Consider the following 144,179-nt stretch of genomic DNA (forward strand, 5'->3'; position numbering starts at 1 on the left):
TAGTAGTTATATTCTTGTACATAGGGGCAGTATTATAGTAGTTATATTCTAGTACATAGGAGGCAGTATTATAGTAGTTATATTCTTGTACATAGGGGGCAGTATTATAGTAGTTATATTCTTGTACATAGGGGCAGTATTATAGTAGTTATATTCTTGTACATAGGAGCAGTATTGTAGTAGTTATATTCTTGTACATAGGGGCAGTATTATAGTAGTTATATTCTTGTACATAGGGGCAGTATTATAGTAGTTATATTCTAGTACATAGGAGGCAGTATTATAGTAGTTATATTCTTGTACATAGGGGGCAGTATTATAGTAGTTATATTCTTGTACATAGGAGGCAGTATTAAAGTAGTTATATTCTAGTACATAGGAGGCAGTATTATAGTAGTTATATTCTAGTACATAGGGAGCAGTATTTTATTAGTTATATTCTTGTACACAGGGGGCAGTATTATAGTAGTTATATTCTTGTACATAGGGAGCAGTATTATAGTAGTTATATCCTTGTATATAGTGGGCAGTATTATAGTAGCTATATTCTTGTACATATGGGGCATTATTATAGTAGTCATATTCTTGTACATAGGGAACAGTATTATAGTAGCTATATTCTTGTACATAGGGGCGGTATTATAGTAGTAATATTCATGTATGGAGGCAGGTGTTAGCAAGGTGCTTACCCGGTCCCCCGCTACTGGCGCTGCCCAGTCCTCCGCTGCCGACACTGTGTCTGCTCGCCTTCCCGCTCCAGCATTCCGACACACAGCTGCTCGGGCAGTGTGGCGCATTCCCCCCGCACCATCGGTCTCGTGCACGGCAACCTCGCACATGCACTTTAGGCTCCGGTCACGCGCACTCCCGGGATCTTCTGCAGCTGCGGTGACCTGACCTGGAAACACTGCTTGTACAATGGAGGGCGAGCACCAGGTATATCAGGCCACCCTCCCTTAGGGGAGGCGCCTGATTATTGTATATTCTCTCTGTACCTTTACTTAGGCCAGAGGTCTCATACTGCATTCCTCAAGGGCCGCAAAAAGGTCATGTTTTCAGGATTTTCTTGTATTGCACAGGTGATAATTTAATCACCTGCACAGATAATGATTCCAGCACCTTGTGGCCCTCGAGGAATGCAGTTTGAGAGCTCTGACTTAGGTCCTCTCTGGCGTGTTTGCGCCTTTGTCCTTTAACTATCCCTGTAGTCACCAGACTTTGTCCCCCTGTGTCTCTTACACCTCCGGTCCCCTCCGTTCCCAACTGTTGGTTCTTGTTCCTGTTCCGTCGCTGAGTGTCCTTATTCGCCGGATCCTGATCCCCTCTAACTTCCCCTGTACTCCGTTTGTGTCCTATCTCCCTATCCTGCTAGCTCCGTCTGTCTGGTTTATGTTTGTTCACTGTTCCTATGAGTCGTCCTCTGGCTCTGGCTGTTGTGGTATTTGAGGTCCCTGAGCCTGCCCCAAACGATCCCTGTATAGTGGTTGGTTCCACCTGGTTCACCCACTCAGGGGAGGTTCGGTACGACGACCCAGAGAGTCCACTCCTGGAAACTTTCCTCTTTTGGCGTTACAGCAGCAGTATAAAAGTAGTTATATTCTTGTATATAGGAGCAGTATTATAGAAGTTATATTCTTGTACTTTGGGGGCAATATTATAGTAGTTATATTCTTGTACTTTGGGGGCAATATTATAGTAGTTATATTCTTAAACATAGCAGCACTGGTATGTCAGCGCCTGCATGCCTGTACAATTACGCTTCTTCCTCCAGGTTATTGAGAAGTGCAAGTCAGGTACTTGGTAATCCCCTAGAACACCATCAAATCCATTATCATCAAATGGAAAGAACATAGTACCACCACAAACCTGTCAAGAGAGGGATGCCCACCAAAACTCTCAGCCTTGGCATTAATAAGAGACGCAACACAGAGACCAAAGGTAACCCTGAAGCAGCTGCAGTTCCCAAGCAGAGACTGGAGTATCTGTCCATACGACCACAATAAGCCATAAAATCAACAGAGGTGGCTTTTATGGAAGAGTGGACAGAAGAAAGTCTTTATCTACATGCGAAAATTGTAAGGCTTGTTTTGAGTTTACAAAAAGACATGCGGAAGACTCCCTAAATGTATGGAGGAAGGTGCAGTGGTCAGATGACACCAAAATTGAACTTACTGGCCACCAAGGTAAGTGCTATGTCTGGCGCCAAACCAACACAGTTCCTCATGCCAAAAACACCATACCCACAGTGAAGCATGGTGGTGGCAGCATCATGCTGTGTGGATTTGTTTTGCAGCAGAGAAAATAGTCTGAGTTGAGGGGAAGATGGATGATGCAAAATACAGGAATATGCTTGAGCGAAACCTGTTTATGTATGTCAGTGATTTGAGACTGGGACGGGTTCACCTTCCAGCAAGAAAATGACTCAAAGCATACTTCTAAAGCAACACTCGAGTGGTTTAAGAGGAAACGTGTAAATGTTTTGGGGTTCCCTAGTGAAAGCCCAGGCCTTAATCCAGTTGAGAATTTGTGGCCATATGTGAAGATTGCTGTTCGCCAGAGGAAACCATCTAACTTGATGAAGCTGGAGCAGTTTTGCCTTGAGGATTGGGTAAAAATCTCAGTGGCAAGATGTGGAAAGCTCATAGAGACTTATCCAAAGGGACTTGCAGTTGTAGTTGCTGCAAAAGGAGGCTCCACAAAGTACTGACTTTAGGGTGGTGAATAGTTGTGCACACTAAAGTTTTCCGCTATTTTGTCCTATTTGTTGTTTGCTTCACCAAAAAAAAGAAAACCAAATGATCACAGTTGTAGGCATGTTCTTTACATGAACTGATGCAAACCCTCAAAAAAAACAGTGAAATTCAAGGTTGTGAGGTATCAAAACATGGAAAATGCCAAGGGGTGAATACTTTCGCAAGCCACTCTATTTGTTGGTTCCCCATGTATGTATGTGATTTTTAGACTTCTGCCCTCAATTAAGGTTTTCCTCAGTGCTGTATAGCATTCATAGACCTGGTAATTCAGGACAAGTCGTGTGTGATCTGCAGCGTAATGTGCACTGTTGTCACTGAAATTGTCAAACACAATTCCCTCCTATAAATGTGTTTGTTTTAGCGGTCCTGAGCTAAACTGTAGATTTTTTCTTGTTTTGTGGAGGGTCACACCATATTGATTGCACACTCTTCACGCCCTATCTCTTGGGTGCCAGTGACAAATGGCTTCATTATAGACATTGCTTTATTCTACTTACAAGCATGAAATGAAACACAGAAAGGCCAGGCGTGCACAGTGCCCGCTAACATTGCACCTGTTTTGTAGCCACTCACCCAGGACCTTCATCCAATAATGAACGAGTGAGAAACCTCCAGATCTTTGTTATGCTAGGAACGAGAAAAACATTGGTTGAAAATGCTGATGTGTTGTAAGTAGAGGGTGCCTTTGATGGATAATATCTGTCATATTCAGGTGGGATTAATGGTTGACTTTGGAGGGAACTATCATCTATATTTAAGAATCCAGGACCCCTGCTCTTTACCATATGCAATGTTCCTGTACATGGTGGCCTCACACATTGTAAGATCTCCTTTCCATGGTAAGATCCATACAGATCTACTACATCATAGTCCAGTTTTTCTTATACAGTCATATGTAAAAGTTTGGGCACCCCTATTAATGTTAACCTTTTTTCTTTATAACAATTTTGGTTTTTGCAACAGGTATTTCAGTTTCATATATCTAATAACTGATGGACTCAGTTATATTTCTGGATTCAAATGAGGTTTATTGTACTAACAGAAAATGTGCAATCTGCATTTTAACAAAATTTGACCGGTGCAAAAGTATGGGCACCCTTATCATTTTCTTGATTTGAACACTCCTAACTACTTTTTACTGACTTCCTGAAGCACTAAATTGGTTTTGTAACCTCATTGAGCTTTGAACTTCATAGCCAGGTGTATCAAATCATGAGAAAAGGTATTTAAGGTGGCCACTTGCAAGTAGTTCTCCTATTTGATTCTCCTATGAAGAGTGGCATCATGGGCTCCTCAAAACAACTCTCAAATGATCTGAAAACAAAGATTATTCAACATAGCTTTTCAGGGGAAGGATACAAAAAGTTGTCTCAGAGATTTAACCTGTCAGTTTCCACTGTGAGGAACATAGTAAGGAAATGGAAGAACACAGGTACAGTTATTGTTAAGCCCAGAAGTGGCAGGCCAAGAAAAATATCAGAAAGGCAGAGAAGAAGAATGGTGAGAACAGTCAAGGACAATCCACAGACCACCTCCAAAGACCTGCAGCATCATCTTGCTGCAGATGGTGTCACTGTGCATCGGTCAACAATACAGCGCACTTTGCACAAGGAGAAGCTGTATGGGAGAGTGATGCGAAAGAAGCCGTTTCTGCAAGCACGCCACAAACAGAGTCGCCTGAGGTATGCAAAAGCACATTTGGACAAGCCAGTTACATTTTGGAAGAAGGTCCTGTGGACTGATGAAACAAAGATTGAGTTGTTTGGTCATACAAAAAGGCGTTATGCATGCGCTGTATTGTTGACCGATGCACAGTGACACCATCTGCAGCAAGATGATGCTGCAGGTCTTTGGAGGTGGTCTGTGGATTGTCCTTGACTGTTCTCACCATTCTTCTTCTCTGCCTTTCTGATATTTTTCTTGGCCTGCCACTTCTGGGCTTAACAAGAACTGTACCTGTGTTCTTCCATTTCCTTACTATGTTCCTCACAGTGGAAACTGACAGGTTAAATCTCTGAGACAACTTTTTGTATCCTTCCCCTGAAAAGCTATGTTGAATAATCTTTGTTTTCAGATCATTTGAGAGTTGTTTTGAGGAGCCCATGATGCCACTCTTCATAGGGGAATCAAATAGGAGAACTACTTGCAAGTGGCCACCTTAAATACCTTTTCTCATGATTTGATACACCTGGCTATGAAGTTCAAAGCTCAATGAGGTTACAAAACCAATTTAGTGCTTCAGGAAGTCAGTAAAAAGTGGTTAGGAGTGTTCAAATCAAGAAAATGATAAGGGTGCCCATACTTTTGCACCGGTCAAATTTTGTTAAAATGCAGATTGCACATTTTCTGTTAGTACAATAAACCTCATTTGAATCCAGAAATATAACTGAGTCCATCAGTTATTAGATATATGAAACTGAAATAGCTGTTGCAAAAACCAAAACTGTTATAAAGAAAAAAGGTTAACATTAATAGGGGTGCCCAAACTTTTACATATGACTGTATATAAGATTAGAAGTGAGCAAATTGTGTATTGCAAATGTGTGGATGCCAAAATAAGCTACTGCATCCCGCACCTCTCCGAGCTATGCCACTTGCAGTTTTTTTTTCTAAGCTGGCACTACTTCCCAATTAGGGAAAACATTAGGGAAAGATATCTGACTTATTCAGTCCTTTGTTTCCCCCAAGATAAGTTGCTGCCAGATTCATCTGGCAGTTACCTTTCTATTTTCATCCAAAGGAATAGCAGGCAATTTTGTCAAATCAATTGGGCTTGTTAAAACGGAAGTTGGGAATGGACTGTTTCACTGCAAAGCCCCCCAAACCCTTCGATAGCTGAAATCTGACTCTGCCATACACAGAAACGCTGGCTTGGCTTATCTCTAGAGAACAAAAGGATCAGCAGCATGAAATTGGACATGCTGGAGCCATAACTTTCTCGAAAATCATCTGATGGGACACCCAAAGATATTAGACTGTTGTCAGAAGAACCCACCAATGTTGACTAGTTTGGCCGTTAGACATTAGTCTAATGTGTATGGGGCCCTTTACAGTAGACAAGGTTCAGATGACCGTATTTAAAAACCTGTGCAAACGTTGCAGATTTGTCTTGTTTTTTTTCCAAGCGAATTTGTCACATAATCTGAAGAGTTTTCTGATGCAAGCAAAGTGAAAGCGAAGCCTAAGGCCTGTTTCACACTTGCTTTTTTTTGCAGCGCGTTTTTCCCGCAAAAAAACGCATTGAAAAACGCATACAAAAGCATACAACTGCTGCGTTTTTTTCAAGCATTTTTATGAGCATGCATGAAAAAAACGCAGCTTTTTTAAGCGTTTGTATGCGTTTTTAGTGCGTTTTTACCGCGTTTGCGTTTTTTTCCAACATTAGGTGGCCACTCACACTAACCCAAACCATGACTTTACTAACCCTAACCCTGACCCTAACCCTAACCCTAACCCTGACCCTAACCCTAACCCTAACCCTTAACCAAACCATACTTAACCCTAACCCTGACCCTAACCCTAACCCTGACCCTAACCCTGACCCTAACCCTAACCCTAACCCTTAACCAAACCATACTTAACCCTAACCCTGACCATAACCCTAACCCTGACCCTAACCCTAACCCTAACCCTTAACCAAACCATACTTAACCCTAACCCTAACCCTGACCCTAACCCTGACCCTAACCCTAACCCGTAACCAAACCATACTTAACCCTAACCCTGACCCTAACCCTAACCCTAACCCTGACCCTAACCCTAACCCTAACCCTAACCCTTAACCAAACCATACTTAACCTTAACCCTAACCCTAACTCTAACCCTAACCCTAACCCTAACCCTAAAACTGACCCTAACCCTTAACCAAACCATACTTAACCTTAACCCAAACCCTAACCCTGACTCTAACCCTAACCCTAACCCTAACCCTAAACCCCCTTAACTAACCCTAACTTTACCCAAACCCCTAAATTCCATTGTCTAAACTAATGTAAAAAAAAAACGCATGTGCAAAAAAACGCATACATAAGCATGCCAATGCGCACATATGCTCACCATAGACTTATAATGGGTGTCTTGCTGTAAAAAAACGCATTGCGCGCATGCGTTTTTTTGAGGCAAATCGGACGCACAAAAAATGCAACAAGTTGCATTTTGTGCGCCCGAGCGCATACCGCAAAAAAACGCATGCGCGGTAAACCGCGTACAAACGCATGTGTATGCGCACACAAGCGCATCCCATGCAAAGTATAGGAAAAAAAACGCATGCGCTATTTAGCGCTAAATTACCGCGAAAAAAAACGCAAATGTGAAACCAGCCTAAAGTCTCATGCACACATTGCTTAGTTGTGACTCGCAGATTGGTGCAGACTTAGAGCTACAGCATGCCAATTATTTCAGCAGATTTCAATCATACTAAAGAGTGGGGGGAAATCTGCACCTAAAAATCATGTAAAATCACACCTATTTTACACAGCATTTTTCCTGCCAAAAGTTGCAGAAATGGTGCTAAAATTTCTCCACCAAATACTTCACGTGTGCACGTACCCAACGGTCTGTAAACCCGACTCAAACTTACTACCTCATAGACAAATATGAGGGAGTAAGTTCAGACCAAGAGACCCGCGGTCATTCTGGGCACTGCGGCCCATGTACGGACCGTGAACTACTCCTGTCTGAACCCGGCCTTAAGCTGCTTTCATACATTTCATTTTTTCCTCCATGATTGTGATAGAACTACCAATGTCTAGTTCAGAAGCCACATTTGGAGCATTTTTTCAAGCACAAAAGCCTCAAGAATTGACATGTTGCTTGTTTTCCAAAGAAGCATGAGAAAAAAAACCCCCACCATGTGCGCTATACGCATGTTTTCCCATCGTAACGAACAAGAAGCTTACGCAAAGAGTATTTGAAGTGTTTTTTCATGTGCCTTAAAAAACCACGTTATCATATTGTGTGTGAACCTAGCCGTAGATCTGAGACCAACGTAAAGGGGCTTCTGGTCTCTGGCAACTCTAAACAACACACTTGGGATATTAATGAGCAAAACTTATTTTACTGGAAAATTTTGCGCCACCAGAGATGTAGTAATGATATCACTACGGAAATCGCAGAACAGGTTATTACCTGGGTATCTGATATATCGGATGAATCAGCTCTGGATCAGTCCAACAATTTTTTTTCGTTATTATTTGTGGTGGAAATTGTCTGACTTTAATATGATCATTGATTGTCCATTAACGATTCAGTTATTTCATGTGATCCCTTTATGTGAGGGCAGGTGGAGCACAAAACTCAGTGACGCGTTTCACAGTAGGCACCAGCAAAAATTCTCATCCTTGAGGTCCTTTCTTGTTTCTTCTGCTATTGTCACCGTTTTGTATCTGAGGGACATGAAAAGTCTCTCCCCCCCCCAGTTGGTATCTCGTTGTCTCGCTTTATTCTGCTTATTTGATCTTTAAAGTTACCAGATGAAGCAACGTGTCGGCTGTGCAGACCCTATCTCTAACCGGGATCAAAAGGAATGGTTAGGCTGGTGTCGAGGGAGCCTGGAATATTTATCTCTCGAGCACAACCAGCTGTATACCACGTAATGATCTCACCGCTCCAGTGCTTCACCGGGAATTGCTCCTTCATTTTTTTTTTTTCGTGCCGAGTTAATTTTATGTACATTTTTATTTTAGGCCGTATAGAGCTTTGTGTCGGCGGCATTGTCTGCACTGGCCCTTTAAAATTGGCAATCAAACAAAAAGAAACATTTCCCATAATTATGGGGTACGAAAATGAACTTTGATTTCTTTAATTACTTTAGATTTTTATTATTTCTTTTATTAGTAGGTGTCATGAATGGTCATGGTAAGATAAAATCCCTTGCACCAGTGGTGAATGTAGAGGGGATTGCTGAGACAGCAGTCATATAAAACAGACCCCCATGCTGGCACGTAAGAGTTATAGGACCATAAGTAGAATATGGCTACTAAATGCTAGGTAATGTGTTCCTAATTGAATGAATATAGATCTTGCCCCTTAGACCGAGCTGGGGTAGCCATTAGTGATTAGGTAGAAGGGTAGGGATAGCGTTAGTCCATGGCCAGGGAGCTTCAACTTTGCAGTACAGTTGTGCAGCATGGTGCCGAAGTCACATTATGCAACTTAGTCCTGATAAGACCCAATGTAAATGCCAGATTGCAATATTAGGTGAATTTATTAATGCCCTTATGCCAGTCTCTTGGTCAGAGATGAAAAAGCCATAATATTAGGGTACGACGAAGGCGATTATTGTAGTCCCTCCTAATTGCAAGATGCCATGTGTGTACGGTCACTTTCCAATAAAATAAATGAGACTTAATGAAACCTCCACATGCTCTTCCCTTCATTGTTGCGCTCTCTGGCAGCTGGGATCCTTTTACTAATGTCCTTAATATGTTTGAGTGATCCCGACTACTGGACCCCCAACAATTAATTGTCATGCCGTAAGAGTCTGTTGTCAGTAAAACCCTTAGGCCTTGATTCATTAAGACTTGCGCTCCGTACCCCAGTCTTAATGAGGCGTATGCATTAATAAGACGCACCTAATATATTAATATAATAAGAGGCGTCACTTAATGAATTTGGCGCATTTCATTAGTGCCGTTCCAAAAATGTTACTCCATCCAGAGAATGGAGTAACTCTTCTGGTGTAAGGAACGCCACCACTTTTAATTTGTGCAGCACTGTCCTGGCTTCTCCCCAGTTCTTCTGCCCATTTTATCAGAGCAGCCTGAACCTAGCGGAAAATGCAAAAAAGTCGCAAAAAGTGTTTACAGCAGAATCCTGGTATATACACCATGATGAATCAAGTCTGTAAAGGGTATTTGGATGCGTACTGAAATGGGGCTAAATGCGCAAATAAGGTTGCACCGTAAAAATATAGAAGATGAAAAAGGGAGTGTGCCCACCAATAGGCACAACTCCTTTAAAAGTGTGTAAATCCCAGTGAGAATGATCCTCAGCAGATGTGGGTGAAGAAGTGTTCATAGTGCCATACCTGCGCTGCTGGATGTAGATAAAATTTTATACGTGGTGATCATTTAATATGTTTCTGCACTCTATTGGTCAACACATTTCGGAGCCTCGTTGGATCTTTTTCAAAACAAAAATCAAAAACTTTTTAAGAGAATTGTGATTTTTGTCTTTGAAAGCGATCAGAAATAAGCCAACCAACAAAGTGAACGAAGTTTTATCTATATCCAGGGGTGCAGCTATCCTCCTGTGAACACTTTTTCATCCATATGAAGGGTAATTGGCAGATTTTATCAGTGAGATTGGTTGGTAGCAAATGTATGGGGGTATACTGCCTATCCACTGACAGGTGAAGTCAAAGGAGAGAAGGGTTTAAGGGTTTTGCACGTTGGATTTCCAATGGACGATCTTTTTATTCTCTGGGATATAAGCCACTGCCAGAGGAATCTGGCAGTGGCTCTTTCATGTAGAACACAGCATCACTCAACTGAATATGGAGGACTCTATGGGGATGTATCAGAAAACATGTACAGTGTGGAAGAAAAGTATTTAGTCAGCCTCCAATTGTGCAAGTTCTCCCACTTAAAAAATGAGAGAGGCCTGTAATTGACATCATAGGTAGACCACAACTATGAGAGTCAAAATTATGGTGGAAAATAAGTATTTGGTCATCTAAAAACATGCAAGATTTCTGGCTCCCACAGACCTGTAACTTCTTCTTAAAGAGGCTCCTCTGTCCTCCACTCATTACCTGTAGTAATGACACCTGTTTGAACTTGTTATCAGTATTAAAGACATCTGTCCACAACCTCAAACAGTCTGACTCTAAACTCCACTATGGTGAAGAAGACCAAAGAGCTGTCGAAGGAAACCAGAAACAAAATTGTAGCCCTGCACCAGGCTGAGAAGACTGAATCTACAATAGGCAAGCAGCTTGGTGTGATGAAATCAACTGTGGAAGCAATAATAAGAAAATGGAAGACATAAAAGACCACTGATAATCTCCCTTGATCTGGCACTCCACACAAGATCTCAGCCTGTGGGGCCAAATGATCACAAGAATGGTGAGCAAAAACCAGAATCACACGGGGGGACCTATTGAATGACCTGCATAGAACTGGGACCACTGTAACAAAAGCTACCATCAGTAACACACTACGCCGCCAGGGACTCCGATCCTGCAGTGCCAGACGTGTCCCCTGCTTAAGCCAGTACATGCCTGCACCTGTCTGAAGTTTGCTAGAGAGCATTTGGATTATCCAGAAGAATATTAGGAGAATGTCATATGGTCTGATGAAACCAAAGTGGAACTGTTTGGCAGAAACAAAACTCATCATGTTTGGAGGAGACAGAATGCTGAGTTGCATCTAAAGAACACCATACCTACTGTGAAGCATGGGAGTGGCAACATCATGCTTTGGGGCTGTTTCTCTGCAAAGGAAATAGGACAACTGATCCGTGTACATGAAAGAATGAATGGGGCCATGTATCATGAGATTTTGAGGGGAAACCCCCTTCCATCAGTAAGGGCATTGAAGATGAAACGTGGATGGGTCTTTCAGCATGACAGTGATCCCAAGCACACCACCAGGACAACGAAAGAGTGGTGTCATGATCCATGCTGGATCATGACAGATATAAAGCACAGGTAACCTTTTTTTTTCTAAGCTGTGCTTAAGGTGGGTTTTTGCCCCCGGTGGCCATTAGGATTATTGCACTGTGGTGTCGTTTTTTCTAAGTTTCCCCCCGGTCGTGGTGAGCGTCATTGCACTCTGGTTTCTTAGTTAAGTGCACATGATTAGAATGCAGGTGTGATTGCTGGCTCTGTTATAAAAGAGTCACAGGTGTTGCAATCAGTGTTGGTGATAGTGTTCATTTCAACCATCCTTGGTGGAGGAAGGAGCTGGAGAGCAGCTCTGACAGAGCCTGGTGTGAAAGGAGTCAAAGGGGATTTCCTTAGCTCTGACAGAGCTTGGTGGCAGCGACTCAGGAGGAAAGCTGCATGCTGGCGGAGGACTCTGTTGCCAGGAGCAAGTGCAACAGAGTAAAGCTAAGTGGTGTTTCCCTGTTTGTGTTTTTCCTTAGTGCGTATTAGTGAAGCGGTGGAGCCAGTGCCTGCGCCACCCAGCTCCCTAGCAAGGGATAGGTGTAGGGTGTGCTAGTGCGACAGGTTCGTCCCCTTTCCCTATCGCAGGGCCCACTGTTGTAACTGTTTCCCTACCCCTTGTCTTGTCGTTTTAGTACCGGCCTGTGAGCCGTGTCACACAGGACAATATCACGTGCTGCGTCCTGTTGTTCTAGTTACCGGCCTGCTGGGCGCATCACACAGGACGGGTCCACGTGACAAGTGGCTTCATAAGAAGCATGTGAAGGTCCTGGAGTGTCCTAGCCAGAAAACCCCATAGAAAACCTTTGGAGGGATTTGAAAGTCTGTGTTGCCCAGCGACAGGCCCAAAACATCACTGCCCTAGAGGAGATCTGAATGGAGGAATGGGCCAACAGAGTACCAACCTTGTGAAGACTTACAGAAAATGTTTGACCTCTGTCATTGCCAACAAAGGATATACAGTTGTGGCCAAAAGTATTGACACCCCTGCAATTTTGTCAGATAATACTCAGTTTCTTCCTGAAAATGATTGCAATCACAAATTCTTTGGTATTATTATCTTCATTTAATTTGTCTTAAATGAAAAAACACAAAAGAGAATGAAGCAAAAAGCAAAACATTGATCATTTCACACAAAACTCCAAAAATGGGCCAGACAAAAGTATTAGCACCCTCAGCCTAATACTTGATTGCACAACCTTTAGCCAAAATAACTGCAACCAACCGCTTCCGGTAACCATCAATGAATTTCTTACAATGCTCTGCTGGAATTTTAGACCATTCTTCTTTGGCAAACTGCTCCAGGTCCCTGATATTTGAAGGGTGCCTTCTCCAAACTGCCATTTTTAGATCTCTCCACAGGTGTTCTATGAGATTCAGGTCTGGACTCATTGCTGGCCACCTTAGAAGTCTCCAGTGCTTTCTCTCAAACCATTTTCTAGTGCTTTTTGAAGTGTGTTTTGGGTCATTGTCCTGCTGGAAGACCCATGACCTCTGAGGGAGACCCAGCTTTCTCACACTGGGCCCTACATTATGCTGCAAAATTTGTTGGTAGTCTTCAGACTTCATAAGCCATGCACACGGTCAAGCAGTCCAGTGCCAGAGGCAGCAAAGCAACCCCAAAACATCAGGGAACCTCTGCCATGTTTGACTGTAGGGACCGTGTATTTTTTTTTTGAATGCCTCTTTTTTCTCCTGTAAACTCTATGTTGATGCCTTTGCCCAAAAAGCTCTACTTTTGTCTCATCTGACCAGAGAACATTCTTCCAAAACGTTTTAGGCTTTTTCAGGTAAGCTTTGGCAAACTCCAGCCTGGCTTTTTTATGTCTCGAGGTAAGAAGTGGGGTCTTCCTGGGTCTCCTACCATACAGTCCCTTTTCATTCAGATGCCGACGGATAGTACGGGTTGACACTGTTGTACCCTCGGACTGCACGGCAGCTTGAACTTGCTTGGATGTTAGTCGAGGTTCTTTATCCAACATCCGCACAATCTTGCGTTGAAATCTCTTGTCAATTTTTCTTTTCCGTCCACATCTAGGGAGGTTAGCCACAGTGCCATGGGCTTTAAACTTCTTGATGACACTGCGCACGGTAGACACAGGAACATTCAGGTCTTTGGAGATGGACTTGTAGCCTTGAGATTGCTCATGCTTCCTCACAATTTGGTTTCTCAAGTCCTCAGACAGTTCTTTGGTCTTCTTTCTTTTCTCCATGCTCAATGTGGTACACACAAGGACACAGGACAGAGGTTGAGTCAACTTTAATCCATGTCAACTGGCTGCAAGTGTGATTTAGTTATTGCCAACACCTGTTAGGTGCCACAGATAAGGTACAGGTGCTGTTAATTACACAAATTAGAGAAGCATCAAATGATTTTTCGAACAGTGCCAATACTTTTGTCCACCCTCTTTTTTATGTTTGGTGTGAAATTATACTCAATTTGGCTTTAGGACAATTCTTTTTGTGTTTTTTCATTTAAGACAAATTAAATGACGATAATAATAACAAAGAATTTGCGTTTGCAATAATTTTCAGGAATAAACTGAGTATTACCTGACAAAATTGCAGGGGTGTTAATACTTTTGGCCACAACTGTATAACAAAATATTGAGATGAACTTTTGTTAATGACCAAATACTTATTTTCCTCCATAATTTGCAAAATAAATCTTGCCAAATCAGACAAGGTGATTTTCTGGATCTGTTTGACTCTCATAGTTGAGGTCTACCTATAATGTAGGCTGGGGCAGCACAGGTGCATTCCACTGCTGAAAACAACCAGCCACCCACCCAAATAATGGAGGGGCTGGCTGCCTAGTGGAAAAATGCACAAAAAAAAGACTTGCATAAGATATAAGTCACACAGATAAGTGTGATGCAAAGTGTCTGAACAACCTATTGATCACACCCATAGTATTAGCAGGCGGGCTGTTCAGCACTATATATACTGTATGCATCACACATCTACATATGATGTCAATTACAGGCCTCTCTCACAATTGGTGGCTGACTAAATACATTTTTTCCCACTGTATAAATAGTGGCAGGGGATTGTTCCAAACCCAATAAGTCTGGAGTCAACTTTATGAGATTATTAACTGGTACAGTTTTGCTTGATATGACAATTTTACCCAAAAAAAGTCCATAGTTAGCTACGAGTTACCCTTAAAAAATAGATCCTACAACCTGAGTGAATCCATTATATTATTTTATGGCAGTGACCTAAGAATAGAAGCATTTAAAATGACGTGAGGCGGGGATGATGACTACCACCGAGGAAGTTTCATCTCAGGATGAGTTGTTTGCTTGCCAAGTATTACAGGACGCAATAAATAGGATAACAGAGCCGTAGTTTAATGGAATTTGTCTACAGCTCATCAATACTACATGCCGCGTGTCTGGGCAAGGTATACAGCCAGGAACATGCCTGTTAGCCATATTAATGTCATCACAAGCTGTGGTATATTCTGTATATTAGGCTCGTTGCATCCCACAGCCTGTGTGCCGCACACATTGCACCGTTTACTTTCCATTTTCCATTGCAATGTTGCCATAAGATGTAATCATGTTACAGAGGCCGAGCACAGAGCGTAACCCTCTCAATTATACTGATGAGGAGAAGGCTCATTGTTTGCCCCTTCAACAAACAACGAGTCAAGGATCAAATTAACTTTTGCACACTTCATTATAGGATCCCCCTCGACTCCCTCCTCACCCTTAGGGCAAAGCTGTCTGTGCAGGCTGGATCAAGATTTCTGGTTATTGGGCAATTAATCTCAACACTTTACAAGCCAACTGGCCTTTGTGTGCCTGTGAATGGGGAAATCATTTGGTGGACGAGCAGGCAGCTCCGACTCTGGGTCTGTAAAACCTGATAAGGAAGGACGATGTGAAAACCCATTCAGTGCCCAAGCACAGACCTGCTTTTGTGATGATATCACAGTGACTGGGCCATTCGTTCTTACTCTTTTTTTTTTTTTGTCTCACACTAGAACGCCTCACCCCATGTGTCGCCTGTATCCATCTGTTTGCACCAGACAACCCCCCCCCAGAGATGTAGAAAAGAAGGGGGTCGCAGGTCTACTCCTTGCCTATTGTTTAACATGTGATGTCTCTTCCGTCCCTACGTTGTGGTCCCGGTATTAATCTGTGGCAAATTTTTCATGGCATGCCATCTAAGGAAGGTGCCATCTGGGCACCATCAGTCCTTTACCTTGTCCATACATAAAAATGTACCCACGTCCAATACAAAAATGACTAATTGAAAGATGTGTTGACCTTAAATTGCTGTCGGATTTCCACATCTTAAGTCACATGGAGAACCACTTAATAAAAGTTGTAAAAATGTGAAATAGCTTTGACTAAAAGAGTGAGATCCGAATTATTGGACCATATCTCTGTTACCTCCGTTCTCTAAAATTGTACCTGGAATATAACCCTTTCAAGATGATTATTTGGTCCAAATGAGCTATTCATTCTGTTGAAGAGCTAAAAATGAATGGTTTCCAGGTGGTGCCACTTATTTTGGGTAACCACAGACAGGACCAGCAATAGTTCAACCTACATCATATCTCTATTATTGACAGCTTCTGATATAGGGTTAGGGTCATGAAGATGTCACTGATATTTGATGGTTGGCCCATTTAATGCTAGACATTGCCAACAAATTATATGACCAACTTACCTACAAGAGCGAAAGCCACCAAAAGGCCGGGATCACACATGCGAGAAACTTGGACGAGTCTCACATGTTAATACCTGACACTGCCGCCGGGGACTTGGATTGGAGCGTGCAGCCGCATAGCAATACATGCAGTTGCACGCTCCGCTCCTTAGTGCCGGCAGCAGTGCCGGGTATTAACAAGTGAGACTCGTCCGAGTTTCTCGCATTTGTGATCCCGGCCTAACTTACAATTTAGAAGAACATAGCAGAATATACAGTAGTATCCATATATATTGAAATGATTGCATTAATAGGGAAAATGTCTAACAGGCTTCAACACTTGGTTTCTTCATTGAGGTCTACACCCCCTTCAGAAAAGCTATCAACGGTCAACTTGACATGTGAGAGGATGATTGTAGTAGTTCCCCGTTAATATGAAGTGTACATGTATTAATGAACATTTCAGTAGGCGCAGGTCAAGGGATAAGAGAGATATTAAAAATTACTTAGAAGATGTAGGACATATTCATTTTTTTTCTAACTTAAGGTTTTTTTAAATATATAATTTTTTTTTTTTTTTTTTTAGAAAATACCCAATTGATTAATGTGCCGAATTCTTCATTTCTGTTCACTTTGTGTAAATGAAATACAAAATAACCATTTTCATTTTGTTCCTGACCAAAGAGCCTCTCGGGATGATGCGAGGCCCCTGTGTGGGGGACACAGAGTAGAATAGTTTAAGATGCTATTGATTTTCTTGCAAACTGGGAACATTCGGCTTAGAAGTGCTCGTCAAAAACTCAATAATCAATGGATTAACAAGTATCGCAATCTGACTCTGGGGAAGAGAAATCAGACACTTTCCCATGGAGGATAAAATTAGAAAAATACATACTGGCTATAGCAGAAAATAATAATAAAACATAAGCTGGGTTGTTCACACCTGGAACTAGTAGCTTTTTGTTTGCTTTTAATTCATTCTTCCTTTTTTCTTTTTTTAATCCTATGCAACAATTTGCTCCCATTTTGAGGTTTGTTGGACGTTTTTCACTCCTTTTTTGTTCATTATAGTTTTTCGCAGCCACAGCAATTTTCTATTGTATTATTCAAAATTATTAGAAAATGAGAGTAAATTAATTGCATATGCATATGGCTATGTGTGCCCATAGCCAAAGGGTGAGCCAAGTTGGTGAAGCAAAAAACATGTGGCAGAGAATAGCCACATGATTTACCAGTAGAATTGTGTGCCCATTCTACTCTGCCTGTTTGAAGACAGGTCTATTCTTGATCTGTAATAAGAATAGGCTATCAATATTAGACCGGTGGGGGTCCAACCCTCGGGAGCTCTCGACGATATGCTGTTTGAAAGGGCTCATATATGAACCGTATGCTTACATTGCATTGTATAACTTCAAGTCATACTAGGTGTAATGGCGGATAGTGGTGGTCAGTAGTGATGAGCGAGTATACTCGCTGCTCGAGTGGTCTCCGAGTATTTTGGCGTGCTCTGAGATTTAGTTTTCATCGCCTCAGCTACATGATTTGCGGCTGCTAGACAGCCTGAATACATGTGTGGATTCCCTAACAAACAGGCAATCCCCCCCACATGTATTCAGCCTGTCTAGCAGCCGCAAATCATGCAGCTGCGTTGACAAAAACTAAATCTCCGAACACGCCAAAATACTCGGAGGACACCCGAGTATGCTCAGGAAAACCCGAGTAACGAGTATACTCGCTCATCACTAGTGGTCAGTGTTGTCCCATTCAATTCAATGTGACAATGATGCACCGCCACTACATTGGAAATGGTGTGAAGGCAGATGGCATAACATAAGCATCGACATGGCTGCAGTACCATGTCCCCTTCAAACAAGGGGTCTCAAGTGTAGGACCCCAACCAATCTGATTTTTATGGCCTATTCTAACAATAGTCCACCAATAATCTGATTCCACATAGCCCTTTTAAGGATCTAAATGCATACTATTCATTCATTGAAGTTAAGGGGGTTGTCCATTTTTTAATTTTCTTATGTGGCCAGAGAGTGATGATTGTGATAAAATTACAAAATAATATATATTCACCTTATAAATCCGTGCTGATCTGGTACTGAGACAGTGATTGCCAGCAGCCCTTACAAAGAAGTATTCAGATTGCAATGAGCTAACTTATACCAATGTGATCACAGTAACCACAGATCTGGAGCGCTGAGTATGTTATCTTAACAAAACTCACTTTCAAGGCATTTTTAAAAATCTTGGACAACCCCTTTAATAACAAACGAGGATGCAATAAACGTTTGAGCTCCCTCTAGTGGTCGCAGTTGACAGCCCAAACTGTTTTTGTTTTTTTACACGCAGGAAAATTAGTGTTCTGTATCAGAATAAATTGAACTCCGGCTTCTATAGAGATAAAAAAAATGAACTGGCTCATAATATTAGGCATAAAAAAACTGATTATTAAAGGTGAACATTTCACTTCATCTGTATAGAATCGATTTACCTGGTGTGCAAGTGCCTGCCTGGAAAATGCAATGGGCTTATTAATGACTTGCTTTGTTTCATGCAATGTATCCTATAGTGGGAAATCTGCAAAACCTAAATGGTGAATGTGTTTGATCGTCCTTGGTCACCGGCTGATTGACCTTGAGACCCAACGTTCCGTTCCTTACACCCTATATACAACGTACGGTTGGACCTCCAGTTTTCATATGTGTTTGTAGCCCCTACCAGCATTGTTTCACACTTGCTTTGCTATTATCCCGCGGCCCTCTCCATAATTCCTGTCACTCTCGGATAAGAGATAAGGATCTTCCTATTTCAAGAGCGACAGAAATTTAAGAGGATCCATATCTCCTTCTACAGATCAGGATCCGGCCAATGGGGACCTGCAAGAAATGAATTCAGCCTCTGTATTCGACAATTGTGCTGCTCTGTGACAACCCACAGCGAGGATTTCACGTTTACCCCTAGACTCCTGTTAGTATTTTCAGTCACTGGATAATTCCAGCCTCATAAAAGAAGCGAGGAGTCATTAACACCATGTGCTGCGTCAGCAGGCTCCATCCTCTCCCAGAAGCTGACTCAATACTCAGGATTCAGGTAGCTCATATGAAGGAGAGCTGTGGGGATTATCTGCCCACCATCTCATTTTTTTCGCCCCATTCTGCAAATTCCTTAATAAACCTTTGTTGTTTTATTATTTATAAGCTCGTTCTTGTAAACTGGTGATTTGGCCGCATTACTGAATGTATATACCAGGACCGGCAGCCGATGATGAGTAGGGGGCTTCTGTCACCTCCGTACAGAATCTTCTTTTGAGGTAATGATGATCCGGTAAGAGGTCCAAGTATGTGACTCTGGAGAGGAACTCGTGGTCGGCCCTTCACAAGGACACATTATTGGACCCTTATTCTTCGACTCTCTAGATTGACATTAAGCTATTTAGACTGAGGTATCTTGGCTCTATCTGAGGGAATTATTCTGGTGGCCTATTGTAACATGACACAAGTACCTGCACCCTGTTGCTAGTGCACCCACAGTCCAATTAGGATTAAAAGTTTATTTGCTAAAAAAAAACTCATTACGGCATCATTCAGACATTGCACTGTTTCTTGTACCTTAAAACAGTGTTTATCTGTGTTTTGATCACATTTTCATCAGTGTTTGGGCCGTGTCTCAGTTCTCATCATCAGTGTTTTATCAGTAATTTTTCACTAATGATGCAAAGCTTCTCCTACATATTACAAAGTTAAAGAAGTCTTCCTCCCATCTAAGTTTTTATCCTCTTAATATATTGCAATCATCAGATTATTTAGCACTGTGCAGTTACAATTGCTCATTTTGTCCTTCTACCTAGTTAATTCTTCTCTTTTCCATTAGTTTTATGACAGCTCGTGTTTAAAAACAGACTATTACATCACATTTATTTTTATGAAACCTTCTTTCTTCAAAATCAGGGTACATCTATGAGGGCAGGCTTCTCCCACTCCATAGCTAATATCTACATGTCTAGATAGGAAGAACTGTTCATTTTTCTGGATTCCAATCCCCATTCCTCCCACATCAGGTGGTATTGTCGTTACAAAATGCTCATGTAATTTCTCTCCACATGGGCTGACACTATTAATCCTGTGCTAGACTACCAAGTTGCTTACAGGCTTATGACTGTTAATCCATTAGTGATGAGCGAGTATACTCATTACCCGAGATTTCCCGAGCATGCTCGGTTGATCTCCGAGTATTTGGATGTGCTCGGAGATTTAAGGCCCCGTCACAAACAGCGATCTCGCCAGCGAGATCGCTGATTTTGTGACGCCACAGCGATCTCGCCAGCGATATCGCTGTGTGTGACGGGGATCAGCGACCGGCCCCCCTGCCGGGTATTGCTGATCGCGCTCCATCGTCCTGGGCTTTTTTTTGATCGTTGGTCTCCTGCTGGCCAGAGCGCATCGCTGCGTATGGCAGCGACAGACCAGCGATCAGCGACGCTGGTTTCCAATGTAAACAGCGGGTATCTAAGAGCCGCGCAGCTCTGAGATACCCGCTGTTTACATTGGAAACCAGCTTGCTCGCTGGTCCTGATCGCTGGAGGGGCTGTCTATGTGACAGCTCACCAGCGATCAGCCTAACAATGTCCCAGCGATCCCATCCATGTCGGATCATTGGTGGGATCGCTGGGACATCGTTATGTGTAATGGGGCCTTTAGTTTCTGTAGCTGTAGCTGCATGATTTGCGGCTGCTAGCCAGCTTGAATACATGTGGGGATTGCCTGTTTGTTAGGAAATACCCACATGTATTCAGGCTGTCTAGCAGCCGCAAATCATGCAGCTACAGCGAAAGAAACTAAATCTCCAAGCACATCCAAATACTTGGAGATCATCCAAGCATGCTTGGGAAATCTCAAGTAATGAGTATACTCGCTCATCACTTTAACCCACATAACTATGTCACATAGAACAGCAAATCCATACAATAACATTAGCGAAGTCTTCAGAGAGGGGGTTTGGATGATTTCTCCACCTTTACATACCTCTCCCCTATAATGATTGCCGTCCTTGGCAATCCTGGATTTGCAAGACGTAAATGCAGCATGACACTATATACAAATTCTTGTACTGGTGACGCCTCTTCAAATTGTCACAGCATCCGGTCCTTCTTGGTTAAGAACCTCTGAACAGGAATAATTAAAGTTACTGGATGCAGATGGATCCGATCTTTCTCGGTTAAGGAACCCAAAATAAAGTAGCACACTATCTGCACATCACCAACAGTCCATCGCTGAGGGTACACAACCCTCTAGTCGCGCTGGCACCTATGATCCAGCAGAAAAGGGCACAACAAAAAAATCAAACAAAAATAAAAGTTGAGCCTACTCCGCTATTACAAGCCCACCTGGCCTCAAGGGTATTCAGGAACAGTCCTTCATTTAACTTCATAACACACTTGAACAGCACACAGGCCTTCACACAGTCTCAAGGGTAACTAGCACAAACCCTCAACAAAGGCGCTTAGCCTTCAAGTGGAGCTCTTGTGAGACCCAACTGGTCTATAGCCTTTTCAAGCAAAGGGGCACTCCAAAACTTGCCCCTCACAACAACATGACCACCAGCCAAACAGAACTTCAGGTTGTAGAAAACCGGAATCCCATTTCACTTCATTCCTCCAGACCATTCCAGCTTTCGGGACGCAGATCTGAATGGGGAATCTTCTAACCCTCTAGGGTTGTTCAGCCGGAGGTAGCGTGGCCTGGTTGATGCACACATAGGCTGCTTCGCGTTTGGTCACCCTGAGGTTTGTGCAAGGTTGGGTTCCAGGGCCTCTGCCTGACAGGGAGCACCCGCTGCATTCCTGGTTTGTGTGGACGAGGAGGTCGGTTGTGACTCTACTCCTGGCTGCAGGTGACCTTTGCAAATGTGATTCTCCTGCTCTACCCGCTCTTATACTTCCAAGAGCTGCCTTTCACTCATCCTAGCTTTTTCCTGTTCTCTGTATGCCTTCTACCTTTCCATGTTGGCGACAAAACAAGACCATTCCACACCAATGGCACACCACTCCCATGACAGGCAATACCTTACTTTTTCCCGCAACACCATCTGCCATCGTGGCACTCTACTCAGGCACCATCACTGAGCCATATTTCTTCCTCAATAAATTTACTGCATGGCTTCCAGATCCTGCCAACTACGCTAATTTAGATGAAAGGCTGGGAATTTCACGATATCACTTCCCGCCTCCCAAAACACCCTGCCACGGAACCCCTGAATGCGCTTGTGATTTATGGGGACTTGTTGCTTACCCATTTTCGGACCGCAAGGGTTATGAAGGATTGGGGATCTCACCTTCATGTGATGCGATGAATTAGGGAGACTAACAATCGCTTTATTATTATTATTTATTTATATAGCACCATTAATTCCATAGTGCTGTACATGAGAAGGGGTTTTATACAAATTACAGATATCACTTACAGTAAACAAACTAACAATCACAGACTGATACAGAGGAGAGAGGACCCTGCCCTTTCGGGCTTACATGCTACAGGATGGTGGGGAAGGAGACAGTAGGTTGGTGGGTTGCAGCAGTTCCGGTGTTGGTTGAGGTGATATCACCGGTAGTGGTGAGAGAGAAGGAGGTATCGGGGTCATTGCAGGCTGTAGGTTTTCTTGAAGAGGTGGGTTTTCAGGTTCCGTCTGAAGGATCCAAATGTGGTTGATAGTCGGACTTGTTGGGGCAAAGAATTTCAGAGAATAGGGGCAGTTCGGGAGAAGTCTTGGAGGCAGTTGGGTGAGGAGCGAATAAGTGCGGAGGAGATAAGGAGGTCTTGGGAGGACCAGAGATTACGTGAGGGAAGGTATCGGGAGATTAGTTCAAAGACATATGGGGGAGACAGGTTATAGATGGCTTTGTAGGTCAGTATTAGTAATTTGAACTGGATACGCTGAGGGAATGGGAGCCAGTGAAGAGATTTGCAGAGGGGAGAAGGGGAGGAGTAGCGAGGAGAGAGATGAATTAGTCGGGCAGCAGAGTTAAGGATGGACTGGAGAGATGCGAGGGTGTTAGCAGGGAGACCACAGAAAAGGATGTTGCAGTAGTCGAGGCGGGAGATGATGAGGGCATGCACAAGCATTTTAGTAGATTGAGGGGTGAGGAAAGGACGGATTCTGGAAATATTTTTGAGCTGGAGGCGACAGGAGGTAGAAAGAGCTTGGATGTGCGTTTTGAAGGACAGAGCAGAGTCAAAGGTTACTCCGAGGCAGCGGACTTCCGGTACTGGGGAAAGTGTGATGTCATTAATTGTTATAGCCAGGTCGGGTAAGGAAGATCTGTGAGATGGAGGAAAGATGATGAGTTCAGATTTGTCCACATTGAGCTTGAGAGGAAGCGAGAGGAGAAGGAGGATATGGCTGATAGACACTCTGGGATTCTGGACAGCAGAGAGGTGACGTCTGGGCCAGAGAGGTAGATCTGAGTGTCATCAGCATAAAGGTGGTACTGGAATCCGTGAGACTTTATGAGTTGCCCCAGACCAAGTGTATAGATTGAGAAGAGTAGGGGTCTTAAAACAGAGCCTTGGGGAACTCCAACAGAGAGAGGGTGGGATGAGGAGGTGGTGTGGGAGTGGGAGACGCTGAATGCGCAGTTGGAAAGGTATGAGGAGATCCAGGATAGGGCGAGGTCTTTGATGTCAAAGGAGGAGAGGATCTGTAGTAGGAGGCAGTGGTCCACTGTGTCGAATTCAGAGGACAGGTCTAGAAGCAGGAGTATAGAGTATTGTCCATTTGATTTGGCTGTAAGTAGGTCGTTAGTAATTTTGGTCAGGGCTGTCTCAGTGAAGTGATGGGGCAGAAACCAGATTGTAGATTGTCAAAGAGCAAGTTAGATGATAGGTGGGAGGAAAGTTCGGCGTGGACATGCTGTTCCAGGAGTTTGGAAGCGAATGGGAGCAACGATATTGGGCGATAGCTAGATATAGCGGTTGGGTCGAGGGTTGGCTTTTTAAGGATAGGTGTGATTGTGGCATGTTTGAATTAAAAAGTTAAATTGTTAAAAAGAGCTTTACTTGAGTTCTTGAAAATATTCCTCAACATCTGGTAAATGGTATGCATTTATTTTACCATTTCTTCCGCATAAGGCAGAGGCAGAAAGATGGTGTTCAGTACAGATTGAAGTGTAACAGAGTATTTCTTCTCCCACTAATATCATCCCACACTACAGCGCATGTTCCTTCCTGGTCAGATAAAGATTCACTTAGACCTCCATGAACAGTTTGACACATAATAGGTAGTCCACTTCTCTTCTCACTAAGTGCCTACGGGAATCACACCTCCGTCAGCTCTATTTAATTCCACAGCTGGCGCTCACAGTCAATGAAGAATCCCCATTTACACTAGTCACATGGAGCAATGTGTGTCACTGGGCCTTCCTTTCCTGTCACTCTAGCCCTTAGGCTATGTATACACGTTCAGTATTTGGTTGGTATTTTACATCAGTATCTATAAGCCAAGCCCAGGAGTGGAATAATCAGAGGAAAAGTATAATAGAAAAACGTCACCATGTCTGTATTTTTCACCCACTCCGGGTTTTGGCTTACAAATACGGAGGGTAAAATACTGACCAAGTACTGAAAGTATGAACGTTGCCTTAGATCAGACCTGGGCATCCAGCCCTCTGGCTGTCTCTGTCCGGCCCATGGACCGAGACAGACGTGGGGCTGAAAACCTGAGGTTCGCCGGCCGCACCGTGCCCGCCTGCTCGCTGTCTCCCACAGTCAGCATCGGTGGAGGAGGGGCCTCCGGCCACTTCCTCCACCAATCAGCATGTCATCTCATCGCGTCAGCTGTGTACCGCCGGAGAGTCAGCGAATAGGAGACAGCAGCAAAAGCAGAAACAGGGTGCCTGGGAACAAGACCGAGGTGAGTATGTGGTGTTTTTTTTTTCTTCATGTGTATGAATATGGGGGTGAACATGGGGATTCTATGGGGGTGAACATGGGGATTCTATGGGGGTGAACATGGGGATTCTATGTATCATGGACCACGTAACGGGTACCCACCAGTCCGTATGCGTCCAGTGCAGAGCAGACAAACGGGGTTCACAGCGTCCGGGGAATAGACGGGACAGTATGTGACCGCTGGCGAACAGGACCAGGCACGTGACTGCGGGGGGGCGGGACTGGGGCGGACCCAAGAGGAGTATGCCAGGAGGAGCTAGTGGGACGCATCAGGGTCCGTCCGGACCGCAGAAGGGTAACATGAGCCAGGGTCACCGGGTAAGAGCACAAGGAGCAGGAGAGTAGTCAGGGTCAAGCCAGAGGAGTCAGAAAACTGAGAGAGACAATAACTGTACCAAGGGGGCAGACAGAACATATAGTCAATAACCACGCAAACGTCCAAGTACCAGACCGAGCAAACATACAGTACCAAATCAGCAGGCAAATACACAACGAGGAAACAGACCAGGTCAGCACCAAATAATCACACACGAGAACAGGCACAAGGCACTGGCACACAGGGGTCAATTTAACTCAGCCAAGGGCAGGAGTGTAACTGACAAGGACTAGAGCAATGAGGTTATAAAAAGCCCTCCCAGATCCAGAGAGAGGCCACAATGATTAACCCCTGGCGCACCAGTCCCAAACCAACCATAGGATCATGACACTATGGGGGTGGCATGCAGCACATGGGGAGGCTGTAGGGGTGACATGCTGCACACGGGGAGGCTATGGGGGTATCATGCTGCACATGGGAGGCTATGGGGGGCTGTGTGGGGCCTCATTCAATATGTGGAGAGACTGTGGGGTTCATGCTGTACATGGAGAGGCTTTGTGGGGCTCATGCAGTATATGGGGAAACTGGGGCTCATGCAGTACATGGGGAGGCTGTGTGGGGCTCATGCAGTACATGGGGAGGCTTTGTGGGGCTCATGCTGTACATGGGGAGGCTGTGTGAGGCTCATGCTGTACATGGGGAGGCTGTGTGGGGCTCATGCTGTACATGGCAAGGCTGTGTGGGGCTCATGCCATATATAGGGAGGCTGTGTGGGGCTCATGCTGTATATAGGGAGGCTGTGTGGGGCTCATACCATATATAGGAAGGATGTGTGGGGCTCATGCCGTATATAGGGAGGCTGTGTGGGGCCCATGCCATATATAAGGAGGCATGTTTGGGGCTCATGCCGTATATAGGGAGGCTGTGTGGGGCTCCTGCAGTATATATAGGGAGGCTGTGTGGGGCTCATGCTGTATATAGGGAGGCTGTGTGGGGCTCATACCATATATAGGAAGGATGTGTGGGGCTCATGCCGTATATAGGGAGGCTGTGTGGGGCCCATGCCATATATAAGGAGGCATGTTTGGGGCTCATGCCGTATATAGGGAGGCTGTGTGGGGCTCATGCCGCATACATAGTAGGCTGTCTGAGGCTCATGCTGTATATAAGGGGCTGTGGGGGTTCAAAGATATATAGGGGGGGTGTCAGCATACTTAATTATGCTCAATATTAAGTGATATAATTAATATTAATAAATTAATATTGAGTAGAATTAATTTCAAGCTATTCGTTCAGCCCTCCACAGCAGTCATGGTCTCCCATGTGGCCCCTCGGGAAAATTATTTGCCCAACCCTGCCTTAGATGGTAACTAGCTTCTGTAACACCATTCTGCACTTTAACCCTACAATTCTTTATCGCACACTTTCCACAGGTGGCCTGTAACTAACTGTAACTGTCCTCTCTGGACATGATAAGCTTTTAGGAACTTCATTCTTAAAAAGCTATTAGAAGTTACACCTCTGTACAGAGAAACCACTTGAGATCACCACTATCAACGTCTTCCAGACCTTTAACAATCAACCAGAGCATTGACTATCTTTGATGGCCATTAGGCATAAAAACCCTTTGTAATATTGATCAGTCAGGTAAGAAATTTTCAGCCACCACCAAAATTGAGATGTATAATTGGACAGAAGGAAAATGAATGACCCTAGGTATATACAGCAGATGGGTCTTCTCGGTCTATGGGGTCAGCCAAGTTGTGTTGTACTGGGAATACACATAGTTAATTCCTGATATGGACCGGACTTTCTCCACGGATTGTGTTGTGGCCATCTCTGTGATCCTATGCACAGAACAGGCTGTGAACTTCCATCTTGAGGTCAGGGGGACTATTGAGGTTACAGCTTTTTGAATCACTGAGACTCTTTTGTCCTTTTGCTTCCAGGTTAGGATTTGGGGAGCAAAGGGCAACAGTCTGTGAGCAGATGGGAGAGGATTGCAGTGTCCACCCCTCCAGGCCCATGAAGGAGCTTGCGAGAGCATTCGTTGACCAGGTGGTGGCAGTCCCCTGACCAGCTGCAACTCAGGATCCATCTGACAGGCAGAGGGAAGGATGCATTGTCACACAGCACTTTGCATCTCAATGCAGCCTGCTGCACTGCTACAAAGGAGCAAAATGAGCATTTTATTGTCTTTGAGTTCATTATCCGAGGCCATCATAATAGAGATGAGAAAGGGAAACTCCCATGTGACTGGTGGAGAGGACACCCGGTGGTAAATGGCTATTTATATTCACATTACCCCCCCCCCCCCGTGTCTCCGCTCACACTGCTCCTTACAACTTCTCCAAGTCTTTCCAATCCAAGGACTAGCCAGAATAACCTTAAACCCTTTATGGAGGGTTATATGAAGGCAGCGTGTATGACACCATACGGAAAGTGGACCTGTGAAGAATACCCCGACAGATAAAGGAAGGGGTTACTTAGTTGGCTAGAGAAATATAAGGGATGAGCGACATTACTAAGGCACGTGGCAGTAAATGCATTATGCTTTAGTGATGTTACTACTTGGCTTTTATGCTATTTATTGGCAATATTCAGCTAGACCTATCAAATTACCCAGGAACTGTGTGCCTATGGGCTTTATACAATGTCGGAGCCAAGCCAAGAAGGATATCGCTCTGATTCTTGGTGACACATTGGTTCCCCTATAAAAAAAAAAAGAAGTGATTACTCCTGATGCAATGTGCAAGACCTTGTTCACACATGTTTATTTTTTATCCGTGTGCTGTCCAAGTTTTCCACAGAAAGCACAATGGCACCACGTATAGGTCTATTTACAGATATGTCTTTTTTTGCCAGACTAATGGGCCTCATGAAAAATGAACATGTCATACTCTGGCCCGTTTTTTGGACCAGTTTCACTCATGCAAAGCTTTTTTTGTAAAAAATGAAACCAGTCAGACCCCCCATACATTTCACTTTGAGTTTTCCTATAAAGGGGTTGTCCGCTACTCATTGTCTTCACCTCTCACGTGGCATTGTTTGTTAAGTGACCGCCAGGCTTTTAATTTTAGGCTGCAAAGACAAACCATTCAGAAGGAGTTCTCCAATAATGGATATCCCTCTAATACCACAGTTATGTTATTATACATAATTATTGCCAACAATGGAGTGGGGACACAGTGCCGACATTGGAGGGGGACACAGTGCCGACATTGGAGGGGGAACACAGTGCCGACACTGGAGTGGGGACACAGTGCCGACATTGGAGGGGGGACACAGTGCCGACTTTGGAGTGGGGACACAGTGCCGACATTGGAGGGGGGACACAGTGCCGACATTGGAGTGGGGACACAGTGCCGACATTGGAGGGGGGACACAGTGCCGACATTAGAGGGGGGACACAGTGCCGACACTGGAGTGGGGACACAGTGCCGACATTGGAGGGGGGACACAGTGCCGACATTGGAGTGGGGACACAGTGCCGACATTGGAGGGGGGACACAGTGCCGACATTAGAGGGGGGACACAGTGCCGACATTGGAGGGGGGACACAGTGCCGACATTGGAGTGGGGACACAGTGCCGACATTGGAGGGGGGACACAGTGCCGACATTAGAGGGGGGACACAGTGCCGACACTGGAGTGGGGACACAGTGCAGACATTGGAGGGGGGACACAGTGCCGACATTGGAGTGGGGACACAGTGCCGACATTGGAGGGGGGACACAGTGCCGACATTGGAGGGGGGACACAGTGCCGACATTGGAATGGGGACACAGTGCCGACATTGGAATGGGGACACAGTGCCGACATTGGAATGGGGACACAGTGCCGACATTGGAGGGGGGACACGGTGCCGACATTGGAGGGGGGACACAGTGCCGACATTGGAGGGGGGACACAGTGCCGACACTGGAGTGGGGACACAGTGCCGACATTGGAGGGGGGGACACAGTGCCGACATTAGAGTGGGGGACACAGTGCCGACATTAGAGTGGGGACACAGTGCCGACATTGGAGGGGGGACACAGTGCCGACATTAGAGGGGGGACACAGTGCCGACACTGGAGTGGGGACACAGTGCAGACATTGGAGGGGGGACACAGTGCCGACATTGGAGTGGGGACACAGTGCCGACATTGGAGGGGGGACACAGTGCCGACATTGGAGGGGGGACACAGTGCCGACATTGGAGGGGGGACACAGTGCCGACATTGGAATGGGGACACAGTGCCGACATTGGAATGGGGACACAGTGCCGACATTGGAATGGGGACACAGTGCCGACATTGGAGGGGGGACACGGTGCCGACATTGGAGGGGGGACACAGTGCCGACATTGGAGGGGGGACACAGTGCCAACATTGGAGGGGGACACAGTGCCGACATTGGAGGGGGACACAGTGCCGACATTGGAGGGGGACACAGTGCCGACATTGGAGTGGGGACACAGTGCCGACATTGGAGGGGTGACATAGTGCCGACATTGGAGTGGGGACACAGACATTGGAGTGGGGACACAGTGCCGACATTGGAGGGGGGACACAGTGCCGACAATGGAGTGGGGACACAGTGCCAACATTGGAGGGGAGACACAGTGCCGACATTGGAGGGGGGAAGTACTGACCTTGGAGAGGGAAAACAGCGCCGACATTGGAGGGTAGACACACTGTTGACATTATAGGGGGGATACAATGCCGTAATTGGAGGGGGGAAACAGTGCCGACATTGGAGGGGGGACACAGTGCTGACACTGAAAGGGGGAACAGTACCGACATTGAAGGGGGGACACAGTGGCGACAATAAAGGGGGGGACAGTGCCGACATTGGAGGGGGGGAGCACTGACATTGGAGAGGGAAAACAGTGCCAACAATGAAGGGGGAAAGTACCGACATTGGAGAGGGAAAACAGCGCCGACATTGGAGGGTAGACACAGTGTTGACATTATTGGGGGATACAATGCTGTAATTTGAGGGGAGACACAGTTCTGTCGTTGGAGGGGGGGACACAGTGCCGACATTGGACGGGGGACACAGTGCCGACATTGGAGGGGAGGCACAGTGCTGTCATTGGAGGGGGGACACAGTACTGACAATGGAAAGGGGACACAGTGCTGACATTGGAGGGGCGGACAGTACTAACATTGGAGGGAGGACACAATGCCGTCATTGGAGGGGAGACACAGTGTTGACATCGGTCCAACACCAGTTTTTTGATTTTAGGCTGCAAAGGCAAACAATTCACAAGGGGTTGTCGAATAAAGGACATCCCTCTAATACCTCAGAGATATTTTTAAAACATACATATTTTCTTTTGTTTCTGTAATTTTATAAAGAGGCTTTATGGAAAAATTCCATATCTAGAGCATACTGCAGTTAAAGAAAATATTAATCAACTGACTATAGAGAAGTTACAAAAAGGTAAAAATACCTCAACTTGTTGAAGTCAAGTCATCAAGTAGCTAAAACTATTTGAAATGCTAATAATTTTGTAGGACTTTTTACATTTTTAGTCTCCGACCAACTCTGCAAACCTTTTGAAAAGTGGTTGAAGCTCGGCCAGGAAGGGGCATGACTGAGTGCGGCTGACAAATTCATCATAATTTATGCCATACAGGCGGCATAAATTGCAACAGAAATATACTCCAGCTCCTGCTTGACGTACAATTCAGGCGATAGCACACGGCAGCTAAAGGATGAACGCCTGTAAATGAATTTGGCGCATCTTACTCCAGTGCTCCCTTCATCAATCCTGGCATACAAAACTCCATTGTTGATGTATTGTGCCCATTGTATTTTGCAACAGGCTTCCAACAAAATTACAACAAATAAAGAACATTAACAAAAATGCGACAAAATAAGTGATACAAGACAATGGTAGATTTATCACAGTTTTGTATCAGCGCCACCTAGTGGCCACAGAGGGTCCTGCATGTGCACTTTTTGTTCCTTGGTACAATAAAACTAACTAAAATGATATATTGGAAAGAAATCTGTCCTCTACCGATTTTTCACGGAGAATGTTCTTTATTCTGCCGTCAACTGCAGGACGGACTCAGGAACCCAGAAAGACATTTAATTACAAAGCTAATAATTGTCATGGAAGGCTGCATATCACTTCTCTGCAGCTTGTAATTGATAAACAGGGGCCTGCAGCTGACGCTCTCATATATTCTGATTAGGGACAAGGTGCAGACACAGATCCCCTATTGTCTCCCCTTTGATCCCATTTCAGAGGAAGGCCACCTCGTATAAGGGGGACTCAGCTGCACCTTACATTTTAACAGCCAGACCCTTGTCACTCTCCAGAGAATTGCAAATGTTTCCTGCAAGGTCCGTGAGGGTTAACGTCTGTTCTCCAGCTACTTAATGAGAAAACTACCCACACAGCAGATGAGACACAAAGACAAGTTTATTTATCACTATTTGGAGAAATTCACAAAGGTGAGCGCTTGATGTACTGCAGTGCCCCGAGGGAGCGTAGTGTTCTCCAGGAATATTGCCTGCCATGGGAAACCCCTTCAGAGAGTTGCAATGCATTTTTTTAAATGTTGCATCCCAAATTTGATGATCACTTAAAAGGGTTGTCTAGACGTAGGCTACAAGTGTGGAGTCACTTTGTGACTGCTGACTTGGGAATCCTCAAATCGCACACACTGTGCATGGTGAGGAACTTCCGGTGCCAGAAAGTATGTGACTTGCATGCATGTAGTCACTTATCGACTACACGTGTGCGGCCTTGCTCGATGCAAGTGTAATGAGCGAGGCTGGACACGTCTAGTCGGAATGGGGCCGGAAGTATTCAAATCGCATATTTGTGGTCACATGACCGCCCACTTCCAGCATTGGCACCGTGAAATCTTCACAGCATGCACACTGACTGCAGACTTGTACCCTAAGGACGGACAACCCCTTTAAAAAGTGATGATGGAATTCATTGTATGAGGTAGGCGCTGAGTGGCATCTTGTCAATGTATCAAAGAATTCAAGCAAGTTCAGATATAGGGAGCTGATTGCACTAGGTAGATAGTTAAGATAAAGTATATGTCTACCATATCACAATTTTCCTATAGAATTAACATGTTACTACTTATACTGATCCTGACATAAGTTGTTCATACGCATTAGATTAAAAGGTTATTCCCAAAATCACAACGAGGTATTGTAGTACTGTATCTGTTGTGAGGTAGCGCTGTCATTCGGGTAGGGGATACTCGCTTGGCAGCCAATAAATCTCATCCGCCACAGGTTTTCCATAAAACAATCATGGTCCAAGCGGTTTATTTACGCATCATAAACCATGACCAGCAACATAAAGTTCATATCAAATGGCATAGCGTCAATGACAGAGCTCCACCCTGATTATCCTGTACTCACACAGGCTTTCTAGCCTCACAGTTCTCACCCCATCAGGGTTTTACCTCATGGCTGCTTTTCCATGCTGCAGACGTCCTTTCCCTCCTCTGGGAATTCTCAGACACGTGCAGCCATTACACACAGGCACTTCAGGGAGGCAGACACATCTCCCAGCGGGACCTTCCAAATGGACCAACCAGGTCCCTGCATTCACCCATGTGACCTCCCCTGGCCACCTTATATGGTCTGTAGCCTCGCCCACCGGGTCACATGGCTATGACCTCATCACAGGTCCTTGAACCATTCCCACATTCTTTACACTATCGCTCTTAACCACACCCCTGGGTGGATTTGTAGGTAACTAGTCCCACCCATCTCCCCAGCTACCTGGAGACTTCTCCCAGACACATTGAAACAGCACCTCAGCAGTATCACTGCTGATCAACACACACATAAGTCTCCATCTCAAGGCCACCCACCTTGATATACACAACGGTCATTCAGTACTCTGCCATTCATCCTCTCTCCTAGGACATCCACACAGTGCCCCATAGCGGACACAGTGGTCACTATGTAGGTAACATCAGGTTCGCAGGATGCAGTGACGAGACGCGAGACTGGTTGAATTTTGAAAAGCAAACTTTTTGTCATGATCCAGGTTGGATATGACAGGCTTTGAATAAGTAACCTTTTTTTCCTTTGAGCTGGTTGCTTAGAGTTTGTTTTGCCCCCGGTGGCCATTAGGGTTACTGCACAGTGGTGTCTTTTGTTCTAGTTTGCCCCCGGTGGTGGTGAGCGCTATTGCACGGGAATCTCTAACAGGTGTGAGACTCTGGCTCCTAATTATAAAGGTGTGTCAGGTGTTCTCACTCACGGTTGGTGATATTGGTGTTTTCCAGCCATCCTTGGTGAAGGAAGGAGCTAGAGTAGAGAGAGTTCCTGGCAGCTCAGTCAGAATCCTGGAGAGACAGCTATGGTGTCAGCGAGGAGTTCTGGCAAAGCTTGGAGGAGTGGCAGCTATGGTGTCAGCGAGGAGTTCTTGCAAAGCATGGTGGAGTGGCAGCTATGGTGTCAGCGAGAGTTGTTGCAAAGCTTGGTAGAGTGGCAGCTATGGTGTCAGCGAGGAGTTCTTGCAAAGCTTGGTGGTGTGGCAGCTATGGTGAAAGCTGCACTCAGATGCTGGACTCTGTTGCTGGAAGAAAGCTGCACTCAGATGCTGGACTCTGTTGCTGTAAAGCTGCACTCAGATGCGGGACTCTGTTGCTGGAAAGCTGCACTCAGGTGTTGGATCCGGTTGGAGGAAAAGATGCACTCAGGTGTCGGACTCTGTTGCTTGGAGCATTAGCAACAGAGCAAAGCTAAGTGGTGTTTCCCTGTTTGTCACTTTCCTCAATGTGTGTTTTAGTGCAGTGGTGGGATTAGTTTCTGCACCGTCCACTTCAATAGTAAGGGATTGGTTCAGGGCGAGCTAGGGATTTCAGGTATCCTGATCGGCACCTGGTGCGGAACCGGCCTAGGGATCGTTAGGAGTGTAGAGACACTGACTCAGGGGAGTGCAGGAGGTCTCCGCGTCCCCGTTCCCTATCGCAGGGCCACCATTGTAATTGTTTTCCTGGTTTTCCCCTTTATTCTGAAATTCGCCCTGCTGGAGGCGGTGCATCCAGACATACGTGTACTACTGAAATTCGCCTGCTGGAGGCGGTGTATCCGGCTGCACGTTCTATTATTTAAATTATCCCTGCTGAAGGCGGTGTATCCAGGGTCACGCGTGTCATATAAATTCGCCCTGCTGGAGGCGATGTGTCCAGTCACACGTGACCATGACACTTTTTACAATTTAAAGCCGCTAGGGGTATACTAAGCAACCAAAAAGGGGTAACAACAGTTGTCCTCGCAGGGCCTCAGTACAACCAAACACTATTTGAAAAGAACCCGACTAACCCGGCCGAGGCCGGTTACTATGGGGCCACGGTATGGCCGTCTACGGGTCCTTATACTCTATAATGTCACTTATCCGTCCTGACATCCCTCGGCGCCTCTGTGGAAGCTGCGTTGTTGATGAAGCTGCTTTGGCATCTTTGATGAGGCTGCTGTGGCGTCTTTGATGAGGCTGCCTTGGCATAGCAGCCGCTGGGCCCAGCTGCTGAAGATTTGGAATAGTCTTCGGGCGCCCCAGCGCCCAGGAGGAATTGGGGCACAACAGGCCCTGATGGAGTACTGAGATGGAGTAACCCCTTATTGTAACAGCGGGATTGCACTTTTTAGCGAGTTCAGTGGGACTCCTGTCCCCAAGCAGGGTTGTGTTGCAGTGCTCAAGAGTGGCGGTTTACTGGCCGCGCGCACAGCCTGTTGACGAGGAGCAGACCCCAACTGCCGACTGCAGCGGGGTGAGGGCAGCTGTGTGTGGTGATAGACAGGCCACAACCACTGGCTGACGTGAACTGGCAGCATCCGCGGGTGGCAGCGGTCAGGCTGCAACCGCGGGCTGAAGGGGAATGACAACAGCGGGGAGAGGGAGCGGACAGGCCGCGGAGGGCTCGAGCTCAACAGTAACGGCCGAGGATGACCGGGGGCAGATAATAACTCGGGATTGGGGTGAAGAGACAGTCCCCTGTCGGTAAGCTCAGCGCCTCTTTCCTGAGGGCCACTGCGTATCTACCCTCTGCTGCTGGTCTCTTCTCTGAACTGTCAGTGTCCTTCCCGCTCTCTCACGCCTCCTCCATCTCCTGCTCTGTGTCTGGCGTATCACCAACTGCCTCCTCTGCGTGCTCCCTGCCCCTTTTATACTCGCCCCTCCCCTTGCTGTCCTGTCATCCTGTCACTCTCAACAGTCCACTCTCCTCCTCTGTACTGTTTCCTTAGGAACTCAGATGGCGGTCTCCTTGGTTCCGGCCCGGACACTCTGTGGGGTTCCTCCTCCCTACAACTACACCACACTGTATAGTTATTTATTTGATCCAATATAACCAATTATGAATTCTGCCCTGTTTTGCCCATATCACCCCCCCTGAGGATGACACTATAGTCCCTATTATCCCTGCAGCTACCATTAGATTCCTCCTGCTGTAGTTGCACTGCTGCTGGCCGAGCATGCGTGCACAGTGTAATCTCTCTCGGCTGGCATATAGTATAGCTCTGTATAGCTCATATAGTGAGTGTATTCTACTTTAAGAATATACTCTATTCTTCTGTGCACTCTCAGCTCCTGTACAGAACTCCATCGGGAGGATTTTACCTTCTGCCATCTACAGCAACTATCCTACACTCTGTTCTTCTCTGCCTGCACAACAAAGCACTGCAGAGCTGACAGTTCAGTGATGTGAAACTGCAAATGCCGTTCTGTTGATGCATATGGCAAAAGATAATCCTCTGCAATATACATCAAGAGTGTATTTCAGTTTTGCATAATCGATCTGTCCTCAGCAGGCATCAGATGAGGAAAGAGGAGAGACAAGCGCACATAGAATGATATAGTATAGTATAGGTTAGAGGAAGGTAGGGGGAGGTGATGGGGTCCTCACCTGACCAGGATGTGTAGATCACAACCCCATGTATACCCTTAGGGTAAACAGCTTCTGCAGTCACACTTCTGGATAGAAGGAAATCTTTATCTGCATATATTGAGGAGTAAAAGGAGATGGACGTTTGTAGTTGACCACGTTGCTGCTGATAAAGCAGTTGTTCCACGCTGTGGTAGTATTCAATAGTAGCTTTACTACGTGTTTGTCACGACACAGCTGTCCGGTGACCCAGGACCAGGGTCTCCTTCCCTGTCCCTAACACTAGGGGGTGCCCTAGCTCACCCTGCTCCCCGGGATACTTCAGATGGCCAAGATGCCGGGGCCTCCACCCTTGCCTTATCATCTGAGATAGCCCTCCATCTGTTCTCTTCCCCACCCAGGGAAGAGGGGGCACTACCGTACACCGTAGTACACCAACCCAACAAACAAGGCAACACAGACAAGGGTTAAAAGAAAACTCTAGGCATACAAATATATTCACTCACATATAACAGAGGAATGCACCGGGGTGTGAAGGTAGGGGAATAAACCAAAATAGAGAAGGCTAAGGAATTACCACACATACAAACCAAACAACAGTCACAGATAACTCCTCCAACTCTCCTTCTCATATATACACCTCTCCCACCGTTAGTCATGCAGCAAATGCTTGCTCTGACAAGGATTAGTAGCCCAGATTATAAAGGGGAATGGAGTGGCTAACTGAGCTCATCTGTGAACACAGGGATTCCCAACATTGCCGATTAACCCCTGTTCTGCCAGAAGAAATGAACACATTTAAAATGAAGGCGAAGTGCTCCTTCTCAGCGCCGGAGTAGGAGCAATCAGACGCTGCAGTCTTCTGGCTCCACATTGTCGCGGTAACCCCGTGACAATGTTTTAAGATGGTACCAATCTCGTTTTCAAAAGATATGTAGTCTATTTTGTAAAAAGAGTTTGGTACAAACTTTTAGTGTGCAATAAATCTACTATTGCATACTTCCATATCATGTAACGATTATTCAGGGTTGCCACCAGGAATTTCAGGGTCCCATACTGGCAAAATTTTCGGGTCCCTTTGAGACTCCACACAGGTTTCAACCGAGTTCCGCATCCGCCCTTCGAACCTTCCATAGTCTGACCGCCCACTCTTGGAAAAACTCCACTTCTGCACCACATCACCAGTCACACATTAATAGTTCCCATCGAACATCAAATCACATACATAGCCATCAGCTTTTGTTTTGGCCAAAAGATTTTTTAAGCAGCCACCATGACAAAAAGACTCTTTTGTCAGGGTCCTACTCTACTCTAACCTATTAAACATTTCTTAAAATATCCGATATTCTTTTGTTAGGTATATTTTTTCCTTATTTTTCTTTAAGGGAAGGAGTCAGATACATTTTTTAAAACAATAAAGGGACAAATACGGAAAAACCATGCCTGGAACACATATTACCACAACATAGTGATCATATAATACCACATACAAGGAGCAAATACCACCACACCATGACTAGACCACATATTCCCTACACACGATGACTGAATAACACCATGTACAAGGGAGAAATTCAGTCACATCTTGACCAGATCGCATATTACCACCCCATAGTGACCGGATAATACCACATACTCGACAAATACCACCAAATCATGACCAGACCACATATTACCACCACATAGTGACCAAATAATACCATCTACAAGGGAGAAATACTGTCACAACATGACCAGATCACATATTACCACCACTTAGTGACCGAATAATACCACATACAAGGAACAATTACCACCACATCATGACCAGATCACGTATTATCACCACATAGTGACCAAACACCACAATACTGATCACTAATAAAAAAAAACAAAATACTAATTGCCATAAGTACCATTATACAGAGGAGCTCTTTATATAGTGTATAGTGTACAGGTAATATAGTGATCACCAGTGACATTATACACAGGAGCTCTGTAAATAGTGTATACTGTACAGGTATACAGTGCTCACCGGTGACATTATACACAGGAGATCTGTACATAGTATGCAGTATATAGTGCACGTGTACAGGTAATAATGATTACCAGTGACATTATATACAGGAGCTTTGTATATAGTGCATTGTGTACAGGTAATACAGTGATCACCAGTAACATTATGGACATTGGTCTGCATATAGTGTCAGTGAACAGAAAATACAGTGATCAAGTGACATTATACACAGGAGCTCTGTATATAATGTCAGCGTACAGGTAATACATTGATCACCAGTGAAATTATACACAGGAGCTGTGTATATAGTGTAAGTGTACAGGTAATACAGGGAGCACCAGTGACATTATACACAGCTCTGTATTTGCTATATAGTATATAGTGTAAGTGTACCGGTAACACATTCACTTACCAGTGACATCTCTAGTTGAAGTCCTTCATCTTATCTTTTCTTCTTCATCCAGCACAGACCACCATCACTTCTTACAGCCGGGATTCATCTCTGCAAAAAAAAACACACAGTTATCTAGAGCACTACTTTCAGAATACATTCCCCACTTTTTCTCAAAATGTTACACTGCGCAGCTGAATACAGATGTGCACCCACCATTAATATATAATTAGTTAATATGCAACCCACCATTCCAAATACAAATTGTAATCCATCACTGCGCCCCCACTAATTATAAATAGCCAATTTCCCCACCCAATAAGAATATAAATTAATTGGCACCTGTACTCTTTCCCCCAACTCATTTCCAATCACACTACTGCATCCTCAATGCCCCCACTCTGTACCTCCCCCTCTTCCAATTCATTATATTTACATGCCCCCCTCTGCCCCAATTCATTATGTCATGTCCTCTCTCTCACCCTCATGTCATCATCATTTGGTCATCCTCAATACAGCATAATTTACTCTCCCCCACACTCAATTAATCATTTATACTCCCCCACCTCCAACTCATCATTTGTTGTCCATTTGTTGTCATCATTTGTTGTCCCTCACAACCAATTCATCATCATTTGTTGTCCCCCACCCTCAATTCATTATCATTTACTGTCTCCCATCCCCCAGTCTCAGTACATCATTAAATCTCCCCACTCTCACTTCATCATTATTTGCTATCCCCTCCCACCCTTAATTCATTATCATTTGCTCTCCCCCACCCTCAATTCATTATCATATGCTGTACCCCACCCTCATTTCATGGATATTTGCTCTCCTCACCCTCATGTTGCCCCATCCTCCACCCTCAATTCATCATTTGCTGTTCCCCACCCCAATTTATCATTATTTGCGCTCCCCCATTCCCCAACCTAAATCCTTCATTATTTACTGTCCCACATCCCCCACCCTCAGTCCCTCATTCTTTACTGTCCCCCATCCCCAACCGTCAATCCATCATTAATTCCTGTCCCCTGTCCCTAACCACAAATCCATCATTATTTTATGTCCCCCATCCCCCAGTCTCAGTCCATCATTTTTTGTTGTTCCCTGTCCCCCATTGCATCACCAGTGCGTCACATAATAGGTGGGGGGACTCCCTTGGAGCTTTACGGCTATTCCGGGGAGTTCTGAGAAGCCTCTTTACGCCGAGATGTACATCGCTGCAGACTACCTGGGACAGCAGCATGATCAACTAGAAATGTCCATCTCCTTTTACTCCTCAGCAGGCATAAAAGACAGCTAAGCCCTGCTCGTGTCAGCTCTGCTGTGCCTAGTTATTACAAGCTAGATAGTGCAGGCTGAACCGAAAGAAACGAATTGGAGTATAAATTGGCATACATGCAACGTGTAGGAGTATGTTCACGCTGGCTGTAAAACAGAAACAAAACCAAAGATAGAAACAAAATAAACATACATCCTGATATAATGAAGTAAAAATCAATAGTGCATATAAATAACATAAGGTACTTAGTAAACACTGTTTTTGATCAAAAAAGTGAAATAGCCATCCCACTAGCACCAAGATGTACCTAATCGGGATGGTCCTAACCCAGAGGTGTTGTCACAACTCAGCTGTCGGGTGACCCAGGATCCCTGTTCCTACCACTAGGGGGTGCTCTAGCTCGCCCTATTGCCTGGGAAACTTCTGATGGTGAAGATGCCGAGGCCACCACCCTTGTCTTATCTCCTGAATCAGCCCTCCGTCTGTTCTCTTCTCCCACCCAAGGAACAGGGGCGCTACCGTGCACTGCAGTACACCAACCCGACGAACAAGACAACACAAACAAGGATAAACTGAAAATACCAAGCATACAAATACTCACTCACATATAACAAACAAATGCACTGGGGAGTGGAGGATGGGGGGAAACCAAAGTAAGAGGAGGGAAGGGAATTATCACACTCACAAACCACACAACAGTCACAGATAACTCCTCCAAACTCCTTCTCATATGAACACCTCTCCTCCAAGCCATGCAGCAAAATTTAGCTCTGACATGGGTTTGAATCAGAACCTAGATTATAAAGGGGATGGGAGTGGTTAACCGAGCTCAGCTGAGAGCTTTTACTCCCAGAGTTTCCAACATAGCCAATTAACCCTTGTTTTGCCAAAATAAATAAACACCATTTAAAAAGAAGGAGAAGTGCTTCTTTTCAGCGCAGGAGTATCAGCAATCAGACGCTGCGGTCTTCTGGCTCCTCTCTGTTGTGGTAACCCCATGACAGATGTATCTAGAGGGTGGCAGCCGGGGCATGTTTCCCCCGGGCGTAGCTAACAGGGGGGCACAGCCGGCCACCTATTGCAGCGGGCCAGTCTCACCCGTGACTGCATTCTGCCGCCCCTAGGACTGGGAGTTGGCCATTCTCTGAGCTGGCTGTCAAGCTGACATCCGGCTCAGAGAAGCTGCGGTGCGCCGTCTCCCAGTGATGTAAATTGTACTCGCATCTTACAGACGCGAGTACAATTGAAACTCTGACTGCCGGGTTAGAGTGACGCCAGCAACATCATCAGGTCATGTGATGACGCTGCTGACGTCACTCGCTGGTGCCCATAAGCACGAAGAACATCGGTGGTAAGTGCTCCAAACTGGAGCTTAAGACACCAAAGATCAAACGTATCTGTGGGGGGGATTGATTCAGTGGAGTATGGGGGTATGATTTACTCTGTGGGGGAGATATTTATTCTGTGGGGAGATTTATTCAGTGTGGGGTGGATTTATTCTGTGAAGATTTATTCTGTGGAGGAAGATTTATTCTGTGGGGGATGATTTACTCTGTAGGGGGAATTCTGTGGGGGATGATTTACTTTGTGGGGGGAATTTATTTTGTGGGGGATGATTTACTCTGGGGAGATTTATTTTGTGAGGGGGATTTATTCTGTGGAGGGAGATATATTCTGTGGGGGAAATTTGTTCTGTTGGGGCAGATTTATTCTGTGGGGGCAGATTTATTCAGTGGAGAATGATTTATTCTGTGGGGGGAAGATTTAGTGTAACAGGGAAGATCTGAGAACATAAGTTTGGGGAGCAAGTGAGGGACAGGTGCAGACACAATATGAAGAACAGAAAATATTTGAAACCACAGTATAAGAGGCAAGTGGGGAGATGGGGGGGCATGTACGAGGAAACAGTATGGGGGGATGGGTGCATTCACAGTGTGGTGATTGGGAGAGATGGGTGCAGACACAGTACGTGGAGTGGAGATTGGTGCAGACACAGAATGGGGAGTATGGGTGTGAACGCAGTATGGGGCATGAAGAAGGTGATGGGTGTAGACACAGTATGTGGAATCTGAGGGATTTCTGAAAAGACTGTATGATTAGGCCTGTTTCACACATCTGTTTGTCACCATCAGTCAAAATCCGCCGATTTGCAAAAAAACGGATCCGCCATTTATCTTGGCGGATCCGTTTTTTCCCCATTGACCCTCATTATTGGCGGATTTTGACTGAGGATCGTCCGTTGCATCCGTATTTCTGCGGATCCAAAATTTTGGCGTCCGCTGAGATCACCGAACGGACAATGCAACGTTTTTTTGTTGTCCGTATCCGTATTTTCCTCTTTTGCTACATCTTTAACCCTAAATTCAATCTGGCTGCTGGATAAAATCTCTCTCTCTCTCTTTCTCCTCCACTCACCACGACATCGCCCGAGATCTCGCCTCATCGCCCGAGATCTCGCCTCATCGCCCGAGATCTCGCCTCCACTCACCACGACATTGCCCGTGATCTCGCCTCCACTCACCGTGTCATCGCCCGAGATCTCGCCTCCTCTGCCCGCTACCGCTACATCGCCGGTAGTCATTTTTTCTTTTCAACCACGGTTCCTTTAAAATTCCGAAATCAGCAGCTGCCAACGCACAGGAAAAACATAAGTATGAAACAGGCCTTAGCAGGGGGGATATGAGAGAAGACAGCATGAGGCCGGAGGGGGAAATGCAGGAGGAGACTACTGAGGGGAATAATGTAAGGAGAAAGAATGGGGGGATAAAAGTGTGAGTGCGCACAGAATAAAGACTGAGTAGTGTGGGGTGGTAGCATGGGTGAACAGTTTAAGGTAACAGCCAGGGAGGGGGGAGGGAGGTAAGGGGGCATAACAGAGACTGGAACCTATAGAGGGGATAAAGAGTGAAGAGGAGCCCAAATACGGAACAGAGAGTACAGTGTGAAGGGCATTGTTAGCACCACACCGGGTCCCTGCTCTGACAGAAAGGGTCTCCGGCGTGTCAGTTCACTCACCCGTGCTGCAGTTGGTTCCTCTCGTCCTCATGCTCCGCATGCTCCCAGTAGCACTTCCAGCCAGGTCTCTAGCCATGTCCTAAGGGCACACCCGCCTCTTGAAGGGCCAGCGCATGCACTTGCTATTTCCTCCCCAGTCAATGGCTGAGGTATTATGTATATACTAGATGTGGGCCCGATGCTATCGCATCGGAAGGGCATTGACATCACAATGGGGGCAGCTCTGTGGCATTCGTGTGGTGGCCCACCCACCTCCGTGCAGTCACAGCCGGAAGGAAAAACGGTGGTTTGCGGCCAGTGCTGAAGATGGGGTGCGGTGCCACCAGAGGCTGTGACTGCCGGCTGTGATTGCACAGAGGTGGGTGGGCAGGCAGTGGCGGGATCCGGCACGTGTAGTCAGGCGGGTCCTAGCGGTGTTCAGGCGGCGGGTCCTGGCGGGGGGGTCCAGCGTGGGTGTAACGGTGGTGTCCCGCTGGTGGTTCTGCGCAAGGGCCTGGTACCACCAGTGGGTGCCATATTGGAATACCCATTACTTGGGCATTCCAATATGGCAGTTGGCGTACTTCCGGTGCGGCGCGGTGGATTGTGGGATTCGAGGACGTCTGGACGGAAGTGGATGACGGACAATTTTAGGTAAGTATATAATATATGATGTTGAAATATATGTTCATACGATTAAATAAAAACCCCTCTCATTACACCCCCTCATTATACCCCTCTCATTACACCCCCTCATTATACCCTCTCATTAAACCCCCTCAATACACCCCCTCAATATACCCCCTCATTATACCCCTCTCATTACACCCCCTCATTATACCCCTCTCATTATACCTCCTCATTATACCCCTCTCATTACACCCTCTCATTACACCCCCTCATTATATCCCTCTCATTATACCCCCTCATTACACCCTCTCATTACACCCCCTCATTATATCCCTCTCATTATACCCCCTCATTACACCCCCTCATTACACCCCTCTCATTATACCCCTCTCACTACACCCCCTCATTACACCCCACTCATTACACTCCTATCATTACACCCTCTCATTATACCCCCTCATTACACCCCTCTCATTACACCCCTCATTATACCCCTCTCATTACACCCCTCATTATACCCCTGTCATTACCCCCCCTCATTATACCCTCTCATTAAACCCCCTCATTACACCCCCTCAATATACCCCCTCATTATACCCCTCTCATTACACCCCCTCATTATACCCCCTCAATATACCCCCTCATTATACCTCTCTCATTATACCTCCTCATTATACCCCTCTCATTACACCCTCTCATTATACCCCCTCATTACACCCCTCTCATTATACCCCTCTCACTACACCCCCTCATTACACCCCACTCATTATACCCCCTCATTACACTCCTTTCATTACACCCTCTCATTATACCCCCTCATTACACCCCTCATTACACCCCACTCATTATACCCCCTCATTACACTCCTATCATTACACCCTCTCATTATACCCCCTCATTACACCCCTCTCATTACACCCCTCATTATACCCCTCTCATTACACCCCTCATTATACCCCTGTCATTACCCCCCCTCATTATACCCTCTCATTAAACCCCCTCATTACACCCCCTCAATATACCCCCTCATTATACCCCTCTCATTACACCCCCTCATTATACCCCCTCAATATACCCCCTCATTATACCTCTCTCATTATACCTCCTCATTATACCCCTCTCATTACACCCTCTCATTATACCCCCTCATTACACCCCTCTCATTATACCCCTCTCACTACACCCCCTCATTACACCCCACTCATTATACCCCCTCATTACACTCCTTTCATTACACCCTCTCATTATACCCCCTCATTACACCCCTCATTACACCCCTCTCATTACACCTCTCATTATACCCCTCATTATACCCACTCAATACACCCTCTCATTATACCCCTCTCATTACAACCTCTCACAGCCGACAGGAAAGACGTGGTTTGCGGCCTGTGCTGGAGATGCGGCCAGCACAGGCTGCAAGCCGTGGTCTTTCCTGCCCGCTGTGACTGCACGGAGGTGGGCAGGCAGCGGCGGGATCCAGCACATGTAGTCATGTGGCCGGTCCTAGTGGGGATCCGGCGGCAGGTCCTGGCGGCGATCCGGTGGCTGGTCCTGGCGGGGGTCCAGTGGCGGGTCCTAGCAGGGGTCCGGTGGCAGATCCTGGTGGCGATCCGGCGGCGGGTCCTGGCGGGGGTCCGGCGGCGGGTCCTGGAGGGGGTCCAGCGGTGGCGGCGGGGGAGGTCCGGCGTGGGTGTAATGGCGGTGTCCCACTGGTGATACTGCGCAAGGGCCTGGTACCACCAGCGGGTGCCATATTGGAACACCCATCACTTGGGTATTCCAATATGGCGGTCGGCGTACCTCCGGTGCGGCGCGGTGGATTGTGGGATTCGAGGACATCCAGACGGAAGTGGATGACGGACAATTTTAGGTAAGTATATAATAGATGGCTTCCTCTCCACTGGGGAGGAGCCTGAGCAACCTTCCTGTTTACAGTCTATGTTGTGAAAGGTCGCATACCAGTGCAAGTCCTGTTTGCTGTGCTCTAAGTACAAATCCTGCTTGCTGCACTCAGATGCAATCCTGTCTGCTGCATTCAGATGCAAATCCTACTTGATGCACTCGGATGCAAGTCTTACTTGTTGCACTCTAGTGTAATTCCTGCCTGTTGCACTCGAATACAAACTTGGTCAGCTGCACTCTGATGCAAGCTCTACCTGCTGCTCCTTCCAGTCAGTCCTTCTGGGTCCAGCCGCGATCATTGGTCTGTCCTGGAGTGGCATCTGGCATGCATCGGGAGCCAAGTCTAACCTCACCATCAGAGGCTCTAGTGAACAGTCCGGTGCTCGCCTAGTCACGCTCCTCCAGGCTCTCCTCGGTCCGTGGCACAGTGGTTCCACAAACAATGTCCGTGACAGGCATGTACCATAAGAGGGACTGTGTGGGTCATATTTTGTGCAGCGAATATAGTGACAGGCAATTATTTATTCCGGGCTCAGCATATGGGCTCATACTCATTTGTGAGACCTTGCAGCGCTGGGGTCCTGGGTTCAAATCCCACCAAGGACAACATCTGCAAGGAGTTTGTATGTTCTCCCCGTGTTTGCGTGGGTTTCCTCCAGGCACTCCGGTTTCCTCCCACACTCCAAAGACATACTGATAGGGAATTTAGATTGTGAGCCCTATCTGGGACAGTGATGATAATGTGTGCAAACTGTAAAGCGCTGCGGAATATGTTAGTGCTATATAAAGATTATTATTATTACTGAAGTCCTCAATCGGGGGGGTGATACACTAGCTTCTGTAACCACTGGAACGTCTCGGGAGCATTGATCAGGCCAAAGGACATCCTATTTAACAAAAACAATTCAATGGGCAGTATGAATGCCGTCTTCAGTCGTTCGTGTTCAGTCATGGGCATCTGCCAGTACCCGCTGGTCAGATCCATGGATGAAAAGTACTTCGCCTTTCCCAAGACACACAGAGATTCCTTAATTCTGAGCAATGGATAGACGCAGGGCTGCCACTGGAAATTTCGGGGCCCCATACTAGCAAAATTTTCAGGGGCCCCTTGAGACTCCGCCCAGGCTGCACCCCAGCCACGCCTTCACCCCTCAAACTGTCTACAGTCACACCACTCTCTAGGAAAACTCCACTTCTCACCAGTCACACATTAACAGTTCCCATCACCAAATCACACATATAACCAGCAGCTCTTGTTTTGGACAAAAGATTTTTTTTAAAATGCCAGTGCCACCATAACAAGGTAGACTCCTCTGTTTTGGCCCTACTCTACTGTAACCTATTAATCATTTGTTAGCCAATACAATTTAGGTATATTTTATTTATTTTTCAATTTTTAAAATGACCAATAATATCACATTGAACGGGACAAATACCACAGCACCATGTCCAGATCACATATTACCACCACATGGTGACCGATAATACCACATACAGTACAAGGAACAAATACCACCACACCATGACCACACCGCATACTACCACCGCATAGTGACTGAATACTACAATACTGATCATTAATAAAAAAACACAATACTATCACCATAAGTGCCATTATACATAGGAGATCTGTACTTAGTATGCAGTGTCTGTGTACAGGTAATACAGTGATCACCAGTGACATTATACACAGGAGCTCTGTATATAGTGTCAGTGTAAAGGTAATACAGTGATCACTGGTGACATTGTACACAGGAACTCTGTATATAGTGTATAGTGTCAGTGTACAGGTAACACACTGACTCAACAGTGACATCTCTAGGTAAAGTCCTTTCTGTTTCATCTCATTGGGGGACACAGAAACCGTGGGTGTGTGCTGCTGCCTCTAGGAGGTTGATACTATGCCATGAAAAAAATGTTAACTCCGCCTCCGCAGTATACACCCCTCCGACAGGCTGTAGGATAATCAGTTTTGCTTAGTGTCAGATAGGAGGTGGATAGGGGTCTCTTACAGACCCATGCCTACCTTAATGTGCGTCATTCCTTTTCAGGTAACCATGGAGGGATACAGAGTAGATCGGCTACATCTGTATTCCCCCACCGGGATTATGAGTACGGCGTGTACTGCCACCCCGTATCCTCATAAATCCCATGGGCAGGATCCTAGCCACTAACACGGACTCCTGTTCAGGTGATCGTGTCTGGTCCTGACTTTCGTCTCTCATCACTCACCCTCCAGAGCCTGATGATCTAGTGAGAAGCCCTGCAGAAAAGATTTGGGACAGCAATCTTTTCGCCAGGTAACTGCTCCCTGTCACGGGGGGAGCTGAAGGTAAGAGGCTGCAGCATTTTTTATTGGGAAAAAAAAGAGAAGCTCTTTTTCTTGTATTTATGGAGGGGATCACTGTTACCCTGTGCTTACAGCCCGTGGCTCTAACTTATCTTAAGAGCCAGTACCTGCTTCCAAGCACTGCAGGAATGCAGATTGAGGTGCAGCCTCCAATCCTTACTCCCGCGGCGGCATTATGCTCCTGGGCTCCAGCGGTCATCCAGCACGCGCATGTCCGATGTCAGATCCCGGCTTCCGGGGTAGGCTCTGCCCTCTGGGGTCCTCTTCCGGGACCGGCGCCATCTTCGTGCTCCAGGAATTCCAGGGCTGGGCCCCGCCCACCGGTTCCAGACGGGGCTAGAGGGCGGTTCACCTCTCTCTCTCCGCTCTGCCTTCGGGCAGCAGGTGCGGTGGGGACACAGGACGTGGGATGTGAGGACTTCACTACAGTTGTTGCTCCCTCACTCCGCTCTTTACCTAGGGTTGGCAACCATCGTTAAATATTTTGTATGTACCTCATGAAATAACAAGCTTCCTACGGGTCAGTCCTCCCCACTCTGCTCAGAACGCAGCAGACCCACTGTATTACCTATGCTAAAGAGCAGGTGCAGCCCCCCCCTGCCTTTCCTGCCAGGAAGCTGGATGAGGCTGTCCTGCCTACCGCCCAGGGGTCAGCCGTTGCCGCGGGAGACAGTGAGTGTCCGGGATGGGCCTTCCTTATCTAAATCCGTGGCTAACCTTACCAAGGTATTACAGAACCTGGTAACGGTGCTTGACAGATTGCCACCTCAGACTCCAGTGGACACAGGTGCATCAAAGGAGTTCTTTTTTTTGGACCTTCTAGAGGCCATAAAGGTTGAGACAGGACCACCAACCCAGGTCCCCTTCTTACCCCATCTCACCGCCAGAGTTTCTCTGGCTATCTGCCTCCTCCCGTTCCTCCTCCCCAGAATCAGGTGAGGCATTTTTATCGACACGCTCAGAGGAGGGTTCTGTGTACGGGCCAGAACAGCCTAGGGCGTCAAGGATATGGTCCGGGACCTCATTGCTGCTGTCAATGAGACCTTAACATTAAGGACGCCACATTGAAGCCTGATGATCAGGCTCTCTCATTTAAGCAGCATAGGTCCCCCTCCAGGGTCTTCGCCCCATATTCTGCCCCATCTGCCCCTTCCCCCCCACTTCATCATGTGCAGTCCCATACAATGCTGCACGTCCAAAACACTGGGGAGCTGCAGTCACATGGAGCAGGAGCCTCCACAAGAACGGCTCTGATCTCACTCCACACTCTCCTCTCACATATTTTCCACAAGCACCAAGAAACTCCACCAAACCCTCCTGTAATCTCACCAGAATGGCAGGAACTGGAAATCTGCTGCTGGCTGATACCAGAGAACATGAGCTGCACACAACCAGGACGGAGCTCCTGCTCTGAGAGCTGAAGGACCTGTGGTGACGTCATCGTCATTTGATCAGGAGGCAGAGCTGATAAATGTTGAAGGACCTATGATAATGATGACTTCACCGCAGGTAGTTCAGCTCTTCCTTTCTAACAGTTCATGTGTCGGCTGTTGCCTGTGCTGATGTGTGCACTGCAGACCCGCAGTGCACAGTACTTGGGGCCCCATGATGATGAGTAGAAGCATAGGAGCGGGGCCCCGGACTCACGGGCCCCCTTCTGTACTGCTGCTGACCGGGCCCCGTACAGCAGGAAGGGCAGTAATTCCCTGATGGTGGCCCTGGATAGGCGTCCCACACCGTACAAGCATTCAGTCGTCTGTAATCAACACAGAAGCGCAGGACTGGACTAAAACAATGGGAGCCGCCCTCAGGCTCTGACTCTCCCATATGACTCCACTCAGCTCAGGGCTGGCTTCTTCCCTGACAAGGCTCAACAAATAAGCGGGACTCTGACTCGCTCCTTTCCTTTTATGTATTTTGGGCTGAAACAGGCACTCTTCTAAGGTTGGACTACTCTTCTCACATTTCCCGGATTTCCTTCCTGATTTCTCGGGCCCATTCTAGTTCAGCCACGGGCAGGGTGGGTTCCTGATTGCTCCAGACCATCCCTGCCAAGGCTGCCATCCCCTGTTCCTGCTCTCTCACGCTCGCTTCTGCCCCAATTTCTAAAATCATACGCTGTTTAGTACGCAGGCGCTCTTGCAAAGCTTGTATTGCGTCCCTTGGCTCACCACAAACTGATCCCTCAGTATCATGGAGCACCCGCAGAGCGCAGTCGGCCCCTGCCTCCTCCGTCCTCCTTCCTCCAAGGGGAACTCTCTCTCATCCCCCTGCTTACCACGCCCCTTTACTCCAGGTAATGGGTCCTGTCCGGCTCACATTTCCTTCCCCCTGCAACAATGGATGCAGCCTCGGCAGTTCCGGACCTGGCATTGCGCAGGTACCCGCAGCCCAGTCTTCCTCTTTACACCTGTAAGAATTCAGAAGCCTGCAGTCACATAGAGTGACTTCAGACTTTCATCTCAAACCTGGACAAGCTCTTTAATTATAAAGGGGGGGTTGCCAAACTGAATTCTTGACCCGTGTGCCAGTAAACCTAGATACACCTCTGTCCTAACCTCTAATATTAAAACTTTACCATGTGTCAAAACTGACCTCAATGTGAATAACAGCCGAGCAGGACAGGGGCCCAACTATGGACACCCAGCAATGGGAAGCTATATAAACGGAATGTACTGCTCAAACAAAGGGAGGCCACGAGTTCATTGTCGGGATGCGTTCCCGCTTGGCCTTTATTCACATTGATGTAATTCTGAAATATGCTAAAGTTTTAATACTAGAAGTTAGGACCATCCCAATTGAGTACACCTTGTTGCTGGTGGGATGGCTGCTATGCTTTTTTAATCACAGTGTTCTACCCTCTGAATATAGGGCAGATGTAGTTGTATTATGTGCTGGTTTAGTTATAGCACCATCTAGTGGTGGCTGAATTTATAGCTGTCTTTAATAGCATTTACAGCTTGTGTTTTTAACAGAGTGTTGCATTGTGGGATTGAAGCAATGTATTCTGGGATGAGGAAGGTGCCAATTTCTTCTGTGTATTTCATAAGGACACATGGTTTATTTGTCCTCCTGTAACTCCCCAACTTGAGTTCGTTATCCGGGTAAAGCATATCTGGTAAGATTAATGTCTTTTCTTGCAATGCAGTGTTACAGAGATGTTATTAGCTGTATAGCAGCAGTGCACAGTAGATGTAATTATACACCTGTGTGTTTCTTTGTAAAGTTTGTGGGTCGCCCTCCCAGGGCTGTGGGGTACTCGGTACCGGGCCGGTATCAGTGGGATGTGTCACAGCAGCGTGACCCGGACCGTGGCCCTGGGCGCCCAAGTAATAGGAAGATGTGAATGGTGGAATGTAGTTAGATGAATAGTTCGTGACACCACCTGTGGTGCTCTGCAAGGGAGGTGTTAAGCCGACGCTGCATGCAGATCCGCTGGGACTGATGGTATGGTGCAGCAAAGATGTAAAAGCTCCCCACAGGTGAAGCTATAGTCCCAGAGCAGTGTAGATGTGGTCGGCACGGGGGATGTAGCCGTGCCGGAAAGGTAGGAAGCAGACAAGACACAGCGGGGTGCAATTTCTGTACCTTTACTTGGTAACTGCAGTCCAGGGTCCTGATTACAGATGGTATTGGAGCAGGCTTGCCTGGAAGCAGCTCAGGGATTCTCTCTCAGCAGATGGGTTGTGCAGTCTCCTTACTAGCGCTTATTCGAATGAAGTACTCCCAGTATTGAGTTACACTGGAGTTCCTCCGGACAGATGCTCTCAAGAACCTCACTTGCATGGCAGACAGCTGTAGCCTATCTCGGGGACTCCTCTCTCCTGAGTCCCGGCTCACTATCCAAGCTGCTGTTGTGCCCTCAAGTCTTAGATGGGAGTAGGGCATTTACAGCCCCCTACTCCTCTGGTGTCTGTTGCAGGACCATTAGTATCCGTACAACAGTGGAGACCAGGCTCCAGTTCATGCGCTCTCTCCAGAGATGAGCTCGTCCACTCCGCTCTATCTCAGCGCTCCTTCCACACGTCTGCACACTTCACCCTCCGCAGACTAACTAACTAACCACCCCCTCCTCTTGGCCCTCAGAGAGCACTCCTCCCCTTAATCCCGGTTCAGAGTCCCCCCTGCTGGCCTGGAGTGGAACTGTGTTGCATGCATAGATTGACTGTGAGAGACCCATCATTGCCTCCAAGCCTAGCATTACCCTCCCCTGGAGGAAGGCAAAGCCACTGTGGCGCCCATACCCCTGGGGGCGCCACATTTGCATCACACTGTATACTTCCTGTAATTGTGTTAGCTGTGTGATCATCTGCCCAATACTTACCCATGTCATTTGTATTCTTTATAGTTTTAACACATGTTCTATACTCTTCCCCAATAAACAAGTTAGACTACAGAGAACAGTCTGCTTACTTGGAAGACAGAGCAGTGGTTTATGCTGTATGCTAGATTACACACCGTGTCAATGTGTATGAAGGCAGAACAAACAGTATTTACCAAGTACCCCATATTATTTATATGAATTATTGCTTTATTAGTGACAGAACAGCACTGCTCATTCAGATAAGTGAAGCTGAATTCACAAAAGGACCAAAGGTACAAAGAATGTTTATGCTGCACTTGATCTGTATATTGACAATAAGCTTGCATTTACTTTGATTTAAAAAAACAAAAAAACAATGTGATTGTGGAATAACCAGCTCATTTTAGTCTAATCTGTAAGATGGTAGTTGTGTGGATTAGGGTTTGGGGGGAAAAGCTATCAACCTCTACTTCAGAGCCAGATTCACCATTCTGTTGGTGAAATCACTGTGTATTTACATCACATTTATGATCTTGTCCTCACTTATTTCCTGTATTATACTCCAGAGCCACACTCACTATTCTGCTTGTGTTCAGGAATTTGGCAGACATCTATCTAATACGTAGGGCCAGCCTTACTCCAGAGCTGAATTTATAATTCTACATTGTCAGATGCTGACATCGACCAGTGTATAACTGTAGTAAGAACTAATTGCCCCATGCATTTTTGAAAGCTTAGCTAAGCTGTTAGAGTGGCTAACAACAAACTTTCTGGCTGTTTAAGAAAGCAAAAAAAAACAAGTACAATTGTGATTTCAATTTTGAAATATATTACAGGAAGTAACTTAGTTACTTAAGTTAAAGGGGTTAGAGCAAGAAATGTGCCAAATACCTTAAGGCTGTGTGCACACACAGCGTTTTTTGTAGCGGATTTGCCAATAAAAATGCTAAAAATAAGCTTCCCATTCATTTCTATGCATTTTTCAAATTTTGTTCACATTGAAGCGTTTTTTACCACGAAAAAAACGCTTTGCGGTAAAAACGCAGCATGCTCATTCATTTCATGGATTATTCTGCATTTCTGGCTATTTCAATGGGTCTGGAACCGCGCGGAAAAAACGCATAAAAACCGTGCTTTTTTTGCGCAAAAAATGCACAGAAAATGCGTGGAAAACGCGCAGAAAAAAGTGCGGTTTCTGGGAAGGGAGTCCGGTTTTTAAGCAGAAATTTTCTGCTACGTGTGCACATAGCTTAATAGGAAAAAATGGCGGACTTATGCACAAATATACAACCATATTAGTAAATATTCCACTCCTTAAACATGATATCAGATTGGAGAACAAAAGGGAGTATCAGATTCAAAATAGTAAAAAATTAATCATCAGTTTATTAGATAACAATCACATACAAATAAGGTACAAAAAAGCATTATAGCAAGAAACACAGGACATAAAAATAGATGGAGGTCAGTAACCCATGCAAAAAGCGCTCATGCCCATAACATATATGAAAAATGCATGCCACACAATGTGGCAGTCTTTTCAGAAGCAACGTGATACATCAGGCGCGCAACCATCTATCCTCCCTGCGGGTGCCCGTGCATTAACCATTGGTATGCGCTTCATGCTGGCAGTGCAACTTTCCCTATTAAGGGCACACTTGTATGATGGTTGCTCAAAAGGTTTCCTCAAGCTACTTAAATCACATAACCAACAATCACTTGACAAACTTGCAAGTGAAATTGAGTTGGTGCAAGCAGTACTCCAAAAGGACTTAACAGGTGATTCTTTAAAGAAATTTAGCGATGAAGTGGATATAGAACTTCAAAGGTGGGCTCAAGATATTCAAACGATGAAAACAAAAAAATTTAAAAGGGATATACAGGACAAAATAATGTCCAGGGTGTACACTGTAGGTGGTGTAATCCCGCTAATCGATCACACCCACATTACAGGAACACATTCCGTTCCAGATCAAGGTCCGCCTCTACAAAATCTAATTTCTCTTGGGATGAAGATGCTACATCTCAAACTTCAAGTTTTGGAGGAAACCTACCCTCTGATATACCATCAAGACGTGTCAATACACGTCAAACTACCAAATCCAAAAATAAAGCTGGAAGTAGTACCTCAGGTGGCCCACAGAGTGGTGTGCAGGTAGTTAATCTTTCCTCACATAAATTAACTGATATCCAGCTTGATGTCCTGAGTAGGGGCCTCACCTTCTCCCCCAGTAACTCCTTTAATTATTTTTCAGCTGTGAAGGACCTTCATTTGTTCTCATGGAAGCTGTTACTTCATAAGCTACATAACAAGAATCAGTCAAATGAGATGTTGAGTGACAGCGAGCGGGAGGCTCTCAGTAACTTGGAGGATCTTCTAGCGGAACAATCCCCGCCACATCATGGTAAGTTCCCTCCAAACGTGTTGCCCAATCAATGAAGTTTCCCCCTTGTCTCTAAGTCCAGCTATTGATATTTTTACGAAACTTGTCACGAGATCTCAAAACACTGACCACACTGCGAAAACATGACAATTTAACTCGGAGGCAGCGTCAAGCTATTTCTGAGTTACAATCTCTCCCAGGGGTGGGCTTTAAGCCAGCAGACAAGGGGGGAAATATCGTTATTTGGCCCACAAATTTATACAAATGTGAAGCTTTTCGACAACTAGGGATACCCGCACGTATCAGAAGTTGTCCTTCAACCCTACATCCTCCTACTCGCTGGAACTTCAAAAGATTCTGATTCGGGCAGTAGATGATAACATCATTTCAAAGGAGATTTTTGAGGGGTTGATGGTGAGGTCCCCTAGGACACCTACGTTCTACCTCCTGCCCAAGATCCACAAGGACGCCGCCAACCCGCCTGGGCGTCCCATTGTGTCCGGAATTGAGGGACTTTGTGAGCCCGTGTGTAAATTTTTGGATTATTACCTGAAACCTTTAGTGGAATTGCTACCATCATATATCCGTGACACAACGGACGTCCTGTCACGGGTCGATGGCGTCCTTGTGGATGATCATGCCCATTTTGTGACGGCCGATGTCGAATCTCTATACACCTGTATTGATCACACACAGGGGGTGGAGCAGTCCGCTTCTTCCTGTGGATGTCCGACCTCGACGGCCCCTTGTGCGGGCTTCTCCTCGAGCTGCTCCAATTTGTCCTCTCACACAATTTTTTTGTTTTTAAAGATTGTTTTTATTTACAGCGGTACGGCACAGCCAAGAGCGCGGCCTGTGCGCCCTCGTATGCAAATCTCTTCCTGGGGTTTTGGGAGAGATTTGTCATAGGTGATGGGGGCGTGACGGCCGCCTCCCATGTGCTGTGTTGGCACCGCTATATTGATGATGTTCTATTCTTGTGGAGTGGGACAGTGTAGCAGCTCGGGGAGTTTATGGCATGCTTGAATGTGAATGACTACAACATTAAATTGACCTATAAGTTTGATCAGAATTGTATTGACTTTCTAGACGTCTCCTTGTCAGACGAGAATCGATACATCCATACGATACAGGAAAGATGTATATCTTTGTACCGTGTTAGCCAGTAGATAGAAAAATATTCAGGATTGAGAGTCCTCAGTAGTTGATACCTTTTAATGGCTAACTGAAAAGATGGTAATACATTGCAAGCTTTCGAGACTACTCAGGTCTCTTCATCAGGCTGGACTAATACAAAATCTGAAGTCACATATTTATGCACAATACAGCCTAGAAAAAATGCAATAGATAAGACAAGTGACGTGAAGCAGAACTATCAATATGGGAGAGGGAGAAACATAAATATAAACATTGGACCAGTTCATAGATAAGGAGTCTGGATGTTTTATGGTCCTCTGATTGGGATCTAGTTCTGTGTTGTGATGCCCCGCAAGGTTTTAAAAGGAAATTCCTTAATTGATGTAAAAAGACATAAATCCATGCGACACATTCATTCCAGCACTGAGAGTGTCAAAGTTCGTCATAAATTTGTACTCCCAAACTCGTGAGAGATACGAGTTTGGGAGTACAAATTTATGACGAACTTTGACACTCTCAGTGCTGGAATGAATGTGTCGCATGGATTTATGTCTTTTTACATCAATTAAGGAATTTCCTTTTAAAACCTTGCGGGGCATCACAACACAGAACTAGACCCCAATCAGAGGACCATAAAACATCCAGACTCCTTATCTATGAACTGGTCCAATGTTTATATTTATGTTTCTCCCTCTCCCATATTGATAGTTCTGCTTCACGTCACTTGTCTTGTCTATTGCATTTTTTCTAGGCTGTATTGTGCATAAATATGTGACTTCAGATTTTGTATTAGTCTAGCCTGATGAAGAGACCCGAGTAGTCTCGAAAGCTTGCAATGTGTTACCATCTTTTCAGTTAGCCATTAAAAGGTATCAACTACTGAGGACTCTCAATCCTGAATATTTTTACATCCAGACGGACGTTTATAGGAAGCCAACATCGGTCAACGCACTCTTGCATGCACATTCCTCGCACAATATTTCTACCATCAGGGCCGTCCTGGTCGGCCAATTCCTCAGGGTGAGGTGGATCTGCTCCACTAATGATAAATTCGAAAAACAAGCCAGTGAGCTCAGAGATCATTTTCGTGATCGTGGATACAGCAACAGGTGTATAGGGAGGGGTTACGTGAGGGCTCGGAATACATCAAGGAATGACTTACTCTATCCTTGGACTGATTTGGGCACGATGGGTAGATCTAAGAATGAAACTATTCGTTTCATTTCCACTTTCAACCACGAATGGGACCACATGAGGGAAATTCTGGTGAGGCATTAGTCTGTTCTCGGTGCTGAACCGTCTTTGGCTTCATCAATTGGTGATTATCCACAGATGACCCCTAGGAGTTCAAGAAATTTGAAAGACATGCTGGTGGGAAGCCATTACATCCGTGAACAACCCAATCCGTTTGGCTCTAAGGGCCCTATTCCAGGATCCATTCCTTGCGGCCACTGTCTTGCCTGCTCGAATGTCCTGCGGTGCACAACATTCCACTCTTCTGTTGGCTCTAGGAGCTACCAAATTAGGCAGCGTATATTATGTGGTAGCACCATCGTCTATTTTGCGACATGTGGGTTCCCCATGATATACGTTGGTCTTACATTGAGAGAATTACGAGTGAGGGTGCGCTAGTATGTGCGGTACAATCGTGCGGTCAAGATAGTGGCCGACCCCTCTACTTTGAAAACCATTCCCCGACACTTTCGGGTCTGCCACGATTGTGACCCAAAATTATTTCAAGTTCGGTGTATTGATATTATCCATCTTGGAATTAGGGGTGGCAATTATAAAAAACGTTTGGCCCAATGTGAGGCCAAATGGATCTTTACTTTAGGCACGATGGTCCCTAACGGCCTAAACGAATCCTTGAACTTTGCCTCATATCTGTAGATCCTACGTATTGTATCTGTCTTGTACATACCCACTTTAGAGGATTTTCTTTTGTTTTTATTCTGTTTTATTCTTTTTCCCTCTATTTAGGTTTTTATTCATCATTATTATCAATTACCCCTTTGGGGGTTTTTGAGCCGATTGGTACCGTTAAGATAAAAGATACATTTTACCATCCGCCCTGTCATCTTTACCTGCCTTGTGAAGAAATATCTGTCATCTATATGGCATTCTATTATACCTCATCTATTTGCGCTGTTTGAATGTCACCTGATTAATTATTATTGATTACTTGTTGTTGGATGTATATATATTTATTTCGTAATCTATTCATTATATGTGTATTTTTGCGAATATTTATCAGATATGACGTTGTATGTGTGCATATAGCTGTTATTTAACTTCTTTTCATTTGTATATTATGCCGATATATTTCTGTATATTCCATTCACTTACTGAATTATATTCTAGACTTTATATGCTTGGCAGAGCGCATGCACACTGTCCTCTCGTGTCTCTCACTGGGCCTTGGCGTTTTCGCTGCCTCCACGCGTGCGCACTTCATTGTGTGTCCGTCTGGACGCCTAACGCCAAGACTCATGAAGGATCTTGGGGTAACACGGCGCATGCGCCGCTTATGCCGTTTAGATAGGTCTGCCGCTAACATGTGACCGACTATGTGACTTGTTACCAGCGTTACAAAAGATCCTATTCGGCCATATATTCCCCACTCCCCTTGAGAAAGCAACCAGATGTGGACGCGAAATGCGCGTCGGGGACCTCTATCCTCCCTGCGGGTGCCCGTGCATTAACCATTGGTAAGCGCTTCATGCTGGCAATGCAACATTCCCTATTAAGGGCACACTTGTATGATGGTTGCGCGCCTGATGTATCAGGATGTAACTCAGGATCAGTACAGGATAAGTAATGTAATGTATGTACACAGTGACTGCACCAGCAGAATAGTGAGTGCAGCTCTGGAGTATAATACAGGAGGTAACTCAGGATCAGTACAGGGTAAGTAATGTAATGTATGTACACAGTGATTCCACCAACAGAATAGTGAGTGCAGCACTGCGTTATAATGCAGGATGTAACTCAGGATCAGCACAGGATAAGTAATGTAATGTATGTACACAGTGACTCCACTAGCAGAATAGTGAGTGCAGCTCTGGAGTATAATACAGGATGTAACTCAGGATCAGTACAGGATAAGTAATGTAATGTACACAGTGATTCCACCAACAGAATAGTGAGTGCAGCACTGGGTTATAATACAGGATGTAACTCAGGATGAGCACAGGATAAGTAATGTAATGTATGTACACAGTGACTCCACCAGCAGAATAGTGAGTGCAGCTCTGGAGTATAATACAGGATGTAACTCAGGATAAGTACAGGATAAGTAATGTAATGTACAGTATGTACACAGTGACTCCACCAACAGAATAGTGAGTGCAGCTCTGGAGTATAATACAGGATGTAACTCAGGATCAGTACAGGATAAGTAATGTAATGTATGTACACAGTGACTCCACCAGCAGAATGTGAGTGCAGCTCTGGGGTATAATACAGGATGTAACTCAGGATCAGTACAGGATAAGTAATGTAATGTATGTACACAGTGACTCCACTAGCAGAATAGTGAGTGCAGCTCTGGAGTATAATACAGGATGTAACTCAGGATAAGTACAGGATAAGTAATGTAATGTACAGTATGTACACAGTGACTCCACCAACAGAATAGTGAGTGCAGCTCTGGAGTATAATACAGGATGTAACTCAGGATCAGTACAGGATAAGTAATGTAATGTATGTACACAGTGACTCCACCAGCAGAATGTGAGTGCAGCTCTGGGGTATAATACAGGATGTAACTCAGGATCAGTACAGGATAAGTAATGTAATGTATGTACACAGTGACTCCACCAGCAGAATGTGAGTGCAGCTCTGGGGTATAATACAGAATGTAACTCAGGATCAGTACAGGATAAGTATGTGTATGTACACAGTGACTCCACCAGCAGTATAGTGAGAACAGCTCTGGAGTATAATACAGGATGTAACTCAGGATCAGTACAGGATAAGTAATGTAATGTATATACACAGTGACTCCACCAGCAGAATAGTGAGTGCAGCTCTGGAGTATAATACAGGATGTGACTCAGGATCAGTACAGGATAAGTAATGTAATGTATATACACAGTGACTCCACCAGCAGAATAGTGAGTGCAGCTCTGGAGTATAATACAGGATGTAACTCAGGATCAGTACAGGATAAGTCATGTAATGTATGTACACAGTGACTCCACCAGCAGAATAGTGAGTGCAGCTCTGGAGTATAATACAGGATGTAACTCAGGATCAGTACAGGATAAGTAATGTAATGTATGTACAAAGTGACTCAACCAGCAGAATAGTGAGTGCAGCTTTGGAGTATAATACAGGATGTAACTCAGGATCAGTACAGGATAAGTAATGTAATGTATGTACACAGTGATTCCACCAGCAGAATAGTGAGTGCAGCTTTGGAGTATAATACTGGATGTAACTCAGGATCAGTACAGGATAAGTAATGTAATGTATGTACACAGTGACTCAACCAGGAGAATAGTGAGTGCAGCTCTGGAGTATAATACAGGATGTAACTCAGGATCAGTACAGGATAAGTAATGTATGTACACAGTGACTCCACCAGCAGAATAATGAGTGCAGCTCTGGAGTATAATACAGGATGTAACTCAGGATCAGTACAGGATAAGTAATGTAATGTATGTACAAAGTGACTCAACCAGCAGAATAGTGAGTGCAGCTTTGGAGTATAATACAGGATGTAACTCAGGATCAGTACAGGATAAGTAATGTAATGTATGTACACAGTGATTCCACCAGCAGAATAGTGAGTGCAGCTTTGGAGTATAATACTGGATGTAACTCAGGATCAGTACAGGATAAGTCATGTAATGTATGTACACAGTGACTCCACCAGCAGAATAGTGAGTGCAGCTCTGGAGTATAATACAGGATGTAACTCAGGATCAGTACAGGATAAGTAATGTAATGTATGTACAAAGTGACTCAACCAGCAGAATAGTGAGTGCAGCTTTGGAGTATAATACAGGATGTAACTCAGGATCAGTACAGGATAAGTAATGTAATGTATGTACACAGTGATTCCACCAGCAGAATAGTGAGTGCAGCTTTGGAGTATAATACTGGATGTAACTCAGGATCAGTACAGGATAAGTAATGTAATGTATGTACACAGTGACTCAACCAGGAGAATAGTGAGTGCAGCTCTGGAGTATAATACAGGATGTAACTCAGGATCAGTACAGGATAAGTAATGTATGTACACAGTGACTCCACCAGCAGAATAATGAGTGCAGCTCTGGAGTATAATACAGGATGTAACTCAGGATCAGTACAGGATAAGTAATGTAATGTATGTACAAAGTGACTCAACCAGCAGAATAGTGAGTGCAGCTTTGGAGTATAATACAGGATGTAACTCAGGATCAGTACAGGATAAGTAATGTAATGTATGTACACAGTGATTCCACCAGCAGAATAGTGAGTGCAGCTTTGGAGTATAATACTGGATGTAACTCAGGATCAGTACAGGATAAGTAATGTAATGTATGTACACAGTGACTCAACCAGGAGAATAGTGAGTGCAGCTCTGGAGTATAATACAGGATGTAACTCAGGATCAGTACAGGATAAGTAATGTATGTACACAGTGACTCCACCAGCAGAATAGTGAGTTCAGCTCTGGAGTATAATACAGGATGTAATTCAGGATCAGTACAGGATAAGTAATGTAATGTATGTACACAGTGACTCCACCAGCAGAATAATGAGTGCAGCTCTGGAGTATAATACAGGATGTAACTCAGGATCAGTACAGGATAAGTAATGTAATGTATGTGCACAGTGACTGTACCAGCAGAATAGTGAGTTCAGCTCTGGAGTATAATACAGGATGTAATTCAGGATCAGTACAGGATAAGTAATGTAATGTATGTACACAGTGACTGCACCAGCAGAATAGGGAGTACAGCTCTGGAGTATAATACAGGATGTAACTCAGGATCAGTACAGGATAAGTAATGCAATGTATGTACACAGTGACTGCACCAGCAGAATAGTGAGTGCAGCTCTGGAGTATAATACCGGATGTAACTCAGGATCAGTACAGGATAAGTAATGTAATGTATATACACAGTGGGTCAGGTTCAGTAAGTAATCGAAGAATATTGAATGCTGCTTTTGGATGTGATTCTATATGTACAGTGCTGCATATTTTTTGAATGTGAAAGAAACCTGAGTTCTATATAATTATTATAGAAGAGTTAATAGGAAATCTCTATGTCCAGGCTGTTCTGATTGGCTATATAACCACTTCTGTGGTTCCATATCTCTAATCCTACAGACCTGAGGAATTTCATAACAACAAAGATTAGGACGGTCTGCAGAAACAATCCTGAAATCACCCTGTGGCCCATACATTTATGCTTCGCCTTTCCATGTAGGCCTAGGCATATATTTCGTTTTCTTCTCTCCTCATCCATTCTTTGGAGACTTATCTAGGACAGTTCATATTGCAGAAATCAGCTGATCTGAAGAAACTGTACACATTGACCAAAGGGAACATGACAAGAGCCCCAATCATAGATCCCAGCTGCACCACCGCACCACACCACACGAGGGCACTGTGACTTCGGCTGCGGAGAATGACACCAATCATCACTTTTACGTAACTCAGTGTCCCAATAAAGAGGATCCAGGAGATCACCTGAAAAAAACATTAAAAAAGTCATTATAGAGGGGCTGGGGAATGGGGCTATTAAAGGGGCAATCCTTCTTATTAGGGGTTATGTTGTGTGTTCTGCAAAAAAAAAAGTAACAGATGTAATTATGAGCTGACAGAACAAATATAACTTTTTATGTACAAGTCATAAATGCTAGTAGAATGCATTGTGGTGTTACATGTTCAATGTCAGCAGAAAAAGACTGAACTATCTTTCAAACATCTTCCATAACATCATTCGCGGATTCCATGTGAAGGTGTTGAGCCTCTGATTGACTTCAGCGCTGTCAAATCTACAACACATGACCGCTGCAGCCAATCACTCAGTTCAGCAGTGATGACAAAATAGATTGCACCAGAGAGCGGAGACTTGTAACGTAGATGGGACATCACTGGTGCGACCCTTTAAATTAAGACGGCACTGCAGATAAGTATTGGCTATTGGGTTACTTTGCATCATTTTCTATTTGGCCTGGAATAGGACAGCCTCTAACGCTTTGCCTTAAGGGGGTCGAATATGGTTTGAAAATCATGGCTGCTTTATTTGGATTGTGTCTGGTATCGAATCTCAACTCCATGGAGCTGAGCTGCTAAACACACAACCCATGGATAGAGATGGCACAGACTATAAAAAAAGCAGACTTTTTTTCGTCCTGAACAACCCCCTTAGGGCTCATGCTTACTTGCGATGAAATCGGACAAATTCAATCCGATAAAAAATCGGATTGAATTCTTACCAATGTTCATCCGTACCAATGTTAATCTATGATGGTGTCTTTGTCTACGTTTTTTTCCCAGCTCGGATCGGATCAAGATCAGGCTGGAAAAAAATCGCAGCCTGCTGCGATTGTAATCATAAATCGGATCGCATCCCCCAATAGAAGTCAATGGGTGCGATAAAAAATCGCACAGCACTCTCACCATGCGAGTGCTGTGCGATTTTTATGCACCGATGTCCTTAGAAACGCCAGCAATTCATATGTGGCTATACAGTAAAATCACATTGACAGGTTAAAATAGAAAAGATAGAATACATGTATAAACATAGAATAGGTGTTTATACAGTATGTACAGTATATATATATACATATATATGTCAGTGACACACATATATATATATATCTTTATATTTCAGAGATATATAGATAGTAGAATAGCTGACAATTCATTTGTCGGCTTCTGTAAAATAATTGCAAAGCCGACAGGATATGACACATGGTTTACATACAGCAAACCATTGCATACCATTTCGATTTATATACTGTATGTCCCTGACTACTCATGTTATTAGTGTGTGTGTGTAAAATTTTGGATCTGTAGGTGTTAAATTAAAGAATTAAATCACGGAAAAAAATTGCGTGGGCTCCCGCAATTTTCTTCACCAGAGAGGGAATGCCAGTGACTGAGGGCAGATATTAATAGCCTAGAGAGGGACCATTGTTATTGGCCCCCTGGCTAAAAACATCTGCCCCCAGCCATCCCAGAAAAGGTGCATCTATAAGATGCGCCAATTCTAGCACTTAGCCCCTCTTATCCCACTGCCGTGTAGCGGTGGCATATGGGGTTAATAATGGACAGGTGTCAATAAGACATCTATCCAATATTAATCCAATAGTATAAAAGGGTTAAAAAACACACAGACATTAAGAAGAAAGTATTTTAATGAAATAAATAAATACACAGGTTTCCTATCTTTATTAAACTCCCAATCCAATCAAAGCCATTGTTCTCTAAAAAATAAAAAATAAAAAAGCATCAATATCCCATACCTATCCGCCGTACAGTCAAGTCCCACGCTGCAATCCATCTACAACCGGGAGTGGTGCTAATGCGACTGGCCCGGCTGTAAACCACGGAGGAATGAAGGAAAAGCTGCCTGCGCAGCCTCCCTGCCTGACCTGCGGTGAACTCTGCAGTGTGGGAAACTGACCGTTCATTTTCCCAAACAGCCGAGTTTATCCCAGGTCAGGCTGGGAGGCTGCGCAGCATCAGTGACATCAGCGCAGTATATATATATATGTACAGTATATATGTAATATATAAATATTTGTGTGTTTTGAAGAATATTTCGCTTTAAAACAATGTGTAAATGTCAGAGAAGTGCTCTAAGTAAAAGCTCATGCTAAAATCACATTGCACTGCATTTGGATGTAAATCGGATGCTAGGTGTGAAAAATCGGATGGTACTGGCACAAAAAACATGACACTTGCATTACACTCGTCTGACTCTCCTGCATCAAAATCAGACCGTTTTTTTCATCGCTAGTGTGTCTCTGCCCTTAAGCTGAAAATACACATTAGATGTATATCAAACAATACAAGTCTCGTGGGGTCGGCCAATCATAATGTGTATAGGGATTCTTGACTTTTAGCCACCCAAATGTTTTCTTTCTCAGCTCATATATATATACATATTCTGTATATTTAACTGATGTGCAATTTATAGATCCTAATCGCTGCTTACAGTCCACATGATATTATTTTTTTCTCCTAATAACCTATGGAAAATAACAGATAATTGACATCTACAGGTTGCTGGGTTCTTATAATCCCATTTATTGCTCCCCTAAGGTGAAAAATCTGCTGCACTTTGCTCAGGGAAAAATCTCCAGTGCAGGATCTCACAACGCAGAAATTGGAAATCAATCAACAATCCCGGTCTCTGATAAAAGATGCCTGGAATATTAATTGCTCGGCCACAGGTGTCGCTGGAGCCATTTCTTAGTCCGTCCATCAACCGTGCTCTGAATTCTGTAAAAAACAGGATCCCTGCAAGAAAGTGTATGGATTTGCACTCATCAGCCAGATCAATGTAGTCTTGTGTATTTTACATTGCGGCTTCATCCCACCACCAGGCTTCTGATACAGACAGCTGAAAATAGAAGCCACGGCGCCACCTTGTGGCCGGGGACAGTTTACTCTGTCTCAGCTGTGTATGGGCTTGTGCACTGGACCAAAAGACCACTCCATACAAAATAGTAATATAGTGGCCTGTAGGGTCATATTGCACCCCTGTAGGCTTCTGGTCACATACAGAGGTTTTCAATGTTGTATTCTTATGGAAACTGCTCCATATTCTGTCAGGCATTGTATTTAGCCAAGTTCATTCAAGCGGACACCCACATGTCTCAGCTCGGACCAATGGTCTATAATTTACTTTTTATATATGTTAGTGATTGTCTTTAGTTGAAAACAATGCACTAAGTTTCAATCTGCAATCTTTATTCCTTCATTGATTTTCATTTTTGCAGTTTAAATCCAAGTTTCATAATTTTCTCCTGTGTGAGTGTCCCTCCCAGTAATACAGGCTGGATGTGAATGTGTGCTCATTCAGGGTGTAGCTGTCTTCATTAGCTCACATATCAGCACAGCTTCTATCCTGCATTTAATTGCTCTTCCTGTGTTTTCTTATCTATAGTCTGTGTTCTCTGCCCTCCCTGGGACAGTACATGCTTTTTCTGCTCTGCACACTGTGGAGGTCAGTGTACAACCACCTTCCTGCTGCTATCAATAACACTAAGAGAAGGAAGGGGGAAGCACAATGTTTCTGCAGCTTTGACAGATTTGTATCGGTTTCCAAAAACAAATGTAAAGTATTTACATAATACTCTGTATTAAAGGCTACAGTAGTGATCTTTATATCATCCACACTTAGAAGGGTAGAAGGGAATAAGTAAGGCTGGTTTCACATTTTTTGTTCAGGAGGGCTGCAGATGGCTGCGTACGTCCTGCCTTAAGCTCCGCCTTCTGTATGCGTCCTGCGTTCCTATCTTTAACATTGGGTACGCAGGGACATGCGTTGTATGCGAATGTGTCCGCAAGTGGCGATTTGACGTGTGTGGCGACTGCAAGGAAATGCAAAATGTTGCATTTTCATACGGTCACCGCACATATCGAATCGCCATTTGCGGACACATTCGACAACATAAACTGAGGCGGCCACAAGGTGGTGCTGCAACTTCTATTTTCTTATGTCTGTATCAGAACCCGGGCAGCGGCATGCAGCAGTAATGTAAAATACCCAATACTACATTGCTGCATACATTTGTATTTTTCTTGCTTCAGTCTATTTATCTTGTATTTATTATCTTGTTGCTAAAGATCCAATATTAGAACATTACTAGTGTGGCGCCCCTGAGGGTTCAGTCGCCACAGAGGTGCTGCACCTTCTCCTAAGGTGTGGTGCCCCACCATCCAGGTAAGTTGGAGGCTCCTGACCACGCTCCAACACTCGCACCCCACACAATAGAGTAGTTCAGCATAACCACATTGCGGCTCCTTGCTTAGAGAGAAGCAGAGCACCTTTGGTGGTTCCCTGCTTGGAACACTAGACGTGCTGGGTGGAGTTCAGGATACATATAATAGAGCAGGACGGTTCCAGGATTGAGGTTCAGTTGAGTTCAGAGGTTGAGTAGGAGAGAGGAAGCCACTCAGGAGGAGTGGGGATCCCTGGAAGAGGGATGGAGGAGGGAGTGCCGCAGCTGCCTCAGTGATTTCAGCCAACTGGCACGGGAAAGGAATAGAAGGAGAAGGACATTGAACCGAAGCCTGAGCTTCCATAGAAGGGACAAGACAAGTACGGAACGTAGGAGTAAAAGGGAACACAGAGGACATGGGTTAGAGGAAGAACCCTGCCTAGAAGTTCTTATCGCAAGGCCGGGGCCCGGTCTCCGAGGTTGTATGGACACTAATGGTTCTGCAGCAGACACCGGTGGAGTAGTGGGCTGTAAATGCACTACACCCATCTAAGACTTGAGGGCACAACAGCAACACGGTTAGAGAGCCGGGACTTAGGAATAGAGAGTCCCTGAAGCAGGCTACAGCTGTCTGCCATGCAAGTAGAGTTCTTGGGAACATCTGTCAGGAGGAACTCCAGTGTAACTCAGTACTAGGAGATCTTTACACTTAAAGGCGCTATAGAGGAGACGTTCAGAAAAGGCACATAAGTTGGCGTAGTGTGGAAGGGAGCATTCCATCTTGCCTGGAGGTTGACTGAGTCCCTGACTTGGAACTACATGCCCTGGTGTCCTCCATTCCTTCCTGCGTCCGTCCACCTGGCACTGCTACATCCCCTGCGCCGGACACTACACCATCTAAGTGTCTCCACATCTAAACTGCCCTGGGACAACAGCCCTGCCTGTGGAGGGCTATACCATCCTTGCTGCACCACACCATCTGTCCCAGAGGATCTGTTTGCAGCGTCGGCTTAACACCTCCCTTGCCGAACACCACAGGTGGCGTCACGAGCTATTCATTTAACTACATACCACCATGCTCATCTTCCTATTACTTGGGCGCCCAGGGCCACGGTCCGGGCCACCGCCGCTGTGACACATCCCCACTGATACCGGCCTGGTACCGAGTACCCCACGGCCCTGGGAGGGCGACCCACTAGCATACCTCCCAACTTTTACAGAAGCAAAAAAGGTACAAGATGTGCGTAGCGTGCTGCACAAAATTTTTGGTCTTACCCCTTAGCTACATCCATTTACTGTTTATTTTCTACCCTCGAGGAGATGTGAGAGGGGCGGTGACAGTGCACCTACATCTGTAAGTATAGCTCATAATTTTTTCATTTCTCATACACTATTGTCTTTTGGCCTCCAGAAAAATCTAGTCCCGTTTTTTTCTAAGCTGAAACTATAGTTTAGTCGCAAGGAATATGAAACAAATAAGGGTGTGTGAATGTTTGGGGATGTTATAAATCTATATTTTGAGCTTTCCAGGGATGTTTCTTAAGTATACCGGAGGACCAGATCTGAGTTGGTTAGGATTGTGCCAATGTCGGATTCCCAACGAGAGGCATAAGTTCAGTTGCACCTATGTATGTATGACATAGTATAAAGCACCACTCCAGCAGGTTTTTTTTTATTTCACCGCTGGAGTGGTGCTTAAAATCCAAGTCCCCTGCCCCATATCTTGATACTCGCCTTCCTGCGATTTTATCTGTTCTTGCCACCGCTCCAGTCTGCTTCCTCCAGTTTGTGATCTACCAGCTGCTCAAGTGTTTGCTGGATTGCTTCGATGGTCACTATTCAATGCAAGTATATGATAACCTCATTCTGGCCTAGTTCTGGCTCTCATAGACTTGCACTGAGAGCTTGTGATGTACTGTAGGTTCTGACTTCCACAGTCAGAAGCTGCGCTCACAAGATGGGCACACTGGGAACGAAAAATGATGAAGATGCTGGAGGATGAGCATATAATCGGGGGGCAGTGGATTTACGTTTAAAGCACCACTCCAGCATTTAAAAAAAACCTGCTGGAGTGGTGCTTTATATGAGAGTAAAGAAGTAAGATAGTACCTTGGGCATGAGGATTTTGATGACATCTTTGTTCAAATGGGGTAAATGTGTAAGGTGGAGCGGAGTTCCTTAATAGCGAAGTTATAAAATGTTTTCACTATAGGTATCGGAATATCTCTCTAGCAGGAAGGTTGTATCTTTCTTGGAGGATTGGAAACAGGATAAGGCCATCTGCATTGAATAGGTGGTAAAATCTGGTGATACCAACTGTGATCCGTTAGCGAAAGCCAATATGAACTCAGAACCATGGGGAAATTTAATGTTACCCCATAAGGGTAATATAAGTGGTAGTGTAGGGAAGTGGACTGACCTATGGACCTGACTGCAGAAGGAAGGTGAATGCAAAATGTGCAGGAAAAGTACTTGACGTTGACTGCTGTATATGTATGTGGGGAGACAGCTAGAGACAGTGGAAGGTGGTAAAGTACTGGGTTTGACCACTAGGGGGAGACGAAGAACAGCAGGAAAAGGAGACTGCACAGTACTGAAGTTTGGCCACAAGATGGGGACAGAGAGCAGTGAGAAAAGGGCTTAACAACAGCTAATGCTAAAGAAACCGCAGAGTCATGGTGGGCGGAGTTACAGGAGCTCTAGAGGGGAATTCCCAGGGAGGGAATATAAGAAAGCAGAGAGAGTTCTAGAAGAAGCCAGTCCAGGAGGAGGAGCTCAGGAGAGAGAAGACTTAGGCAAGAAAGTGAAAGAACTGGGAGCGCAGGTGGTCTTCTCTTCCATCCTCCCAGTGGATGGCCATGGAACAAGGAGGTGGAATAAGATTCTGCAGGTGAACAACTGGCTACGTCGATGGTGCCGTCAGCAACGATTTGGATTTCTGGATCACGGAGTGAACTACTTATACGATGGACTACTTGCTAGAGATGGGGTGCACCTTACGAAGACTGGAAAGCAGGTATTTGGAAGTCGCCTTGCTACACTTGTAAGGAGAGCTTTAAACTAGAACAACATGGGAAGGGAAGCAAAAGACCAGAAAAAGCCATACACCTGACAAATGCTACTGAGAACTCTGCTATTAGAAGTGGAAAGGAAGAACAAAGACGAAAGAATCTAATTAAAAAAATATTGGAGAAAGAGAAACCAATCACAAACTAAAATGTTTCTATACTAATGCACAAAGCATGGGCAACAAACAAGGAGAATTGGAACTACTAACACAGGAAAAGAAATATGATGTCATTGGAATCACTGAAACTTGGTGGGACAATACACATGATTGGAATACAAGACTAGAAGGATACAACTTATTTGCAAGAAACAGACTTGATAAACGAGGAGGGGGTGTCGCATTGTATGTTAGAAACGCGTATATCTGCACAGAGATTGAAGCTTCAGAGACTGGGAGTTCTGTGGAAACTGTTTGGGTAAGAATACAAGGACAGAACAATGGAAAGGACACCATTGTAGGCATTTACTACAGGCCGCCTGTGCAAGCTGAAGATATGGATGAACTCTTTATGCATCAAATGGCCAAGTTCTCCAAAAAATATGACATAGTTGTCATGGGAGATTTCAACTATCCAGACATTTGTTGGGAATCTCTCTCAGGCAAAACTAACAGGTCAAGGAAATTCTTATCCTCTCTTGCTGACAACTTTATCTTCCAAAAGGTAAGGGAGAAAACAAGGGGAACTGCTACCTTGGATCTAATCCTTATAAACAGGGAGGAAATGGTTGAGGAGGCAAAAGTGGCTGGGACCCTAGGAGGTAGCGACCATGCTATTTTAGAATTTTGGATAACTAGAGGCGGAAGACCTGTGAAGACTCAGACGTCAAGGTTAGATTTCAGAAAGGCAGATTTTAAGGGATTCAGAAAGAGAATTGGAGGGATCCAATGGCTGGATATCCTTAAAGACAAAAATGTCCAGGAAGGATGGGAAATCTTGAAAAATGAAATTCTCAAAGCACAGTTGTTAACAATTCCGAAAAGAGGGAAGAATAGGAAGCATTTAAGGAAACCAGGATGGATGAACACAGAACTTAAGCACATGCTAAAAAGGAAGCAAAAAATGTTTATAAAATGGAAAGAAGGAGGCATATCTAAAGAAGAATATAATGCTGTCTGCAGAACCTGCAAGGCACAAATCAGATTATCTAAAGCTGAAAATGAATTGAGGCTTGCAAGAGATGTCAAAAGCAATAATAAAGGATTTTGGGGATATGTCAAAAGTAAAAGAAAAGTCAAAGATGCTATAGGATTTTTACAGGATGAAAATGATGAAATGGTAAGACAGGATGTTGAGAAGGCTGAACTTTTAAATTCCTATTTTGCATCTGTTTTCTCTCAGAAAGGAAATGTAACATCAACTGTTATTCACTGTCCTATTAAGGGAATAGAAGAATCCAGGATATCTATAAACAGAAAGATAGTGAGGAAACACTTAGCTAACCTAAATGTATTCAAGTCTCCAGGTCCAGATGAATTACACCCCAGAGTACTGAAGGAGATAGCAGAAATTTTTGAACCCCTCTCCATAATCTTTGAAAATTCTTGGAGAACAGGAGAAGTGCCAGAAGACTGGAGAAGAGCAAATGTTGTTCCTATCTTCAAAAAGGGGAAGAAGGTGGACCCAGGCAACTATAGGCCGGTGAGTCTGACTTCTATACCAGGAAAGATCTTTGAACAAATTATTAAACAACATGTATGTCAATACCTGGATAAGAATGAAGTGATTAAACAGAGTCAGCATGGGTTTGTAACCAATAAGTCATGTCAGACTAATTTAATTTCCTTCTATGATGGTATTACTGATTGGGTGGATCAAGGAAATGCTGTAGATATAGTATATCTTGACTTCAGCAAAGCATTTGACAAAGTCTCTCATACAATCCTTATTGAAAAAATGACTAAGTATGGAATGGACAAGGCAACTGTTAGGTGGATTCATAACTGGCTTAGTGATCGGACCCAAAGAGTGGTCGTAAATGGCTGCACATCCAGTTGGAAGAATGTCTCAAGTGGGGTACCACAGGGCTCTGTCCTGGGCCCTGTATTGTTCAACATCTTTATCAACGATTTAGATGAAGGAATTGAGGGTAAACTGATTAAATTTGCTGATGACACAAAGCTAGGAGGGATAGCTAATACTAGAGAAGAGAGAGAGAGGATTCAAAAAGATTTAAATAAACTGGAGAAGTGGGCAGCAACTAACAGAATGGTTTTTAACAGGGAGAAATGCAAAGTACTACATCTGGGCAATAAAAATGAAAAAAGCATATATAGAATGGGAGGAATAGGGCTAAGTGACAGCACATGTGAAAAAGACTTGGGTATACTAATAGATCACAGACTGAATATGAGTCAACAGTGTGATGCAGCAGCAAAAAAGGCAAATGCAATTCTAGGATGTATTAACAGAAGCATACAGTCTAGATCACGTGAAGTAATTATTTCCCTCTACTCCTCTTTGGTCAGACCTCATCTGGAATATTGTGTCCAATTTTGGGCACCACATTTTAAAAAAGACATCAACAAACTGGAGCAAGTTCAGAAAAGAGCGACCAGAATGGTGACCGGTCTGCAAACCCTGTCTTATGAGGAAAGGTTGCAGGATTTGGGAATGTTTAGTTTGCAAAAGAGAAGACTGAGAGGAGACTTAATAGCTGTCTACAAATATCTAAAGGGCTGTCACATTGTAGAAGGATCAACTTTATTCTCATTTGCACAAGGAAAGACTAGAAGCAATGGGATGAAGCTGAATGGGAGGAGACACAGATTAGATATTAGAAAAAACTTTTTGACAGTTAGAGTGATCAATGAGTGGAACAGGCTGCCACGAGAAGTGGTGAGTTCTCCTTCAATGGAAGTCTTCAAACAGAGGCTGGACAGACATCTAACTGGGATGATTTAGCGAATCCTGCTTTGAGCAGGGGGTTGGACCAGATGGCCCAGGAGGTCCCTTCCAACTCTACGATTCTATGATTCTATGATTCTATGACAGAAGAAGAAGCTCCGGTAGGGACTGAGGAGAGAGACGGTCAGGCGGGTGGCCCTGACAGGAGAGCCGCAGGACAGAGAAAACCCGGGGGTACCAGACGGATGGACTCGGACAGAGGAGGTGCTGTGGCCGTAGGCCTAATGGTAGCCACAGTGAAAGAACCACAAGAGACGTCACTGTAAGAGGAAAGAGAAAAGTGGAAGGTACCCGGGCCTGTGCGTAAGAAGCTGTCTTGCTGCTGTGTGGTCCTGCGTAGAGATGAGCGACTTTGACCTTTTTTCGGGTCGAGTCGGGTTTCATGAAACCCGACTTTCTTAAAAGTCGGGTCGAACGAAATCGGCCGACTATAGGGAAAAGTCGGGGTCCGACTGAAACACAAAACCCAATGCAAGTCAATGGGGAAGCAAAGTCGTCAAGGAGTGGAGGACAGTAAACACACCTACAGTGCCCATTTCAATGCCAACGACATCAATTCGTATTACTTAAGCTTGTCAACCTTAATTTACTTTATAATAATAGTTAATATACAAAGAATGGTTGCACTCTATCATGCTAAGGCATGTCAATGTGGAATATATGTAACTAGAATTGCAATACAGCTTTAGAAAAAATATGAGACTCTTAGCATAAAATTTGGCCAAATATTATCTGCCGTTGCCCAAGGGTGGGGCCACACACCTGTTCAGGGCAACAGCACTTGCCCGGGTGCGGCAGGTGGTGACCCCGGTCCTGGGGTGGAGGGGAGAGCCCATTTAGGGAGGTTTAAAAAATGGCATATGTTGATGTGTAGGCTGGACTTTCAGCTGCTGCAAATGGAGGAAATGGAGAAGTCAGAGGGAGAGGAGGACAAAAGCGAGCCTTTTTTCTGGCAACCTATGTGTTATCAGGGGAGGGTGGGACAAAATCTTTTGAAACCCATGCATGGTTCATTTTTATGAAGGTTAGATCATCAACATTTCGGGTCGACAGACGGGTCCTTTTTTCTGTCAGGATTGATCCAGCAGCACTGAAGACTCTTTCAGATAGCACACTAGCAGCAGGGCAAGCGAGCTCCTGTAAGGCATATTGTGACAATTCAGGCCATGTGTCCAGTTTTGAGGCCCAATTATCAAAGGGGAATGACCTGTGAGGGAGAACCTCGATATGGGAGGAGAAGTAGTTTGTAACCATAGTTGACAACTGCTGTCTCCTGTCACTTGCAATCGATTCTGTATTAGCTGTCGTGTGCGCGGGACTTGAGAAATCACAACATGGTCAGGAAACCCCTGTCTCCAACGCCAGTTCGGCTGTGTGCACCACGGACACCTCTTCCATTTTGCCCACTACGGCTCGTGGGAGAACCAGCTCCGCTGCTGTGTGCTGGGAATGCCTCAAACAACCGGTTTACCAGAGTTGCTTGTTTGTTAGCCAATATTAGCTCTAGGTTCTCCTGTAGCATGATGTTGTGTAATTTGCCTTTATGGCGTGGATCGAGGATGCTGGCCAACCTGTAGTCGTCATCCCTCATCATTTTGGCAATGCGGGGGTCCCTTTTTTAGGATCCGCTAGGCATAGTCACACATGTGGGCCAATGTTCCAGGTGTCAATGCTGCACTGCCAGTGGTGGGTGGAGGAGCACTTTCTGGCAAATCCACATCCCTCCAGTCACGCACAAACACTGTACCTGACCTTGGCACGCCCACATTTTCTCTTGCCCCCTGAGAAGCATCCTCCTCCCCAAAATAATCATACCCCTCATCCTCCTCCTCATCTTCCTCTTCTTCCTCCACCTCGTCCACGCCAGTTCCCTGACCAGACAATGGCTGACTGTCATCAAGGCTTCCCTCCTCCTTGCAAAAGAGAAGACTGAGAGGAGACTTAATAGCTGTCTACAAATATCTAAAGGGCTGTCACATTGTAGAAGGATCAACTTTATTCTCATTTGCACAAGGAAAGACTAGAAGCAATGGGATGAAACTGAATGGGAGGAGACACAGATTAGATATTAGAAAAAACTTTTTGACAGTTAGAGTGATCAATGAGTGGAACAAGCTGCCATGAGAAGTGGTGAGTTCTCCTTCAATGGATGTCTTCAAACAGAGGCTGGACAGACATCTGACTGGGATGATTTAGCGAATCCTGCTTTGAGCAGGGGGTTGGAACAGATGGCCCAGGAGGTCCCTTCCAACTCTGCGATTCTATGATTCCTCCTGTTGCTCCTCAGCTGCAGATGCCTGATCCTTAATGTGTGTCAAAGTTTGCATGAGCAGACGCATAAGTGGTATGCTCATGCTTATGATGGCGCCGTCTGCGCTTACCAGCCGTGTGCATTCTTCAAAACATTGAAGGACTTTACAGAGGTCTTTCAGCTTTGACCACTGCACACCCGACAATTCCATGTCTGCCCTCAAACTGGCTGCCCGTGTATCCTCCCACATATGCATTACAGCCTGCCTCTGTTTGCACAGCCTCTCAACCATGTGCATGGTGGAGTTCCATCTTGTAGCAATGTCTATGATTAGGCGGTGCTTAGGGAGGTTGAGTGATCGCTGCAGCTTCTGCATACAACTGGACGGTTGAGCGACGGATGTGCGAGCACAGTCTTCGCACCTTATGGAGCAGGGCTGTTAACTCCGGATAATTATTTAGGAAGCACTGCACCAGCAGGTTCAAAGTGTGAGCCAGGCAAGGTATGTGTGTGAGTTTTGAAAGGGCTATAGCTGCCACAAAATTCCACCCATTATCACTGACTACCTTGCGTGGCTCAAGATGTAGACTGCCCAGCCATGACTCAGTTTGTCGATGCAAGAAGTCGGCCAGTACCTCCGCGGTGTGTCTGCTGTCGCCCAAAGACATAATTTTTAAAACAGCCTGCTGCCGCTTACCACTAGCTGTTCGATAGTGGGACACCTCGTGGGCAACACTGACAGATGTGGATGGAGTGCTCGTGCGACTGCGCTCTGTCGACAAGCTTTCGCTTCTGGAGGAGAAGGGTCGAACGCCTACAGCCAACTGTTTCCTATACCGTGGGCTAGGCAGCACTGTTCCACCGCTGCTGTCCCCTGTGGAGCCTGCATCCACCACATTAACCCAGTGCGCAGTGATGGACACGTAACGGCCCTGGCCATGCCTACTGGCCCATGCATCTGTTGTGAGGTGCACCTTTCCACTCACTGATTGTTTTAGTGCATGGACAATGCGGTCTTTCACATGCCGGTGGAGGGCAGGGATTTCTTTTTGAGAAAAGAAGTGCCGACTGGGTAGGTCATAGCGTGAGACAGCGTAGGCCATGAGCTCTCGGAAAGCTTTGCTTTCTACCAAATGGAAGGGCATCAACTCTAATGAGATCAGTTTGGCAATGTAGGCGTTCAAAGCCAGTGTACGCGGAGGAGAGGATGAGTACTTTCTTGTCCTACTCAGAGTGTCTGGTAGGGTGAGCTGGACTTGAGAGCTGCATATGGGGGAACTAATATTGGACATGACGGACTGAGAAGGGGTTGGTGATGGTGAGGGTGTTGATGTCCTAGATTCAGTGTTTCCTCGAGAAAATATTGTGATTGCCTGACTGCTTTGGCCTAGCAACGACACCTCAACATTTCTTGATGGTGGTGTGCTTAGCGGTGGCCTTACTGTGGGGGAAGCGATGGAACGTTGCCGGCTAACTTCAGTCGGAGCAGGTGCACATGTGCTACCTGAGGTTTTGTAGTCCGTCCATGCTTGCAAGTGCATGTTGGTTAAATGTCTAAGCATGCAACTGGTATTCAAATTTCTTAGATTTTTCCCTCTGCTAAAGGTCCTTTGGCACTTCTTACAGATAACCTTTGCGTCATCAGTAGGATTTTGTTCAAAAAAGTGCCACACTGCACTCTTCCTACTATGGTACAAATTTTCAGGGCTTGCACGCTGTGCTAATTTGACCGTCTGGCCAAGCTGTCCTGCAACTCTCTTAGTTTTCTTAGCAAGTTTTTTTTACAGCTACGGGCCTGCCGGATAACCACTGCTGCGATGACGATGCCTGCTGCGGATACTTCTCCTGTTCTGACCTATTGTCACCAGCACCCTCTTCCCCCAATGGATGCCAATCCGGGTCAACAACTGGGTCATCCATGACCTCGTCTTCAATGTCATCTGTACCTTCCTCTGTACCTTCCTCTGTGTCACCGTGTAAGGTGGTATAGTATGCGGGAAGGGGCACCTGAGTTTCATCAGGGTCTGGTTTGGGCTCAGTAGACTGCGAGGGCAATGTAGTGTTGTGGGTGAATGTACCAGCAGAATCATCTAGCAGTGGCTGTGCATCAGTGCACTCCATGTCAGATTCATCTTGGACTGGGGAATTCAGGATTTGACTTGATAACCCAGGAATGGTATGTGAAAAGAGCTCCATGGAGTAATCTGAAGTGTGTGCTGCAGCATCCTTCACTTTTGGCATGGGTGAAGGACACAAGGAAAGGTGTTGTTCCTGACCAGAAGCCTGCACTGACGACTCTGTGCTTGCAGTTTTTGTAACTTCAGAAGAGGAGGCAATAGAGCTGGAGGCTGTTTCGGCAATGTAAGCCAAAACCTGTTCCTGATGCTCCGTGTTATGAATGGGTCACCGAGGAGAAAAAAGCAAAACAAGCTAAGTCACAGAAAACCAGAGAGGATGGTAACTATGCAGATTGCAGATCCCTGAGCCTACCACACAACTAGCAGCAGCCGTGGAGCGTACCTACGATGTTCCTAGACGCTTCATCACAGCCGGAGGACTAAATAAGCCTGAAGCATGAAAAGGGGAAAACTAACTGCCCCAGAGCAGACCCCAAAGGAATAGATAGCCCCCACACATGTATTGACGGTGAAACAAGATGAAGGCACAAACACAGGCAGGAAAATAGGCTGAGCAAACGATGGGGCCCAAACTAACTAGAGAGGAAAGGAAAGGAAAGACACTGTCTGCAACCTGCAAAAAGCCCTACAAAAATAATGTCCAACGCTTCTGATAGCAAAATTAACCCTGAAGTCACTAGACTTCTCCCACTATATCAGCACTCTGAAATATTCTGAGACAGAGCAAAAAGAGACCAAACTAGTAAGGGACAAAAAGCAAATTGGCAAAATACTGATAAATAAGAGTGGAAATTCAGCACAGCCCCCAGCCGGGGCTGGCTGACCACACCAAAAAAACTGAATAGACCAACAAAATCAAGTGTGAACATTAGCAGAAAAACTTAGCTTTAGATGACTGGAACAGAGCTGAAAACCAAGAGCTGACAAGCCAGAAGGAATCACCAGCAACTGAATAGGGCGTCGGCTGTCTTAAATCCAATCTGAGACTCCTGAGGTCCAGTCGTCATCCTCATTCTCAGGTGGCAGATCGACACCGATCAAATCAGCCTCACTACCTCCTGTTACCACCAGAGGGAGTCTGGAAGGAGAACTCACAACTGGTGAACCAGAGAATGAACTCACAACAGCTCCGGCTTTAAAAGCGGTTTACCTACTCCCAGAAAAGGGAACCTTAAAGGCCTTCTTGTGCCAGATGATGACGCAGGCTCAACTGTTGTGAGTTCATTTTTCCCTTCACCATTGAGGTCTGATGAACTCCTTCCTCTGGTGAAGGAAGGTAGTGAGGCTGATTACCAAACACCTGGGCAGCAAGATGATGACTGGGTGGCTGGAATTGAGGACTGGATATAAGGCTGCCGACGCCCTTCTTCCTGGCTGGTGATTTTCCTGCTGGATTCTTGGAGACCAGTCTGATTCCTGCATCTCAAAGCTAAGTTTTTCTGCTCTGCTTTGTACTCTTCAGTTTTGTTTTTGTTTTGCCTTGTTTTTTGGGAGTTCTGCCATCCCCGGCCAGGGGTGAGCTGAATTCCATTTTTGTCTCTGATCTGTTGATCTTTTGCTCTGGCTTCAGAATATACCTGAGTGCTGATATAGTCTTTTGAAGCCTAGCGACTTCAGGGCCTATTTTTCCTATCAGTCGGTTGGCTCATTTTGATAGGGTTTTTGCGGATGGCAGACAGCAGCTTTCTTATCCTGTCCTATGTAGCTAGTTTGGGCCCCATCATTTGCTCAACCTATCTTTCTATCTGTGTTAGTGTTTTCATCTTGTTTCACCGTCATTATATGTTGGGGGCTGCCTATTGCTTTGGGGTCTGCTCTGGGGCAGTTTAGTTTTTCCCCTTTCTGTCTTTAGGCTATCTAGTTCTCCGGCTGTGATCGAGGGGTCTAGGGCACCGTAGGAACCCCCCACGGCTACTGCTAGCTGTTGTGGATAGGTCCAGGGGTCTGCAATCCAATAGCTGCCAACCTCTCTGGTTTTTCTGGACTTAGCTGGTATTTTGTTTTTTCCTCCTTCGGTGACTCATCATAACACTCAACACCTCCTGCCTTAGCTGCTATTGTGCTTTTGCCAGAACCAGCCGATGCACCACCACCATCAGTACCAGCTGTGCCCCCCCGCCCACGTCCACGGCCTCTTCCATCATACTTCCTCATGTTTGGGAAAATGTACCAAAAATACCAGCAGAGAAATGGTACTGTATGAGTAGCGTACAGCTGTGTAAGGTGTATGTAAAAAGTGAAATCTCCATATATATTTTGTGAGTCACAGAGGCTCACCCAGTTTGTATTTCACCGTAATCCAACAAGCAGATATACAGTACTGTATCAGAAGTGTACAGCTGTATACGTTGTTGGTGAAAATGTCAATCTCCGTATATGTATTTACTGTATTTACCGAGTGTCACACACACACGCTGACTCTGTGTAGATGTGACTGTAATAAGAACAGCAGATATCCGATACTGTTTGAGAATCGGACAGCTCAATACGGTGTATGGAGAAATGGAAATGTCTGTATATGTATTTACGGAGTCCCACAGACACACGCAGACTCAGTGTAGATGTGACCGTAATAAGAACAGCAGATATACAATACTGTTTGAGAATCGGACAGATCAATACGGTGTATGGAGAAATGGAAATATCCGTATAGGTATTTACGGAATGTCACACACACGCTGACTCTGTGTAGATGTGACCGTAATAATAACAGCAGATTTCCGTTACTGTTTGAGAATCGGACTGCTCAATACGGTGTATGGAGAAATGGAAATGTCCGTATATGTATTTACGGAATCTCACACACACACGCTGACTCTGTGTAGATGTGACTGTAATAAGAACAGCAGATATCCGATACTGTTTGAGAATCGGACACCTCTATACGGTGTATGTATGGAAAAATGTTAATCTCTGTGTATTTTTTTTACGGAGTCACACACATATAGCATGTATTTGTCCGTGATACCAGCCGGTACACGGTAGTGTGTGAGGAGTGTAACCTGTAAGGCCTGTTTCACACTTCCGTTTTTGACCATCAGTCAAAATCCGCCGTTTTTGCAAAAAAACGGATCCGCCATTTTTTTTGGCGGATCCATTTTTTCCCCATTGACTTGTATTACCGGCGGATCTTGACGGATGGCCATCCGTTGGATCCGTTTTTTTGCGGATCCGTCAATTTTTTTGCGTCCGCCGAGATGCCTGGACGGACCATATAACGTTTTTTTTTACTGCAGGATCCGCATTTTTATACAGCGCATGCCCGGAGGAATGAAGCCAGGAGGAAATTTAACCCTGAAATCATTTCTGGCGGACAGAGAAAAAAATTCTCTCTCTCTCTCTCTCTCTCCTTCTCTCCTTCCCGAGCAGCGGTTCTTTTAAAATTCTTCATTCGGCGGATCCGTCAAAAAAATGGATCTGGTGGCTTCCGTTCACATCTGTTAGGAACGGATCCGCTTTCCGCCTTTTTGGCGGATTTTAACTGAAACAAGAAAATGAAGTGTGAAACAGGCCTAAACAGTGTGTGCAAAAATTTACGCTCAGTAACTACTGTGCAAGAGAAAAGGAATAAAAGTTTTTTTGCTTTTAAAAAAGCACTCTGCACAGCAGTGTGCACACAGCAGTGCAGCTATCAGGGAGCCTTATAAGGCAGCCTAATCACCAACAGAGCTGCTGCACACAAAAGTGTGAAAAATGAACGCTTGGAAACTGTGCAGAGAAAAGGAATAAACGTTTTTTTGCTTTTAAAAAAGCAGTCTTCACAGCAGTGTGCAAACAGCAATGCAGCTAACAGGTAGCCTTATAAGGCAGCCTAATAACCAACAGAGCAGCTGCACATAAAAGTGTGAAAAAAAGAACGCTTGGTAACTGTGCAGAAAAAAGGAATAAAAGTTTTTTTGCTTTTAAAAAAGCAGTCTGCAAAGCACCGTGCAAACAGCAATGCAGCTATCAGGGAGCCTTATAAGGCAGCCTAATAACCAACAGAGCTGATGCACAAAAATACAGCCTCCCCTGTCACTGCACACTATACAGTTGTGTTGTACAGTGAAAATCGCTATAAGCAGAAGCAATTTTTTTTTTCCTGCCTAAACACTCTCCCTATTGAGAACGAGCAGCAGCAACCTCTCCCTATGCTAAGATCGGCAGAAGTAAGATGGCGGTCAGCGATCACGGCCTTTTATAGCCCCTGTGACGCCACACAAAGCCAGCCAATCACTTGGATGCCCTTCTCTAAGATGGTGGGGGCCGCTGCCTATGTAATCGCGTTGCCCACAGTGTGCGTCCTTGATGATTGGCTGAGAAAAGGCGCAGGAAGCATTGTGGGAAACGCGACTTTAGCGCTCAAGTCGGCGACCTCATGGCCGACCTCACGCTATGGTGGGGTTTCGATCGGCGAAACCCAACTTTAGCAAAAGTCGGCGAATTCTGAATTTGGCCGACCCGTTTCGCTCAACTCTAGTACTGTGGTCGTCGAGAGGACGGCCAATAAAGAGGACCTGTTGAGCGCACATCGGTTTCTGGCTCCAGTCTGTTTGCGGCAGAAAAAGGGACCACCCCCCAGTCGGCACACGTACCTACAGTAGAATGGAAGAGATAAGGGCCGAGCAGTATTTTAATGATTAAAGCGTTTGAAATGTTTGCTTTGGGTTGGGAGGAGCCATAATACAGATTCAAGAGTCAGTGGGTAGCACTCTGGGGTCTCTATGGAGAGCCAAAGAGGTGGTTCAGAGGAGGCTGATATAATGTTATTTGTGCCATTTGATCTGTAATATTTGGTCAGGTTGGGAACATACTCTGCAGTTTTGATGTGGACACCTGCAGAAAACACACACATAAAAAGCAGGAGAAAAAAACAGAATATTTGTGCTACATGTGAACACAGCCTCATTTTTATGGATTTAATGGAGGAAAAAAAATAATTTCCACAAATTTTTTCCACCATTTGCCGATCATCTTTTCACTGTATTATAAGGGTTGATACAATCACATGGACACCAAATATTTTTGTTATTTGCTGATGTGTGATATTTTTTTAAAGTGCTTTAAAATTACAACTACAATTATTGCAATTGTTTTTCATTATTATGTAGTAATTTTGTAGGAAGAAAATAATCTCTGACCTCTGGAGTACAGGGACATAGAAATGCACTGGTATATAGAGATGTATCTGTACAGAGTGGGCCAGTTATATGGATACATCTAAATAAAATGGGAATGGTTGGTGATATCAACTTCCTGTTTGTGGCACATTAGTATATGGGGGGGAACTTTTCAAGATGGGTGGTGACGATGGTGGCCATTTTGAACTTGGCTATTTTGGATCCAACTTTATTTTTTTCAATGGGAAGAGGGTCATGTGACACATCAAACTTATTGAGAATTTCACAAGAAAACCAATGGTGAGCTTGGTTTTAACGTAACTTTATTCTTTCATGAGTTATTTACAAGTTTATAACCACTTATAAAATGTGTTCAAAGTGCTGCCCATTGTGTTGGATTGTCAATGCAACCCTCTTCTCCCACTCTTGACACACTGATAGCAACACTGCAGAAGAAATGCTAGTCTAAGCGGGTCAGATTACTTGTAGGAATGCTCGGACCTGACACCCATAATGTGGTGGTGCACCATCTTGCTGAAAAAAAGTGAAGGAAGGTGCCATCTTCAGTGCATAAAGAGGGCAACACATCATCATGTAACAATTTCAGATATCCAGTGGCATTGAGGTTTCCATTGACGAAGAATGGCCCCACTATCTTTGTGCCCCATATACCACATCATACCATCAATTATGGGTGTCAGGTCTGAGCATTCCTACATGAACAGTTTCCTGGAAAGTGGACTGGTCCTCATGGGCTGGTTGAATGGCCACCAAGGTCTCCTGATCTGACCCCCTGAGACTTTTATCTTTGGGGTCATCTGAAGGCAATTGTCTATGCTGTGAAGATACGAGATGTGCAGCATCTGAAACAACGGATAATGGAAGCCTCTGCTAGCATTTCTTCTGCGGTGTTGCCATCAGTGTGTCAAGAGTGGGAGAAGAGGGTTGCATTAACAATCCAACACAATGGGGAGCACTTTGAACACATTTTATAAGTGGTCATAAACGTGTAAATAACTCATGAAAGAATAAAGTTATGTTAAAACCAAGCACACCATTGTTTTTCTTGTGAAATTGTCAATAAGTTTGATGTGTCACATGACCCTCTTCCCATTGAAAAAAAATAAAGTTGGATCCAAAATGTCCGACTTCAAAATGGTCACCATAGTCACCACCCATCTTGAAAAGTTTCCCCCCTCCCATATACTAACGTGCCACAAAAAGGAAGTTGATATCACCAACCATTCCCATTTTATTTAGGTGTATCCATATAAATGGCCCACCTTGTATATACCAGTACATTAAGCTTCTAGTGCAGCGCAAAACTTTACACTTTCAAGGATGGAAAATTCTCTCATTCTCTACAAAGCGGCTTGTGGCTCATAGGTTTTGCTCCTTCAATGATATAAATGGTGAGTTAAAGACCAGAATTCCAGAAAAGAGAGGAACTATTTATTTAAATAGTCGGGGGAGGAGTAGGAACAGCAGAGGAGCACTGAACACCGGCAGTGAAGAAGAGTGAAGCATTCACTGCAGGAGTCAGCAATGACATAGCCCTGACCTCTCAGGACAGTGGGACAGCTCCCCCAAATCGGGACAGTCCCACTGAATCTGGAACTGTTGGTATCTATGTTTTTAGTAATGATAACATTTACTGAAATTAAAATCATACTTACAATAAGGCCGACTCCCCAGTTACTGTTCTGTAGAATAGGACATGGACTCATCACCGCTGTCATCATGTTATAAGCCCCGAATCCTGTCCCCACCACTGACAAGAGCACAAGGACTATAAGGGACCTGAAAGTGCAATATCAGATATTTAAGAGTATTAAATCTGCAATATCACCACTATTTTATTATGCTTATCCACTTGAGAAAGCTAAGAGATCAGATATTTAGTGAAAATATGGAGTTCTGCTAGGTCGGGGCTGGAGGAGATGACATCTACATTTCTTCCAACTACTACATTTTTTATAAAGCTTCTGGGCCACTCTCAGTAATCTACACCAGAGTCCCCCAACTATTACTTACCATTCATATTACCTTTGGTTAAAACGTCAGCCCCTATAGCTACCTCACTGTGGAATACATACAGTATGCAACTTGAAGGATATAATATGGATGTTCCTGCCATTAAAGGAGTATTAAAAACTGGGTTCCAAAGAAGGAATGTAATGAAAAAAAAACAAATCAACTATCACTTACTGGCTTCAGTGCTGCCGCTCACGTGGGTCAAAGGTCTTTGTTAGTTTATCCGTACACGATGCGTCAGCACACTGCGATTAATGAATACATGAACTCCAATATTCCTGTAAACGTTAAAATCATAAAGTGCAAAACCCATCCAACCTTGCCACGGCGTACCTAAATCTCTATGGTGACGATCACTGATGTCCTATCTCTCCACATGCCAAACCAGGCCTCATCTGATTGGGGAAATGCAAGGATACCAGACTTAACTAGCAATTAGCAACTTATCTTTCATAGACAAGGATTTAAGGGTGACATGGTCGGATGGCTTTTGCACTTTTTGATCAAAAAATGTTAACCAAGAACCTTACTTTTTAACATTAACAGCATTATTGGAGTTCATTTGTTCATTAGTTGCCGCGTGCTGAGTCTGACACATCTTGTATGTATATGTTTGTATATCAACCACAGCATATTTGTGCACCTAACTAAGCAATACTAATGGTGAGTGTGTGAGGTTGGCCAGGATGTTGTTCCACTCCTCTGACAGCTCCTTGGTGGTTATATGTACGAAAGTGTATTTTACAAGTAATTTACTGCATTGTAATTGTCTTGCAATATCTTCCTTGTGCAGTGCTAATCAACGGTCACAAGATGTCACTGTCTTCCTTTTCACTCTTGTACAGAACTGGGTGAAAGGTTAAGTTCTGCCCAGTGACAGTGAAACAGAGACAGTTTTGTGAGGGTTAACTCTAAGGACGGCCCATAGTGGGTAGCAGCATTGGGAATCTCTGGGTAGTTAGAGATTTTGCAGGAAGTTCAGTCAATTTAAGTTGAGAAGGGAATTTAATGTGCAGAGTTTTGGAGAGGAGCAGAACTAGTGTGGAGCTGGAAGGCACAAGGCAGAAAAAATCGTGAAGGAACTTTAGAGGTGACTGAGCTCCAATTCAGCAGGCAAGTGGGTGAAACCCACTAGTGGGAGAGTGTTAGCGTGGCTGGTCTGGAGCCGGAATCTCCAGGAGTGGACCCTCTGGGCCGTGGCACCGAGGGGCCCCAGGCGAGCTGCCAGGTGGAACCGACCCCTATACAGGGACCGTTAGGAGCAGGCCCAGAGGTTCGAGTACCACGGTAGCCGGTACTGAGCGGGGCGGCTCAGGATGTACTGGAGTAGGAGTGTGGGATTGAAGTGTAGATGGCAGAACAGAGCTGGCACACAGGAGACAGGAGTGGAGTAAGACTGTAGACTGGAACGTGGATGGACAGAAGTGGGCATGACAGAACGGAGCTGGAACACAGGAGACAGGAATGGAGTAAGAGAGTAGACTGGAACGTAGAGGGATGGCTGGAGCAGGAACACAGGAGACAGGATTAGAGGAGGACGGAAGGACTGGAGCAGGATGTAACTGGAACATCGGAGGCAGGACTGGAGTAGGACGGAAGGACTGGAGCAGGATGGAACAGGAACACCGGAAGCAGGACTGGAGTAGGACGGCAGGACTGAAGCAGGATGGAACAGGAACATCGGAGACAGGACTGGAGTAGGACGGCAGGACTAGAGCAGGATGGAACAGGAACACCGGAGGAAGGACTGGAGTAGGACGGCAGGACTGGAGCAGGATGGAACAGGAACACAGGAGACAGGACTGGAGTAGGACGGCAGGAGCAGGATGGAACAGGAACACCGGAGGCAGGACTGCAGTGCAGCAGGGGAGACTGATAGCAGGACTGCGAGGCTGCTGCAGGGAGAACACGAGAACGGGAGTGTGAGACTGCAGAGAGCACACGAAGAAGCGGGGCCCAGAGTGCTAGGAAACACAACGATCAGGGGCCTCCCTCAGGGGGAAGCGGCCTGATATGCACCTGTCTTTTCTGCCATTGGTCAGGGGGTGCTTCCGGGTCAGGGCACAGCCGGAGCACAAAAGGCAGAAGGGAGGCGCGGCCGCGGCCTATGGCGCATGCGCATTGCATGCAGAGACGCCGTCGGCCGCGCGCCTGTCAGAGGTGACCGCCGTGGCCGTCAGGCGGCGGGGGCCTGCGGTGTGGGAGCGATGGCCGGGTGAGTATGCAGAGACGGCGTGGGAGTGGAGGCCGGGTGAGTATGTTGGCACGGTGTGACAGAGAGGTAAATGAAGAAGTGAGTCCAGTGTTGGCTAGTCATGGGAGGACCCATAGAGAAGGGTCTTGCCCAGCTGAGGACACGTTAGAGGGACGTGGTTCCAAGGGAGGCCCTCATTAATGGATCACCGTCTGTTGTTTGAGTGCAGGATGCATGGCGTAAGATATTGACCCGTGTGTCCCTGCATCAGGATGATGGAAGCGTATCCCATTTGCTCTGCTTGTCTTACCGTCCAATTGTCTACTGTCCGTACCGAACACACTTCTGTATGAGAGAAAAGAAGTTGTAATGTGTACTGCCTGCTGTCATGTGTACCTAAGTGTTTTGCCAAGTAAACATTGCCTTGTTTTTGTGAATGTGTCTGTGTCCTTGTCTTGAAGTCTAAAGGACCTGGTGAGGAGTGTATTGGGACTGGCCTTAAGGTGAAGGTACCAATAGCAGCACTGCCAGCATGCACACATCCAGAACACTCGTTTTTTCTGTAACACGCCGGAGTATAGGACCCATGGTACTCGCTTACACGTACCACCCTGGGCACTGTTACATTTGTCGTAGTCGGCAGGATGCGAGTTCCTCTCATGGTGAATGAGAGGCTTCTGGCTCCACAGATTGAAGAGCACCGGAATACATGCGGCCCAGTATAGCAGCCAGAAGCATGACCTCCAAGAAGGCAACGACGGCGGAGAAGAGAAGAAGGACCTCCTGTTATGGGCGTGGATGGTACTTGAGAGTGCAAAAGTATGCCCAGCTCTCAGGGGTGTTGGCCCGAAGAAGGATGTGCATTGCAGCTAAGATGCAGCCCTGAGTGGGAGGTGGATACCTAAGAAAGACACAACACAGTGGCCGATCGGGAGGAGAAAAGCGAAGGCAGGAGACATGGCCTAAGACGGAGTCGCCGGGAGTGAAGTGAGATGTTGTGGAGGTGTCAGGAGTCCAGCCCAAGAAGAGGCGGAGGAAAAAGCCATAAGAAGTGCTTGGCAATGGAATGACTGGCGCCATCTTTTTAGCAGTGTGCATGGTATAAGGAGCTGGAAGAGGAAGTTCAAGAGATGGTGTGCAGTGGTCAAGAGGCAGGTGAGCGGCAGGACTGGCCCATGGACATCAGTGAGGAGGATGCAGAAGCAGAGGAGATGCCACATATCATCACTCTACGGCGGTGGGAGTCATGACAGGCCCTGTATAGAAGGTTCTTGACTACCTCAGGACATGTTAGAGGGACACGGCTCCATGGGAGTCCCTCGTTAATGGATCACATTCTGTTGTTTGGGTGCAGAGTTCACAGCGGGACATATTGACCCCTGTGTTCCTGCATTGGGAGCACGGAGGTGTATCCCATTTACTCTGCTTGTCTACCATCCACATGTAACGTGCCATTGCTCAAAACTGATTAGAACGCATCTCTGTATGAGACATAAGAAGATTGTAAAGTATACTGCCTGCCATCTTCTGTACCTAAGTGTGTTGCCAATAAAGAGTGCCTTGTTTTTATGAACGTGCCTGGTGTCCTTGCCTTGAAGTCCAATGGACCTGCTGAGGAGTGGAATGGGACTGGCCGAATGGTGAAGGTACCAATAGCAATATTGCCAGCATACACACATCCAGAGCACTCGTTATTTTCTGTAACATGCCAGGGTGTCGGACTCATAACACTCACCTATGGCTACCACCTCGCGCAATGTTACAAGTGGGCCCTATTTTTTTATGTTTTGTAATCTTTGTTAATTGTTCTGTGATTGTGAGCCAACCATACTACTGGCTCCACGTGTTCTTGACTGACACATCATCATAATTCAACAGTTCAAAAATATTACTAACCCACCAGAACTGGCAGAGCTGGAGCGGATGGTGATTTACTAGGTGAGTAATTGCTATTTTGTTCCTTTTTTTAAAGAAAAACTCCTATCTTATTATATACCATTGTGTAATTATAATTGCTAATTTTACCTTTCCACCCAGCTAATGCTTCCCTTTACATTAGGTCTATGACATCACAAGATTAAAAGCTGACTAGCTGAATCCTTCACAGCTCTATGTAGGAACACGTGGAGATCAATTTTATCTGCACAAGTCATGAGTCACTGCAAAAATCTATGGGAGGGGAAGAGGGAGCAGCTGAGTCAGGAGTTGAAAAGGGGAATGATTTATGTAGGAGAGAGACTTCTGTGAGGTAGCGCTGTCATTCGGATAGGGGATTCTCGCTTGGCAGCCCAATAATCACGTCCGGCACAGATTTTCCATAACAACATATCAGTCCCTGCGGTTTATTATGCAGCATAAACCGTGACCAATAACATACAGTTTATATCACCAGCATAGCGTCCATTACAGAACTTCCCTCTGTTAATCCTGTGGTCACACAGGGTCTCAATGTCCAGTACTCAGGCTCTTCAGCCTCAAAGACTTCTCACCCCGTCAGGGTTTACCTCATGGCTGCTACAGCTCACAGCAGACGTTCCTTCCCTCCTCTGGGAACTCTCAGACGCTGGCAGCCATTCCACACAGCCACTTCTCATGCTGTGTGCCAGGAGACCCATCTCCTAGCGGGACCTTCCACACTGGACAAACCAGGTCCCTACATTCACCCATGAGACCTACCCTGGCACCATATATGGTCCGTAGCCACGCCCACCGGGTCACATGGCTATGACCTCATCACAGGTCCTTCACACACTCAGTCTTTTACTACAAGCATTAAACACACCTCCAGGGTGGGTTTGTAGGTAACTAGGCCGGCCATCTCCCTAGTTACCTGGAGACTTCTCCCTGACACATTGACACAGCACCTCGCAGTATCACTGCTGCACAAAACACGCATCAGTCTCCATCTCAAGGCCACCCACCTTGAGATACATAACAGTCCTTCCATATTCTGCCACTCATCCTCTCACTTGGGACATCCACACAGCGCCCCTAGTGGACACAGTGGTCATTACACCACACTTCCTGTTTCTACATACAGCAGAGAAAAGAGAATAATTAACCGAGTACAAAGTCAAAGTGAGCAATTGTTTGTACACAGTGCTATATAATATGATTATTGCAATATACAGTTGTGGCCAAAAGTATTGACACCCCTGCAATTCTGTCAGATAATACTCAGTTTCTTCCTGAAAATGATTGCAAACACAAATTCTTTGGTATTATTATCTTGATTTAATTTGTCTTAAATGAAAAAACACAAAAGAGAATGAAGCAAAAAGCAAAACATTGATCATTTCACACAAAACTCCAAAATGGGCCATACAAAAGTATTGGCACCCTCAGCCTAATACTTGGTTGCACAACCTTTAGCCAAAATAACTGCGACCCACCGCTTCCGGTAACCATCAATGAGTTTCTTACAATGCTCTGCTGGAATTTTAGACCATTCTTCTTTGGCAATCTGCTCCAGGTCCCTGATATTTGAAGGGTGCCTTCTCCAAACTGCCATTTTTAGATCTCTCCACAGGTGTTCTATGGGATTCAGGTCTGGACTCATTGCTGGCCACCTTAGAAGTCTCCAGTGCTTTCTCTCAAACCATTTTCTAGTGCTTTTTGAAGTGTGTTTTGGGTCATTGTCCTGCTGGAGGACTCATGACCTCTGAGGGAGACCCAGCTTTCTCACACTGGGCCCTACATTATGCTGCAAAATTTGTTGGTAGTCTTCTGATTTCATAATGCCATGCACACGGTCAAGCAGTCCAGTGCCAGAGGCAGCAAAGCAACCCCAAAACATCAGGGAACCTCTGCCATGTTTGACTGTAGGGACCGTGTTCTTTTCTTTGAATGCCTCTTTTTTTTTCTCCTGTAAACTCTATGTTGATGCCTTTGCCCAAAAAGCTCTACTTTTGTCTCATCTGACCAGAGAACATTTTTCCAAAACGTTTTAGGCTTTTTCAGGTAAGTTTTGGCAAACTCTAGCCTGGCTTTTTTATGTCTCGGGGTAAGAAGTGGGGTCTTCCTGAGTCTCCTACCATACAGTCCCTTTTCAATCAGACGCCGACGGATAGTACGGGTTGACACTGTTGTACCCTCGGACTGCAGGGCAGCTTGAACTTGTTTGGATGTTAGTCGAGGTTCTTTATCCAACATCCGCACAATCTTGCATTGAAATCTCTTGTCAATTTTTCTTTTCCGTACACATCTAGGGAGGTTAGTCACAGTGCCATGGGCTTTAAACTTCTTGATGACACTGCGCACGGTAGACACAGGAATATTCAGGTCTTTGGAGATGGACTTGTAGCCTTGAGATTACTCATGCTTCCTCACAATTTGGTTTCTCAAGTCCTCAGACAGTTCTTTGGTCTTCTTTCTTTTCTCCATGCTCAATGTGGTACACACAAGGACACAGGACAGAGGTTGAGTCAACTTTAATCCATGTCAACTGGCTGCAAGTGTGATTTAGTTATTGCCAACACCTGTTAGGTGCCACAGGTAAGTTACAGGTGCTGTTAATTACACAAATTAGAGAAGCATCATATGTTTTTTCGAACAGTGCCAATACTTTTGTCCACCCTCTTTTTTATGTTTGGTGTGGAATTATATCCAATTTGGCTTTAGGACAATTCTTTTTGTGTTTTTTTCATTTAAGACAAATTAAATGAAGATAATAATACAAAGAATTTGTGTTTGCAATCATTTTCAGGAAGAAACTGAGTATTATCTGACAGAATTGCAGGGGTGTCAATACTTTTGGCCACAACTGTACATATATACACATATAACATACATATAACAAACATTTACAATGTGCAAAAGTTTTAGGCAGGTGTGAAAAAAATGCAGCCAGGTAAGAATGCTTACAAATAAACTATGACCGCCTCTATTTTTTTTTAATCAATTACCAAAATGAAAAGTGAATGAACAAAAGAGAAATTTAAATAACATCAATATATGGTGTCACCACACTTTGTCTTCAAAATAGTATAGTTTAAATTGATTGGGCGATTCTGAACGCGGCGATACCAAATATGTGTATGCTTGATTTTTTTTTTTATTGTTTTATTTTGAAAGGGGGGTGATTTGAACATTTTATATTTTTGTAATTTTTTAAATATTTTTAAAAACATTTTTTATTTACTTTTTGCATGCTTCAATAGTCTCCATGGGAGACTAGAAGCATCACTACTTTAATTGCCTCTTCTACATACAGGCAATGATCAGATCGCCTGTGTGTAGCAGAACTGCTCACTTGCTATGAGCGCCGACCACTGGGTGGTGCTCATAGAAATCTGGCCGTGACAACCATAGAGATCCGCTTCAGACCTCTGATTGTCATGCCAACCCATCGGTGACCCGCGATCATGTGACGGGGTCACCGATGGGCGGGATTTATGACACGCCTCTGGTAAGCACGAGTTAAATGCCGCTTTCAGAGATTGACAGCGGCATTTAACTAGTTAACGGCCATGGATGGATTGCGATTCCACCCACGGCTGTTGTGGGCACATGTCAGCTGTATAGATCAGCTGACATGTGCCCGGAAAGGTGCGGGCTCAGCGCCGGAACCCGCACCAAACAGGAGGAGTCCGACGTGGGCGTACTGTTACACCCAACGTCGGAAAAGGGGTTAAAATACACCCGGTAGGTAGATTCTCAGGGACATCAGTGTCTTGCCCAAAGATAAAGTGAAAAAATAAAGATAAAGTGAACCTGACAGCCAATACATGCTGCCCAAACCCCGGGCTACATGTATCAGGCATTGGCATTACTTTATTAGCCGCACTGTAAACGACTTGGACAAGTGGGTCCCTGGCAGATTTTCCCAGACCTGAATTGACAGGTCACGGCCTATACGTGCACATAGGCAGAGACGTGTCAATCCAGGGTAGCGGGTGGAGAGAATTTGCTGGAGACCCACCTGTCCAACTAGTCTACAGTGCGGCTTGGTTCCCAGTAGATATTAATATATGATCTTCTTTGAAATGCCAGAGCGTTTCAGAGTCAAAGATATTTGGCTGTGTTTATACAGCCAGTGACTGATACATGCTGCTCATGTATTAGGCATCAGGTATCACCTGTCAGGTTCTCTTTAACAGCTCATTTGCATCTAAGAAGAATGTGTATTTCTCTGGAATAAGACATCGGATTGCAGATATCAAAGGTATCATTTTATTCAACTTTCTAGGACCTGCATGACCATATAGATGGGTTAGGAGGGTTGATCCACTGACAGATTCCCTTTAAGAATTATCTTATCCCAACCACCAAGTGCTGTGACTCCCATCCCTTCCTGCATCTCCCCTGGCTCACTTTCCACATTTGATCCCATCACAGAAGAAGAAGTCTCCAGACTCATCTCTTACTCTCGTTCGACCACATGCACTACTGAACCCATTCCCTCACATCTCCTCCAGTCTCTCTCTCCAGTCGTCACAACTCACCTCTCCTCGGGCATTTTCCCTTCCTCCTTCAAACACACCATCGTTACTCCATTACTAAAGAAACCTGCTCTCAACCCAACTTGCACAAACAACTACAGACCAGTCTCCATTCTCCCCTTCATCTCTAAACTTTTGGAGCGCCTAGTTTACTCCCGCCTTACCTGTTACCTATCTACTCACTGCCTTCTAGACCCTTCACAGTCCGGCTTCCGCCCCCTACATTCGACTGAAACTGCACTCATCAAAGCGACCAATGACCTTCTGACAGCAAAACGTAATGGTCACCACTCTCTGCTCATTCTTCTCGACCTATCTGCAGCTTTTGACCACCATCTCCTACTCTCTAGGCTCCAGTCACTAGGCATTAATGGCACTGCTCTCTCCTGGTTATCTTCCTATCTTTCTGACTGCTCCTTCAGTGTTTTGTTCTCTGGCTCCATGTCATCTCCTCTTCCTGTCACTGTCGGGGTACCTCAGGGCTCAGTCCTTGGCCCCTTTTTCTTCTCTCTCTACACAGCCCCATTTGAACAGACCATCAGCAGATTCGGCTTTCAGTATCATCTTTATGTTGATGACACACAACTAAATACGTCATTCCCCGATCTTACCCCCGCTGTACTAAAGAAAGCCAGTGACTGTCTGTCCGCAGTCTCCAACATCATGTCCGCTCTCTATCTGAAACTCAACCTCTCCAAAACTGAACTTCTTCTGCTCCCGTCTACTAACCTCCCTAAATCTGACATTTCCCTCTCCGTGGGTGGCACCACAATAACACCCCGGCAGCAGGCGCGCTGTCTGGATGTTATGTTTGACACCAATCTCTTCTTCACATCCCATATACAATCTCTTGCCACTTACACCTAAAGAACATCTCTAATATCCGCCCTTTTCTCACCATGGAAACAACAAAAACCCTCACTGTAGCTTGATCCACTCCCGCCTGGATTACTGCAATGCTCTATTAATTGGCCTCCCCATTACTCGACTATCCCCTATTCAGTCTATACTTAATGCAGCAGCCAGGGTCATCTATCTGGCTAATCGGTACTCGGACATTCATTATAGGATCCAATTCAAAGTACTTGTTCTCACCCACAAAGCTCTCCACAGCGCAGCACCCCCCTACATCTCCTCCCTCATTTCTGTCTATCGGCCTAACCGACCGTTGCGCTCTGCAAACGACTTTCGACTAACCTATGCACTAATCCGTACCTCCCACTCCAAGACTTCTCCGGCGCTGCGCCAACCCTCTCGAATGTTCTACCCCAAGAAATTAGGACTATCCACAATTTGCATAGTTTCAGGCGCTTTCTCAAAACACATTTGTTCAACGGCCTATCACGTTCACTAATCAAAGTCATTCTATGTGTACAGTAAGTGTGCATGTGTAATGAATGGGCTATCTCCATCCATCCCTCACTCCCTCAAGATGGCTGGACCATCATTGTAAATACACCATTGTAAATACACACCTGTACTTTATATCTCCCCCACCTCCTTATAGATTGTAAGCTCTCACGAGCAGGGTCGCCTTATTTTGCTTTAATTGTTGTACTGTTAACGTTGTTACTTATGACTTGTGTTTTGAAACTGTTAAACTGTAAAGCGCTGCGGAATATGTTGGCACTATATAAATAAAGATTATTATTATCTTCAGCATAAAGAAGAACAAGGAGTCCTGGAAGTGGTGATATGGCCTTACAGAGCCCTGATCTCACATCATCCAGTCTGTCTGGGATTACATGAGGAGACAGAAGGATTTGCACAATTGATATTCAGAAAAGATCTGTGGTTATTTCTCCCAAGATGTTTGGAACAACCTCCCAGCTGAGTTACTTCAAAAGTTTGTAAGTGTACTTAGAAGAAGTACAAATGTGCAAATGAATGACCTGGTCTGCAACTAAGTAGAATACTATTCGTCTCAGGAAAAGGTTGTGCTCCTGCCCTTTACTAATATATGGATCATTGGTAGGTTTACTTTCCTTAAGAACCATCACTTATGCTAAATATACTTGTTGTATAACTGCCTAACAATACATTGACTTCAATAAGTTCTCCATTTCCTTAAAGACTTCTTTATTCCTGTAATTTATGCTAATAAATTGATAACTACATTTTGTAGTTTTTCTCATATTGCAGTCTCTTTCAGTTATTTGGGACACTTACCTGCTAGGTAGAAACATGGCAATTAGGCAAGCCAAAGGATTGGCCATGGAGCCCAGGGCAGCAGAGAGATGGTAGGCCAAATTACCGTATGGCATGCAAGAGTATGTCTGTATAGATGGTAGGATGCCGTTGGTGAGAGCATTCACCCATCCGGTAAGGAAGTAAATTAGAGCATAGTGACCCCAAGAATACTTTTCTAAATTGTTATCCGAGTCTGAAGGAGTCCCGCTGCCATGATGGATGTGTTCTGTGCTTTTACTTGTATCTGAAGGATCCGTATTACATGATAAGTTTACATCAGTTGTTGAGTAAGAGTTCAGAGTGATTGTACTTTGAAGTAAGGAAGCATTGGAGTTGGGATCTTCCTGGGATAGTCTTGTTAGGAAGAAAAAAGCCACCAGGCAGAAGGCCATCATAATGGACAAGAGAAACATGAAGACCTGAACTGAAAATTTGGCTGGAAAGTATTGAGTTTCTATGTAATATTCATCATCAGTAGCATTCAACCAGGTTGTGTTCTCATTCCTTGTAACATTAACACATGCCATCATCCCGACGCCTTGAATCAAGGACAACAATCCTGGGATGAGACCACTGAGCCCCTCGCCAATGAAATACGTAGTGATGTATTTAGGTTGCAGCTGCATCATGAAGGGCAAGAAAGTCACTGATGAGGTACAGTCCACCACTGAAAGGAAGAAAGTTAGGATCAGGAATCCAGTACTATGCATCTGCCCTGCTATCAATGTGGTTTGTTTCCAGAAAAAGGCCAGAAGGAATGAGGCCACGATTCCAAGAGCAGTAATGGTGTATATAACAGTGACTTCCTTCAGCCAGCCAGGCTTCACTTTGTGCATTACAGTAACAAATAGAGGTCCGATGTTGGCCATCTGGATGATGATAGTAAGGTAGGATGGTAAGTACCATCCTTCAGGAAGATCATTCACAATAAGTGGAAGTTCTACCCATAGACCATTGATGGCAACCCATGCACCAGTTCCAAAGATACATGCCAACAGGTGAGTAAGAAACGCCATATTTAACTACGTTACCAAGTCCACAAAGTGTCCAAGTATTAGAAACCGTCCAGAGGGAAAGTCAATGAATTACAAATGGTCAGAGGTGGATCTTTGTTGTATGGCCGTGCCTCCTAGCAGAGACTCCTCTGTCCAAGTAGATATCCACTAACTGATCCTGGAAACAAAACAAAATCAATCACATTAGTCACTATGGTCAAAGTTTCCTCCAGATAATGACGCATGGGCGTTTCCATGGCATCTTAAAAAAAAAACCTTTTTTATATTAATGAAAAATTTCACATTTTCATCTATACAGTGATTGCAATGTAATATTTAGTTGTAAAGGCAATGTCAAATATTACCATTTCCATGCCAGCCCAGATCATTAATTGCAACATAAGCCATCAAATTCTCATATGGAATAGTCAGGGGGAAGTGAGAGTAAATATTCTCTCTGCAAATCACAAGGCTGAAATGAAAAAGAAAAGAAAGTATTCTTGTGTCCAGAGAAAGAACAGCCTGAATTCTATCCCTCGATGTCACACAGTAACAAGCACTTTCCCTGATCCTGCTACTTCCTACAAAATACTCTACGTCTTATCTCATCTTCTGTAACCAAAGTCCATTCTGTTAAACGCCACACTCAACTCAGAACCTTATGTCATATTCTCTAAGCTATCAAGTGGCCAAACTCCATAAATATCTGACTGCAATTATTAGAAAGCATGAACGCTTCTAATTGGCATTGTACATGTCATCAGTTGCTCCATACCTGCACATTGTTGGTGCTTTGCCAACCACATTTTTTGCTGCAGTATTAACAACCTGTGCAAGGAGACATCATTCTCCACCAACTACTACTGTTCATGTACTGCAATGATCTAATCTCCAGTTCAGGGCACTTATACCCATCTTCTCGTGCAAGTGCAAAAAGACTAGTGGCTGTGGTGCTAACAGCATTTCTGTTTTATGGAAGGTGACCATACAAAATTGCAAATTCCTCTTGGTCACCATTGCTGGGTAAAAGCCAGTCTCAAACTCATTTGAGATGTTTCCAATAAATTCCCTCATAAATAATTACAATGAGATACTCCTGTAAGTCTTTTGGGGGATGTCTCCACCAGCTTTATGCCCATTCTTATTTGCAAACTAGCACTACCTCAGAGAGCTTGGGCTCAGAGCATCTGTGAACAGCAATTTTCAGGTATTGCCACAGATTCTCGGTGGAATTTACGTCTGGCCTGTGAAGAAGTCATTCACACACATGAATATGCTTTGCTTTAAACCATTCCATTGTAGCTCTGGCAATATGTTTAGGGTTGCTGTCTGGCTGGAAGGTGAACCCACGCCCCAGTCTCAAGTCTATTGCAGTCCTTATCAGGTTTACCTCTAGAATTGCCCTGAATTTAGCTCCATCCGCCTTCCCATCAACTCTGATCTGCTGAAAGAATGAATCCCTACAGCATGTTCCTGCCACCACCATGTTTGACACTGGGGATGAGTTTTCAGGGCGATGTGCAGTGCTAGTTTTCCACCACACATAGCATTTTACATTTAGCACACGAAGTTCTACTATGGTCTCTTCTGAGTAGAGTGCCTTCTCCCACATGCTAGCGTACCTGGGTTTTTGCAAACTGCAAATGTGACATCTTAGGGTGGTTTCACATTAGCGTTTAAGGCCGCAGTGTCGGCCTGCGCATGGCCACCGCCCGCCCCCTGCCGCGCCTCCGCCAGTAGCTCCGCCTACGGACGCATGACGCTGCATGCGTCCCCTATCTTTAGCACTGGGGACGCAGGCCGTGCGCAGGTATGCATTTGGCGGCGCATGCGTCCTTTTGACGGGTGCGCCGACCAGAGCCAAACGCAACCTGTTGCAATTTGGTGCGCTCGGCGCACTGTCAAAAGGACGCATGCGCTGCCAAACGCATACCTGCGCATGGCCTGCGTCCCCAGTGCTAAAGATAGGGGACGCAGGACGCATGCAGCATCACGCGTCCGTAGGCGGAGCTACCGGCGGAGGCATGGCAGGGGCGGGGCTTAGTGGCGGCCGTGCGCAGGCCAACGCTGCGGCCTTAAACGCTAATGTGAAACCACCCTTAGGGCTTGCTTTCAAAAATTGCTTTCTTCTTGCCACTCTTCCATAAAGGCCAGATTTTTGTAGTTTCGCAGTTGTGCCATACTCCATCCATTTTTAAATGATGGATTGAATAGTACTCAGTGGGCTTGGGCTATTTTTTTATAACCTAACCCTGCTTTACTCTTCTTCACAATTTTATCCTTGACCCGTCTGGTGCGTTCCTTGGTTTTCATAATAATATTTGATCCCTAATGTTTTCAAACAAACCTCTGAGGCCTTCACAGAACAGCTGTAGTTATATTGAGAATAAATTGCCTATAGATGGACTCAATTTGCTAATTATGTGACTTCTGGATGCAATTAGTCACTCAGGATTTTATTTAGGGGTATCAGACCATAGGAACATCACAGCACATACATATAGCAAACATTACAGGACAATATACATTAACATGTTAACATACAGGGGGACCACATGCGGTAAAAGAGAGAGGGGAAGCAAATGAGGGTGTCCGCCACCTCCTTACACCCTTCCCTCCTAAAACATGATCGTACCCGACCATGACGACCTCTGTAGGGCTAAAACAGCAATATAAAAATGTTAGCAATAATACAGCAGTCTCCAGTACATATTAATACAAGAGTCTCAGTCTCTCTCAAAGCGGATCCACCTGACCCTGGTCCCCTTGCTCCTGGGACCAATAAAACAGGTATCCTGGCTCGATTGCCAACTCAACATTTAGTTTTGACCCGGCTTGATCCTCGGGTTCTTCTGATCAAGCTCTCCCCCTCCTTTTAGTGGACCACAGGCTTTTGACCGTGGTGGGCAGCATATAACATTGGGCCAGTTCAGGGGTAGAAATGGGGCAGAATCCAGGGGCAACACAGTCCAGTTCTGAGGCACCATGACTACAGTAGGCTGTGACTGTTCACCTCTGCGACTGCGTGAACTGATCATGGCCGCAACAGTCCCCCTCTCCACAACTTCCGGTTTCTTTATTACTTCTTCCGGCTCCAGCTTCACCGCATCCGCGGTGTCATCGCTCTCGGCGATCATCATCTGCACAAGTATCTCACTTGGTTTCTCTTCCTGTCAGGCCATCTTGCTCTTCTGGGCTCCACCCATTCGTGGGTGGGGTCACTTCTGGTTGTTCCACATGTTTCTCCAAATTCTGCTGCGGGGGCGGGAGCTCTCTCTTCGCCCACACCCATTTCGGATGGGCATCCATCACAGTGGGGTGCGGCCTTCTTTCCTTCGGCGCCAAATCTCTTGCATGACACCCACGAAAGGCGGCACCCTCCTGCATTTTCGCACCACTGGCTGTCTCCTTACCAGATTTCGGCATCATCTTACAGTCACTGTGAGCCGCCATCTTTAACTCTTTCACGGCGGTCAACATCTCAAAATCACTGTCAGCCGCCATCTTCAATTCTTTCACGAGTCAACATTTCACAAGGCTCAGGAGTCTTCTCCCTCAGCATTTCAAAATCACTGTCAGTCTCTCGTCTGGTTCCAATTGACTACGCCAAATGTAACATGGTGGCACAGGGTGGTAGTCATGGGCAAGGTCACTAAGGCACAGTCAGTCCACACTCTGGCCCCTTGCACATGAATAAGCAGATCTAGTCCCAGCCCTGGGTCACAATGTCCCTCTCAGACATCTGGCTCCTCTCCATGCTGGAATGGATGCACCACATCACACTCTTTAGGGCCCAACAGTGGGCCTTTAGTGGGAGATAGGGCCTGAGCTGTCTAACTTCAGCAACGGCTGCAGCAGCACAGGCAGTAGCTCCAGACAGATCCCAGGAGCTGCAAGTCTCTTGAGTAACTCCCAGGCAGATTCCAGGAGCTGCAAGTCTCTTGTGGGGCACACACGCAGTCCTTGTGCCCGCTGCCAGACAGTCCTTTGGCAGCTCCCAACAGGGGAGCATGTCAGTGCCCCGGGCAGGCCTGCTCAGGCAGGTGCTCCACAGTGATCGTGAGATTGCCAAACCCCAGGAGAGGGAACAGATACTGCTGCCTCGGACCCACGGGCAGTGAAATGGGCATCGGGACTGAGTAGTGCCCCGCCGAGGACTATAAGTGTCCAGAAATTGGCTTAAGTACTGTGACTGAAGCTGTTGCGGCAGTGAAGGATATTGTAGGAAGTGCTGCATCCACTTTTTCTACCTCTTTTCATTACATAATAAATTGTTTAGCTGTTGGATTTCAACTGTGTTCCTGGATCCTGATTGCCTGTGCTGCAGTGTCGGCAGAGAAAAGGTAACCTGTCTGGGGGCTGTATCTGTCCTGACTGTGTTATGTGCAAGAGGCCATTGTGCTTATGGACTGTTGCTTTAAGTGAACTCAGTCAAGACTACCACCCTGTGCCACCTTGTTACATCCGTACCAAAACACCTACTCTTAGGAAGTCTTTGTTGCTGTTCAGGTTCGGACCCCCCGAACACCAGGTGTTTGTCACTCTGTCATGTGCCTGACAGCGCGGCAAACACCACTTCTGAACGGTAGTAAAGTCATCACCGCTGGTCAGACAGACGCAGTTTCCACGCTGTCAAATGACAGAGTGAGCCTGCAGCTATGACTGGAGTTATAAAGTTTATCTCCGGTCATTGGTGTTAGCTGATAGGACTACTGATCCCATCAGTTGGCGCCTGCTGCCGCTAATAACAGTGAGTGCAGGAGTGGCTGATGAGACACTTCATCAGAAGGTGCCTGCGCTGTAAATAATTAAAAAAAAACTGGTGTGGGTTCCTCTGTATTTTTGATAACCAGCCAGGCAAAACTCACAGCTGGGGGATGCAAGAATAGAGGGATCCCCACACCATATTTTTTAATTATTTAAATAAATAATATTAAAAAACCAATGTGGGGTCCCCCACATTTTTGACAACCAGTCAAGCTAAAGTAGGATGGGACTGGTATTCTCAGGCTGGTAAGAGGCCATGTATATTGGCTCCGCCCTAGCCTAAAAAATAGCAGCCCGCTGCCATCCATCTTTTAGATGCGTGAATTCTGGCACTTTGCCTGGCTCTTCCCACTTGCTCTGTAGCGGTGGCAAGTGGGATTCATATTTGAGGGGTTATACCATGATTCCTCTGCTTAGTGATTGCTATGCTATTCTTTGGAAGCTGTCTTGCTGAGTTGTTTGTGTCTTGATTGACAGCTAGTCTGTCCTATTCTGTGATGGGCCTGCTGAGCTATCGGTCCCTTGATTGACAGCTCAGCTGTCCAATCTGTGACTGGGAGGTGCGGTACTTTCTCCAGGTGTTCGGTGTTCTGGTGATTGCCCAGCTACTTAACTGAGCTATCTGCCCCTGATCCCTGCCAGGTGTAGTTTGTGCTTCTTGGTGAGTGTTAACCTGATTCTGCTGCTCTGAGTTCTGATCTTCTGCTGCCTGACCCTTTGGACTGTGTTCAGACTATTCCTTTGTCTAGTCCTTTGGCTTTTGATCCGATATCTTTTGTTATTGATCCTGCACTGTGACCTGACTTATGCTTCATCTTTTCCCTTAGTTATTTATGTAATCTTTTGGTATTGACTCTGGAAAGTCTGACTCTTCTGCCTCACGGTCTGTCCGTGAATAGTGACTAGCGTCACAGGTTGGTGTCACCTTTGTATTGTCATAGATTATTAATTGATTGGTGTCTATAAGACACCTATCCATTACTTACCCTGTAGTTATATGGTAAATAAAGACACAGCCAGAATAAAATCTTTTATTTCAAATAAAACAAAGCACAGTTTTATTTTTTTTATTTAGAAATAATAAACACAGTTATACTCACCTAATTCTTAATTCTGCTAAATATTAAGTGCTACAATTAGTAGTAATATAAAATTATAATTAATGTTAATATAAATTTGACCCCTTCATGACATGTGACATACTATACCGTCCATGTGCCCTGGGCCTTAATGCCCATGGACGTGATAGTATGTCATGCGCGATCACCCGTGCTCACGGGGGGAGTGCGACTGAACCTGCACTAAGTGCCGGGAGAGGTCATCGACCGCTCCTGGCACTTTAACCCCTGTAACACTGCGATCAAACATGATCTCAGCGTTCCGGGAACAGGCAGAGGGGCTCTCAGCTCTGACAGCCCCTCTGCCTTTGGATCGGAGACCCCGCGCCATGACGCGGGGTCCCATTCTCTGCCATGGAGACTCAATGTTGTCATGACATCCGGGTCACCAGAGCTGAGACTTCCTGTCATGCGCAGTGCATGTCAGGAAGTCTCTCAAGTTAGTGTTATAGAAGCTGCAGCGCTGACAGCTTCTATAGCATGCAGATCTGCATGCTATAGAAGCGATCAGCCTGCACAAAATGAGTGTCCCACAGTGGGACACAATGTAAAAGTAAGAATTAAATACAAAAAATTAAATTAATTATAAAAATATTTTAAAAAAAATAAAAAATAATAATAAATCAATATCAATTCCATCAATAAATAAATATTTAAATAAAAAAATCTAAGCAACAAAAGTACACATTTAGTATCGCCACGTCCGTAACGACCCGACCTATAAAACTGTCCCACTAGTTAACCCCTTTAGTGACCATTTTAACAAAAAACAAGGCAAAAAAACAATGCTTTATCATCATACTGCTGAACAAAAAGTGGAATAACACGCGATCAAAAAGATGGATATAAATAAATTTGGTGCCGCTGAAAACGTCATCTTGTACCACAAAAAACAAGCAGCCATATAGCTCCATCACCAGAAAAATAAAAAAGTTATAGCTCTTAGAATAAAGGGAAGCAAAAATAATTATTTTTTTATATAAAAGTTTTTATTGTATAAAAGCACCAAAACACATAAAAGATATAAATTAGGTATCGCTGTCATTGTACTGACCCGAAGAATAAAACTGCTTTATCAATTTTAAGACACGCGGAACGTTATAAACACCCCCCCAAAAGAAATTCAGGATTTGCTTGTTTTTGTTCGATCTGCCTCCCAAAAATCGGAATAAAAAGCAATAAAAAAGTTATGTGCCCGAAAATGGTACAAATAAAAATGTCAACTCTTCCCGCAAAAAACAAGACCTCACATGACTCTGTGGGCCAAAATATGGAAAAATTATAGCTCTCAAATATAGTGATGCAAAAGCTATTTTTTGCAATAGCAAGCATCTTTTAGTGTGTGACAGCTGCCAAACATAAAAACCCGCTATAAAAACCTGCTATAAATAGTAAATCAACCCCCCCTTTATCACCTGCTTAGTTAAGGAAAAATAAAATAAAAAAATTTTATTAATTTCCATTTTCCCATTATGGTTAGGGCTAGGGTTAGGGCTATAGTTACGGTTAGGGTTGGGGTTAAAGTTAGGGTTGGGGCTAACGTTAGGGTTGGGATTGGGCTAAAGTTAGGATTATGGTTACGGTTGGGATTAATGCAATAAACAACTTGGCACTCAAAATTGTGAAAAAAGTTAATCCATTTTTATTGGCATCCAGATAACATGTACTCTAAACGTTTTCGGTCCCACCACAGGACCTTCATCAGAGATTATATCGTGATCTGGATTTTTGTAGATGAAAAAGCGCTATGGTATGGCGACTTATCGCTTATTGTGTAGCACTGTGGTGCGGCCTCATTCGGCGTGCGAGGTAACTCGCTGTGAGCGTCCTCTGTTTTGGGACCGAAAACGTTTAGAGTACATGTTATCTGGATGCCAATAAAAATGGATTAACTTTTTTCACAATTTTGAGTGCCAAGTTGTTTATTGCGTATATTATGGGCTGGAAACCCTACTTGTGCACCTTCTAAAGAGACTACTGATTTTTGAGTGCCTTGTTGTTTTTCCATTATACGGTTGGGATTAATGTTAGGGTTGGGATTAGGGTTAGGGTTGGTATTAGGGTTAGGGGTGTGTTAGGTTTGTGGTTAGGGTTATGGTTAGGGTTGGGATTAGGGTTAGAGGTGTGTTGGGGTTACGGTTGGAGTTAGAATTGGGGGTTTTCCACTGTTTAGGCACATCAGGGGCTCTCCAATCGCGACATGGCGTCTGATCTCAATTCCAGCCAATTTTGCATTGAAAAGTCAAACGGTGCTCCATCCCTTCCTAGCTCTGCCAGGCTCCCAAACAGTGGTTTACCTCCACATATAGGGTATCTGCATACTCAGGAAAAATTGCACAACAACTTTTGGAATCCAATTTCTCCTGTTACCCTTGGGAAAATAAAAAAATTGGGGGTGAAAAGATCATTTTTGTGAAAAAAATATGATTTTTTTATTTTTACGGCTCTACATTATAAACTTCTGTGAAGCAAAGTGCTGTGGGGTTCAAAGTGCTCACCACACATCTAGATAAGTTCCTTGTGGCATCTACTTTCCAAAATGGTGTCACTTGTGGGGGGTTTCCACGGTTTAGGCACACCAAACGCGATATGGCATCCGATCTCAATTCCAGCCAGTCGGAACGGTGCTCCTTCCATTCCGAGCTCTGCCATGCACACAAACAGTGGTTTACTTGCATATATGGGGTATCAGCATACACAGGACAAATTGTACAACAACTTTTGGGGTCCAATTTCCCCTGTTACCCTTGGTAAAATAAAACAAATTGGATCTGAAGTAATTTTTTTGTGAAAAAAGTTAAATGTTCATTTTTTTTTTTAAATATTCCAAAAATTCCTGTGAAGCACCTGAAGGGTTAATAAACTTCTTGAATGTGGTTTTGAGCACCTTGAGGGGAGCAGTTTTTAGAATATTTCTTTTGGGTATTTTCTATCATATAGACCCCTCAAAGTGACTTCAAATGAAATGTGGTCCCTAAAAAAAATGGTTTTGCAAATTTTGTTGTAAAAATGAGAAATCGCTGGTCAACTTTAAAGCCTTATAACTTCCTAACAAAAAAAAAAATTGGTTCCAAAATTGTGCTGATGTAAAGTATACATGTGGGAAATGTTATTTATTAAGTATTTTGTGTGACATATCTCTGTGATTTAAGGGCATAAAAATTCAAAGTTGGAAAATTGCAAAATGTTCAAAATTTTTGCAAATTTCCATTTTTTCACAAATAAATGCAAGTAATATCAAATAAATTTTACAACTGTCATGAAGAACAATATGTCATGAAAAAACAATGTCAGAATCACCGTGTTCCATTGAAGCGTTCCAGAGTTATTATCTCATAAAGGGACAGTGGTCAGAATTGTAAAAATTGGCCTGGGCATTAACGTGCAAACCACCCTTGGGGGCAAAGGGGTTAAGCAGAATTAATTTGAGCCTATTGGTTCGACCTTCAACAACAGTCACGGTCTCTCATGTGGACCCTTTGGAAAAATTAATTGCCCACCCCTGCTTTAAGGCATGTGTTACAGGATATTTGAGGAATACACAATGACCTAATATGCAATTTACAAAAAAAACACTATGTTTAACTTGGGGTATAGAGGAGAACTCCCTTGTGTTTGTCTGTATATGAGTCCAATGGGCGGTCCTATTCAGTGATTGACAGATATCTCTGCATGCTCAGTCATACAGGGAAGACTGTCAGTCACAGAATAGAACTGCCCACTGAACTCCTATGTATACAAACACGAGAGATTTCAGTCAATTAAATGCAAGTTTTACTGAAACTTTTCCAAAAAAGATGTATATGAATCTGATCATGTCAAGGAGTTGCTGCAACAGAGATGAGCCAGAAGACTGAAGTGTCTTCTCTTTCTTTTTAAATGGTGTTAATTTATTTTGGCAGAATAGGGGATAATCAGCCATGTTGGATACTCTGGGAGTCTGAGCTCTCAGCTGAGTTTGTTTCGCCACTCCTATCCCCTTTATAATCTGGGTCCTGATTCAAACCCATGTCAGAGCTAGCATATGCTGCATGGCTGGCATTCCTCTGTTATATGTGAGTGAATATTTGTATGCCTGGTATTTTCAGTTAAGCTTGTTCATGTTGCTTTGTATACTATGGCGCATGGTAGCACCCCAATTCCTTGGCTGGGGGAAGGGTACAGATGGAGGGCTGATTCAGGAGACCCCGGCATCTTCACCTTCAGAAGTATCCCAGGGAATAGGGCTAGCTAGGGCACCCCCTAGTGGTAGGGGCAGGGAAGGAGCCCCTGATCCCGGGTCACTTGGCAGCTGTGTCGTGACAGATTAGCTGCTTCTGCTCTATTGTATCCGGCCTGCAGATATGATACCATTTTCAACCTGAGAGAATTCCTGAGAGAATTTATATGTTCACTCATAGTACCACATAATAAAGCTTGGATTTATACAGGAAATTGAACATTCATGGACTTTCATACTCACTATGGTGAATTTGACATAAGACCCCAGCACACATGCCTGCTGAAAAACTGAAGGCCGCCATAATCCTAAAAGGGTTTCAATCCAGATTTCCTGATATGAGAACAGCCTGGGAATAGATCTGGTGCTGGCAAGAGAAGCCGACCTTCATCTCCACTTACTGATACTCTGCCCATTCTGTTAATCTTTGAACAGACCAGTAATGCATGAACCGCTGATTGCATTTACCCGTTTTATGTGAAAGACCCATTAAAGGGAATCTGTCACCCTTTTTTGAGATATCATATAATGATACCATTCAATTGTGTGTCACATGAGGATTCTCTTAGTACTTTTGCTTCCCCCTGACCCCGCACCTTTCATGCATAAATACCGTACCTTTTTTATATCGGTTCAGATGTATGTAAACTGCCGCTGTCCGGTCCGCTGGGCGGGGCTTATTCAACTGCTCCCCCCTCCCTGTCTTGCTCTACGCATTTCTTCTTGTGTAGAGCAAGACAGGGAGGGGGGAGCAGGTGAATAAGCCCCGCCCAGCGGACCGGACTGCGGCAGTTTACATACATCTGAACCGATATAAAAAGGTATTTATGCATGAAAGGTGCGGGGTCAGGGGGAAGCAAAAGTACTAAGGGAATCCTTATGTGACACACAATTGAATGATATCATTATATGATATCTCAAAAAAGGGGTGACAGATTCCCTTTAAATACCCCCCACTGAGCGGCCCCACTTACCACACAATGTCTTCCAATGTTTTTGATCATCAGAGATTATTTCTAGTTTCACAATAACTTCCTCCTTCTTCATTATGTAAATTAGGCTGAATCATTGCGCAATAAAAAGTTCTGCAATTTATTAAAGAGTTACAGTATTCCCAAAATATTGCTATCCCATATTTTATAGGAAATGGGCTAACAAACTGATCTCTGTGGGAGCTGACTGCTGAGACCCCTCGATATTGGGGCTCTAAAACGGAGTTCTGCAGAGCCCCATCTTGAATGGAGTGGGGTGCACATGCTCAATCTGCACTCCATTCATTGTATCTGGAACTGTCTGTGCTTAGCTATTTCCAGCAGTCCCATAGAAAATTCAAAGTGCGGTGTTCGTGCATGTTCACCTCTATTCTATGGAATTAATGGAATGGTTTTGGGGTGCAGAGACCAAATCTTGGAATCCACGGCCATCCCTGCAGTATGATACCCAGCAACCAATACGTTATCACATACACTTTGATGGGGATAGGTTTATATTTTGGGAATAAAATTCGTCGATGTCAGCTGAGACTATCTTCTCTAAGGCTATGTGCACATGCTGCGGATTTTTCCGCGGATTTCACTACAAAATCCGCAGATCCAAAAACTCCGTGTGCACTTACCCTAAGCTGAATAGCTTTGACTATCAAATTGATACCTTGTACCTGAGGGGCGGGCACACCACATACAACAAGTTCAGCAGCATAGGGGCCTATAGAGGAGGAGGGCCCAATCGCACTGCAGGTTGCTCATATGCTGCTTATAGATTCTCCTCATACATTAGGAAAAGGGTCCCTGCATTTCTCTAAACTTTAAGTTAAAATATGTTCTTCCTCTTTACAGGCAGGGGCGTAACTACTGAGGTTGTAGGACGGGGCCCCGGAGTGGTTAGGGGCCCGGGGGCCGCCCAGTCCAGCAAAGAAGCAGCCGGCTTCTTGTGGGACCTGGGCTTCCATCATGTCCTGCGCCCCCTCCTCCAGCATGGACTCGGTTATTCCTCCCCCTGAGATGTGCACTGACTCCACCCCCCAGTGTCTCACGTGATGGAGGATGAGACCTGCTGCCATCACTCAAAGCCGACACTTCAGTGACCAGTCACAAGGAGCCTCCTGACTACAGAGGGGGGAAGGGCGCGCAGGATGGCTGTTCTGTGCTCACAGGACCTGTGATGAGGAGTCAGGGGTCACATGATCAGGGGCCTCAGTGTATGCAGGACTCTGCTGTGCTGGTTGTCGTGGTGCTGGATGAGGGGAAGTTTAGTGTGGGGTCAGGAGGGGTTTACAGGATGGATGTAGCAGAGCCGTGTGTGTACAAGGTGTACGGAGTAGAGCAGTGTGTGTACAAGGTGTACAGAGCGGTGTGTGTACGAGGTGTAGGGAGCGGAGCCGCATGTGTACGAGGTGTACGGAGTGGAGCCGTGTGTGTACAAGGTGTACGGAGCCGCGTGTGTACAAGGTGTACAGACTGGTGTGTGTACGAGGTGTAGGGAGCGGAGCCGTGTGTGTACGAGGTGTACGGAGCGGAGCCGCGTGTGTACGAGGTGTACGGAGCGGAGCCACAGGTGTACGGAGCGGAGCCGCGTGTGTATGAGGTGTATGGAGCGGAGACGCGTGTGTACGCTGCGGAGACGCGTGTGTATGAGGTGTACGGAGCGCAGCCGCATGTGTATGAGGTGTAGGGAGCGGAGACGCGTGTGTATGAGGTGTACGGAGCGCAGCCGCGTGTGTATGAGGTGTAGGGAGCGGAGACGCGTGTGTATGAGGTGTACGGAGCGCAGCCGCGTGTGTATGAGGTGTAGGGAGCGGAGACGCGTGTGTATGAAGCGGAGACGCGTGTGTACAAGGTGTACGGAGCGCAGCCGCGCGTGTACGAGGTGTACGGAGCGCAGCCGCACGTGTACGAGATGTATGGAGCGGAGCCGCCCATGTACGAGGTGTACGGAGCGCAGCCGCACGTGTACGAGGTGTGCGGAGCGGAGATGTGCGTGTATTTTAGCATGGGGGGCCCCCATTTGAAAGTTTGCACCGGGGCCTATAACTTTGTAGTTACGCCACTGTTTACAGGCATATTGTACTGGCACGTAAAGAAGGTGTATCACTCTATACTTTTATAGTTAGGCCGGGGTCACACTAACCAACGCAAAATACGGTCCGTAGTTTACAGGCGTAATATGGATGAATGACCCCTAAATAGTGCTCCGTATGTCATCCGTAAGCAAGGTGTGGTCGCGTATTTTGCACATGTAAGCATCCGTATGCAATCCGTATGCCATCCGTATGCTGAGATTTTCTCGCCGGCTTGCAAAATGGACATATAATGGAGCCCTATGACAGGGTTTATAACAGAAACCAAAGACTAGATATAGACACATAGAATGCATATATATATACAGTATATATATATATATATATATATACATACATGTCATTGAGACAAACATATATATATATATATATATATATTTATATTTCACAGAGTTCTTCATAGCAGAATAGCCGCTAATTCAATTGCCGGCTTTTGTCAAATCATTCCCCAACCCGACATGAAATGACACATGGTTTACATACAGTAAAGCATTTCATTTCATGTTTTGTATGTCTTTCATTAGTAATTAGATGAGGGTTGATGTGTTAAATTTGGGAAGTGTAGGTGTTAATTTAAGGGGTTATTTCGTTGTAAAAAAATGTGTGGGCTCCCGCGGTAATTTGTCAATGCGGGAGCCCACACATTTTTTTACAACGAATTAACCCCTTAAATTAACACCTACAACTCCCAAATTTTACACATCAACCCTCATCTAATTACTAATGAAAGGCATACAAAACAAAGCATGAAATGGTTTACTGTATGTAAAGCATGTATCATTTCATGTCGGGTTGGGGAATGATTTGACAAAAGCCGGCAATTGAATTAGCGGCTATTCTGCTATGAAGAACTCTGTGAAATATAAATATATATATATATATATATATATGTGTCTCAATGACATGTGTGTATATATATATATATATATATATATATATACACATGTATTCTATGTGTCTATATCTATTCTTTCGTTTGTGTTATAAAACCTGTCAGTGTGAGTTTACTGTATAGCGCACTGAATTGCCGGCTTTTCTAAAAGACACCGCCTATTTCTCGCAAGTCACATGTGTGGTCCGTATGTAATGCGTATTTTTTGCGCACCCATAGACTTGCATTGGCGTATTACGGGCGTAGTACGCTGACAATCGCAGCATGCTGTGATTGGCACGGACCGTAGAATACGCCCGAGAAATATACGGCTGGTGCGAGGGACCCCATAGAGAATCATTGGTCCGTCTTTAATGCGTGCTTTTAACGCCTCTCACTAGGCCGTATTCCTCTCCAGTGTGACCCCGGCCTTACAGCTTTTTCTGTAAGCTACAAGCTGCACTGCTAAGAAGAGATTTTTTTCTGTCTAAAGAGCTAAATGATGTTCTTTTTTACAGGCATATTGTACTGGCACATAGAGATACATCTCTATAGACCAGTGCATTTCTGTATTCCTGCATATTAAAAATAAAAGCCAAGAGATTTTTTTTCCTACAAAATTATCAAAAAATATTGAAAAAACATTACAATAATCAATTCTTTTTAATACAGTTTTTAAAAGTAAACATTACAAACCAGAGAATAACATGAAACTATGTGGTATCCCTGTAATCATAACAACATATAGAATACAATCAGCAGATTATTTTTGGTGATGGGTAAATGGTGTTAAAAATGGCGTTATTGTTCTTTTTTCCATGAAATCCATAAAACACATCCACTTTAACACAAATGTGACGTGTACATACGTGTTTGATAAATGCTTTTTCAATAAAAAAAATTACACCTCATGTCGAGAAAAAAAAACGAGATCTCATATAGTGAAACATAAATTAAAAAACGGTATGGCTGAAACAACTGTGAAAGAATGAACCAAAACAAATCGTATGGTCGTCTGAACAAGTCATCAAAAAACGTTACTGTGTACGTAGATGTGTTATGTGTATATACTTATCTCCATTATGCTTGTGTGTAGGCGTCTGCCATGTGAATGTGTTTAATTTTTTTTTTTTTGAGTATATTGTGGCTATACGTTTCTTCAAAGTGGATCTCTATTATGGACGGGCGCCTCAACATCCATCCTGACTGTGCACATTGACAGCCGCATACCTTCCGAGTACACGCCCCTTACATTGGACACAGACGCAGCAAGGTCCGACCCTAAGTTCTGCACAGAAGATGTGAAAGACACTGTTGCTATTCACTGTCAGAAAGCAGAGATCTTGAAAATCGTAAGGGGTTGAAATTAAGCATTTACAAATATTGAAAAACCTTCCATTATGTAATGATTAAAGCGGCTTTCCAATGAAACCATCCACTCTTTAAATTAAAGCCATTTTTAGTTCTTAACGTATTCATCCATATCACCGTGACTGCAACAGAAATGTAGTATTACATTATAAGTATTCAAAGAAATGATCGACCATGTAATATCAGTGAAGGCCTAGGTTGGCAGCTTTGTGCCTATGCACAGGGTACACAGAAAGCTGCCAATCAGGAGTGTGGGCGGGGTCATACACAGCTCAGCATTCAGAGCTCTTCTAGATCAGCGGCTCAGAAAACTGTGATTCTATTATAACTTCTGCACCCAGTAAACTGTGATACATTGCCGTAATTGGGGTCTCTGCCCCTAGATCATGGTGCTGTCATATTAGATAGCAAAAACCTGTTGACAGATTCCCTTTAAGAAAGAAAATACAATTTATTGAGAAATTAAAGTGTCTGCACACTATAGATATATGTGTTATTTAACTCATAGCTTTTCACCTCAGTCCCTAAATCAGGGCCGGCCCGAGAGATTACGGCGCCCTAGGTGAAACTATTTGTTGCGCCCCTACTATTCTTGGCAGTAGATGAAAACTTGGGATATAAATTTAGGAGCAAAATAAGCCACAACAACAATGATTAATTAACTCTCTCCTAACTCTTTAATCTTCTGAGAAGTTGTATAGGACAAATATAAACAAAGTAATCAATAACACAAAACAAAAGCGACCATAGGTAATTAAAATTTTTGTTTCCTTGCCTTTTTTTTTAAAAGGATGACACTAAGTCACCGAGATTAATTTGTTTAGCAACTTCAGATTCTATCAAAATTGTTGCCAACCCAACCAACCTCTCTTGCGTCATATTTGCCCTTAAATATGTACACTTTTCTTTCCATCCCTAAAACTTTTTGCCTTTTGAAAAGATTTTTTATAATTTTTTTCTATTTTTTCTCTGGCGCCCCCTTTGGGTCGGCGCCCTAGGCGGCCGCCTAGTTCGCCTATACTTTCGGGCCGGCCCTGCCCTAAATACAGATGGATGCTGAAGTCAGCCGACAGTGCATGTTTTTGTTGTAAATGGGCAGAGGAGAATAAACTGCTGGCAGACAACTCTGTCGATAAATTCTGTCCACGGGGAACAACAGGGGTCCGTGCGAAAATTCAGCAATCCTGATCCTCTCTCCCCCATATCATCATCTGTTTGGGAGAGTTAGGAGACCCCTATACACATTAGCTCTTCTGGTTTAGGCACTTTTTTTTGTAATATGCAATCTGCAGTGTGTGCACAGGCCCTTACTGTATAGAGAAAGTTCGGGAGCATTCTCACTATTTCTGGGTTCACATGAGTATATTTTACGGTCTGAAGACAGCAATGCCCGGTCTAGTGGCGGGTTTCCCCACCTAAACTTACAACCTCACAGACACATATGAGGTTGTAAATTTGGGTCAGTGGACCGGCATTGTGGTTCATAGTTAGACCGTGAAATTCACCTGTCTGAACCGGCCAAAGGAGATGGGTTGATCTGACTCAGATAAGGCAATTCTGCTATGTGCCACTAGTGGGAGCTGCTGTTATCAGCACTCAGCCATGATTGAGAATTCTGCGACCGCTGCAGAATGACCGTCAATGACAATGACCGTCGCCAGGATCCCTGACCATTGCCGCCCATCATGGGGCATTCACTAACACGGAACTACACAAAATGTATTGTATGACATGTCTGAGACATGGGGCCTAAGGCATGTGTCTGCAATGTCTGTCAGAACAGATGCATTCCTCTGCAATGCAGCATAGATCAGCGGTGCAGATATAGGCGCCGCAGACGGTGAATATATTCATAGAGAACCTATGGGACCGGCGAAACATAGGAGCACAATGCAAACAGTGGCGGTGTGTATTCAGCCATCAGACGGCTGGTATGCTTGACTTTCAGATCTGTCATAACTTGCAGGAAGAGATTTCATCACCCCAGGATCATGTGAGATAACGCCGTCTTTCCTGGGCGCAGTCACCTTGGAGTTTGTCCAGTCTCGTGTCTTCCTCTTGTCATCGCACGCATCAGATAATTTCCACTAGGAGGCACTACTTCTTCCAACCTGTCGCCAAACTACAACTCCCAGCATGTCCTGACACCGTCAGTTTCTCTCCGCGACCTCTGCTTGCTGCCACTTAATAGAAACATCCTTGATCACAAGTAGACGCTAAAAAAACATTCCTGCCATGTTATGTCAAATATCTGTCCTCCACGTCAGCTCTATATTGCAACCTATTAAAGGCAGCTACCCTATGAGTCAGCGCCTGACCCTTCAGCGAGCTTTGTTACGTGACTTAGGATATTTAGTGGCTCTCCTCTGGCCATAATACATCCTGTTCACACAGATACCATGACACAGCTCTGCCCTTGACAATCAGTCACCAATTACATAGGTTTCCAGTCTCTGGATACAAAGAAATATTTTATTCACTGACAGCCATCTGAGTTATTGAAATGGTGAGGAATCGTGATTTAAAGGGCTATTCCCAGCATTTAAAGTTACCAACTATTCTCATATTTGCAGATTTATGGAGGTCCCCGCTGGGACCCCTGCTGATCCTGCGAATGTGGCTTAGAATTGCCCAACATGGGTTTGAGATACATTAGAATTGCAGCTGACGGGAGATGAAAGAAACATATGTCAGGGGTAATAGCTGTCAGCGGAGCCAGCAACAGCTGAGTGTCCTCCCAATTATGCCCCCTGTGCATGAACAGTATCCGGGCCTTTTCCAGTCCAATAGCTCACCATAATGCACAATTCCACCTGTTCTGGAGGTCATAGTGGCCCCCTTAGCTCTTGGGCCCCTGTGCGGCTGCACAGGTTGCACCAATAGTATGTCCACCATTGATATAGGATGTCCTTCCATAGTCAGAGGCAATATCATCCCCCTCAGTCTCACACATGTATGTAGACCATTCCAAAGGATAAACCTAAAGGGTACAGGGGGTCACACTCTGCCCTACTTATGCCTGGAGTGTTCCTATTATTTGTCATGCAATGATGAAAATATTATCACTGAGGCGGAAGCCATGTTCTTCTTACTAAAACCGTCCATATACAATGTGGATTATTTTCAAGTCTCCTTCTCCAGTAGGGTGATAATAACGTTATCATGGACTCCCTGCCACAACATTTCTCCTTCAAAGTCCAGTCGTCCATGCTTCCTAGACCTCAGTAGGATCCCGACCACCTTGTCCGAGATCCGCACATATGCATCAAACAATCTCCCAAATGTCACCCTGATCCGGCCGTCTCTGCCTCGTACCCCCATGTCCCTTATGATGAGGCACATTTCATCAATCTCCTTGTGGACGTGCTGAAGAGCCCTCTTGCCCCTTTGCTCCGTCTTGCTACCTTGCTCTGGTCTTCCGTAGCCTTTATCCCCCTTGCGGAGACGGATGTCCATGGCGTGCTGGTGGTCAAAGTCATCGCTGAAGGGGTTAAGCCTCTGCTTCTCCATGTGCTCCTCAGAGCGGAGCTGCCATTCCTTCCTCAGGTCAGATATGGTTATAATTTTTATCTGGGTAGAGAGAAGATTTACATTTGAGGATCTGAGAAGACAATAAGGTCCATGACACCAAAAGACAATATTTTGCCACAGTTAGGTGACATTTACACAAAGTGTGGGGCACAATCAGTAGCTTAGCTTCTGGGGGAGGTAGTAGGGGTGTTCATCTCGGGCCCCTGACTAGGAGGGGCCCACCTGGAGCTACCGCCACTCTTAAGTGTATTGGTGTGTGCAGCGGATTCTAAAAAAGCCCCAAAGGCCAGTGTGAAAATGGCATAATTTCTCATATTTAATAAAAATTGTGAAATGGAAAAAAATGCCAGAGTGTTTTACAAGATTATATGGAACACAAAAATCCTGTTTAGATAGGCCAACCACATTTCCATGTGCACAGAACAAATGATAATACAATAGTTCTGTGCGCATAGAATTCTATTGATTACCTGTGTTTTCCCCCTTGAAGAACCAGTGTGTTATCGTAATGTGAATTCTGCTGTACGTCAATGATGTGTGTTGTTGGACAGTAGGGAAAGTAAGTTTTAATGGTTGGTACTAGCCCAGAGTGGGAAGGGATAAGCTGAAGGGAAAGAGGCAGTTTCCTGTCAGAAAGGGCACAGAGTGTATAGAAAGAAGGCCTAAGGTCTGATGTGAACAGTGCCACATGATGTGGGTGTCTCTAATAAGAGAGGAGACAGAGCCAGAGGATAGCGAGATCCCAGTGGAGAATAAGAGAGAGAAGTGACGGAAAGAATGGAGTGATCGGTCGGAGACAGGTCCTGGTTGAGGACTCTTAGCATTACGGCCCAGAGTTTATAACTCACCGAGGTAATGGGCCTAGTCAGGACAGAGTACATAAGACAAAGAGAGAGCCACGGGCGGGAGTTCCAGAGGGTCAGGAAGAAAGAAAATAAGTACCGACCATATTGGCAACATAGTTCCCTTGAGGGGAAAGAAGATACAGAACTGCGGGTTCATAATAGGACTCCTGCTATCTGGACTGTGGTACTGAGCTGGGCTGTGGTGAAATAGAAAAAAACAATAAATATAAAGAACAAGAGAGTATAGAGGAAGGAATTGAAACTGTGTGTGGAAAATGTTCCGAAACGTTCATCAAGCTGTGTACCCACTGTCTACTGTGTATAATCCCCTCCAAGTTATCATTCAGTAAAAGTTTATTTTTGCCTGTTGTTCTGTCTCCTTGAACTGTCAAAAATCTGGTCCCGGCCAACTAACATCATCGGTTTCATACGACCTGCACGGGCATAGCGCCCCACAGCATAAATCCACACTCCAAGCCAGGACCCCTACCTTCACGTAACTTGCAGGGGCATAAGAGGTGAGTACCTCGCCCACAGCTAACGCCCTGTGCCACACCACAGCAACATGAGCTACTGCCAAGCAGTAAAAACCATTTCGCCCAACGAATGGACATTTTGCGTGTTCGTCTGGTGATTGTCAGCCTGTTTACATTGCTTGATTTTAGGGAAATGAATGTTTCTATGAACTCTCAATCCTGATACTCGGCCACAGTAAATGTGCCCTTACAAATCAGATCATCGGAAGCTCAGAAAACCATAACTTTGTGCTAAACTTAAGTTCTGATAACAGGGCGGGGGTCATATTGGAAGAAAGGTTGTCACTACTGTGGCAAGGAAAGAAAGTGAAGAGCTGAATGCTGTTCTTCCATGTTATAGTCTATGTGAGGTATGGTAACCTCTGAGCCACCACTACAGTCAGAAGACCCCTTTAAGATGTGATCACGTGTGAAGTAGGGGCATTGTAGAATGATGTACATGTTTTCTTTACTTTAATCATGCATATGTCAAATCTTATAGTAAAGTCACAAAACGTGACACTGATAGGTGCCGCTCATACAGGAATAGACAATGTCTCACTCTTCTGCATATAGCCCCTTTGTCATTTATTGCTAGACCCAACTAAAAGGTCAGCTCCATGTTATAATGAGCAGGATCTGTTTTTAAGCTTGAGATCTAGAAAAATCCTTCTTCATTTTCTTTAATATGTGGTGCTATTTTTTTAATAGATGGATAAATTAAGGTCCATAAGATTAAAAAGTAAGGTGTGTAATTGGATCGAAAACTGGCTCAGGGATCGCACACAGAGAGTAGCGGTGTATGACTGAATGGTCTCCGGTTATAAGTGGTGAAACCCAATGTTTAGTGCTGGGTCTGATATTACTCAATTTAGTTAATATAAATTCAATATAAATTATATAAAAGATGGGATTAGTAGAGTTATCTATATCTTGCAGATGACACCAAACTACAAGTGTTTCTCACTAAATTAGAATACCATCAAAAATTTACTATATTTCAGTTCTTCAATGCCAAAAGTGAAACTCATTACAAGCTTTTTGGAGATGAAAATTTCCTTCTCCAGCAGGACTTGGCACCAGTCCACACTGCAAAAAGTACCAATACCTGGTTTACAAACAACAGTATCACTGAGCTTGATGGTCCAGCAAACTCGACTGACCTTAGCCTCATATGATCACAATCGCAGAGGGTGCAACCGCATCCATGCAGGAGGGGGGTCCGCCAACACCAGTAGCTATGCCATCTGGTTGTGCGTCCGATGACACACATTCATCTAAAATGTATTGTGGCGCAGAGACCCTCCGGGTCCCTGCACTGCAATGCACATTGTCAGCCAATCAGAGGCCGAGTTGGCGTCGGTGTACAAGTCACTGGTTGTACATGGCAGTAACGTCATGCGCTGCCCAACGCTTGCACTCTGAAGTCAGCTGCCAGCTCCTGCACCGGCTATGTAAGAAGATGCTGCACGTTGTGGAAGCAGGGGAAACTGAGTGGAATCGCTTAATTTTTTTTAGATTTGACGTTATTACTGGACATTATTACTGGAGAAGAACAGGATGGGACACATTATACCGGGATTGGGAGTCCAGAATAATGGAAATTATACCAGGAAGGGGCCCAGGATGGAGGACATTATACTAAGAAGGGGCCCAGAATGGGGACATTATTACTGGAAGGGGCCCAGGATGGGGGATATTATACCAGGAAAAGGCCCAGGATGTAGGAAATTATATTTGAAAGGTGCCTAGGATGGAGGACATTATCAAAGGAAGGGGCCAGGATGGAGGAAATGATTACTTGAAGAGGCCCGGATGGATTATTACAGGAAAGTGACACAGGATTAGGGACATTAATATAGCAAGGGGCCAGGATGGGTGACATTATGACAGGATGGGAACATTGTTACATGAGAGGATAAACATGTATGTCTTCACAGAATCTGAAATGCTACAAGGGCCCATACTAATATGCATTTTTGGGGCCAGGTCTAAATGTTGCACCTAGGTCCATCGGACTCTAGTTACACCACTGGTGGGCACCAGAAGTTTTAAGAGGAGTAAAACTAGGAAAGTAAGTTGTAGAGAAGGATCTTGGTGTACATGTAGATCACAGGCTAAATAAATATGTGTAATATAATTCAGCATCAGCAGCTTCTAAAACCAGCAGGATATTGTCATTACTATTACTTTACAAAGTGTTAGTGTGGTCTCATCTGCAGTTCAGTTCTACAGTATGTACCAGTTCAGTTCATAGAATTGAGACCCTGTAGAGTTTGGTTGTTGGGCTCCCCATGCATGTGCTGTGACTGTGACACAGCCGTGACACATGCAGCTGCGGCGGCGATCAGCTGTTCAGCGCGATACAGGAAGCCGGGATCCCGCTGCAGCTTATTCAGCCAGCGCTATAACTTGCTGAATAAGTGGGGAACCGGCGATATTCGCTCAGTGGTATTCATGAGGCCACTTTGGCACAAAAAATACTACAAAAAGGAAGTTGGGGACCATGCTAAATATTTTTAAATGGGGCCATGAACTTAAGTTGTGTTAGATAAGGTCAACCAATGTCTCAATAAAATCTGAAACTATCAATGACCCTTAGCCCCAAGTGTAGCCCATATGTGGATTTTTTATCGAAAGTCAAAACATTCTACCTTGGACAAAACTGCGTTCCTCCTTTCTTCAACCTCAGCTCTTTTCCCTCCTGCATCTTCTTTACTGTGGGACATGATGACTTTGTTGTCCATGGACTTGGAGTCTTCAATTTTGAGTCCAACCAAACTTATTTCCAGGGGTGCAGAGAGCAGATCAGTCATATCACCATCTAGAACGTGGTCCTACACTGATGACGGGTTTCAGCTTTCTGGCTTTCTGTGTAATCTGCAGAGCTGAGGTACCATAAAGAGCCTCCTCCTAAGTCCTACCTATAGGCTACTGCTGGGCAGGGTACAGCCAAGGCAGCAGCTCTTTATAGATGAACAGTGATCCCTGTGGAATGAGAAGCATCCTGAGTTCTGTCATTCTCAACTTACTCAGTAACAGATGGGACACGAGGAGAGGCATCACATCACAGAGATGCTAAAGTCTTACGTCTTCCTGATCATGTGTTCTCTGTATAATTAATAAGGAATGCACGAGGCGCTAATGGAAATCCATCACTAAGATATCCTGCGCTATATGCAGGCAGCACAGCAATGGGCAACAGATGAAGGTGAACACGAATGGCTAGCCTCAACTGCAATGGCTGAAATTGTGTTTGGAATGTTGTAATAAATATATTCTTATACATACAGTGGCTTGCGAAAGTATTCATCCCCTTGGCTTTTTACCTCTTTTGTTACGTTACAACCTGTGCTTAAATATTTTTATAATCCGATTTGTGTGTGATGCATCAACACTAAATAGTGTAAAGTTGATGAAGTAAAGTGAAAAAAATAAGAAGGCGTTAATTCGCCGAAACGCGTAGTCTGAGAGGCTAACCCCCCCTTCCACTAATCTATTTATCTACTGTCCAGAAGTGTGGATTTATTTGATGATGGACTTTAATAATAAAAATCTTTGCTAGTGCAAGAAAAAACTTTTTAAATTTTGCATCCTGGATTTTGTCCGCTGGAGTTTAAAGTTACATTTTTTCATTTGAATTTTTCGTGGCTGGCTCCTGCTCTGGTCTCCTTGCAGACTTTCTCCTGGATTGATATTGGATCTCACACACCGGGGTGTACGGGTAAGCTGGCTTTGAAAATCTGGAGATTTTAAAAAAAAATATAGGAATAAAATAAATTTATGGGATCAAATAACAAAAAATTGCCATGTGCATATGTATTCACCCCTTTTGCTGTGAAGCCCTTAAAAATTACCTTCATAAGTCACATGGCTAGTGACAAGAAGTCCACCTTGTGCAATCTAAGTGTCACATGGTATAAAGCCAAAAAATGAAGAAAATTGCAGCACTCGTGGAATCCGTTATAAAACCATAGTCTTTTTCCCTGCATGTTGCTCACGTACCTAGCCCTCATGCTGACCTTGTCGAATTAATTTAATAAAGGACTATGGTTTTTTAACGGATTCCACGAGTGCTGCAATTTTCTTCATTTTTTGGCTTTATACTACGTGTGGTTTCAAGCAAGCACCGGATTAACCGTTTTGAATATCACCCAGACGCCCGGATTTCAGACATCCATATCTCCACCAGTGAGTAGACTTTGCTTGAGTGCCGTTTTGTTGTTTCTCTCTGTTTGCTAAGTGTCACATGGTGGCACCTACAACCAAACGACACCAAACAGAAGCTACAATTACTAAATGGGAAACTGCTGGGGAAATCAGACATGGAAAAAGACTTAGGCATCTTAGTCAATAAGAAGCTAAATTGGAGTGCCCAGTGTCAGGCAGCTGCCACCAAAGCAAATAGGGTCATGGGATGCATTAGAAGAGGTCTGGGGACAGGAGATGAAAACATAATTCTCCCTCTGTACAAATCACTCGTCAGACCACACTTGGAGTATTGTGTGCAATTTTGGACGCCGGTGCTCAAGAAAGACATTACTGAACTTGAAAGGGTTCAAAGGCGGGCTACTAAAATGATAAATGGAGTTGGTTCACTACAATACCCAGAAAGGTTATCAAAATTAGGTCTATTTACTCTAGAAAAGAGAAGACTTAGGGGAGACCTAATATATATGTACAAGTATATCAGAGGGCAATACAGAGATCTCTCCAATGAACTGTTTGTACCAAGGACTGTGACAAGAACAAGGGGGCATTCTCTTCGTTTGGAGGAAAGACAATATCTGCACCAGCATAGAAGAGGGTTCTTCACTTTAAGAGCAGTGAGGCTCTGGAATTCTCTTCCTGAGGAAGTGGTGATGGCCAACTCACTGAATGAATTTAAGAAAGGAATGGATGCTTTTCTTGTGAGTAACAGTATAGAAGGTTACGAATAACAGAATATTATAGGTAGATGGTTGACCCAGCTTAGGGGAAGGAATTTTTTTCCCTATTGAGAAAATTGGCTTCTACTCTGTGGGTTTTTTGCCTTCCCCAGGATCAACAATGCAGAACAGCTGCACTAAAAATAGGCTGAACTAGATGGACATAAGGTCTTCCTTCAGCCTTCAAAACTATGTTACTATGTTACCATGAAGACCAAGGAGATCGCCAAACCAGTCAGGGACAATGTTCTTGAGAAGCACAAGTCAGGGTTGGGCTATAAAAAAGCATCCCAATCTCTGATGATCCCCCAGAGCACCATCAAATCCAAAATCGTAAAATGGAAAGATCACGGTACCACAACAAACCTGCCAAGAGAGGGACGCCCACCAAAACTCTCAGCCCGAGCAGGGATGGCATTAATCAAAGAGGCAGCACAGAGACTAAACATTATTATTATTATTATTATTATTATTATTATTATTGTGCATTTGTATAGCGCCATTTATTCCATGGCGCTTTACATGTAAAAAGGGGAAATATAGACAAGTATAATAAACATGTGTAAGACAAGGGACACTCAAGTACATAAGGAGAGGGGAGCCTACCCACGAGGGCTCACAGTCTACAGGGTTGGGTGGGGATACAGTAGGAGAGGGTAGAGCAGGTCAGGCGGTTGTTAAGTAGACCGAGGAACATTGCAGGCTGTAGGCTTGTCGGAACAGGTGGGTCTTCAGGTTCTTCTTGAAGGTTTCTGTTGATGGTGAGAGTCTGATGTGTTGCGGCAGAGAGTTTCAGAGTATGGGGGAAGCACGGGAGAAGTCTGCGGTTGTGGGAAGAAGAGATAAGGGGAGATTAGAGGAGATCTTGAGATGATCGAAGGTTGCGTGCGGGTAGGTACCTGGAGACCATGTCACGGATGTATGGAGGAGACAGGTTGTGGATGGCTTTGCATGTCATGGTTAGGGTTTTGAATTGGAGCCTCTGGGCAATAGGAAGCCAGTGAAGGGCCTGGCATAGGGGGGAGGCTGGGGAGTAGCGGGGAGACAGGTGGATTAGTCGGGCAGCAGAGTGGAGAATAGACTGCAGTGGTGCCAGAGTGCTAGGAGGAGGTTGCAGTAGTCGAGGCAGGAGATGATAGGAGCATGCACTAGTGTTTTTGTGGTTTCGTGGTTGAGGAATGAGCCGATCCGATAACACTGAAGGAGCTGCAGATTTCCCAAGCAGAGACTGAAGAATCTGTCCATATGACTAAAATAAGCCGTACACTCCACAGAGGTGGCCTTTATGGAAGAATGGGCAGAAAAAATAATTTACTTACACATAAAAATTGTAAGACTTATTTTGAGTTTGCCAAAAGACATATGAGAGACTCCTAAAATGAATGGAAGAAGGTGCTGTGGTGAGATGAGACCAAAATCAAACTTTTTGGCCACCAAAGTAAACGTTATGTCTGGCGCCAAACCAACACATCTCATCACAAGAACACCATCCCTACAGTGAAACGTGGTGGCGGCATCATGCTTTGGGGATGCTTTTCAGCAGCAGGAACAGGGCAACTGGTCCGAGTTGAGGGGGAAGATACATGGTGCAAAATACAGGGATATTCTTGAGCAAAACTTGTTTCGATCTTTCAGTTATTTGAGACTGAGATGGAAGTTCACCTTTCAACAAGACAATGACCCAAAGCATAATGCTAAAGCAACACTCTAGTGGTTTGTATATATCAGGCAGTATCATAGTAGTTATATTGTTGTACAAAGGGGACAGTATTATGGTAGTTATACTCTTGTACATATGAGGCAGTATAATAGTAGTTATGTAGGGAAGGTGACCTGACGGAAGGACGGACTAGTCAGAGTGAAGAAGGAAAGGTTTGCACAGTGTAGGTGTGTGTTAGTTATTACAGTGGGGAAACAGCTAGAAAAGTGTAGTGGACATGCAGTACCTTGGGTTGACCATTAGATGGCAGGGAGGAGTGTGAGCAAAGGACTTGACAACAGCTTAGGGCTTTAGAAACCGTTGGTCATGGGGGGTGTGGTTACAGTGACAGTTTCAAGGAACCGGGAGAGCTATAGATACTGAGGGAGGGTTCCAGAAGGTTCCAGTCCCCAGGGGGAGCTCCAGTGACAGGAGGACTGCGACAGTCTGTGCGCTGTGAGGAGAATCTAAACCAAGGGGACTGAGGAGAGAGAATGTCAGGGGGGTGGTCCTGACAGGAAGAACCGCAGAAGGGACGAGGCACTGGGTGTGAGACACCGTAGTTGACACGACGACTGATCAGTGGAAGCGCTGTTGGTTTACGGGCCTAAGGCGGCCACAGTGACGGACCTGTCAGGAGCGTCGACGAGTGAGGAGGGGACGGTGTGTGCAGACACGTCCCTAGTATGAAGTACGGTGTGAGAAGTGGCTCTGGAAACGGAGGGCCGACAAGGGAAGCGAAGTACAGTGTATTGCTTTGAAGTGCGGTATGTGGAGGCTGTCAAGTGGACGGCCAGAGAATAAAGCTTGGACCTGTTGCACCCAGAACCTGCCTCCATCGTGTCTCTGTTTTTATCTCTGCGCGGTAAGAAGAGGGACCACTCCCCCAGCTCGGCCCCCCACCGACCCTACATTTGGCGTAGTCGGCAGGATCGCCGCCGCTAATACATCATCTTCTGCGGCAGGCCTGCCGCAAATAATGGAAAAGGACTTGGACTGTGCTGCTTGGATAATAAATACCTGTGGATTACAATTGGCTTACCTGTGGATTACAAATTGGGAGCGCTGTGGTGACTCCGTGGTGCTGACAGAAGATTCGGGGCGGTATCAGGTGCTGCACAAGATGGCGGCATTAATACAGCGCAGGGGAGAGGTCCGGGTGTTTGCAGTCGTGTTGAATGGACTGGGACCCTCTCCAACGTACCCCCGTGGACAGCAGTATGTGCCCGGAGGCCGACGCTCCCATGTACTGGACCCTGGCAGATGGGTGGAAAGGCCTGCCGACGCCCCACCCAGCAGGAGGAGTGGCACAGAAGAAAAGCTTGGCTGTAGCTGTCTGGCGCCATTCGATTGCTGCCCAACGGACGGTATGAGACGCTGCAGGTGTCGGGGCATGGGCCACCTGGAGTGGCAATGGAGGCGGGAGATGGAGCTGTACCAGAAGTCGCCCTCAGAGCCACGGGTGAGCAGCGGAATACTGAGCTGGGGAGCGGAGCCTGAGCGGAGTCATCGAGAGCGGCCGCCACCAATACCAGCAGAGGACTTCACAGCGGAGCCCCCGAGTCCGGAGGAACGGCCCGCCGGACAGTGGAGCAAGGAACGGAGGCTGCGGGGGCCACCGCGTGATGATGGGACGGAGGCTGCAGCGCCGGGGAAGGTGAGAGTACCCCCGGCCCTATCAGTGACTCCGCAGGCGGCCCCCACCATTCTGCTGCAGCACGCGGCCCCCTGCACATCGGAAGGCCTAGTTACCACGGGCCCCGTGGTGTATGCGGAGCTGAGCGAGGCCCCCGCTTATGTCCCCGAACTACCCCACCCGGAGTCACCAGTGCAGAGCTCACCCAAAGAAGACGCTGCTGCGCTTTCCTGCTAATAGCAGCTGCATCGTTGAAATCGGCCGTTACTCCGGCTCCGTTGGAAGTAGTGGATGCGGCCTGTCCTGAGGCCGCGGTTATGCCGCTGCTGGAGTCGGCTGCGACCGACTTAGCGGGCCCTGTGATTCCAGCCCCCGAGGACCCGGTTGTCCCCATTTGCCACCTGACCCCAGCGGCTGCTGGGCCACAGAAATCTTCGGCCGTTTCTGTCTTGCAGTCTTTTTCAGCGGAGTCCCGCCCACCGGACTCCAGGGCCTGTGCTGTTCCCTCCGTGTGGGTAGCGGAGGTGATCAGGAAGAAGAAGGCCCGGGAGCAGGAAGTGTGGAACCTGCTCCACACTCAAGGAGAGGCCGGCATGGAAAAGAAGAGGACTTGAATGGACACCCTCAGTATCCCCGGGGGCTCCACGGCTGTGGGGTCCCTCACTACTAGCCACTGCGTAGTGAAGTAGACTGTCGAGAGTTCGGTGCACTGTAGTGCAGGTTCTGGAGAACAGTTCTAGTTTAAAAAAAAAAAATGTTTGATGTGCTGAGTTTGTTTTTAGTATGTTCCTCTTACAGGATGTTATTTGCTGATTTGAAACTTGACAGAACGGGGATACGGAAAAGTGGAGGAGTGTTCAGGTCCAAGGAAGGGGGGAGAAAGAAGACTTACAATGTTTTTTTTGTTATATGTTGGTTTTAGAAGCAAAATAAAATGAAAAAAAAAATATAAAAATGGGTACTTGTGCTATTATAAAGTTGTTTAATGTATAATATGCCAAAGTAAAATGCAACAGGTCCGGGTAAGGGAAGGTCTGCGGGACCAAAGGAAAGTGTGAGATCCGGTAGGGATCTAAGAGTTGAGGAGGTCTGGGACACTGAGACGCCGACCATGACATGTTATTGAAAGAAAGGAAAATGAGTTGGAAGACGTGAGGAAGACAGCCGTCCTAGGTCAGGTCCCCAACACCACGGACACCCCTGAAGGAGGAAGGTGGGCGCTGGTAATGATCTGGAAGGTAAGAGACCTCGATCATGGCGTACCGAATAGTGGAAGGTGACAGTAGGGGAGAGTAGGGGAAGGTACACGCCATAGAGAGAATATGGGTGTACCTAGCCCAATTTGAAAGACGTTGTCATGTGGCGTGCGCGCTGGTGAGTAACAGTAGGCTGCTCAGAGCATAGTGCTCCCAGTATGGTTCGGCCCCCGCAGATAGTGGGTGTGGCTCAACAGCTGATCCGACAACAGAATGTAGGTGCAGCTTCAGAATGACGAAGGCAGGGATGATGATTTTCGAGGACGACAATGGACAAAGGAAGGGGGAGTGTAGGGAAGGTGACCTGACGGATGGACGGACTAGTCAGAGTGAAGAAGGAAAGGTTTGCACAGTGTAGGTGTGTGTTAGTTATTACAGTGGGGAAACAGCTAGAAAAGTGTAGTGGACGTGCAGTACCTTGGGTTGACCATTAGATGGCAGGGAGGAGTGTGAGCAAAGGACTTGACAACAGCTTAGGGCTTTAGAAACCGTTGGTCATGGGGGGCGTGGTTACAGTGACAGTTTCAAGGAACCGGGAGAGCTATAGATACTGAGGGAGGGTTCCAGAAGGTTCCAGTCCCCAGGGGGAGCTCCAGTGACAGGAGGACTGCGACAGTCTGTGCGCTGTGAGGAGAATCTAAACCAAGGGGACTGAGGAGAGAGAATGTCAGGGGGGTGGTCCTGACAGGAAGAACCGCAGAAGGGACGAGGCACTGGGTGTGAGACACCGTAGTTGACACGACGACTGATCAGTGGAACCGCTGTTGGTTTACGGGCCTAAGGCGGCCACAGTGACGGACCTGTCAGGAGCGTCGACGAGTGAGGAGGGGACGGTGTGTGCAGACACGTCCCTAGTATGAAGTACGGTGTGAGAAGCGGCTCTGGAAACGGAGGGCCGACAAGGGAAGCGAAGTACAGTGTATTGCTTTGAAGTGCGGTATACTGTGGAGGTGTCAAGTGGACGGCCAGAGAATAAAGCTTGGACCTGTTGCACCCAGAATCTGCCTCCATCGTGTCTCTGTTTTTATCTCTGCGCGGTAAGAAGAGGGACCACCCCCCCAGCTCGGCCCCCACCGACCCTACAGTTATATTCTTAGGCTGGTTTCACATTTGCGTTTTTTAGCGCTGGAAAAAAACGCATACCTGCGCATGCGTTTTTTCCCCTATATTTAACATGGGTGCGCATACCTGCGCGCTGGTAAGCGCATGTATGCGATTTTCATGCGCTGCGTTTTTTTGGGGTGTGCGTTGGTATTTTCCAGACGCAGCATGTTGCATTTTTTGGCCCTGCAAAAAAGCGCATGCGCACATATGCGCACGTTTTGCGCTAAAAATGGCCATTATAGCCTATGGATGCGCATATGTGCGCACTGGCATGCTCATGTATGCGTTTTTTTGCATATGCGTTTTTTTTTTTAACCATGGAATTTAGGGGTTTGGGTTAGAGTTAGGGTTAGTTAAGGGGGTTTAGGGTTATGGTCAGGGTCAGGGTTGGGGTTTGGGTCAGGGTTAGGGTTAAGTATGGTTTGGTTAAGGGTTAGGGTCAGGGTTAGGGTCAGGATTAGGGTTAAGTATGGTTTTGTTAAGGGTTAGGGTCAGGGTTAGGGTTAGGGTCAGGGTTAGGGTCAGGATTAGGGTTAAGTATGGTTTGGTTAAGGGTTAGGGTCAGGGTTAGGGTTAGGGTTAGGGTCAGGGTTAGGGTTAAGTATGGTTTTGTTAAGGGTTAGGGTCAGGGTTAGGGTTAGGGTTGGGGTCAGGGTTAGGGTTAAGTATGGTTTTGTTAAGGGTTAGGGTCAGGGTTAGGGTCAGGATTAGGGTTAAGTATGGTTTTGTTAAGGGTTAGGGTCAGGGTTAGGGTTAGGGTTAGGGTTAGGGTCAGGGTTAGGGTTAGGGTCAGGGTTAGGGTTAGGGTCAGGGTTAGGGTTAAGTATGGTTTTGTTAAGGATTAGGGTCAGGGTTAGGGTCAGGATTAGGGTTAAGTATGGTTTTGTTAAGGGTTAGGGTCAGGGTTAGGGTTAGGGTCAGGGTTAGGGTCAGGATTAGGGTTAAGTATGGTTTGGTTAAGGGTTAGGGTCAGGGTTAGGGTTAGGGTTAGGGTCAGGGTTAGGGTTAAGTATGGTTTTGTTAAGGGTTAGGGTCAGGGTTAGGGTTAGGGTTAGGGTCAGGGTTAGGGTTAGGGTTAGGGTTAGGGTCAGGGTTAGGGTTAGGGTTAGGGTCAGGGTTAGGGTTAGGGTTAGGGTTTGGGTTAGGGTTAAGTATGATTTGGTTAAGGGTTAGGGTCAGGGTTAGGGTTAGGGTTAGGGTCAGGGTTAGGGTTAGGGTCAGGGTTAGGGTTAGTAAAGTCATGGTTTGGGTAGTGTGAGGGGCCACCTAAAAATGTTGGAAAAAAACGCAAACGCGGTAAAAACGCACTAAAAACGCATACAAACGCATAAAAACGCTGCATTTTTTTCATGCATGCTCATAAAAATGCTTGAAAAAAACGCAGCAGTTGTATGCTTATGTATGCGTTTTTTCAATGCGTTTTTTTGCGGGAAAAACGCGCTGCAAAAAAAAGCAAGTGTGAAACTAGCCTTATACAGTAAATAGGAGGCAGTATTATAGTAGTTATATTTTTGTACATAGAGGGCAGTATTATAATAGTTATATTTGTGTACATAGAGGCAGTATTATAGTAGTTATATTCTTGTACATAGGAGCAGTATTATAGTAGTTATATACTTGTACACGGGGCAGTATTAGAGTAATTATATTTTTGTACATAGAGGGCAGTATTATAATAGCCATATTTTTATACATAGCGGGCAGTATTATAGTAGTTATATTCTTGTACCAAAAGGCAGTATTATAATAGTTATATTCTTGCACCTAGTGGCAGTGTTATAGTAGTCATACTCTTATACATAGGGGGGAGTATTATAGTAAAAACGACCACCATAATTGTGTACAGTCTATCCACTTTTGATCACCAATAATGGATATTAATATATAACCAGACACTGGTACAAAACAGAATGGATAATATTTTATCCTCCCATTAGGAAAAAAATCATACATACCCAAATGGTGAAAGTTGAATATGTATTTAATATTATTGCACTAGGGCTCTATATCATATCCTCAAATTTCCCCAGCAAGGGGTTAATGTCAATAATATTGCACTAGATGTAACCCTCACTGGGTTAAGATATCAAGCACCCCAGCCAAAATCTATTCGCCCACTAATAAGTCAGACACCATTTGTCATTACTGACCAGATTTTTATGGGGCACAATATACCACCATATAGCGCTAATAACCAGTGTCACTAAACTAACACATGATAAAGGGCTGTACACACACTGCTATATCAGGAATGAAGTTAAGGTTTAGATTGAGTCCCAATCATAACACACACAACATTCCTGCTGTGTGAACACTGTCCACTGTTCGCACAGCAGGAATGTTGTGTGTGTTATGATTGGGACTCAGTCTAAACCTAACTTCATTCCTGATATAGCAGTGTGTGTACAGCCCTTTATCATGTGTTAGTTTAGTGACACTGGTTATTAGTCAGCGCTATATGGCGGTATATTGTGCCCCATAAAAATCTGGTCAGTAATGACAAATGGTGTCTGACTTATTAGTGGGCGAATGTGCAATAGATCTTGGCTGGGGTGCTTGCTATCTTAACCCAGTGAGGGTTAGATCTAGTGCAATATTATAGACATTAACCCCTTGCTGGGGAAAATTGAATTTATGATATAGGGCCCTAGTGCAATAATATTAAATACATATTCCTCTTTCTCCTTTTGGGTATGAATGATTTTTTCCTAATGGGAAGATAAAATATCATCCATTCTGTTTTGTACCAGGGTCTGGTTATATAGGGTGGGCCATTCATATGGATACATCTGGGTGGGCCATTTATAAAGATGCAATCCAAAATGGCCAACTTCATAATGGCCGCCATGGTCATCATCCATCTTGAAAAGCTCCCCCCCTCCCTTATACTAATGTGCCACAAACAGAAAGTTGATATCACCAACCATTTCCATTTTATTTAGGTGTATCCATATAAATGGCGCACCCTGTATATTAATATCCATTATTGGTGATCAAAAGTGGATAGACTGTACACAATTATGGTGGTCACTTTTATATTTTTATTGTAAAATTATTAAAGGTTACATTTTAGCTTTATTGGTTGTCCACCACAGCCAGTGATATTTTTGTTAATTTTGGTGGCTTCATATTGGTCTTTTAGGGGGACCTTTTTCAGTGATATGCAGTATTATAGTAGTTATATTTCTGTACATTGGAGGCAGTATTATAATAGTTATATTCTTGTACATGGGGGGACAGTATTATAGTAGGGATTGGTGTGATCGATGTAATCATTCGATCCTACCAATGACAGGTCACAGCAGCGATGTGACCGCTCTGTGACCTGCCCCTGACCTGTCTGACCTGTCTGCAGGGGTCCTCACTCTAGCTGAGGATTCCTGCAGAGAAGTCGGACACAGCAAGAGCTCCTGTGCTGGGTATTGTGGTGCCACAGCTTGTAGCATCACAATCCCTGCAGAGGAAAGAAGAAAGAAGAAAGAACACTACAACTGTAAGTGTTAATTGATCCCTGATCCCCTGTCCAATCTATCTTCACCCCCCAATCTATCTTCATCCCCCTTTTACCCCCCTTCACCTCCCTTTTACCCCCCTCCACCCCCCTTTTGCGCCGCCTCCGTGCGCAGCCGCCAAGCGTTGATTGGTGACGCAGTTCACCGATCAACACTCGTGCTCGCTTTTTTTCACTCAGCCCCCTTTGCGCCACCTCATCCTATACATCTCGCAGCTGCAAAACTTTGATAAGTGACGCGCATCACTTATCAGAGCTTGTGCCTGCCGTTTTTCATTTTTTTCACCCCCCTTTGTGCCACCTATCTACAACCCTAACTGATCCCTGCCCAATCTCTCTTCATCCACCCCAATCCCTCCATCCCCCTTCCCTCTATTTTTACCCCCCTCCACCCCACTTTTGCGCCACCTCCGTGTGCAGCCTCCGAGCCTTGATCGGTGACGCAGTTCACCGATCAACACTCGTGCTCGCTTTTTTTCCTTAGCCCCCTTTGCGCCACCTCCGCACACGCATCCCGCAGCCGCAAAACTTTGATAAGTGACGCACATCACTTATCATAGCTTGTGCCTGCTGTTTTTCATTTTTTTCACCCCTTTTTGTGCCACCTAACTACAACCCTAACTGTTGATCCCTGCCCGATCTCTATTCATCCACCCCAATCCCCTCAGCCCCCTCTTTTTACCCCCCTTTGCACTGTTTCCGTGTGCACATTTAGCAGCCGCCGAATTTTGATAAGTGACGCAATTCACTTATCAAAGTTCGTGCTGGCTGTTTTCCATTTTTCTTTTTCACCTCCCCCCCCTTTGAGCCACCCCTGTGCACACATCCAGCAGCCACTAAATTTTGATAAGTGACGCCGTTCACTTATCATATCTAGGACCTGCTGTTTTAGGCTATGTGCACACGGTGCGGATCCTCCCGTGGATTTTTCTGCGCAGATTTTAAGAAAACCGCAGGTCAAATGACCTGCATTTTTCCTGCAGATTTCTTCCTTTTTTTTGCGGTTTTACTGCGGTTTTTGTGCGGTTTTCCACCTGCGGATTTGTAGAATGGAGCTGATGGAAAACTGCAGCAAAAGAGTCACATGCTGCTTTTTTTTTACCGCACAAAAACCGCGTGGAAAAATCCACAGCGTGTGCACAGCATTTTTTTTTCCATTGGCTATAATGGTACTGTACATCACCTGCAGTTCTGCTGCAGATCCGCAGCGGCAAATCCGTTGCGGATCCGCGATAGAAACCGCACCGTGTGCACAGGGCCTAAGACTTTTTTTCACAGGTATTTTGCACCCCATTTCCATTTAGCTTTTTCTTACAGGATAGTGTGCACCAATCACTAGCCCCCCCCCACCACATACACAGTTATAAATAAAGTACACCCAAGCACCATATTTACACAAAAAAAGTCCCGCCCATCACGTTCCTCCCAACAGCGCTATTCAATGGAGGAGGCATATGCTTTACTTGCCTCCGACACTGATAGCGAGGATGACGATCCGACTTTTCTTTATTTTTCGGATTCTTCATCTTCTTCCTCTTCCCACTCCTCATCTTCCTCCTCGGGTCCTGCGGAACCGCCACGCAGACGCTCCAGGACAGAAGATGAGGCAGCGCTCACCATGCCAGCAGCTGATTCAGCAGACCCTGTGTGGACCTCGCCCCCCAAAAAAATTACGAGCCAATGATTCCTGATTTTGTGGCAGAATCAGGAATCAAGTTTGACACCACCGGCCTCACAGAAATTGACTTTTTCAAAGTCTTTTTCTCTGAGGATTTTGTTAACCTCATAGTGGAGCAAACTAATTCGTACGCTCGGCAATTTTTGGAGCAAAACCCGCGTTCATCTTATAATAACTGGTCTCCTGTGGATGCAGTTGAAATGACGCAGTTATGGGGCCTGGTCCTCCACATGGGTATCCTGAAGAAGCCTGAAATTTCGCAATTTTTGAGTGCTGATATTTTATACAACACTCCAGTGTTCCGAATGGTCATGGTCGGGCGCGTTTTCAGGCCATCCACAAGTTTCTGCATTATAACAATAATGCATAGTGTCCCGCACGAGATGTCCCCAAATTTGACTGTCTGTTCAAAGTTCGGCCGGTCAACGAACACTTCAACAAAAAGTTTGCTGAAGTGTACGTGCCCCAAAGGAACATCTGCGTGGATGAGTCCTTGGTCCATTTTAAGGGCAGGCTCGGATTCCGTCAATACCTGCCCAGTAAGAAGGCCAGGTATGGAATCTGTTATGATTGAGTCACTGAGGAGGAAAAAAACAAAACACAAGCTCAGCCCAGAAAATCAGAGAGGTTGGAAACTAGCGGATTGCAGACCCCTGATCCTATCACACAACTAGCAGTAGCCGTGGAGTGTTCCTACGGTGATCCTAGACACCTCGTCACAGCCGGAGATCTACACAAGCCTAAAGAGGGAAAAGAGAAAAACTGACTGCCCCAGAGCAGACCCCAAAGCAATAGGCAGCCCCCATCATATAATGACGGTGAAGCAAGATGAAAACACTAACACAGATAGAAAGATAGGTTGAGCAAACGATGGGGCCCAAGCTAACTAAAAAGGACAGGACAGAAAAGCTGCTGTTTGCAATCCGAGAAAACCCTGCCAAAAAATACTACCAACACAACAGATAAGTAAAAAGGACCCTGAAGTCACTAGACTTCAAACCCTATATCAGCACTCAGAATATTCTGGAAGCAGAGCAAAAGAGAACACTGATCAAGGAAAAAGAATCCAGCACACCCCCGGCCGGGGATGGCTGAACTCAAAAAACAAGGTAAACAAAACCACAACTAATAAGTTCAATAGCAGAGCAAAAACTTATCTTTGGGAAGCAGGAATCAGACTGGTCTCCAAGAATCCAGCAGAGAAATCACCAGCGACTCAGAAGGGCGTCGGCTGCCTTATATCCAGTCTGTAGTTCCCGTTACCCAGTCACGATCCACCTGATCAGGTGTTTGGTTTCTTTCATCCAAACCATCCTCACTACCTTCCTTCACCAGAAGAGGGAGATCCTCGGACACAAAAGATGAATGAACAGATGAGCTCACAACAGGAATCAAACTCTATAAGCTGTGTGAGAGTACCTCAGGGTACACCCACAGGTTTAGAGTGTACGAAGGAAAGGACACCAAGACTGAACCCCCTAAGTGTCCTCCTGACCTGGGAGTGAGTGGGAAAATTGTGTGGGATTTGTTGCACCCACTGCTGGATAAAGGTTATAACCTCTACACTGATAACTTTTATACCAGTGTCCCACTCTACAAATCCCTCTCTGCGCGAGGTACCGCAGCTTGCGGTACTGTCTGAAAAAATCAGTGAGGCCTCCCGAAGACACTACTTGGGCAGATGCTCAGAAAAGGTGAGAGCAGAGCCCAATGTAGCGACCACCTGCTGGTGGTCAAGTACAAGGACAAGAGGGATGTCCTTCTCTTGACCACCATACACGGTGATGGCAGCGCCCTCAGCACTGTACGGGGTACCTCTGCACAAGTCAGCAAACCTGAATGTGTGCTGGGGTACAATAAAAACATGGGTGACGTTGATTGCTCCGATCAACTCCTCCAACCGTATAATGCTTTGAGAAAGGCCAAGGTGTGGTACAAAAAGCTGGCCGTGCACATCGTCCAATTGGCAATGCTCAACGCATTCCTGCTGTCACAATGTGCACACCACACCGATATGTCGTACCTTGAATTCCAGGAGGTAGTGGTTAAGGCCCTGATGTTTGGCACTCTGGAAGGAGCGGGCCCCAGAACTTCCGGAACTGAAGGTGCTCGTATTGTACCAGGTCAGCATTTCCCAGGGGAGGTCCCGCAAACTGGAAAAAAGGTAAATCGCAAAAAGGTGCCGAGTGTGTTACCAAAACGGAATACGCAAGGACACCATTTATCAATGCGACACCTGCCCCGAAAAACCTGGCCTGTGTATGAAGGATTGCTTCAAATTGTACCACACCTCAATGCACTACTAAATTATTTTACCGGAAACATTAGATTAGTTGGGGCACATCTAGATAAGTTCCTTGGGGGTCTAGTTTCCAAAACAATGTCACTTGTGGTTTTTTTTTACTGTTTAGGCACATCAGGGGCTCTGCAAATGGAAAATGACGCCCGCAGACCATTCCATCTAAGTCTGCATTCCAAAACATCACTCCCTTCCGATCCCCGACGTGTGCCTAAACAGTTTTTTCCCACATATGGGGACCAGCGTACTCAGGACAAATTGGAGAACAACTTTTGGAGTCCAATTTCTCCTGTTACCCTTGGGAAAATTAAAAATTGGGGACTAAACGATCATTTTTGTGGGTACAAAATAGGCTTTTTTATTTTCACGCCTGGGCAGTATAAACTTTAGTGAAACACTTGGGGGTTCAAAGTTCTCACCACATATCTATATAAGTTCCTTAGGGGGTCTAGTTTCCAAAATGGGGTCACTTGTGGAGGGTTTCTACTGTTTAACCACATCAGGAGCTCTGCAAACGGAACATGACGCCCGCAGACCATTCCATCAAAGTCTGCATTCCAAAGCGTCACTTCTTCCCTTCTGAGCCCCGATGTGTGCACAAACAGTAGTTTTCTCCCACATATGGGGTACCAGCGTACTCAGGACAAATTGGACAACAACTTTTGTGGACAAATTTCTCCTATTACCCTTGGGAAAATTAAAAAATTGTTGCTAACAGAACATTTTTGTGACTAAAAAGTTAAATGTTAATTTTTTCCTTCCATGTTGCTTCTGCTCCTGTGAAGCGCCTGAATGGTTAATAATCTTCTTGAATGTAGTTTTGAGTAGCTTGAGGGGTGCAGTTTTTAGAATGGTGTCACTTTTGGGTATTTTCTGCCATATAGACCCCTCAAAGTGACTTCAAATGTGAGGTGGTCCCTAAAAAAATGGTTTTGTAAACTGTTGTAAAAATGAGAAATCACTGGTCAACTTTTAACCCTTATAACTTCCTAACAAAAAAAAAAATTTGTTTCCAAAATTGTGCTGATGTAAAGTAGACATGTGGAAAATGTTATTTATTAACTATTTTGTGTCACTTAAATCTCTGGTTTAAGGGCATAAAAATTCAAATTTTGAAAATCGCAAAATTTTCTAAATTTTCGCCATATTTCCGTTTTTTTTCATAAATAAACGCAAGTTATAGCGAAGAAATTTTATCACTAAAGTGAAGTACAATATGTCATGAGAAAACAATGTCAGAATCGCCTAGATCCGTTGAAGCGTTCCAGAGTTATTACCTCATAAAGGGACAGTGGTCAGAATTGTAAAAATTGGCCCGGGAGTAGTGTTGAGCGATACCATCCGATATCCAGAAATATCGGATCGGATTGGATGGGCCCGATACACAAAAAGTATCGGGTATCGCCTATTCCGATACCGCAAGTCCCATTCAAGTCAATGGAACAGAAAAAAACCCTTTCTTTCCTTGTACATCAAGTTCGGGAGGGGGGAAGAGTGTGGGCGGTGCGTGGGCGGACACTGTGCGTGTCTGTGTGTGCGGGCGGGCTCTGTGCGGGCCTCTCGGGGGTCTGTACGGGCCTAACGGGGGTCTGTGCCAGCTGCCGGCGGTCTGTATGGGCCTGCCGGCGGTCTGTATGGGCCTGCCGGGGGTCTGTGCCGGCTGCCGGGGGTCTGTACGGGCCTGCCGGGGGTCTGTGCCGGCTGCCGGGGGTCTGTACGGGCCTGCCGGGGGTCTGTGCCGGCTGCCGGGGTGTCCCATCGGGCGATGCCTGCTACAATGACAGTGATTGACACATTAGCCAATGATGGGACAGTAGTAGTCCCATCATCCGGCTAATGTGTTGAATGTAAAAAAAAAAAAAAAAAAACATACATACTACATACATACTACATACATACAACATACATATTACTGTTCATACTACATACATACTTCATATATACTACATTCATACAGCATACATACATACTACATACATACTACATATATACTACATTCATACAACATACATACATACTACATATATACTACATTCATACAGCATACATACATACTACATACATACTTCATGTATACTACATTCATACTGCATACATACTACATACTACATACATACTACATACATACTTCATATATACTACATTCATATACCATACATACATACTACATACATACTACATATATACTACATTCATACTGCATACATACATACTACATACATACTACATTCATATACCATACATACATACTACATACATACTACATATATACTACATTCATACAGCATACATACATACTACATATATACTACATTCATACAGCATACATACATACTACATACTACATACATACTACATATATACAACATTCATACAACATACATACATGCTACATTCATACTACATACATACAACATTCATACAACATACATACATACTACATACATACTTCATATATACTACATTCATACAGCATACATACTACATACATACTACATTCATACAGCATACATACATACTACATATATACTACATTCATACAGCATACATACATACTACATATATACAACATTCATACAACATACATACATACAACATACATGTTACGTGTTACGGAACCACTCAGCACTCAGAATATGTTGTGCAGTTATATGTATGTATAATAGGTTCCATGGGAGATGCATGTCCCTAATGCATCAGCCCACAGGCTGCACCCCTGGGCAGAGGGGACACGATATTCTCCTTTTGTCCACCCCCCACCTTTGTAATTCCCACAGTAAATATCGGCAGGCTCCAGCCACCTGCGGCTATTGTAATGTATGTCTGGCCTGCCGCTTTTCTATTGGCCTGCCCTCTTTATCTGTGTGATATATTCTGTGTCCTGTGAGTAAAGTGTTGTCAGACTGGAAATACGTGGAGAAGCAGTGATCTTTTATATGCGCCCATGTAACCAAGGAATTCCAGCCAGCATCCTTCATTCAGACTCCAGCTAAAGCAGAGTGGACCTCCGGAATCTCGGGGTTGTACTGAAAGAGGTACCCGAGATAGGAAGCCCCGTTACACTGGTGGCAGCCAGCGGGATATGATACCCCTTCTACAGGAGGAAAGGAATGAATGGAAAACAACTACCAGAAGTTAAAGAGGACTACATTAAAAGATCTGGTGGAAGCCCGAGGGTTGATCGCCAGCAACAAAACAAAAGCGGATTTGATAGCAGCCATCATGGAACACGACAGTTCAGCACCCCCCAATGTGAACGTGCAGGAGACTGAATTCCAGAGGGAGGTAAAGAACAGACTGGTGTTCTATGGCCCAAACCCTGCAGTAGAGATCATATGAGAGGTGATGTCTGATGTGCGCACAGATCTGAAGGAAAAGATGGCCGAGCGGACCAGGATAGAGCTAGCCAAGATGGAGCTGGCAGAGTGGACCAAAGTGGAGCTGGCCAAGATGGAGATGGCAGAGCGGAGAGAGGAGAGTCAGCGAACAGGGGGAGCTCTGGCCTTCGACCAGGTACCTTCAACAGTAAGCCACAAAAAGATCCAGTATAATGCCTTCCGACAGTTGGGGGAGGCAGAGGAAGACATTGATGGCTCTCTGCAGGACTTTGAGCGGCAGTGTGCCCTTCATCAAGTAAAGCCGGAGGAACGGGTTCAGATTCTGGCCAGCAAGCTGACAGGCCGGGCAGCGGACGCCTATCGCACAGTACCTGATGAGGACTGTATGGACTATGAGCGGACCAAAGAAGTAATCTTGGCCCGGTATGCGCTGACACCAGAGGCATACCGCCAAAAGTTCCGCGGACTTATAAAACGCGTAACCGATACCCACGCTGAATGGGCCTGTAAATTACAGCGGTCACTGCTTGTTAGCAGCGGATTAATCAGCGTAACATGCAGAGTCAGCAACACAGAATGTAGATTTATTCATATCCAGGTTGATCAGCTTACAGCATGAAATGTGATCAGTCTGGTATCTGCTGTGGCTTGCAGCATGGGACCATTACAACAGCAAGAAGGAAAGAGAAGGAGGGGCATCCTGTCTGTTTTGTTTTTTTTTTGTCGCTGAACTTTGTTAACAATCTCACAATATGCACAATATATAAAACAGTACAGTAGTAGTTGTTGCAATACATACAGATCAATATGCATTATTCCAACACCCCCACTCAACAACTACTTATCCTCTTAGTCCCAGTGTGGTCCTCAATTCTTGGAACCTGGCTCGTGGCAATGGCTTTGTCATAATGTCAGCTGCCATCTTATCAGTTTCACAATAGACGAACTGAATTATGCCACGATCTATCAAATCACGTAAATGATGATGTCTGACGTCAATGTGCTTGGTTCTAGCACTGAGTTTTTCACTGCATGCAAGTTTAATGCATCCTTAGTTGTCCTCATAAATCACCGTCGGCTGAGTTGACGGTGTGCCAAGATCATCCATCAATTGTCTTAGCCAAATGACCTCCTGGCTTGCATAGGCTGCGGACACATACTCCGCTTTTGTAGATGACAAGGCAACAGACACTTGTTTCCTACTAGACCAGGAGATTAAACTTTCTCCAACTTTAAACAAGTATATGCTTGTGGATTTACGATCATGCGAATCACCAGCCCAATCTGCATCTACATAGCCGGTGAGTTCTAGGTCTCCCGTTGCAGACAGCTTTAAATTTACATCTTGCGTTTCTTTTAAATATCGGAGAAGTCTCTTAACAGCATTCCAGTCTCTTTGGCGTGGTTTTTCCACATATCTGCAAAGGATTCCAACTGTTGTTGTGATATCCGGTCGAGTCATAGTTGATATGTATAGAAGTGCCCCCACTGCCTGACGATATTTCTCATTGTTTGGCAACAGGTCATCTTCTCCTTCCAGCTTCAGGTAGGATGGTTCCATTGGGGTTGATATACCTTTGGCTTCTGACATTCCAAACTGATTCAGAATCGAATTAATTTTTGCACTTTGGTTTAGAAGAAAACTTCCATCTTCCTCTCTCTGGATTTGGATTCCTAGATAATATGTCACATTTCCAAGGTCTTTCGTTTCAAAATGCTGGTTCAGAATTTCAGCCATTTTTCCAATTTCTGCGTCTTCCTGATGAACTACAATCACTTCATCCACATATAAGAGAATATACTGTACATCCACTTTCCATCTGTATATTTTGTGTATAAGCATGGATCCGCTTGACCTCTTTTAAAACCTTCTTCATCTTGGTATTCCATGCTCTTGCTGATTGCTTAAGACCATAAAGGGATTTTTGTAGTTTGCAAACAAGATTCTCTTCACCCCCTTTTACATAACCTTCAGGTTGAGTCGTGTATAAGTCCTCCTCAATGTCACCATTTAAAAAGGCAGTTTTTATATCCAAATCTCTGACATTCATCTTTTGTACAGCAGCTACAGCTAACAAAGCTCTGAACGTGGTCTGTTTAGCGACTGGAGCAAACGTAGCATCGTAATCTTCGCCATACTTTTGAGAATATCCTTTTGCCACCAACCTTGCTTTAAATCTGTGGACTTTACCTTCAGAGTCATATTTGGTTTTGAAGACCCACTTGCACTTGATTGCCTTTTTGCCCTGTGGCAGCTTGGTGAGTTTCCAAGTTTGAAGTTGATGAAGCGATTTGATTTCCTCATTAGCAGCATTGATCCACTTTGTTCTTTAATGGACAGGTAGTTCTTGCATTTCATCCCATGACTGCGGCTCTGATTCAGGTAGTGTCTTGACTATGTAGGATAGACGTTTAGCTGATACACCTCTGTTTGATCTTGAAGATCTCCTGATTTCAGATTCACCTGATTTTTCTGTTGTTCCTTCAGTGGTTGAAGAATCCAGCCAGACCTCTACATCCTCCTTGTTATTGTCTTGTAATTGTGACTTCTGCTGGACTACTGGCGTGATGTCACAAAACTTGGGGGACACAAAGTTCTCATCAATCACTACATCTCTACTTATTGTGACCTTGTTTGTTTCTGGGTGTAGAATCCTATAACTTTTCTGGGTTTCACTGTAGCCTACCAGGATCCCTTCCTTAGCATGAGATTCCCACTTAGTTCGCCTTTCTTTGGGAACATGTACAAGCGCTTTACTTCCGAATATTCTTATATGATGTAGTTTTGGCTTTCTGCTGTTCCATTGCTCAAACGGAGTTTTCTCTGTAGCTTTACCTGGTAGTCTGTTCTGAAGATAGCAAGCTGTCATGATTGCTTCACCCCAATATGCTGTGGGCAGATTTGCATCAAACTACATACTTCTTCCACTTTCACAGAGTGTTTGGTTCCTTCTTTCCGCGACACCATTTTGCTCAGGATTGTAAGGTACAGTGGTCTGAAATAGGATTCCATTTTTCTTTAAAATGCTCTGTGTCTCATTACTTGTGTATTCAGTCCCATTATCTGCACGTAGAATCTTTGGCATTCTCCCAAATTTATTATATACCTCAGCTAGATATACTTCAAGTTTCTCTGGAACTTCTTTCTTGCTGTGAAGCAGATGGACGACTATATATCTTGAATGATCATCAATAAATGTGAGAAAATATCTCTTCTTCCCAGGAGTCTGAGTGCTCATTGGACCACAGACATCTGTATGTATTAAATCTAGTGTCTGTTCTGTTCATGTAGTACTTCTCTTAGGAAAAGCTTTTCTAGACATTTTCCCTTTGATGCAGCTAGTACATTTCATTATCTGGTTACATAGATCAATTGTAATGTCCTCAGCTAGTTGCTTTTGAACTAACTTCCTTATTGCTTCTGGGTCTCTGTGTACTAGGCGGCTATGCCATACATGAATGCAGTTATTGTGCCTTTCTTCCTGAGCAGTATACACACACTCTTTGCATTTAAGCTGGTAAAGTTCATTTGTGATTTTTCCTTCTGCTAGTGTGTGGCCCTCTTTTGAGATGATGCAGCTATCATGCTTAAATGTAACTTCATTTCCTTGTTTTGTGAGTTTCTTCACAGATAGTAAATTACTCTCAAGACTAGGCTCATAGAGCACATCTTTTACTGGGATCTTCTTGCTTTGTGTTGGTGAGATTTGACAATCAATATAACCATCTCCTATACCTTGTGAAGTCATGTACTGACCATTAGCCATAATCACTTTCTCTGACTTACTTTGGTTAAGCTTAGAAAAGAAGTCCCTGTTATTAGTCATGTGACTAGTTGCTCCAGAGTCTATACACCATGCATGCTTTGATGTATTTACAGACAGTAAATGCAGTTTCAGTATTCACAGAATCATTTTCTGCAGACACAGCACTTTTAACCCTTTGAAGACTGCTTTGCTTTTTCAGCTGATTCATTCTAGTTTTCCAGACTCTGCAGTCGGCTTTCAAATGTCCTGATTTCTTGCAAACAAAACATTCACGTGTTTCTTTTAGGTGCTTTCTGTTATCATTTAGATTTTGTGTCTGTAAAGCAGATTCTGCATCACATGTCCTGCTGTTTACACCTTCCGCTTTCCGCTTATATTCATCTATGAGCTTCCCTCTGACATACTCCAATGTAAGCTCATCTGGACGCGCATCTAGTGCGGTTACAAGCGTGTCATAGTTTTCTGGAAGACCACTAAGCAGTAATGCGGCTACATGAAAGTCCTTCAAATCTTCCCCAATGCCTCTCAGGCGTTCTACAATCTCTAGAATGCTTGTTATGTAGTCCTGCATATCCTGGCCATTCTGTAGTTTAGACTGGTACAATTTTCTCATGAGATAAAGTTTATTGCTTAAATTTATCCTCTCATGCACCTTTTGCAGCTGTTCCCACATTTCTCTTGCAGTTTCACTTTTACACACATGCACAATCTGATCATCATCTATACCGAGTGATATAGTACTTTGTGCTTTCTGATCCATCTCTATCCACTCCTGTGATACTGGGTCAGGTTTAGGCTCCTGTGTGTATTTCCACATACCTTCTCTTATCAGCAGCATTTTCACTTTGAATTTCCAGTATTGATAATTCTGGTTAGTGAGACTTGGTACTGTAAACTTCATGGAGTTGCTGCTGCTGGTGGCCATCTTGGCTGTCTTCCTTTCTTTTCTTTGTGCTCTGGGGATCTGGGACTCTAGGACTCTGGGCCCATAACCTGTTAGCAGTGGATTAATCAGCGTAACATCCAGAGTCAGCAACACAGAATGTAGATTTATTCATATCCAGGTTGAACAGCTTACAGCATGAAATGTGATCAGTCTGGTATCTGCTGTGGCTTGCAGCATGGGAGCATTACAACAGCAAGAAGGGAAGAGAAGGAGGGGGCATCCTGTCTGTGTTTTTTTTTTGTCACTGAACTTTGTTAACAATCTCACAATATGCACAATATATAAAACAGTACATTAGTAGTTGTTGCAATACATACAGATCAATATGCATTATTTCAACACTGCTACAGTGGGTACAAGGGAGCCAAGCAACCTGTAAGGAGGACGTCCTCCAGCTCTTCTTGTTAGAACGATTCTTTAATGGACTAACCCCCGAGACACAGGAATGGCTTCGGGACAGGCGGCCAACGACTCTTGAGGAAGCCGCTCATCTGGCCGATGAACATCATGATGCCAGGAGGCCTCAGTTGTCTGGATCAAAGATGGTTACTAGGGGCCCGCCCATAGACCTGGAGGGCCCCAAACCACCGAAGATTGTAGGGGGACCAGCTAGAAACCCGGTCTACCACAGTCCCCCTGGGGCGCGATGCCACACCTGCCATCAGCTGGGCCACCTGCAAAGATAATGTCCCAACCGGACTCAGCATACCCAGTGGCCAAAGGTGGGAACAGCTACCTTCAGCTGGGCTGCTGTACACTGCTACCAAGGCGAAGCTGACCCGGCATTGGGGGCTACGACTAACCCAGGGGTCGAAGAGATGGAGGAAGTGCTGCATGAAGTAGACCCCGTGCAGGCAGCCCGGGCAGATAATCGACAACAGCATCGACAGGTCGTGTGGGAAACTTATGCAGGGACTAAGAGATTCCGGGGCAACTTTGAGCCTTGTGAAGCCTCATCTCATCCGGGAACAAAAGAAGACGGACCGGACAGTGGCAGTCCGTGTAGCAGGGGGAACTATACATCGACTGCCCACTGCCAGGATTCACCTGAACTGAGGAGTCGGGGATGGCTTTGTTGAGGTCGGCTTGATGGAGGATTTGCCTGCAGACAGGGCTGCCACTAGGAATTTTGGGGCCCCATACTGGCAAAATTTTTTGGGCCCCCTTGAGACTCCACCCAGGCTCCACCCCTCAAACTGTCCACAGCCCCACCGCTCTCTCTTAGAAAAATTCCACTTCTCACCAATCACACATTAACAGTTCCCATCTCCAGATCACACACATAGCCAGCAGCTCTTGTTATGACCAAAAGATTTTTTAACTCTGCCACCACTAGGTAGACTCTTTTGGCTGAGCGCTATTCTACTCTAACCTATTAAACATTTGCTAAAATATCCAATACAATTTAGGTATATTTTTTTATTTATTTTTCAATTTTTAAAATGACCAATAATATCACATCCAAAGGGACAAATACCACCACACCATGCCCAAACACCATACTACCACCACATGGTGACCAATAATACCACATACAGGGAACAAATACAGCCATACCATGTCCAGGCCACATATTACAACCAGTGACAGAATAATAGCACATACAAGGGACAAATACCACGGCACCATGACCAGACCACATATTACCAGCACATGGTGACTGAATACTACAATACTGATCATTAATAAAAAAACATATTACTATCACCATAAGTGCCATTATACACAGGAGATCTGTACTTAGTATGTAGTGTGTGTACAGGTAATACAGTGATCACCAGTGACATTATACACAGGAACTCTGTATATAGTGTCAGTGTACAGGTAATACAGTGATCACTGGTGACATTATGCACAGGACCTCTGTATATAGTGTCAGTGTACAGGTAATACAGTGATCACTGGTGACATTGTACAAAGGCACTCTGTATATAGTGTATAGTGTCATTGTACAGGTAACAC

The 144,179-nt window shown here is 45.1% G+C and overlaps 2 protein-coding genes and 1 long non-coding RNA gene across 3 annotated transcripts; 1 reads left to right on the forward strand and 2 right to left on the reverse strand.

The window, feature by feature from the left end:
* The first annotated feature begins 49,160 nt into the window (after positions 1-49,160).
* Positions 49,161-94,669, forward strand: LOC141094812 (uncharacterized). The gene is made up of 3 exons (XR_012233174.1): positions 49,161-49,212; positions 54,262-54,411; positions 94,218-94,669. It is a non-coding gene; the product is annotated as an uncharacterized lncRNA (long non-coding RNA).
* On the reverse strand, positions 61,744-95,913 carry SLC52A3 (solute carrier family 52 member 3). The gene is made up of 3 exons (XM_073580780.1): positions 94,727-95,913; positions 83,566-83,689; positions 61,744-62,215 (listed from the first exon to the last, which is right to left on the reverse strand). Exons 1-3 carry the CDS (start codon positions 95,761-95,763, stop codon positions 62,003-62,005), a joined length of 1,374 nt encoding a protein of 457 aa, XP_073436881.1. The 5' UTR covers positions 95,764-95,913; the 3' UTR covers positions 61,744-62,002.
* A 15,837-nt stretch (positions 95,914-111,750) lies between these two features.
* Positions 111,751-119,772, reverse strand: LOC141094813 (actin-binding Rho-activating protein-like). The gene is made up of 2 exons (XM_073580781.1): positions 118,710-119,772; positions 111,751-114,734 (listed from the first exon to the last, which is right to left on the reverse strand). Exons 1-2 carry the CDS (start codon positions 118,869-118,871, stop codon positions 114,288-114,290), a joined length of 609 nt encoding a protein of 202 aa, XP_073436882.1. The 5' UTR covers positions 118,872-119,772; the 3' UTR covers positions 111,751-114,287.
* Between the last annotated feature and the right edge of the window lie 24,407 nt (positions 119,773-144,179).

The sequence above is a fragment of the Dendrobates tinctorius genome, unplaced genomic scaffold, assembly GCF_039654945.1.
Source record: "Dendrobates tinctorius isolate UK_male_01 unplaced genomic scaffold, ASM3965494v1 ptg000065l, whole genome shotgun sequence".
In the NCBI taxonomy this organism is placed as follows: Eukaryota; Metazoa; Chordata; class Amphibia; order Anura; family Dendrobatidae; genus Dendrobates; species Dendrobates tinctorius.

What these genes read in the sequence shown, in the direction of transcription:
- LOC141094813 (XM_073580781.1), bottom strand. Translation starts at nt 118,871, where the DNA reads ATGACTGATCTGCTCTCTGCACCCCTGGAAATAAGTTTGGTTGGACTC. An exon ending in GGAACGCAGTTTTGTCCAAG is followed by an intron (nt 114,735 to 118,709) that starts GTAGAATGTTTT and finishes CTCTCTACCCAG; the next exon opens with ATAAAAATTATAACCATATC.
- SLC52A3 (XM_073580780.1), bottom strand. Translation starts at nt 95,763, where the DNA reads ATGGCGTTTCTTACTCACCTGTTGGCATGTATCTTTGGAACTGGTGCA. An exon ending in GCCATGTTTCTACCTAGCAG is followed by an intron (nt 83,690 to 94,726) that starts GTAAGTGTCCCA and finishes TTGCACTTTCAG; the next exon opens with GTCCCTTATAGTCCTTGTGC. An exon ending in ACTGGGGAGTCGGCCTTATT is followed by an intron (nt 62,216 to 83,565) that starts GTAAGTATGATT and finishes TGTTTTTTTCAG; the next exon opens with GTGATCTCCTGGATCCTCTT.